The sequence below is a fragment of the Gadus macrocephalus genome, chromosome 3 (genome assembly GCF_031168955.1).
Source record: "Gadus macrocephalus chromosome 3, ASM3116895v1".
NCBI lineage: Eukaryota > Metazoa > Chordata > Actinopteri > Gadiformes > Gadidae > Gadus > Gadus macrocephalus.
The window spans coordinates 5751183-5883855 of record NC_082384.1 but is presented as its reverse complement, the minus strand read 5'-3'; the positions used below and the strand labels follow the sequence as shown (position 1 = coordinate 5883855).

At 43.0% G+C, this 132673-nt stretch overlaps 4 protein-coding genes and 1 long non-coding RNA gene across 12 annotated transcripts; 1 reads left to right on the top strand and 4 right to left on the bottom strand.

Annotated features, from left to right (window-relative positions):
* Positions 1-12248: 12248 nt before the first annotated feature.
* On the bottom strand, positions 12249-19379 carry fbxo8 (F-box protein 8). 3 transcript variants are annotated; one of them, XM_060046790.1, is made up of 7 exons: positions 19211-19379; positions 17330-18062; positions 16886-17030; positions 16490-16616; positions 13932-14050; positions 13471-13667; positions 12249-13312 (listed from the first exon to the last, which is right to left on the bottom strand). In XM_060046790.1, the coding sequence occupies exons 2-7, from the start codon at positions 17445-17447 to the stop codon at positions 13125-13127; spliced, it is 894 nt and encodes a 297-aa protein (XP_059902773.1). In that variant the 5' UTR covers positions 17448-18062; positions 19211-19379; the 3' UTR covers positions 12249-13124. The 3 variants fall into 3 exon arrangements, with proteins under 3 accessions (XP_059902773.1, XP_059902774.1, XP_059902775.1); XM_060046791.1 differs by lacking the exon at positions 19211-19379 and adding an exon at positions 18875-19001; XM_060046792.1 differs by lacking the exon at positions 19211-19379 and having other exon boundaries at positions 16886-17440.
* Positions 19380-19410: 31 nt separating this feature from the next.
* On the top strand, positions 19411-57637 carry cep44 (centrosomal protein 44). 5 transcript variants are annotated; one of them, XM_060046788.1, is made up of 10 exons: positions 19411-19734; positions 19860-19977; positions 42328-42475; positions 42895-43038; positions 44236-44406; positions 45908-46159; positions 47203-47298; positions 47503-47601; positions 48857-48894; positions 57090-57637. In XM_060046788.1, exons 2-10 carry the CDS (start codon positions 19889-19891, stop codon positions 57136-57138), a joined length of 1086 nt encoding a protein of 361 aa, XP_059902771.1. In that variant the 5' UTR covers positions 19411-19734; positions 19860-19888; the 3' UTR covers positions 57139-57637. The 5 variants fall into 5 exon arrangements, 4 of the variants coding, with proteins under 4 accessions (XP_059902771.1, XP_059902770.1, XP_059902769.1 ...); XM_060046787.1 differs by having other exon boundaries at positions 19411-19742; XM_060046786.1 differs by having other exon boundaries at positions 19655-19754.
* Positions 21505-22057, bottom strand: LOC132453663 (uncharacterized). The gene is made up of 2 exons (XR_009524761.1): positions 21906-22057; positions 21505-21845 (listed from the first exon to the last, which is right to left on the bottom strand). It is a non-coding gene; the product is annotated as an uncharacterized LOC132453663 (long non-coding RNA).
* Positions 57637-73209, bottom strand: hpgd (15-hydroxyprostaglandin dehydrogenase). Its single transcript, XM_060046793.1, has 7 exons — positions 72965-73209; positions 71283-71406; positions 67917-68023; positions 67182-67278; positions 63310-63386; positions 59226-59389; positions 57637-58558 (listed from the first exon to the last, which is right to left on the bottom strand). Exons 1-7 carry the CDS (start codon positions 73055-73057, stop codon positions 58435-58437), a joined length of 786 nt encoding a protein of 261 aa, XP_059902776.1. The 5' UTR covers positions 73058-73209; the 3' UTR covers positions 57637-58434.
* A 1268-nt stretch (positions 73210-74477) lies between these two features.
* Positions 74478-124561, bottom strand: glra3 (glycine receptor, alpha 3). 2 transcript variants are annotated; one of them, XM_060046780.1, is made up of 10 exons: positions 124056-124561; positions 117714-117844; positions 117089-117156; positions 111992-112215; positions 111455-111537; positions 108911-109048; positions 86128-86342; positions 80796-80945; positions 79752-79880; positions 74478-76815 (listed from the first exon to the last, which is right to left on the bottom strand). In XM_060046780.1, the coding sequence occupies exons 1-10, from the start codon at positions 124115-124117 to the stop codon at positions 76471-76473; spliced, it is 1545 nt and encodes a 514-aa protein (XP_059902763.1). In that variant the 5' UTR covers positions 124118-124561; the 3' UTR covers positions 74478-76470. The 2 variants fall into 2 exon arrangements, with proteins under 2 accessions (XP_059902763.1, XP_059902764.1); XM_060046781.1 differs by lacking the exon at positions 79752-79880 and having other exon boundaries at positions 124056-124560.
* Between the last annotated feature and the right edge of the window lie 8112 nt (positions 124562-132673).

Genomic DNA, 132673 nt, shown 5'->3' with positions numbered 1-132673 from the left:
ATCTATTTGAAAGCTGCAGGGAAACCTTTTATGTGTCTTTGTGCATGCGTGTATGTGTGTGTAAATGCGATCAGGAATTCATTAGTAGAGAGGAAGCTCTATGAGGCGGTCTGCTTTCTGTCAGTCTGTCGCATACTGCCTTTTCCCAAGGCCAAGAGGATATCCCTTATAACGCACAAGGACGCGCGCTCACACACACACACACGCGCACGCGCACGCACACACACACACACACACACACACACACACACACACACACACACACACACACACACACACACACACACACAACTACACACACACACACACACACACACACACACACACACACACACACACACACACACACACACACACACACACACACGCACGCACATACACGCACACGCCCGTACACACACACACACACACACACACACACACACACACACACACACACACACACACACACACACACACACACACACACACACACACACACAGCGGTGAAAAACTATAAGCTTTATCAAGTCGGCTAGTTCGACGATTTTAGAGATCTGAAGGAGGATATTTATCTAGTTTATGTTTCAGTAATAATGTGCAGGCATAACATTTTATATTTTCAGAGCTGGAGATCTCCACGAGAGGAGGTGGAGGCTGCTTTAGCGTGGGACTTTTTTTAAAACTAATTGAAATCCCCTTGACAATGTCGCAACATGCTGAGATTTAGAGTTGTAAGAATAGTTGATGATTTAAATGTCGGGGGAAGTTACTTTTTCTGTGAAATAAATTATTCAGGACCATTTTGTATTCATTGTTCATTTAGAGCAGGTATCCGAGGTTCAAACTAAATAAAAATAATACCGGATGCTTGCATGCAACTTCCCAGCCGATGTCCTGTACTGACCTGATATGATGCACTGATTTAACTGAATGGAGATAATATCATCCATTAGGTCGCCCTAGCCTATCAGTGGTCCGTTATATCGTTGAATAATATTTACATATTATTTGATAAAAACTGGACAGGGCTATAGGCCCTATGGATTTCAAGACTATCCCCATCTGAATTTAAAAAGAGAACACATTGTTCTGTGTCACATAACCTCTGGCTGAGCACCTTTATGGTGGTTAGTGAGGTCCCCCCCTTTCTTTTGAGTGTTATTCTGTTTTGATATGCTCTGTAAGGTGACCTTGGGTGTCTTGAAAGGCGCCTCTAAATAAAATGTATTATTATTATTGTTATTATTATTATTATTTCCAGAAATTAAAGGAACCCACAGCATCATGTATTCTGAAAAATAGGCCTATTTTTATTTTTATTATTTATATTTTAAAAAGAGTTAATACCTCTGAACATTTAAAATATGATGAAGCGACTCATGCCATTCAGGATAGAGATTTAACCTTCAATTTAATAATTGTATTGAGAATAACTATAATATCTTTACATTTGTATGTAACATGTCATGCATCATTGATGAATTGATGCATAATGCAACTAGTATACTACTTCTGCTTTGCTGCCACTACTATACTACTACACTACTTTCTGTTACATAAGTGTAACTATACTATACTATACTATACTATACTAGTACGAGTACTACTACTACCACTACTACTACTACTACTATTTCTGCTACTACTTCTTTTCATTTGTATAATAATAATAATAATGCCATCATCCTGATCCTCCTAATGTTCAGCTACCACAATTTGGTTTGAGCTCGTGGAGGTTAACCTTCAAAATAGCCAAAAGACACGACGAGAAACCAAAATGAATGCAGGGCAATACTACTACTGATGAACCGCATAGGACTGAGCTCAGTTGGAAGATGCATACAAATGAACCATAGCTTGAGAGGGTGAGGTCTTTAATGTAGGCCTACTCTAGTTACCATGAGCTGATTTAGGACTACCATAATGACTATAGCCACCGTCGTCCTATACTACTGCTGCTTGATGAAGACGTATTGTTGAGGTTGTGATTATCCTTAGAGCGGGTCGTGTGTATTAATTAATCCACGGTGCTTCATTCGGTCTTTCTCCGGATTGGGGCTCAACGCAACGCACGGTCAAACTCTGCGACTTTGTTTTAAGAGTTTTATAATAGAAACGTCGTTTCCACATCAGCTCCTAAATTAAAGATCTAAATTTGTAATTCTGATTTTGGAAGTGGCCTACTGTTCGGAAGAGCGTGGATAAGTTAAACATGACAGAAATGTATTTATCTAAAACAATTTCAACGTTTATTTTTTTCCAACCCATATTAGAGTATTTTATTGGCCTGTCTGAGACTTTGTTTTATAGCTGTGGAAAGCAGAATAATATATAATAGGACGAGTTGAATATAGCGCAATGAATCTGATTGGCGCCAACCTGTCTGGTCTATTGAACAATCTGAGTGCAACTGCTTTGTGCAATTGTTTTGATTTCTTAATACTTCGAGTTTAATATGCTATGCATAGGACTTAAAAATAAAAATAGGCCTAAGTGTCGAAAAATTAAAAAAATTGAAACCGCATATTTCCTGCCGTATAAGATTCATAATAAGAAATGATGGTAATAACTTTGTTTAACCTTCTAGTCTAATACTAATGAAAGCTTTATTTAACCTTTCTTTTATAAGACCAGTGACATCGAAATCTATTTTTCAACATTTAAACACTGAGGCCTGAATGAAGGCCTGCACAACACATCACAGGCGAAACATATAAAGCCTTCATCATTCTAAACATTCCCAAATATGGACAAGGTTATTAGTAACATTTTACAGTCCCTCCATGGGGAGTGGATCTGACATTTCAAGTTCCCAGAGATAAGGTGCATCATATACCTAAAACCACCCTTCCTTATTCTGTCTCCTCATGATGAGCGTTTAGAGCCGTGATGTTATTCGAGGCAATTTGGGTCAAGGCAGATGGATATGTTTTAACAGTGGGCCTATGGCCTTATCAATTAATGCAAAGATATGCATATATTTGAGAAATCATATTACTAGGCTACTACTTACAAGAATGATATTAATATTGATGATGATTATAATACAAATAGGTAATAATAATAATAACATACATTTTCATGATAACTCGTGGCATAGCCTATCGCTGAGTGTAGAATTGTGTTGGCCAACTATCCAACCAGCATGGTGAATTTTTTGTGCAAAATGCAGATAATTGTAGACCTAAGCTGCTTTCCAGTCCCAAACGCAGATAATGGGAGGTGTAATGAGACGGGTTAAGTGACTGACCCCCACTAACACACCGTAGGAGACATGATTAATCCTCTATAAGCCCACAGCGCGGGGTCCTCTGGATCTGCGTGTTCATACTGTGTGTATCTGTCTCCGTGTGTTTGATAGGCTCCCTGTTAGTGTCGCTCGTGATGCTTTACCTGCTGATGGACGTGAAGAGGATAAAGTTGAATCGCTAAGTCTCGTTTCGAAAAGACCCTGAAAAACCTCCATAAGCGCAAACCAGTCCGCCGCTTCTGTTTCTCGGGAGTATTCCTATACACATGCACACACTCTCTCTCACACACACTCTCATACACTCACACACGCACGGACGCACGCACACACATACGCACCCACACACGCCTCTTAACTTCATTAACGGCCTCTTCTGTTTTACAAGCAGGTAATGTGTGAAGAACTCGCGGACCTAAAACAAATTAGAGTAAATCACACGGCGTCCACTGCTGCCTGCTCAGACAGTCTGTGTGCGGGTAGGCGTTTGTGCGTTTGTGTGCATGCGTGCGCGTGTACGGGTCAATGTGTGTGTGTGTGTGTGTGTGTGTGTGTGTGTGTGTGTGTGTGTGTGTGTGTGTGTGTGTGTGTGTGTGTGTGTGTGTGTGTCTGTTTCTGTGCGTGTAACGGCCAATGCGTAAAGAATACCATAGAAAGAAGCATTTCAATAATAATTCTAAATATAAGTACAATGTCTACAAAACCACCGCTTTAAACACAGACCAGCTTCAGAACAGTTTGCTGCTGTCATCAGTGTTTGGCCAGAGGCTGATAAAAAACATCAAAACATTAATCTATTCGTGCATATCAAAGCATCTTTAGCATTTCGAAGAAGAAAACAGAGGGACATAAATAGGGAGTACTATTCAAGGCGCCATGTGGAACCTCTGCCCTAAACAACCTGGTTGTTAAGATATATTTTTTGTCAGCATATTCAATTGTGCTGTGGTTTACACTTATCCCAGTGAGGGAGACATTAGCAAACTGCACCTTTCCCTGCGTACCTTGTGGATCATCCAAGGTCTAACACCAGGGACCAACCGGCCAGTCAGGTGCCAGTAAGGGGCCAACCGGCCAGTCAGGGGTTAACCGGCGAGTCGGCGGCCGACCGGCAAGTCAGGGGCCGACCGGCAAGTCAGGGGCCGACCGGCAAGTCAGGGGCCATTCGGAGGCCGACCGGCAAGTCAGGGGCCAAACCGGCCAGTCAGGGGTCAACCGGCCAGTGAGGGGCCAGTCAGGGGCCAACCGGCCAGTCAGGGGCCAGTCAGGGGCCAGTAGGGGGCCAACCGGCTAGTCAGGGGCAAATCGGCCAACCGGGGGCCAGCCGGCCATTCAGAGGCCAACCGGCCATGGGACCGACCGGCAAGTCAGGGGCCAGTCAGGGGCCAACAGGCCATCCGGGGGCCCACTGGCCAGTCAGGGGCCGTCCGGCCAGTCAGGGGCCAAACATCCAGTCAGGGGCCAACCGTCCAGTCAGGGGCCAGTCAGAGGCTGACTGGCCAGTCAGGGGCCAACCGTCCAGTCAGGGGCCAACTGGCCAGTCAGGGGCCAAATGGCCAATCAGGGGCCAACTGGCCAGTCAGGGGCCAAATGGCCAGTCAGGGTCCAACCGGCCAGTCAGGGGCCAGTCATCCTACGGATCTGGACATTTCCTTCTCAAACTGTTCAGTAATGCAATGTGAAGTCTTGGTTTCCTTTGGCCAAAGGTAGGCCAGAACAGAGTAGGATCGCCTCCAGCAAAATATGAAACGACAACAGGCAGCTGTTTGTTTACTTTCCCTGCAGTTGAAGCCATGTTTCAAACATCATGTTACAGTTGCCAGGACGTTTGGTAAAACACGTTAAATTGGGCAATAAATGTTAAAATGTAAACAGCAATTTAGAAATATGCAGATATGTGACGCACCAGAAAAAAATTTAGGATTTTTTATAGCTATCGATTCTGGAAATAGATTTATTTATTAGCAGCTGTAATGATGCCTCAAAATACTATTATTTGTAAAACATTTGACTTTTGGTATTTATTGAATCCCTAACTTTTATTTGTTTCAGATTGGATAATTATCAAGAACAAGAGAATGGGTAAATCTTTGTCATATTTCTGTGGAGAAATATTGGCATAGAAATATTGGCCAATATTGACCAGAGTGATGAGCCAGACAGATTGAAATTTTTGAAAGCATGCAAGCAACACTCACAAAATCTATAACCACAAATTGTGCATAATTCAAATGCATTGATAGTCTCAGTTGTAAGACTTCGGGATGTTGGCATAGATAACATTTAAGGTTAAAGGGATACACTGGGATATCTATAACTTGGCGTTTGCTTGTCTGACTCAGAATCAGACAAGTTATTAATTCCAAATTCCCCATTGTGCTTCCAAAAAGGTAGTTCTCTGCTTCTGGCTGGGTAGTCTGAGCGGAGGGTTACCTGTCACCGACACATCACTGGTCGATTAATCATCACAGACAATGTGATCTGTTTGTTAGTTTGGTTGAGGCACATCACTAAAAGATGAGAGATTATCTCACATCATGATGATGTCAGCTTTATTCTTTGAAACCAATTTATTTGAGACGTTGGTCTTTGAGCCTCAAAAGGGGAAATTTCAATTGTTTTATTTTGGATGTAACTTTGGAGGTGCCAGCGTCATATAAAAAAAATCTGAGCATTGCAGATTTTGGATGAGGAATACCACAGGAAAGTGGGATTGCACAGTACTTGGTGACCAGATTGTACTCATGACAAGAGCTACTTAACTCAAGTGAACCTTCAATATCCTGTTATTTTATCCTGTTATTATATCATCGTGTTTAATGATATTCAGGACACACAGCTTGATGACATCTATCAACATGGTCTAGGTGGGGTAGGCACGATAAGAGATGAACCAGATGGCTTTCCAGGTCACCTTTCACATTATGGATTCCATTCATGTCTCTGATAAGAAGGTCCATAACTGGTAGGACTTGACCTGAGAAAACTAAGCAAAGGGCTGGATAAGAATCACTATGTTGCGATGCCAACGGCAAGTTAGGGACATTAACATTCAGTACTTGAACATTAGCGTGGTGCAGCACGTGTAAATCTATTTATCTAGGAAGTACTGGGACAGATTTATCTGGGACTAGTCGTTATAGTCTAACCTTTGTTGGGTCTGCTGGAAGAATTAGGAGTATTGAGTCCTCTGCAGAGTATTGAACCGTCCAACTCAGGTAAAGACCAGTCTTGGCTATTTGAGAGCGGTTCCTTGCTGGGCAGGATCCATACACAATTACATTTGTGTTGTGAATCGTACTGGACTCTGTAAAAAATGTATTTGTATTTTTAATATCCTATCAGGCATGCCAACGTAGAAGCTGTGAGACCACCACAAAACTATCCGACTACTATTGACTATATAACATGTTTGAGGACCTTAACATCAGAGCATTATGTAATCTGGGAACCATAACATTGGAACTCAAACATTGTTAGTTTGCTTTGGCTTTAGGCCCCTCTTCCTCCTCCATTGCCCATGCCTTTTCTGTGTGGAATCATACACCTGGCCTAGCCCCTCGCGGTTGATCCAGCTCCAGCATAATTTAACCCACTTCCACACATGTTGATTGATTTGAAAGTGACCAGAGAAAGGATTTTATGTTATTATCATGATTTGCTTCTGACTAGACTATTAAATCTAGGACCTATAGCTGAATTAAAGGTGAAATGTATATCATTCAGTGGCAGCTAGCGGATTAATTTGGCAGATATGGGATAAATTATTCATAATGATTTAATCCCTTGAAAATAAGTGTTTTTGTTACCTTAGAATGAGCCTTTTATAGCTATAGGGAGGGGGTCTTCTTCAACAGAGCCTGCCGCATGTTTCAACAGTAGCTCTGTGCTGATCAACAGTTCTAGAGAGGCTAAAGCACGACCACAATGTGGAACAATTAACATTCATAATCGCTATGTGACTTGTAAACTATGACCAATAGTTATACAGACCAAATACCAAACCTTTAATAGTTAGCCTAGAATTGCATTAATTTAAAGTTTAAAAAAGTCACTTTTCATATGTGTTTTCATTAGTTTTCTAAAAGCTGCAACCAACAGATGAACAAATTCTATATTTAATGGTTCATTTTTTTGCATTTCAACTGTTCAAACCATGTGCAACAAATTAAATGTTGAGGCTAAGTCCGGGTAGTGTGTTTGTGTGTGTGTGTGTGTGTGTGTGTGTGTGTGTGTGTGTGTGTGTGTGTGTGTGTGTGTGTGTGTGTGTGTGTGTGTGTGTGTGTGTGTGTGTGTGTGTGTGTGTGTGTGTGTGTGTGTGTGTGCATGTGCTTGGGGGTGGTTGGTGGGTCGGGGGCGGGGGGGTAGGGGTTGGATGTCAGTAAGCCAGGCTCCTCAAAGAGATTTATGGCCACATAGCATCTCGGCACCACCTATCCCCTCACCTCTCACTCTATCAGGGAAATGAAAGTCTGACAGAAAAAAGAGAGAGACAGCGCGAGACAGCGGAAAGAGATGTAGACAGAGAAAGACAAAGAGACAGACTGAGAAGCATGAAGTGAGGCATCAACGGGCAGCTGGTTAACAGATGTCAGGAGTTGATAAAACAGCTTACTTTCATGTATATAGTTAGCTTGCTCAGAGCTGTAAGCTGTAGTGCTTCATCTCACTAGCGTCTAAACCTTGACGATTAATAAGATTAATACCTTTAATAAGAAATTCTGCTCATTATACTGTATAAGCTATTCGATAAGTTCCCAGAAAGTTCCAGCAGAGGAAAACAATTTAATAATTTGTCACTGCAACCTGTGCTTGTGAGTTGATGCTATGGGATTAAAAAAAATATATAAGCTCTTATTTAATTCCCTCATATTTTATGAAAGAGTGTTGGAGCACAGTTTCCTCACAAGTTGACCAATTAGAGGAGGATGTGTTTAGCACGGTTCCCTCACTAGTGGACCAATGAGAAGAGGGTGTGTTTATCACGGTTCCCTCACAAGTGGACCAATAAGAGGAGGCAGTCTCCCATTAGAAGGTGCACCGTGGTGCAGTATGCTGGTCATCTAAGTGTTGTGGCACACAAAATGTCTTATCTAATTTAAAATAGCATCCTGTTTCTTGGTGTTTTCCCCCATGGATCTGATTTAGCAATGATAAACAATAGGATGTACGTGTAACGTGTCCAGAAAACCAGTGGTAATATCAAAACAGTGGTAGGAGGTGATTCAACTAGTGGCCAGTAAAATGACATCCAGTCCTGATGAGCTAGCACAGAGGGCAGTGATAGGCCGACAGCAGGGAGAGGGATCAGCAGCTGTCTCTGCCACGAGCCGGAGGCTGAGACAAAGCAACCCATTTCTGAGGCCGAGCCTTTGTGACAGTTCAAGGACCCGAGTAGGATCCCATTAAGCTCCTATGGTAGGACTCTGCGGCACATCCTCCCTTTAAGTTGTTTAACTTTCTTTTTGTTCTACTTCAGACAGTAACATTACTGTGCACAGACTAGAGGAAGTGGGGGGGGGGGGGGGGTAAGCGGGGGTAAGTTATGGAAATGGTAATTAAACCCAGCCAATACGGTTCATCTGGAGCCGTACAAGGCTCCCCTACATGCCCGTCTGTACTGTTGGGCGCGTAACATAGGATGTCGTCAAGGCTACATATAGTTCTGCTTGGGTCATTCAGCAGGCCTGCAACAGACTCCTAAATGAGACTATTAAACAGGTTGGCCCCAGAGGTTTATTCGAAAATCCCATCATCAATAATGAAAGCTAAGTTAGGACATTTGGAGAAACCAGCCAGAGAAAACCTTGATTTTTAAAGTATCCAACCGAGAAAAAGCCCACCCCTCCCTTCAAGCCTCGTTCAAAGCCTCTCCCTCAAAACACGTGAGGAGCTCGCTGTAGCTTTAGCAACAGGTTGGCCAGGCTTTTCTGGAAGTCTGGGGTGAGGCGCAGTGAGTGCATGGGCAGAGTGTTAACGGGCAGAGTGTGAACAGGAAGAGTGTCCACGCCAGGCAGAGTGTCCACGGGCAGAGTGTGGATAGGTAGCATACAGACACAGGTATTCAGACAGCTGATCCGTCCATTCATTTGGTTGAGGCCGAATGAAATGGACAGGCTTATTACGGGCTCATATAGTGATTATTGTTGTTTCTTTTGTTTTATTGATCTAAAAAATGCATTTAAAAATAAACATCGTACCCTAGCTTTAAATAAGATAATTAAATACAACCAGACCATGTTAAAGAGTTAGAAAATGTCAACCTCATCTTCATTTCAGTATCCTTCATACTACTTAATATATTGACTGCCTCTAACCTACATGGGTCTCCATTGATCGATATGAAAGTCATGTAACTATGTGTAGAAGTGCATTATTATTTTACCCCTACAATTAGATACAAGTAGATAGGCACATTTGAATATGCAGATATGTAATATTCCTGCCTGGCTATGACAATATGAGCGAGCAGGGCTTATGGCGCGTAGCTCAGGCTGGCCATAAATCTAGAGCAAGGCAGAGGATAAGAGAGAGAGAGACACTGGAAAAAACACTACTATATACTTCTCATGCTCATAATATATCTGAGCTCTCTCTTGTGCTGCAGCAGCTGCAATCTATTGTTAAGGGTCACAGGTAAAATGTGTAGGCCGACGGAAAAACTTCAGTGTATCTCACTGCATCACTATCAATCATTATCAATAGAGGACGTCTGGCCTAATGTTGGGATCAGTAATTGACTCATTGTAGGATTTTCTGGCATAAATAATAACGCATTCAATCCTAAAAAACATCCTATCCTTCCTCATTCTATTGTATTGTGAGTTAAACGCCCTATATTATCCGAAATTGTTAGTGATCCAAACCTAAATAAACCTAATTATTATTAGAATAATTACTTTTGTGTTCAGAAACCCCAAGAAGAGCTGTTGGGTTACAAGGGTGCATGCCCATAAGGCTGTTTCCTCAGAATTCTCCTAAAATATATGTATCTTTGATAGTGTTGGGTTTTTCTACTATGTACCCCTACCCTCAGTGAATTGGTATTGAAATTAAATGCAGAAAACATATTTTGCCAATATATTAAATATATATTCAAATGAACCCACATAAATAATTATTGGCATTGCTCTGTGCAGTAAAGATATTTCAGTTCTCTAACGGCTGATCCACTACAAGTTTGAAGGAGTATTAATCATTCCATTCCATGCATAAAAATAAATATTACTCTTGTATTTTTTGCACCAAACAGTGATAAGGTAACGGCAGAAGAAATAAATAAAAAACCCAATTTTACAAGAATATAAAAACAACCCGTTAAATCGGCACATTTATGTCTATAGTGGAAACATTTTGCGTCATACTAAAGAATAATATTAACCGACATTGAACAGCACATAAACAACATGAGCGAAATAAAACATATTATATTGCAGGCCTATTAAGCCTACCAAATAATATATTAAGTTTTCAAAAATAATTAAGTCAGTAAATAAGTCAATAAATTTGCAGAGACAAAAAACAAGTGAGGTTTCCCCTGAACATTCATGAAAGCCATATCCATGTGAAACGCATGAGAGGGTAATATCCATAATCCATCGCTCAGGACAGAGGTTTTTTTTAAAGCCTGATGTCCGTAGAGTGACAGCAACATGTATCGTAGCTCTCTGCCCCTGTGGCCGTGTTTTTGTGAAAATGTTATTTCTCCCTGCCCATAGCTTTCCCTTCTCATTTGCAGTACATAAAACACACCACCCCTGCAACATTCATACACACAGACACAAACACATGCATAGTAAAAACACACAGACACACAGACACACACACACACCCACGCATAAATACATAGGTCAAGTGTCAGAGGTCATGTTGTGTCTGGAGAGGATTTACTCTTTTACCTTGATTTCTCGCTTCGTCTCTCAGTCTTCCACTCACACACGCACATACACACACGCACACATACACACACGCAAACCACCAAAACACTCTCACCAAAACACTCAGCCCACTTACCACCACAGTCAAGACATTGGCTGCTAATCACAGGGCTACTTGACAGACCCATTTTTCATGAATATTGAGCCAGGGTTTAGCTATCTAGTTATTTCATGAAGTAAGGAGAAATATCTGTTTAAAACAAAGTGATTAGAAACAGAAATTGAGTTGCTCCTGGAAGATGCAGTATTTTATTACTCGCCTAGTCATTCCCCAAATTTGTCTTTTGTTTTGTATGTGTATGCCATTTCGCTCTTGTTATTTTCTACGTAACAATGTCATATGTAATGATAGGACAACAATGTATTCAGCAAGAAAATTAGAAATTTGATGGGAAAAGGGATGTGTGTATGAACAAACTAAATCACCTCAATGGTTTATAAATAGTATACATAAGTATGTATTTGTGATTATTTACATGAATTTACCTAGAGATGGTTTTGATGTTTTGGCTACATAGATTTTTCTTTATTCGTCCATCGTCCAAGGTTTTACTTGTTAAATATTATTGATGTTGATTGTTGCTGATCAACAAAGTGAAGACCGGAAAAACAGCTCAGCTTGGTATATTTTAACAACTAGGCTACTATAATATTAAAATGATGATGAATGATAATGGTATGATCTTAGTTCAAAGGAGAGCCTTTGTGGCGGGTGTCAGGCTGAAGGGGTGCTGGGGTACACAACACAACATCAGCTTGGCTCTGTGCTAAGGCTCCAGAAATGTCATCATGGCTTCTTGTACTGAATAACTTCATGGGACCAAACCCATTTGTTTATGACATTGTTTTGTAGCTGGATGATAACCTGGACTATACATTCTATATATTCATGACTTGACTCCACAAAATGGGAGCTTGGGTTGGTTTGCTTTTCATAGGATATAAAATGTCAGCGGTTTTATGTGCGTTTGTTTTTGGACTAGAACCCAATATAATCATATGTATTTTAAATTCAACAACTACCTTATTAAAGCCTGACTAGGCCTTGATAATGACATTAATAATACAAATAGTCGGCAAAATAACTGTAAAACTTGTGCCGTTTATTATAACAGCAGGGAGTTCAGAAGTAAATTAACAACATAGGCATAAGAACCATGGTCTTAGTGTAATTTGATTAATCATAAAAAAATTGCAGTATTACATTTTGTACAGTGATGTCAAAGTCTGGTTATTCCCACCGATTTAAATCTTTTACAGAGTCGAACAATTTGCTATGCTTCATTCATTTCTGTGTTGTTCGAGGTTACCTCATGATGGAGCAAGGGCTTCATGCTCACTAAAACGTCAGATTGACGAGATGCTACAACAGTGCTGCTACAGCGGCCAGAAACCTCCTTCGTAAGTGAGACCTTTCTGATCGGGACCATCTCCCCCCCACCCCCTACTTTTGGTTATTCTTCTGGCCAATGTGAGTGAGCAGATTCTGTGCATTGATGAATCTTTATTGCTTCCCTGGCTCGGCTTTCAGGGTGAGCACACGTCGTCATGAATCAATCAGCAGCCTTCGTATTCAAGTGCAACATCAAAGACTTCTCCTGGGCGCTCCTTTACGTACTTGGATATGAAAAGCCATATTTCATGACACTTGGGGCTTTGGACATCCAATAGTCATCATAGTCACAGAGAGTGACTCACACTTTGTCCCGTATGCGGCCTTACGACAGGTGCACGTTTTCACAGTGTGTTGGTGGATTTTCAGGGTTGGGGTTAGGGTTAGGGTCTTCAAAACCTTTTCTCTTGATTTTTGTTTTTATACACAAAAAAAATAGTTCAAATTGTGCTTGTTAGCATTGATACATTCTTACCTATGGTGGAACTCAATCACCAGTCTCTATTCTTCAGTGCATTATAGAACATGGGCTGCAATTGGATGTCTGACAGTAAAGTGGGCTGTACTAGGCAGCTACATGGCCAATCAAGTAAATGTTGTCATAGAGATGCCCCACAAAGTCATCTGAAACGTTGTGGGCTGCGCGTCGCGTGTTTCTGATGAACTCCCTCTTGGACATTTTGTTTTTGACGTGGGGGCTCGTCAGGTCGATGGACAGCAGGATCAGACTGTAGCACAGGACGTAGACCGCATCTGAGAGGAGAAGGGAGAACAAATCAACAAAACTGACCATAGTGCATAAAACGGCTTCAACACTACATAAAGTACAAGGCAGTAAAGCGAACATATGCTCAGACATCAAGGTTAACGTGTGGTGCAGAGGCCAGTCCATAGGGACTGTTGGTACTGACCGGGGCTGAGGCCAAGCTCTCGAACGAGGGCCGGGTTACAAGTGCAAAACCTCTGGCTGAATTTAATGATGAGGGTCTCCAGGTACTCCCCCCGTTCCTCGGGGGCATGGATGTGCCTGAAGAAACCTCTCAGGGCGTTGGGCAGGAACTGGTTGCTGAAGTTGTGCAGGGTGACCAGCTCGTCCAGGACGTCCCGTCTGATTACAGAGGTTCAAAAGCAGGAACACAATCACAGCAGAAATTAATGTTTAATGAGAAGGAAGGAGCACAGATTCTACCACAGATGCTGACCCTATGATACACTTACATACCATCGAATACAAATAAAAAGTCAATTACCATACTTATAAATAGTGAAAGTGAAGTTGTGGTGTCATATAATTTGAACATTTCAAAAGTAAAACTGGTAAGCCTTCTCCTTTCTCACAGAATACATGTATATGTATTATGTGTGCTGGCACCTTTCATCGAGGTACATCCTCAGCATCTTACAGTTGAGCCGTCGGGTATAGAAGATAAACTTAGCGAGCTCCATGGGATGGTCCACCAGGATTCCTTTAGACATGAAATAACTGATCCCCTGCGAGGCAAAACACAGACAGGGAGAGAGCTGGAGAGAGAGCAGGGCTATCATGTGTCTTTTAAATGGAGGTCTAAAGTAGCCATAATCTTGCTCATGATCCAGATCGCACACAGGCTTACACACACACACACGCGCGCACACACGGACACACCCAGGTGCGTGCATGCTTGCATTTGCACACAAACATAAACTTGGATTGTTAATGCTCCTAATGTGTGACAAAGAGTCTTCAATAGTGATATAAATGAGGCATAACATTGGAGTGACATCATCACATTTAACGTAATACATGTGATGATTCATCCTCCCCTTCACACACTCACACACACACACACTAGGGCTGGGTATCACTAGGTACCCCACGATACGATACTATCACGATATTTTACCCACGATAACGATAATATCACGATACAGCGATTCTGCGATTATCGATATATTGCAAGAAATTTCACCCACGATACATCACGATATCTGTGTCACTGAAGAAATTCTTGTTGTTGTTAAATGTTAACAATTATTGTGTTCTATATTATATCTATGGTTCTGCTCGCCTTTGAAAAAACGGAGGCTCAAGTGCGCTGATTTGGAATGTCTGTATTCTTGACGTCATCAGGAATCTCAGCTCCTCCCCTTACTCTGCCTGGCCCGCCCAGAGACGTTGGCCCGCCAATGAGACTCGACCGTGCGAGCGTGTGTTTGTGTGAATACACACACTGTAACGCAAGTGTTTCTTGTCGGTTCTTTGACGTGTCTTGTATTTCCACAACGAGACTGTTGTGGGGGTTATCTGAGCCATGGTTGGGAAGGAATTGGGGGAAAGGAACTTTGGCTTTGACTGGCTGAAGTACATGAACTGCGACATGCCGCCGGTTGCCGCGAGGCACCATCGCCCGGCAGCGGGCAGCCGGCAGCAGGCAGCGCCCGGTTCAGTCGACTTCAGGTTGATGTGAAAGTGGAAAAACCAGAGACGTCGCAGAACCCGACAAAGTCGTTTGTGATTCATTATATCGTCTGGAGGCGCACACCGCTTTTGGCCGTGATAATATGCATTAAATGATATAGATTTCTATGTATTATATGATATTATTTAGATATAGAGCTCCAGGACTGTATCGCAAGTGTTGTACACTTCCTTGTTATTTGGATAACCGTTCTGTCAGACTCTCGTCTCTGGTATTTCTACAATGAGACTCGTATTGGGGGTTATCTCAGCCAAGGTTGAGAATGAATTGGGGGGAAGGAACTTTGGCTTTGACTCCCTCAAGAACATGAACCACGACATGGAGGAGAAAGGGATTGTTGGCGGCGAATGTCTCCAGCTTGAGACCCGCTGAGGGACCACCGCCGGAGGCGGAGGTGCCTAAGCGCTGCCCGGCAACGATCCCTTTCTCCTCCTTGTCGTGGTTCAGTCTACTTCACATTGATGAGGACGTTGAAGAACCAGGAATGTCGGAGAACCCAACGCGGTCGTTTGAGATTCATAATATCGGCTCACACATCTTTTGGCGGTTATAATATATATTATATGATATAGATATCTATGTAGGCTATATGATAATATTTTGATATAGAGCTCCAGGACTCCCGTGTGTTCTAGAATATTTACAGAACACGGCTAAAGGCTGTGTGCGCCTCGCCATTGCGATACATCCACTGTAAACAGAGCGAATGGTACCGTGGCTGCAAGCTGCTCAGGGCCACACCCCCACCCTCCTCCTTGACCTGCCTCGCTCCTCCTCATTTGCATTATAGCTACAGACACCAAAACAGCGCATTTGGGGGAAGCTCAATGTGCGACTGGCTCGGAGTGGCTGTAACTCTGCACCACGGCTGAATTTCGGGAACGTCTTTGAATACTGTGTTAGTTGCCCACTAATACCTATATTAAAGAATACATAAAATAGCATGTCATGGGATATCGATATTTGGCGTCAGCATATCGATAACGTCCCGCAAGACGAAATATCGCGATATGTCGTAGTATCGATATTTTGGCACACCCCTAACACACACACACACACACACACACACACACACACACACACACACACACACACACACACACACACACACACACTCACACTCACACTCTTGCCTTGTTATCACTAGGAACACAGGCCAAGGGTTAACCCTTTGGAGGTACCAGGTATGTGTGTGTGTATGTGTGGTGTGCGTGTGCGTGTGTTTTTCAAAAATTCCCAAAAGATACAGATTTTGGGTCACTGAAGGTTATTTAAACTTGTAGCTATTGGTGTACTTTGCAAAATATATGTTATATCATACAGCCTACTCTTTATTGCAATTAGCCTAATAGTCAACCAAATACAGAATAAAATATATAAGGCCTTAAAGGACATTGCTAATTAAAAGCTTCAGCCTCATTACAATGTGTATGTATGTTTGTATGTATGTGTGGTGCATGCAGTGTAAAACCTCATGAGCATTGCCATTGAATGTCAGACTGCCTTCATCCAGCTGCAAGTAGAGTCTCCTGTATGAAAAGCCACTGGGTAGCCTCCTGTTATAGATGGAACAGTGACCCCATGTGGACTTGCACAGCCTGGGAGAGACACACAAACGAAGTGCAGAAAAGCAACATGTTAAATTAGATTTGTCCTTTTTTACTCTAGAAATAAATCACCAATTTTTTATTAAAGATAAATTATATTAATGACGATGACATGAAAATGTTTGCATCATATAATATCAATACATAAAGCTATGAGCAATACATCTTAACAGCTTTAACATATATGGTTAATTATAACTGATTCTTTGGCCGATGATGAGTGAATTTAAAAAAATGAGGCGAATGAGCATGAGTCTTACCCCTGCCAAAGATATTCATCATGGCCCAGGTCCTGCCAAACACAGCCTGCCAGGCACAGGTCAGTAGCATTAAGATAAGACAGGATGGTGATGCTTAGTTCTGGCGGGAGCATCTCCAAATCTATAAACCTGTGCTGGGCCCTTCCTGTCAATAGATACGCAGAAATTAAGATAAGTCAAGATCAAAAGATGCATCTTTAGTGATTATTTATATGTAGAGACAAGTAATAGAAACATTTAAACGGTACCCTTTTGTGTTAGGAATAACTAAATTGAGTTTAGCAGCATAAGAGCCCGGGTTGATGTCAAAGCAGAGACAAAGCTATGAGGTTAAACCAGTGCTCTGTCTTGGAAAAGACCAAAAGTCTAAAGTTGAGTTATTCTCTTAGGGTGAATATATCGATTATTACTAAAAATGTAAATGTAATGCTGGTTTGTTCATACCACCCCTCCTGAGTAACTGATAGATATCAGTCCCAAGTCCATGGCAGTGTTGGGGGGGCCTGCTTTGGGTGCCTCCTTCTCTTGTGGCTGTATAAAAAAAGCATACAAAAGGATTCATTATTGAATATACACCCTCCCCACAATCATGTCACATGATTTTATTATTCCAACCATTGAAATTAAACTTTTCATATTACCCTAATAGGCATAACTAATGCAAAGAGAACAGAGGGCTTATAAGTTTCTGTATTGGTACGGTTTCTTTGTGTCCAACATTTTATGTTGTTTGTTAGTTTAAGCATTGTATCCAGATCAGGGTTAGGCTCTGGTCGCTGTACAACCATTTATGTCTGCTTAATGAGAAGCAGACATAATGACCCAATACAGTAGCATTCAGACCACAGTATGAACAGTTACATGAACAGAGAGCACTACGTCCATGTCAAGCAAAACTGCGATACACATGGCAAATGAGGCACAATTGGATTATGCCTATTATTCATATTGGGCTTAGAAGGAACATTTTGAAATACACTTATACACGGTACACACAGAGAAACGATGTATTTAAATGGTCCCCCCCTTCATTACACCAGTGTTAGTGAGAAACATGTGCATTGCCTTGTTCCCCAGCCCTCTGCTGCTCTCTGTCGGCCAGGTGGTCCACTAACTCCTCCTGTAGCTGCTGCTGTTGTCCTGCGTCCAGTGGCAGCCTCCACAACGCCTGACCCATCTGTGGACATCACAACCACCCCGGGAAATCCCACCATCAGCAATCAACTGAATAATATCTGGTCTAGTTCTGAACAGTTACGTTGCTATAAAATAAACTTCATGTCCCCGGGGAGGTCACCTAGTTCTGACCTCCCAAAAGCCAAATGTAGACCATAGTAAACAGTAGAGATGAACAGATATCTCTCCCATGCCATGATGGTCCAGATTAAACGAACAAGGCAGACCACCCGAGCCAAGTTAAACCTATCTCTAAGAAAAACCTTAATGCATCTATATCTAACCTAATACCTGAACTTAACAATCTTTCACTTAATACCTAAACTTAACCCCCTCTAGCCTAACACCTAAAACGAACCATTCCTTAGTACCGAATACCGTAATGTAACCACCTCTAACCTCATATCTAAACTAACCATCGCTAATTTAACACCTAAACTAAACATCTCTAACCTCATACCTAAACTAACCATCTCTAATCTCATACCTAAACTTAACCATCTCTAACCTAATACCTAAAACCAACCATTTCCAACCTCATACCTAAACATAACTCTCTAAGATAAAACATAAACATTTCCATCTCTAACATGTACCTAAAAAATGTAACCATCTATAACCTAATCCCTAAACTCAACCATCTCTAACCTCATACCGAAATGAACCTCATACCTAAACTTGACCATCTCTAACCTAGTACCTTATCTTTCTTAACCATCTGTAACATTGTTATACCATAACTTAACCATTTATAATCTTAAACCTTAGACAAGCCTTCACTATAATACCTTAACTCAACTATCTCTATCCTACCACATAAACTTCACCAGCTCAGCTCTGTCCGTTCAGACAGAATAGTCCTTTGCATAGTCTCTCAGGTAGGGCACCCTGCGTTGTAAACAGTGATGTTGGAAGTATCACCGAGCATGCTTGTATTTTTGACCCGTAGTCCCCGCCTCAACTCTTCTACTATTGGTCCAAGAGAAATTAACCATTGAACTAAGTCAGCGATTTGCTGAAAATCCTATCCATCATAAACTCACCAGGATAGCAAACGAAGCTAGTTTTGAACAGTGCTTTACAGCACTCTATACGTATTGCGTATTCTATTTATTAGTTCATACGATCCAAAGCCATAACGACACTTACCTGGGTTTTAGTGATTTAATTAATCCCTCCGCCGCCCCGACTGTCAACATCGACAGCGGGGAATAACGAGTGTAAACAGAAACAGTAGTTTGGTATTAGGCTCAGAGTGTGTCGGTCGTACAGTACTCCTGTTTTTATCCTGACTCCTCCTCTTTTGGATCCAATCTAAAAACATAATGTGTGTGTGTGTGTGTGTGTGTGTGTGTGTGTGTGTCACACACACACACACACACACACACACACACACACACACACACACACACACACACACACACACACACACACACACACACACACACACACACACACACACACACACACACATATTATTAATGTAAAATACTCATAAAAGATTTATTTTTATTCTACAATAAATAAAAAATAATGAACAAAGTAAAATCGCGTACCGGGGCGAAGAGCCGGTGCGTGCTATGACGTAGAAAGAAGCGCTTCCGGTTATTTTCACCGCGAAAAACAAACGTATTGCTGCGTCCGGCTGGGTCCCAACTGTCGCCTTTCATAGGGTAGGCCTGTACGTTTAACAGTGAGCAGCCTCTCTACATATCTGCCATAACCCAAGAAAGAGTGACGCTAAACTGTGAAACAACTAAAAGGCTTAAACGGAATTTAATCTTTCATTGCTTTAAAGGACATTGGCCCTGCCTCGACCGTTGAACGATGTCCACCGGTGATTTAAAAGGTGCTCTCCTTAAACTGGACTCGTTGTTGCGGGCTATGAAGTATCCAAGAGACGTCGATTACAGCGGGTAGGTCTGCAGCCCACTGCAGGGACATACAATTAAGTGAGATTTAAGTGCGATAGTTGGATTTGACATTATTGGCTGGACTCTTTAACTGTTATGTTCATGTTATGTTCATATATATTCAAGAACACGTACCTAGATTTTTTCCACTCCTTTTTTAAATTTGTGTAGTCTGGCGATGGTGTCAAATAGCCTGCAGGAAATAGCCTCTATCTATATATTTAGTGGGAGGCTGTAATGCTGTACTATACTGTGTAGACTGACTTGGTAAAGTCCCAGTGTCACCTGGGAGAGGGTCAAGAGTTGTTGTTCAAATGACGGGAGCAGGGCTTGCTCTCACCATGTCGGTGCCATTGGCAGGATTAGGATTTGTCATTAAGAGCATTGGAGAACGTTAAGAAGTTAGATTAGACCTATGAAGCAATGTTTTTTTTCCATGAAAAATATATAAACATACAGTACATCCATACTGTTACACCACTGCATTACGTCATCTGTCATTCTACTGCATATAAATAGCACAGTACAAATAGACGTTATGTCATTTTACTAATACCTACATTTAATTAGTAACAAGGTGTAACTGCAACACACCATGCAGTGTATTATCATTTACACAGAGACCACACATAATTGTCTGAACGTGCATGCCTCAGAGAGTGGTGAAGGTGGGAGGTGAGATGTCCCTTCTCCAGTAGCTGGGAGCTTCTGCTGATATTACCTGACTGCATCTGAAGTTGTTGATATTACACGCAAAACATGGAGCTGCTGCTGAAGAGTTGCCAACTAGCTACTACAAATGAAACGTCTATCTACACCTAAATAGCGTTTTAATGTTAACATAAGATGGCATAACTATGTATTGGGCTTTTTATATATAAATATATATAAATGGTTGCTTGTTGTGAGATTTTTTGGGGAAAAATGTACAGATTGAGCTTCCAAATATGACATAACAACCAACAGGGTCAAGGTATCTGCTGAGACCAGATCAATGTGCAAATTTGCCTTGAACTTGGCAGAAACATTTTTATTTATTTTTTGCAGTGGCGCTGACAATTCATCAGAAGCAGTGCGCCGCTGCTGAATGCATATAGGGGAAACACTGATATATGTATGTATGTATGTATGTATGTATGTATGTATGTATGTATGTATGTATGTATGTATGTAATATATATATATGTTGCTAGGTACGCGTCCTGCGTCCCTGACGCATTAAAATCTGAAAGGACGCACTAAACTCACTATCCATGCGTCCCGGGGACGCATCTCATTTTCCCCATGAAAAACGATACATTGTGAACATTAAACAACTCGTGTTTAATCACAGTTACTGGCCAAAGAAACCTTCTTGTGAGCAGACCGGACAAGCGCTGTTTCAACCCCCTGCGCATCTACTCGATGCAGACGTGATCCCCTGTACAAAGTATCGCGACATGCTAATTTAGCCGCTACCAAAACAACTAGCTCGTCACCGCTGATTTCATTTAAACAATTAAAAATACGAACTTCATAGTAAATAAACCCACGTTTCCACTGCTCGATGCTGTGCTCATTCGTGTCGATTATGTTGTAACGTTTAGGGGACGTGCTGTAATGAAATAAATGAAACATAATCCGGTGGTGGTGATGAAAACTACATTGAACGGCAGCCGCCATATTGTTATGCCCAAACGTCGCCTGCGCATACATCGCGCTTCAAACGAGATCCCGTTTTTCTCGTTGAACGCAGAGAAGAGAGAACGCAAAAATACCACCAAAGAAAAAGATTAAACCTATTGCAGGTCAGCAAACTATTGCAGCTGCATTTTCTGTCCCCACTACCTCTGCACTCCTCCCTGACTCTGATCAGCCCCTAGAGAGAGTACCTCAGCATTGCCTGTACCTACTTCTGCCTCCTCCCCCTCTACTGAGCCTGATGAGCCCACTGCAGAAGAAGTGCCTCAACCTTCTACATGTTCCTCCCAAAAAAAGCGAACTTTTCTGAAGCAGTGGCTCACCACATACAAATGGCTGCGCTTTTCAGATGACAATTTCATGTATTGACTATTAATTTCATTTAAGAAATAGAATAATAATAAAAAAGAAACACATTTTTTAAACTGGGGACTCACTACATTGAAAACCTATCAACATCACTGTATATATATATATTATATTATATTATATTATATTATATATATATATATATATATATATATATGCCTTTAGCCAGGAGGCAGGAGGCAGGGTGAAACCCACATTTATCTCCAGCCCCTGGTATCACTGCCTGGGGAGTGGGGATGCTGAAGCATTCTCCAGTCCCTCTACTGAAAACCAAACAACCCTTTGTTCCTTCAATCCCAGGGCACTGAACTAGAGGTTCACTCAAGCAATATCACACGAGAGGGAGTGCTGTACAATAAGCACGGCTGTGATTCGTTCGTAGGTACGAGGCCGCAGGCCGAGTGCCGAAGATAATCACAGCCGTCCTTATATTCAGTACAACAGCACGACCTCAAGTGTGATATTGCTTTATACAACAGTTCTACAAGCACCATTATTAGTTAACAGTATAAGCAACAAGATCATGATTTGTTTGTTTATTTATTTAATGATTTAATTGGCTCCGCCAACACAAATAGATCCGCAACTGGATTGGGACTTCACTGAACTGTTGCCAATCAACACATAAATAATAATAAATAATAATAATAAAAGATCGTTCTTTACAGCGCTTTTCTTGGTGCTCAAATATGCTTTACAAAAAGGAATACATACAGACTAGGGCTGGGCAATTAATCGAATTTCGATCTCGATTTCGATTTTAGCGTGAAATGATAACAAAACGAATATAATTTGATTTATTTTTTTCTTTTAATTTATTCTTTATTTTTTATAGAAAATGCATGCAGAACAGCTGGATACATATCTGTACATTATTTTAGATTTGAACATTTTCTTTTTGAACATTTTGTGTATTTTTTTAAACGTGAAATTTCAAAGTTCTCAGTTACAAATCTGGAAAGAGACATGCTGAATAAATACATCATGTTTTCAAACTCAAAAATAATTGTTTGAATAATCGTGATTTCAATATTGACAAATTATCGTGATTATGATTTTTTTTTTTCCATAATCTAGCAGCCAGTAGTTTTTTTCTGTACTTTTTTTCCATAAGTACAGACACCCAAACATAAGGCAAATAAACAACACTACAACAATAGACAACACATTAAGAGAGAGAGAGAGAGGCTGGAAGATCGCGGAGGATGATTTGTCAGATGTCTTAGGTGGTCCTGAAGAGATTGGAGGAGTGTATCGGAGTTTCGGATGGCTAGAGGGAGGGAGTTCCAGAGGGTAGGGGCGGCGATGGTGAAGGCTCTGTCCCCCAGGGTGCGGTACTTGGTCCTGGTGACAGGGGTGAGAAGGTTGGCATCAGCAGAGCGTAGGGGGCGAGTGGGGGAGTGGCGATGGAGGAGATCGGTTAGGTATGAGGGTGCAAGGTTGTTTAGGGCTTTTTTAGGTGGGGAGCAGGATCTTGAAATTGATGCGTTGGTTTATGGGAAGCCAGTGATAAACACACTAGCTTGCTACTTTTCAATCTTAAGCTACATAAAGACCCTTAATAAAAGACCTGTAAAGCAGTGTGATACATGTATAGTTATAAGTCCCAATGCTGTTATACTTTATATCAGCACTCATGGAATGCCTCTTGTCCAATCAAATTACTTGGTCGGAACGAACTGTTATATAATTGGTTGTAAGCATGTCTGGTCTTCCCCTCTACCATCTGTGGGTGCCCCGGGATCCATGTTCATGTTTTAATTGCCTTGGCATAATATGTGTCCTCCCTCCTTCTACTTCAAACAGATTTCCAGTGGATCTGGCTCTGGACGGTCCAACACAACCGTTCAGCTATTATGGGGCGGGTTTGATACGATGTCAGTTAAAGAGGAGTGCCCTATGGGAGCGCCGTTGATGCATTTTCATTAACAACGAAGATGGCAGATGCTAATTTCTCACACTTTGGTTCCTCTGATTACATTTTTGCCTATCCAATTGCATACAGAGAGATTTTGGTTTGTGCCTGTTCAGTGTTTCCCCCAGGAAATGTCTTCGTGAGCGGGGGGATGGGGCGTCAAGGTGGTCGAGGAGCGCGGGGGGGGGGCCACTGCCATTTCAATTCCATTCTTATCTTTATTCTTTGTAACTGGTGGAAGTATGTTTCCCTACCCTACCCTATGAGAGTTTTGTTCTTTGTTAATTAGAATTATTATTAACGGGGTCCGAGCAAAATGAAAAGTCAAGAACACACTGATGGAAGATATATAAATATGATATATATTTATGAAGGAAAGATGTTGATGTTCCCCTTAATGCCATACTGTGCCTCGGCTTTCAAAATGACTGGGCTGCAGAGCAATGGCCGAATGTCATGTCAAGCATGTTCATAATTGTCGAATCGGGATTCAAACTCTCAAACTAAGGATCACCAGTACAAGGAATTATCCCATTGAGCCACTGACAAACCTGAAATGTATTCTCATTCTCATGGAAAATGTCTATTGATAAGCACACATCCAGAAAACTCCAAGGAAACATTTCACAAATGAATTAAGGGCTTTCTTTACAGGAAATACCTGAAAAATCGTTGAAATTCTGGGGAAATTAAACATTTGTTGTCAAGAACTCTAATTGAAGAAATATTATAATGAGAGAGTTCATTATGAAGGAAAAATTGTTAACGAAGAAGTTCCCCTTAATGCTATACTGTGTCTTGGCAGTCAGATTCTTGGAAACTAATGAACCAGAATGTTGATTGCCTAATGAATTTCAGGTGCCTTTCAAATGAGTGGCAATGACAGAATGTCATGTTCAGCTTGTTCATAATGCTCTAAACGAGATTCGAACATTCAGCCTAATGATCACCAGTACAAGGCATTATCCCATTGAGCCACTGACATTCCTGAACTGCATGAAGCCTAATTTATATGTTGAAAGTGTCTATTGATAAGCACACACTATCAAGAAAACTCCAAGCACACATTTCACGAGAGAATTTAGGGCTTTTTTAAAAGAGTACAGATCAGAAAATTTGCACTGTTAATGGTATTCACCTAATGATAGCCGTATGGTAGTTATACAATAGCAAAATGGGTTGAGACTGGAGGTTTGGCTTTTCTATGAAATTGTGTGACATGTAATCATTTTTCGAGCAGAAGACAAGGGTGAAAAAGATGCATCTGATCTGATTTTAGAGATTAATATGATGAAAGAATTTTGAGTCCAGGTCAATCTCGTAAGGCGAAATAAGGCTAGTTCTTAATTTTTTTAAATAGAGCCACCTTTTGGTACAGTACTAACATTTGGGTTCATTAGTAGTGGGGGGTATTGGTATCTACCTAATAATATTCATATGTTTTTTTTTATACAATAACAAAATGGTCATAACTGCTGCAACTAAATTGGCCAATATTTCTCAAATGGAACTAAGTAAAACAAATTCTGTTCGATGATTTTTGTGAGGCTTGGTCTAAAGATTTTATGTGGCGATTTTGGTGAATTTGGTTTTATAAATGCGTCTGATTTTAGAGATTAATATTCTGAAAGAATTTTGAGTCCAGGTGAATCTGGTGAGGAGAAATAAGCCTAATTCATGATTTTTTACAATAGCGCCACCTTTGGGTGCAGAGCCACACATTTGAGTTCATGGGTAAGAGTTATTGGTTTTTGGTTATTGGTAACCATACCTGAAAATCTTAAGATTTTTCGACTTACGCTGCAGTATGCAGTGCGTCCACCCGTTGAGGGACAGCGTATCCCCTTGGTAACGACCTACTCCACCTCCTCCTCTCGCTTGACCCGACTGGTCAGAGCGAATTTTCAATGTCTCCTGGACTCCACCACCTACCTTCCGGGCTATGGTATTATCATGCTGCATTAGCATTAGCATGCTGCAGTATGACTTACAGAATTTGAGGGGCAAAAAATACGTTACAGAAACAATAGGGGCCAAGCAGCTTCGCTGCTCGGACCCCTAATTATAAATGAAAAAATAATTATGTATCTATTTTTTTTAATACATCAAGGCGAGGCCCTATTGTTGTTAAGGCGGTCGCCTTAACCATACATTGCTGGGGGAAACACTGGCCTGTTGATATCCCCATTCAAGAAGGAACTGTGAGGTTCCCGACTTATACAAATTTGCAAATGGGTACTGGAAAGACGTTTCGCCATCTCAAGGGTCTTGTAAAAAAATAAATAAAGTGTCCTTTGTATTTAGTGTACTTTTCTTTCATTACACCTAACGTCTTAAAGATCCCATGGCATGAAAATTGCACTTTCTGTGGTTTTCTAACATTAATATCAAGTTCCACTGGCCTACCTATGCTCCCCCAGTAGCTAGAAATTTCGTTGGGTTTAAAACGAGCCCTAGGCATTCTGCTCCGCCTTTGAAATAACAAAACTCAGACGGGCCGTTTTGGAATTTTCCCCATATGTCGTCATAAGTAGAGATGCCATCTCCCCTTTTTTGCCATGCCAGCACAAAGAATTTGGTCCGCCAATGAGCTACGACCGTGCGAGCGCCACACGTGTGTGTGTGATTACACACACTGTAACGCATGTTTTGTACACTTTGTTATTTTGATAACCGTTCTGCTGTTGGTGTTATGGCGCGTAACACGTCGGTTCTTTGACATCTCTGGTATTTCCACAACGAGACTGTAGTTGGGGTTATCTCAGCCATCGTTTAGCCCCGATGCCCGCTGCCCGCTGCCGCAAGGCACCACCGCCATGAACTACCCCCGCCCGGTGTTGTGCCGAATTTCGACCCCCCCGCATATTACGACCCCCCTTCGCGTGAACGCGCATTCGCTTATTGTCAACGCCCCATACTTTCATTTAGTTTGAGGCGCTCTTCCTTCCGACAATATTAGTCTAAATTAGTGTTTATATTCTATCACAACATCACAAGTTGAGCAACTTATCACAGAAAGCGATGGCATATTTTAGATTGTAAAGGTACGGCCACACCAACCGCGTTGCTCGCGGTAGGGGCGTTGAAAATCGGCATTTTTGCATAGGGAACCATTGGTCTAGGCGCGGTGAAGCGTTGCGTTGGGGGCTTTAGGCGCGGAAGTTGCACGTAATTACGCACGTAAACGCAGTACCGCGCCCACCGCACCAACGCCCGGAGTTCAGAAAATTGAACTTTCACCGCTTCAACGCGTGACGCTAAGCCACGGTAGCCAATCAGCGTGGAGCTTGACCCGACGTCACTGGCAGAGAGTAGTGAGCTTGCACAGAAGCATACGGCCGACATCTTTCTTTATTCTGGGTGGAAATAGTGACATAGTTACGCCATTACATGCGTTTATGGAAACATTTCTAGCGAGAAATGTGCATTTTACTTTCAGAATGTTCGCTCGGTGAATGTGAAGGATGTTTGGTTTGATAGTTATGACGAAGAGGGAACGCTCCGTTCACTTGCATGGACAGAGTCTCTGGTTGCTCAGCAACCTCAACGTCTTGGCGGACTATTTCTCTGCTGATCAACACTACGAATGCTGGAAACACACCAGACACACCATGTGAAGTTATTTAACCCGATTAGTGTTATTTATATCCGAGATTATTTAATCTAACCCGATCTAAACTCTATCATGCACCCAAACGCGGCGTTTGGGTTTCCTACCTCGGACTCCAGCGCAGCCACGGCCGACATCTTTCTTTATTCTGGGTGGAATAGTTACATAGTTACGCCATTAAATGCGTTTATGGAAACATTTTTAGCGAGAAATGTGCATTTTAATTTCATAATTTTTGCTCAGTGAATGTGAAGGATGTTTGGTTTGATAGTTATGACGAAGAGGGAACGCTCCGTTCACTTGCATGGACATGGACTCATCTAGCTGCGGTGGCGCGGTGACGCGGTGGAAGCGTTGAACCACCACACACCGGTCAAGCTTCAGGTTAGGCGCGGTACTCGCGGTGTCCAACGCGAGCAACGCGGTTGGTGTGGCCGCACCTTATGTTTGAAGACGAACACATCGCAATGGAACCTCCGACGGCGACGAGTCGACCCATGTACGCATTCACGATAATGAACTACGAGAGCACTTACATACGTAATAGTTAAAAGTAATACATTAATGCATTGTTATTTACTCATATTAATTTTGACAACCTCTTGGTAGCCTACCCTGGAAAGCACATTTAACTGACTGATCCAAAACTAAGGAAATCCTTTACTAGATACAGACTCAGTGAGCACAGCCTCGCCTTCGAGAGAGTGAAGGATATTGGATATATTGGATATATATTGAATATATCCAATATATTTTTTCGATATATTGAATATATACTGTATATACTGGATATATTCAATATCCAGCCAATTTAGCCTGCCATATTCATCACCCATCTCCTATTTCTTGTTTGCAAAGTCTGAGAAACGTATTGACGGTCGAGTGTTGAGTGTTACTGAAAAGACAACATTTTCTTCATTATGAAGTCTTTGGCTTTGAACTTCAGGTGACCATTCTCCAATTATCACGTTTAGGTGAGTGACAGCTCACAGGCCTGTGGTGGCCTGTGAAGGATATTGGATATATTCAATATATATTCAATATATATTGAATATATCCAATATATATTTTGGATACATTGAATATATATTGAATATATATATATATATATATATACTATATTCAATATCCAGCCAATTTAGACTGCCATATTCAACCCCCCCTCCTTTTTCCTGTTTGCAAAGTCTGAGACACTTCATATTTTTTGGGCTTACATCGTTAGGTCACGGGATGTGACTGTAGAAATTTCAGACGTGTAGTCACAACAGGGGACATTTGGCGGGGGGGGGTTGTATTTCGGCAGGCAATTTAGCCTGCCGTATTTCAACCCCCCCTCCTACTTCCTGTTTGCAAAGTCTGAGACACTTCAAATTTTTTGGGGTTACATCGTTAGGTCACGGGATGTGACTGTAGAAATTTCAGACGTGTAGTCACAACAGGGGACATTTGGCGGGGGGGGGGGGTTGTATTTCGGCAGGCAATTTAGCCTGCCGTATTTCAACCCCCCCTCCTATGTCCTGTTTGCAAAGTCTGAGACACTTCAAATTTTTTGGGCTTACATCGTTAGGCCACTGGATGTGACTGTAGAGATTTCAGACGTGTAGTCACAACAGGGGACATTTGGCGGGGGGGGGTTGTATTCTGCCAGGCAAGCCTGCCGTATTTCGACCCCCCCTCCTATTTCTTGTTTGCAAAGTCTGAGACACTTCAAATTTTTTGGGGTTACATCGTTAGGCCACTGGATGTGACTGTAGAAATTTCAGACGTGTAGTCATATCAGGGGACATTTGGCGGGGGTAATTTAGCCTGCCGTATTTCAACTAGGGATCGACCGATATATCGGTCGGCCGATATTATCGGCCGATATTCACGGTTTTTACGTGTATCGGTATCGGCCGATACGCGGCTGATTTTCGCCGATTTTTTTTATTTTATTTTTTATTTTTTATTTTTTTTTACTTGTTCTACCTCACCTGTTTTTAATATTTGTTAAATATTGTTCATCTACTTGTTCTTACTTGTTCTACTTCACCTGTTTTTACTATTTGTTAAATATTGTTTTTTATATTGAAGTTCAATAAATGTTTCTTAAAAAAAATAAAAAAAATAAAATAAAAAAATCGGCTCAAGAAAATCGGTATCGGCGTATCGGCGTATCGGCTAAGGCTGAGGAAAAAATATCGGTATCGTATCGGCCCTAAAAAAATCGGTATCGGTCGATCCCTAATTTCAACCCCCCCCCCATTTGGCACAGACATTTGGCAGGTGTGTGTGTGTGTGTGTGTGGGGGGGGGGCGTTGTATTCTCACAGCCAATTCATGCCGGCAGAATTACTCACTCATTCAAAATGCTCCCAGTGTTGATGCCTACCATGTCAATATAATGAACAGTACACATTATGAATATGTGTATGAATGTACATATGTATATGTATGCATGAAGTAATTGCAATTAACAACTTCTGACTTTGAGGAATATTCTAGAATAGACTTCCTTTCAGAAATCCTATGTAACATCAACAGATATCAAAGTTGAACACACATTACATTAATGAGCCCTACAAAAGTTTGGTGCAAGTACAAAAGTAGTGTATACATTTACATTTTTTTGTGATAATAACCTGACTGTAATGAATACGAAGGATGCCAAGAATAGGTTTCAAGCGCAGAGCATGATAGAATGTTTATTAACACAATTCCCAAGAAGGAGGCTGGAGATGGGTCAAGGGACAGGCAGGAGGTCATACACAGGAAATTTGATAGGGAGGCGAAGTCCAGGCAGGGAGCAGGCTAGGAGTCGGAGACTACATTAGTCAGGCAAACTGGTCGATGCACGGTAATCCATTATATATAGGTAATATTAAAAAAAGGCACAGTACGGTTGTGGTGAAAAGAAGAAGTAGGAGATGGGTGATGAATATAGATAGATAGATATATACTTTATTAATCCCGGGGGAAATTCAAGTATCCAGTAGCAGCCGAAAACACACATAAAAACAATATGGCAGGCTAAATTGGCTGGATATTGAATATATACAGTATATACAGTATATATTCAATATATCGAAAATATATATTGGATATATTCAATATATATCCAATATATCCAATATCCTTCACTCTCTCGAAGGCGAGGCTGTGCTCACTGAGTCTGTACCTAGTAAAGGATTTCCTTAGTTTTGGATCAGTCACAGTTAAATGTGCTTTCCAGGGTAGGCTACCAAGAGGTTGTCAAAATTAATATGAGTAAATTACATAATGCATTCATGTATTACTTTAACTATTATGTATGTAAGTGCTCTCGTAGTTCATTATCGTGAATGTTGTAGCGTACATGGGTCGTCGCCATCGGAGGTTCCATTGCGATGTGTTCGTCTTCAAACTTACAATCTAAAATATGCCATCGCTTTCTGTGATAAGTAAAGACCTTTCGGCCGAACGGCAGTACATGGTACCTAAAGAGCGATATTCCTCAGGCCACCTGCGTCCTACGCTTGTGGTGCGCTCCTCCATGTTGCCTCTTTCCCCCCCTCAGCCCGGTGGCTGTAGGGTGGCAGTCGAACGGCGTGTTCACATGGCCTCTGGTTCACCTGCTTCTAAGAAGCGGCGTCCCTTGGAGCCTCATGGACGGATCAGAGACTTGTTGCACGAGCCCGTGGATACGGCCGCTTGTACCGGTCTCCTGGTTCCCCACATTATAGGTGAGGAGACTGGTCCGCCCGCTGTGGCTATAGCCTGCGGACAGCGCATGCGCACAGGTGCTGCGGCCAGACGGCTCGCTCCCTGTTCAGCGGGCACGAGCGCGACGTCTAGACAGCTCGTTGTTTTTACAGCGGCTAGTTCTGTTACGTCTCCTACGCTCGCTGGTCATCGTGGTTGGACACCACGTTGAGATGGGGCCATCCCATACAGTTCAAGCGTCGTCCCCCACCCTTTATGGGGTTGGTGGAGACCACGCTACGGGACCCGGCTGCGAGCACGGCTCTAGCAGCAGAGGTGGCACGTCTCTTGGTAAAGGGGGCCATCACTGTCGTTCCCCCCTACGAGTCTCACCTAGGGTTTTATTCCCGCTACTTCCTGGTTTCCAAGAAGTCAGGGGAAAAGAGACCTATTCTGGATCATCGCGTGTTCAACAGATTCGTTGCCACGAGGAAGTTCAGAATGCTCACTGTCAGAGCGTTGTTCCGGTGTGTGAGAGAGGGCGATTGGTTCACATCCCTGGATCTCAAGGATGCTTACTTCCACGTCCCTGTTCGGCAGGCGCACAGGAAGTTTCTCCGCTTTGCCTTTATGGGGATGGCGTACCAGTGTCTGCCGTTCGGCTATTCCCTGGCTCCGCGCACCTTCTCGAAGTGTGTGGAGACGGCGTTGGAACCGCTCAGGCATCAGGGAAAGAGGATTCTCTTCTACCTAGACGACCTGCTTATTCTGAGCAACTCAGAAGAGACCGCGAGAAGGGACACCATGTTGGTGATAAACCATCTCTCCTTCCTGGGTTTTGCCATCAACTGGGAGAAGAGCTCACCGCTCCCCAGCCGGCAGACAGTCTACTTGGGGCTTTGCCTAGACTCAGCCACCATGACTGCGATGCTTTCGCCTCCTCGGCGAGACGCCATCTTGTCGGCGCTCTCCCGTTTTCACGTTCGCAGAAACGTGACCGCACTGTCCACCATGCGCCTGTTAGGGCTGATGGCAGCTGCCCACCCCGTGGTCCCCCTGGGTCTGCTTTTTATGCGCAGATTCGCGGTGGTTTGCTCGCCAACGGTTGGACCCCAGGCGACACAAGCTCAGGGTGCTCCTCGTTCCCCGTTTGGTGTCGCCAGACCTGGAATATTGGAAAGGACCCTCCGCCCTTCTCAGGGGTGTTCCCCTGGGCAGGGTGGCGTCCTACGTAGTGGTCTTCACGGACGCCTCGTTGACGGGTTGGGGAGGAACGTGCCTCTCTCACTCGGTCGGAGACGAGTGGCGCACGCCCACTACAGCACACATAAATGTGTTGGAGCTCGACGCTGTGAGGAAAGTGCTGTTGCATTTCTTTCACCTGGTGCGCGGCCGCCACGTTCTGATCAGGACAGACAGCGTGTCGGCGGCGGCCAGTGCTTAATTTGTCAAGTGGGAGCTCCCGGAGCGCACAGGCACAGGCACACAGGCGTGCGCCTGTCTCCGTGGCATGACAACAAACATTCAATGACTGCAACCAGCACAGTAGAGAATAATAAAGTTCATCTTACTTACATCTCAGTTGTTCAAAACAGCCCATACAGCATCCATAGATCCAGTGGTCTCTCTTTCTCTGCATCTCTCTCTACTCCTCGGGTCCCGTGCACTCCTGTGCCCTTGGGTAATCCACGACTTCACGTAGGGAATGGGATTGAAGCGGGTAAGCGGCGGGCCGACAAGGCAAAGAAAGAGCAGTGTGGAGATGGTGGATGGGAGAAGAGATGCTCTATTTGCGCTGCAAATTAGGTTCATCTGCGAAAAACCCCGCTCACACTCAGCACTTGAGATAGGGACCGTGTTGATCGCGGCCAAGAGGCCCTTCAGTTCATCTGGGATGAATTCTCCATTATTTTCCCTAAACTCCCTGAATGCCCTGATGACTTGCCGTGGGTCATGTATGCAGAACTGCTTGCAGAGCGCTTCCACTTTTTCCCCGAACAGCGCGTCTTCCTCCCGCGGCCAGTACTGTGGATAAACCACTTTTACATCCTCGATTAGCTTGCTATATCCGGGTTGGTGTTTCCCGTGGGATAACATGCGTTTTTCCAAATTTCTTGCCAGGCTTGCAAAAAATTCCCTGCTGTCCAGCGTTTTGTCGGTCAGTCGCCCTGCGTGCAGGGGTACTCCAAAGAAGGAGTCCTCCTCGACCCCACTCTGGCTCTGCTGGCTGTGTCGACCGGGCCGCGCTGACATGGCCTCGAACACCCGGATCTGTCTCGAAATGGCCTTGTGTGACATCATGATGTTGCACTCTCGTTTTTGGAGCTCGAGGGACAGCTCTGATAGTTCCTGCAATGCATCGTACATAAGGCCCAAGTTGGTAACAAATGAATGAGACGAAAGGCGCTTTGCCAGCCCGTTGTAAGTTTCTCTTGTTGTGCTGCCACGGGTAGAATCCTGTGCTGCTTGCGTAAAATGCCTGTGGAGGGCAGGATAGCTTTTCCACACCGCTTCGACGGCTCTGAGACTCGATGCCACCCATCTTGTGTCCAACACCCGGCCAATTTTACACAGCTGAACGTCCAGTGCATCTGCGCATTCTTTGAGCTCCACTCTATTCTTGTTTGACGTGCTGTACAATGAGTACAGTTTATCCATGAACATTTTGAAATGATTGACGGCTGCCATTTCTTTCACCACGTCACCTACTGCAAGTTCCAGCCGATGCGCGGCACAGTGCCACACCACAAGGTTTGGGAATAGACTTTGAAGTCGAACTGCCACCCCGCTCTTGCGTCCAAGCATCACTGACGCACCGTCACAGGTAAGGGCAACCAGTGTTTTTGAGAGGAACTCCTCGTTGAAGTTCGCACGATGTAAGGATTCAAACAGCTTGCGGACAATGCCTTCAGCGCTGAAATCATCCAATTCAATTAGTTCAAAGAAAATGTTTTCGGGCGATTCCATCTCTGGCAGTTGTACGCGTAGATACACAATCAATGCACTCTTTCTATTTAGACCTGTGGCCTCATCCAGCATCAGTCCGATTTTTGGAGCACAAGTGACAATCTTCTTCATCAGTTTCTTTTTCATGTCAGTAGCGATGTGTTGTTGTATGCGTGAACACGCCACGTTGGAGTGGAGGATCCTTCCCATGTTCAGACCGTTCATCTCCTGGCAATCTATTTCGTGTTCAAATCCGTAGGCTGGCCTATGGCGCTTAGCTTCCTTGTAAGCAGTACGGAAAATTCTCGTAGTTGTTTGGATATGGTCGGATTCGTTATTTATTATTATGTTTGTCAGCTTGTCTTCTTTTGCCTTATTAACAATTTCGGATGCCAATTCATGCGCCTTTGTATTCCGATGCTCACAGATTTTTTTTCGTAAGGCTCTTTTCTGTTTTGCAATGCCAGGCGCAGACGATTTAACTATGCCAGAAACCCATTCTTTGACAAGCCGCATACCAGCGGTTTTATCCGGACCCAGCGACCCCACTTCTTTGCACGTAGCACACCCCAGTCCTGTTTTGCCCACAGTCAGCCATGGATACGTTTTTTGTTTTTCTTTAAACTGTTCTTTGGTCCAAATTTCCCCACATTCTGCTTCACCTTCATGAGTAGCAACATTTTCCCGCTCACCATTCCCTCTGACTGCTGTACTAGAACTAGCGGGTGCACTAGCTTCGCTAGCTTTAGCCGTCCCACCGTTATCTCCTTGATCCTCGGCAATCTCACTCACTGAGCTGCTGCATTCTCCGTGGTCCTCACCACTGTCCACCGCAAGCTTGGGTCGTTTGGGATCAGGCTGTCCAGATGATTTAAAAAAACATTAACAAACTTCCTTGCTTCTTCTTTTGCATTTTCCCTCACGAACACTCTACCACCGACGCTCAACAAACTCTATCAAATGGAACGGAGCGTGTGTGCACGCTCCTTTTCCGCAATAGGCTAGCCCAGATATCTTGAGTATCTCGTTTCATGGGAGAATTGAGAAATCACCATGACAGATATTAAAACCAGATATTAAAACGAAACAAACTTTAATTTATGTATTTAATTATTTGATTTTTCACACACAAATCCAGATCCAGCTGGCGGAGCGCGCGTCAGAGCTTCCGGAGCGCGCTCCCCCTTGCTCCCCCTCAAATTAAGCACTGGCGGCGGCGTACATCAACAGACAGGGGGGAGTCCGCTCCCCTGCTCTCCACCGAAAGGCGGTCGAGCTCTGGCTTTGGGCTCATCAGTATCTCCTCAGTCTGAGAGCCCTGCATATCGCGGGCGCCCAGAACTTTGGGGCGGACCTCATGTCTCGAGGCGGTCCCCGCCGAGACGAGTGGCGGTTACATCCCGACATTGTCAGACTGATCTGGCAGAGGTTCGGGACAGCGCAGGTGGACCTCTTCGCGTCCAGGGAGAACACGCACTGCAGGTGGTGGTTCTCCCTCAGCCCTCGGGATCTTCCCCCGTTGGGGGTAGATGCGTTGGCACACACACCTTGGCCGCGGGCTCTCTTGTATGCGTTTCCCCCGTTCCAGCTGATCCTTCCTCTTCTGGAACGGGTCAGACAGGAGAGACTGTCCCTGATATTAGTGGCCCCGGAGAACCGTTCAGCTCTGTGGTTTCCAGAGCTGTCGCGGTCGGCGCCTTGGCCAGTACCGTTCAGGCCGGATGCGCTTTCACAGGCCCACGGGACGGTGCACCACCCGCCCGATGTCTCGGGACGGCTGTTGGTTTGGCTCCTGAGACGGTTATCAACACTATTCAGGGTGCTCGTGCGCCTTCTACTTCTTCCCTCTATGCGGCGAAGTGGTGCGCCTTCTCTAATTGGTGTGAGACGAACCACGCTGTCCCATCTCAATGCGAGGTTGGAAGCGTGCTTTTGTTTCTGCAAAACTTATTGGAAAAAGGTTTGGCCTTCTCCACTATCAAGGTCTATGCGGCAGCCGTTTCGGCTGGCCATGCAGGCTGTGATGGTGGACCGATCTTCAGCCATCCACTGGTCAAGAGATTCTTGCGTGGGGCTAGACGGGTTAGGCCTGTTTCACGCGTGCTTACACCACGCTGGGATCTCCCCACCGTGTTGCGCGCATTGTCCAGGGATCCTTTCGAGCCTCTTTCTCAGGCCCCTTTGGATGCCCTGTCATTTAAGACAGCGCTCTTGTTGGCCTTGGTTTCTGCCAAGCGGGCCGGTGAGCTAACCGCTCTGTCTGTCAGCCCGAGTTGCTTGTTGCTAAACGAGGACAGCTCCTTCGCGTTGCTCAGACCTAATCCTGCGTTCCTCCCGAAGAACATTAATAGTTCTTTTCGGTCGAGGGATATTGTGCTTAAGGCTTTTCACCCCCCGCCTCATTCTAGTGAGGCGGAGGCGGAGTTGCATCTCCTGTGCCCGGTTCGGTGTTGGCTATGTACGTGAATCGCTCGGCCGCGTTCCGCTCCACACAACAGTTGTTTGTGTGTTATAGCGACGCTAGCAGGGGCCGCGCTCTCTCTAAGCAGCAGTTTTCTCGCTGGGTATGTGAGGGTGTTTGCTTAGCCTACTCTCGGTAGGGCTTGGCGCCACCGTTGGGCGTTAAAGCTCACTCCACAAGGTGCGTGGCCGCTTCAACGGCTCTACTCAAGGGCGTTTCGGTGGAAGACATCTGCGAGGCTGCGTCATAGTCTTCCCCCGGCCCCTTTGTCCGTTTTTACATGTTAGACATGTCATGGGGCTCACTCGGCAACTCTGTGCTGGAGTCCGGGACCCCTTTTACGGCTTAAGAATATAGACATGTTCTTTAAAGCGGCGTGGTTGGATTTCCTCTCGCCGGCTGGCGAGTTGGACTTGATTACCAGTCTTACTCTTCCACCTTTTTTCAAATGAAAAACAGGCTAGGGGGTTTTCTATTGGCTCGCCAATTGTCTAGTGGTTTTGTTTACCAGTGTGGCACTCTATAGACAGGATACCGTGGGAAATGTGGGCGTTGCCCACGCTGATGGGTGCATAGTATGAATTTTCAGCGCGCACTAACGCGCGCACGGGACAAGCCCATAAGGCGAAGCCTACTCGGTCTCTCTCCCTCTCGCTCCCTCTCTCTCTCTATTTCTATCTTTTTATTTATGTTTGGCTTGGGAAGCTTGGTTAACTCTGGACTACTCACCCTCATCCTTGGGCCTATGGGTTTAAGGCTATTTGTGGTGGCCTTGGGTTACTTTTGCTTTTTGTTTTTTCAGTTTTTCCGTTGTTTGCTTGTCTGGTCTATGTATATATATATATATATATGTGTGTGTGTGTGTGTGTGTGTGTGTGTGTGTGTGTGTGTGTGTGTGTGTGTGTGTGTGTTGCTCTCCTTCTGCCTCTCTCACCACCTGCCCCTGCCTGCTACAATCCACAACCTGCGATGATGCTCTGTGTGCATTTCTTTTTCCATATCACTTGCATACTTACTCAGTTATTTTGGATTAATGAATTGTGCTAAAGGGCTGCATGTTATTCATTTGAACATTAGGAGCTTGCCATCTAAAATTGATTTACTGAGAGCCTGGCTTACCTATAATAAACCCCATGTAATAACTTTGTCTGAAACTTGGTTAAACAGCAATATTTCTGATGATGAAGTCAAACTTGATAATTATGTTCTATTTAGGAACGATAGAGGCTCAAGAGGTGGGGGCCTCTTAACATATGTGTCCTCAAATTTGATTGCAGGCCTTTTCGTCAAAATCATTTTTCATGAAAATAAACGACTAATCATTGGAAATATTTATAAACCTCCATCTGCCCCAGCAGACACTACTGACTGTATCCTGTCTACCATTAATTCTTTAGACTGCACCAGTGAAAAAATCATATTAGGTGACTTCAATTCTAATTGGCTGGATCGCTCCTCTCAAAAAGATCGGAACCTCTTTAACAGCATAAATCTAACTCAACTCATAACTGAACCCACTAGAGTCGGTCCCAGTTCTTCTTCTTTGCTTGATTGGATTTTAGTTTCCCATCCTGGCAGAATTGTACAATCTGGGGTCTTACCTGACTCTTTTAGTGACCACTCTATGATTTTTTGTGTTTGGAAAATCAAAGTGCCTCATCTTCCTCCTAAAATGATTAAAGTAAGACAATTTAATAAAATTAACCCTGAACACTTCACTCAGGATATACTAAATATAAATTGGGAGAGATTCAAATTAATCCCATCTGTTGAAGATGCTTGGAATTTTTTTTACACTGAGTTTGTCGAGATAATCAACAAGCATGCTCCTTTGAAATCAATTATGGTCAAGGGTCGACATCTACCTTGGATCAAGGGAGATCTCATACACTTATTCAAACAAAGAGACAAGGCCTGGAAAAAATACCGTAAAACAAATGATGCTGCTGACTGGAATGCTTATAAGGAGCTAAGGAATAAATGTAAAACCAACACAAGAAATGCTAAAGGAAATTACTATAAAGACTGCTTATCAACTGATTTTAGGAACCCGAAGAAATTTTGGAAGAGAATCAATAGTATAACCAATAAATCCACAAAAAGCCCTACAACGCATATTAGACTAAATAATCAAACTGTGAGTGAACCTTTATTAATTGCAGAGGCATTTAGCCAGCACTTTGCTACAATTGGTAGCTCTTTATCTGGTTACTCTGGTCTTACCTCGAATCAGAATAGGTGTGGCAGCTCTTTTTGCTTTAAAACTATCTTTCCAATTGATGTTCAGCGGGTTATTGATAGCCTAAGCTCTGGATGCAGTGCTGGTCCAGATGGTCTGGAAATTAAGTTCTTTAAACTTGCCTCTCAAGTTTTATCATTTCCACTGGCTGATTTATTTAATTTATCTTTCGCAACTTGTGAAACACCGTCATCATGGAAAAGCGCTAGAGTAACCCCTCTTCATAAAGGAGGTGACACCTCAGACACCAACAATTATAGACCAATCTCAATTATCAACAGTATAGCAAAAATATTTGAAAAACTAATATTTAATCAATTATCTAAATACCTTGCAGACAATAACATATTATCTCCACACCAATCAGGTTTTCGACCTAATTACTCTACCACCACTGCTCTTCTAAAATTTACAAATGACATATTGTCAGCAGCTGACAGCAAGATGCCTACAGGTGCTATATTTATTGACCTTTCAAAAGCATTTGATATGATCGATCATTATCTTCTCTTAGATAAATTGTATGCTATTGGTCTTTCTACTAACTCTCTATTATTTTTTAACTTTTTTTCATTTTAGAAGTCAGTGTGTCTCCTTTCAGGGAAGTCTATCAGAATTTAAGATCAATGATAAAGGTGTTCCACAAGGCTCATCCTTGGGTCCTCTTTTGTTCTCGATCTTTATTAATGATCTTCCTCAAATCTGTTTGGACTCTCAAATTCATTTATATGCAGATGACACTGTATTATACTCATCCAGCTCTGATATCTTACAAATTCAACACTCTCTACAATCTGATTTTAATTTGGTTCAAATATGGTTCTCTTCAAATAAGCTTCTGTTGAATAAGAAAAAATCATATAGTATGTTGTTTTGTACTCAACCTGGTCATTTGTTGTCAAGTAACTGGTCTATTAGTCTTCTTGATGGAACAACAATAGAAAAAATTGAAGAATTTAAATATCTAGGCCTCTGGCTTGATTCTCAGCTATCCTTTAAACCCCATATTAATGCAATCACCAAGAAAATCTTTGGTTGTCTGAAATCTCTTTATCGTTCTGTTGACTGCTTCTCACAAGAAGTCCGGAAAAGACTTATAATGCAATTAATACTCCCAATATTGGACTATGCTGATGTTATCTATGGTAACACTTTTGAAACAAATCTCTGTCCTCTTAATGTGTTATATAATAGTCTTTGTAGATTTGTGCTCAGGTGTCCTTATATAACCCATCACTGCCTCATGTATGAGTCCCTGAACTGGCTTGCCCCTAATTCCAGAAGGCAATTCCATTGGTCAATACTTACATTCAAATGCATCCATCTCAATTTCCCTTCATATTTGAAACAACTCTTAATCCCTCTAACTTCTCGATACAGCCTACGGCACATGGACCACCTGTTTCTAATTAAACCTAGAATCAGGAAAGAAATTGGTCGTCGGGCATTCAAATTCAAAGCTCCATCAGATTGGAACAACCTTCCCTCCTCACTTAGGTCTATTACTTCTTTCCATATCTTCAAATCATCTTTAGTTTTGCATCATAAAACATCCTGCTCTTGTTTCTGATCTATCTTACCTTTTCTCTCTAGGACTCATTCTACTCATACCTGCTTTCCTTTTGTCCACTATACTATTTACATGTGTGTATCTGGGTTCAAATATGTACTGTATATTCTACTTGTGCATGCAAGAAAATGTATTTATTGTATGTAATGTATATTAATATATTTGATTGTACTCTGTGTAATACTGGCTGGTAGGGGATGGGAGGGGGGGGGGGTAGCTATGGGGAGCATTGTTGGAGTGTGTGTGGGTGTGTGAGTGTGCGTGTGTTTGTCCTTGTGCTTATGTGTTTGAATTTATGTTTATAACTTACTTTTCACTTTCATTGTATTATTTGTCATTATTGTAAGGACCCCCTCGAAAATGAGATGATACATCTCAAGGGGCTATCCTTGAAATAAAGAATAAAGAATAAAGAATAGACGGCTACGCCTACAATCATAGAACTAGAGTTATAATAACATAACTATCGACATGGCGATCGCTCTGCTCCACTTCACTGCATTTTTCAAAGGGGAGGATAACGGCATCGAAAGAGGTGAAAACCATTATAAGTCGGGGAATGTGTAGATTTTCAGTTATGCCGATGGGGAGATTGTCGATCTCGTCCACGCCAGTCGCAGGGAGTGTGACGTCACAATCAAGATGCGTAGTCTTTCTCATTGTGTTTTCTCTACAGCCTTTAACTGAACAATTGCACAAAAAAAATTATCATTTAAATCCACAAACAACATATGTGTAATCGAGGGCATACAAAGACTGGGACTGGAAAATAATGACTTTCTCCCCATTGAAACACATTCATATTTTTTTTTTATTTCTTAGAGGTCCCATGGGCGTCTACCGGGAGGGGCGCACTTACGAGCTCTATTAGGGCTGCTAGATTATGGGAAAAATCATAATCACGATTAATTTTGTCAATATTGAAATCACGATTATTCAAACGATTATTTTTGAGTTTGAAAACATGTATTTATTCAGCATGTCTCCCAAAAAAAACTTTGTAACAGATCTTGGAAATTTTGCCTTAGAAATTACACAAAATGGTCTAAAAGAAAATGTTCCAATCTAAAATAAAATACAGACATGTATGCAGCTGTTCTGCCCTTTCTATAAAACATAAAAAAAAAAGAAAAACTCTGATTGTTTGACGCTACAATCGGAATTGCGAGCAAATCTGATTAATCGCCCAGCCCTAATTATATGATATTATTTAGATAAAGAGCTCCAGGACTGTAACGCAAGTGTGTAATGGCGCATAAGACGTTGGTTCTTTGACGTCTCTGGTATTTCCACAACGAGACTATAGTTGGGTTCATCTCAGCCATCGTTGAGACGCTGCAGCGGGCAGCGGGGGCAGCCGGCAGTGGGCAGCGAGCAGTTCAGTCTACTTCAGAATATTGATGTTGAAGTGGAAGAACCAGAGACGTTGGAAAACCCGACAGTCGTTTTTGATTCATAATTATCGTCTTGAGGCGCAAACAGCTTTTGGCCGTGATAATATGTATTATATGATATGTATTATATGATATTATTTAGATAAAGAGCTCCAGGACTATACCGCAAGTGTTGTAGAAAGCTGACTGTACGACTGGCTCGTAGTGGCTGTAATGCTGCACCACGGCTGAATTTCGGGAACGAATACTGTGTTAGTTACTAATATCTATATTAAAGCATCCATAAAGTAGCATTCCATGGGAAATTTAAACATCTGCTTAGAAATCCTGATATATATTCAATTGTATTAGATGCCTGTTGAATAAAAAAAAATGTTATTTTCTTATGTTAAAACAGTCATTTTTGGTAAATATCAGGAAATCTGTTTTTTCGAGAGCGACTTGTTTATTCTGGTGTTTTTAATTTGTACCTTGGTTTTCTCTCCCACGTTGTGTTTCTGTTGGGAGCAGCTTATCCAAAGGAGATCCATCAGCATTCCTACCAATAGTGGACTTCAGCTTGACCACGTTCTCCCCCCTCCTCACTGCACAGTTGATTACGGCAGAGTTCGAGCTCACTGGAAAAACTGATCTTCGATTCACCGACACTGTTTATAAGGTATCTACCGGTGTTTTCCTCCGAACTTCTAGGAGACAGTGTCATTTATCTAGATTACTTTATTTCAAGTCTGTACAGCAATTGAGAAAGGAAAGTAAGATACATGGCATAACATCACATGTAATTGAACCTACTGATCCCATTAACCCCTTAGGGTCTTTGGCCTTATTTAAGATCTTTTATAACAATTTAGGACGTTTTCTCCTACTCATTGAAATCATTAGATGTATACATATGAGCCATATAAGGCAATTGTAACTGCATACCGGTAATGAAAGTTCAAAATCTCACTTGCATCATTATATGTCCTAATGTGAATAGATGCAATATTAAAATAAGTAGCAATTAAAACTAATTGTAACATAAACCTATTATAGACATTCCTAGCATTAACACACATTTGTTATGTCTGGAAACAGGTGCTGAGGGATGTCTTCCAGTACAAACCCGTACTTACCAAGCAGCAGTTCCTACAGTGTGGTTTCTCTCAAAGTAAAATAGCTGTTATCTGTGACATTATTAACCTTGTCTTGCAACGGCACAAGCAGCTGAAAAAGGAAAAGGTACGTGCGTGTGTTCTCTGTGTCATTGAAGAAGGGGCTTATTTTGTTATTGATATTTTAATGTTTGTGGGGAAAGAGGGGAGCCCTTGTTGGAGCTCAATGGATCAGAGAATGATTGGCTGTCAACATCATCATCTTAACACACCAGACATATTTTGGACACAATGCAGCTGATCATGCTGCATAAAAGTAACTGCTGTGACAGGATCTTTGTAGTCTGGTATCCTTCGGGACTAGTTCACAGACTGAAACTGTTGAACTGGAATGCCAAGCCTGCAGGGTCCAAAATATGTATTCTTACTCAATTTTTATAAACTCACATTAAAGGAATTGCTTTGTAGATTGCTAGTGGGTTAACATGATTTTTAACCCTTCATTATTTTTCCTGTCCAATCTATCGGCCCTCGGCTGGTGGAACATAATGGATGTAATCATCTGGAAATTACGTATTGTATTGACACTAGGGCTGGGTAATAAAATTGATTTAATCGATTTTGGATCGATTTAATTAAAATTTTTCAATATCAATCATAGGGCATGAGATCGATTATTATTATTATTTTTTTTTAGTTTTGTTACCATTATTATTGTTTTTGCACTTTAATAAACAATCCCTTAATACAATTTGCAGTGATGGAATGTTGTAGTTCAAGTACACTTTCACTTCAAAATTGCCCTTTTGAGACTTGAGACAGTTTTGTTTACAGCTCAAGTTTAAACTGTCCTATTTAAAAGTTTGCACTTAAAACCTGTTGTTTAAGATGAGAAAAAATAAAGTACATTCGTATTTTATAACACAGTTGAGCGATTTTCATTATTTAAGAGCAGATTGAATCGAATCGGGATTAATAGATTCAGAAACGTATGAGTCGAAATCAAATCGATTTAGGAAATTGGCCACGATACCCAGCCGTAATTGACACAGGGAAGAAGGTTCGACGCAGGGAAGAAATCAATAATTTATTGAATTATTGACTAATAATTCAATAAAATGGAAGTTATTCTGCCACGTAACACAAACAATTCAGTAGGTGTCATGTGTTTAAAGATTAAAGTAAATGTCAGTATAAGTCACAAAGTGTGTGTGTGTGTGTGTGTGTGTGTGTGTGTGTGTGTGTGTGTGTGTGTGTGTGTGTGTGTGTGTGGATAATCAATATGATTAACAATGGCTTGATGCAATACATTTTTTTTTCCCAGTTGTGTAAAGAACCCTATTCCGGGAAAACTGCAGGAGACGCCCAGCCTTTATCTAGACACTCCTGTTATAAGGAAAACGATGGGCCTCTGAACTCTCCTGGAACTCTGAATGGTCAACGGATGAATGAAGGGAAAGAAGACAAGGAGCTCCCAGATAAAAGGAGATCCCAGGTAAATGTGTGATTCTGCTTATTCTTTGGATTGCTTTGGCTAACGTCACTAATCAAGTTAAATAATATATTCGTAGGAGCTAGGAATTGTAAACAAATTGGCACAGCACGTTCTTTCTCTGGCATATCTGTGCCAGGGAAAGCGATCACAGCGATGTGCCAGAGAAATTTAAATATTCGATAATTTACTTTATCTTTAGTTATCTTTTAATGACTTAATTTGCAATATGAAGGTGTAACCAACTGTATTTTTAAAGGTAATATAACAATGCAGTGGTGCATCAATCCCAGGTTATGAGGAGACTGGCTTGTATTCTTAATAGAACTCTGATAAAAGGAATAACACACAGACACAGTGAGGCACGTTTGACCTTTTATCTAACGATCTAACCATATCTAACCATCAGAATCAATCAGATTATTTACACAATAATAATAATAATAATAATAACAACACTGAACCTAAAACACTGAACTCAATACACTGAACCCAAAAGAGGTCCCCAAGAAAAATAACAAACTAAATAAAATGGGTACCCAGCAAGTCTTTGAGTGCACTCGATTCAATGAAAGGGGGCGTTCTGTTCCTACCACTACCGCTACGGCCGAACGCTCTTGAGCAGGGGCCAGTCGATGACAGGCTGTTCTCTTGTTCAAAGTAACGTCAAATCTTCCTCCATATCTTCTATTTCTTCCGTAATAACCTTTGCTTCGTTTCTCTTCGTCTATATGTTCACTCTTCAAGTCTATGTTCGCTCTTCAAGTCTATGTTCGCTCTTCAAGTCTATGTTCGCTCTATTAGGGAGCGTCAACAAAAACACGGTCTCCAGGCAACCGTTTCAGTTAGCGGCCGTCAGGAATATAACCTTTTCTTCGTTTCTCTTCTAGTCTATATGTTCACTCTTCAAGTCTATGTTCGCTCTTCAAGTCTATGTTCGCTCTTCAAGTCTATGTTCGCTCTTCAAGTCTATGTTCGTTCTTCAAGTCTATATTCGCTCTTCAAGTCTATGTTCGCTCTTCTTACGCGTCAAGCAGAGAACCAGCGTCAACAAAACACGGTCTCCAGGCAACCGTTTCAGTTAGCGGCCGTCAGGAATACATTGTAGCACGTGAACACTGGTCGCTACAATATACTGGGAATATATATATACTATAGATATACACCATACACACTACATTATATATATTATTATAATATATACATTCATATAAAATGACATATACATATATTAGCAGAGAGAGTGAAATAGCATGGGTTACAAAGGCACCGTGCTCTATATTGGTTGAGGATTGGGGATGTGGGAGCTAAGCAGGTGACTTGATGACTCTAGAGTTTAGAGTTTCTGTCTAGACAAGAAGCTACAGTTAATCTAGATTGAGTGTGCAGTGTGCACCACCTCCGGAGGTGGTTATGCTAGTGGTTGTCTAACCCTGTTTGAACAGAGAAAACGTCTCATCGCTTAATCTAGCTCAATCTTTCTCAATCTTTCTCACCTGTGCAGGTCCCACCTGTGGAAGAGCGGATTTCATCCCTGGAAGCCAGTTTAGAGAGCTTTGCACTGGTCATAGAGAGGCTTCCCACACTGGGAACCCAGTTAGAGAGCCTCCCTATGGCCCTAGAAAGGCTTTCTACATTGGGAACACGGTTAGAGGGCCTTCCTCTTGCTCTAGATAAGCTTTCTACGCTTGAAACACGCTTGGCTAAACTGGAGACGCATCTGGAGAAAGGGACGGCCTGCGGATGCCCATATAAGGTATTCCTCACTTTCCTTTTGTGGTTCTCTTGCGCTGTGCCTTTACTTTGCCCTTATTAAAGTTGCTGCAGTTAGGATTTCGTCAAAATGCCTAGTTTGAGAAAAACACTGAGTTTGTGGCAGAGTAGAACTAACTTCACAGAATGGATGGCCAAAAGACAGGATTTTACACCAATTAGGTAATTAATTTGCTAGCTTTGAAAGAATGACACACTAGTCAGTTTAAGAGTATACTAACATGTACAACAAACAAGAAAAATTTTGTGTTTGTGTGGGATTCAACTTTAGGACTGCAGAACCGCAATGTTAGCATAACTAGCTACCACTAGGTGGCACAACACGACTCCTAAGGGCTTTGTAAAAGCCTCTTGCTTCAGTAAAACATGTATGGGTAGCATGTGTTAATTTAGTTTCTAATCAGGCCCAAACGGTTATCTACGATGAACCAGGAAAATATGCATTAACCACCCACTGGTAAATGTCTGCTGTCACTACCCACTCCAAATGATCCTTTTACACTTTGATTCCGAAACAACATTAGGATTGGTTGAGAAAGTTCTACTTCCAATATTGGGGTATTTAACGGTTAAGACAAACGTGCAAATGATGTTCTACAAAAACGACACCTTGGTATCCATTCTGCTCTGATCATTGCTCTCCAGATGGTAATCCTTTGTTTATCCTAGTTCTGGATTTGTCCTTGTCATGTAGCGTTTAGTCAGCACGTTAGTTTGAACTCTGCATTCTGTCAAGTTCTCACTAGAAACTTGTTCATGAAGCACTTTTATAGTTCTCCAATATTATATACAGGCTTGATTGATAATTATGCCACTAAAGCGTCTGCTTAATGACAAAATTTAACCTATAGAAACAGTCCAGAAGATGTTTGTAAAGAAATATTGAAGATTCTATTGTAAACCAGCATGTGCACAAAACACTATTTTGGGAAGATGTAGTTGTTTTGCCCTGCATACCCTGATTAACATTGAAATAATTTAATCACAATACAAGCATGCTCATATTGGTCATCTTTTGTATTTCAGAATCAAGACCTTGTTACCATTTCAAAAGAGAACTGGGACAATCTTCAAAGCAGAGTTTTGTTGTTGGAAACTAAACTAGAACTTGCCAGTATCCAGGTATAAATGTAAATCATTGATTTTGTTGCATTTGGTCACATACCAGAATCTAATGTGAAGAGCAGACCTGTTAATCTATAAACTAGATAAACTGGTCTGCTGTTTAAATGCAGTGCATAAAGAATCAAAGGAAAGACAATGAAATGGATAAAGAAATGATTTAAAGAAATATTTGATGACATGTGCTGTTTACATGTTCCTCAGAGAGGTCCCCTGGAAGGAAGTCATGAGCCCAAACAGGCTGTAACCCAAGTCCAGCCCTCATCGCTTACCTTCAGTCCTCCTCTCTCCTGTCCGCAGAAGGTACAACATGCACAAATCTGTATGCTAGCAGGTAGAGTATCCACCAGAAGTACAGTATGTACCACTCTGCAGTAGCAGTTATAGTATGCAGTCGCATGTAAAGTATGCACAACTCTCTACGGTTGCATACTACCACACATTAAAGGAGACCTGAAAACCGATGTCAATAAATCACAGAATAATTAAAAGACATGCATTACAAATGGCTTACTTGAATGGCCATTTATTAGTTCCTCACCTTATTGGCTTGCTGGAGACTAAATGTGTTGTAGATGGAGTATACTCTATACTTGTGGAATCAGCATGATGTATTTACTTTTTGTCAGGGTCTCATCGGCCCTTTTATAGTTGTATTTTTTGGCACCCTTCAACACATTTCAGGTCAGCAGTATTGATTGAAGTATTTTGACAATGAAGCACACCGCAATTATTATAATCCCATGTGAGTGAAGGGCTCATATATTTCTCAATGTAAACACATTAGTAGATGTGAAAGAAGGGGTTGCATGTCACATGCTGGGGTTAGTTGTTCAGGTTCTGAATGAAGATGGGAGATTATTCAAGGCCTAGTTTTATAGTTGTAGTACTATTGGTCAAATTAGTAACCTCTTCTTTCAGGGGATGTATTAATTTCACATTTCATATGCATGTTCAATGAGGATTGGTTTCTCGTTAAAGGTGTTGGAATAAATCGATTCACACTATTCTCATCTTCTCAATTGATAAAAAATCCCCAAAATGGAAAGATGATGAGTAAATAAAAAGAGTCTCAAGAGATTAGATGTGGCTAGATCAGTTGAGTCTCAAAAACAGGGAGGAACTGGCTAACAAAAACGTAGAGCAGGCGGCGTGTGGAGACGGATCAGAGCGAACCGATTTACTTAATACACGCGTGCGACTTACTAAAGTGTGCGTGCGAGTTATAAATCACACACGTGGTTTAACGATGACTCCTATGTCACCTCCGGGGCTCCGTAGTGTGTACTGTTGTAAACAAGGGGCGGTGAAGCTGACGTTTCAAAACAGAAGCCCACACATTGTTACAGGGCAGTGGTTAAGACCCAAGCTGAAATAATTCTATTATCTCTTTTTTCCATAGGGGGTGGGCCAAGAATGTATTTGAGAATCCTGCAATGTAGTATGTGGATATGTATTCAAAGCGAGCACAAAGTATGGCAATTGAAACTAGACTATCACGCAATGACAGGCAACATAAGTGTGGGTGTTTCATTGTTTTCTTTCTTTTTCTTCATAGGACGATCTACAGGACAGGCTGGAGAGGATAACCAGCATGTGAGTTCTAATACTAAACATTTGTTGAAGAGTATAAGAACACTTTTTGTAAATTACAGCATTACAGGGTTACCAAGTTTCCAAAGCGAAAAAATGGGGGTCAGCATTTCCACTGAGTGGGCGATGGCGTCTTTAGAAAGCCCTGCCTCTATATTCATGCCTACATCATTACACACTTGCGGTGTGTAGCCTACATTCTTCTGAAATTGTATAAAATGCCTATGCCAGGTACATTCTTATGAAATTGTATAAAATGCCTATGACAGGTAGCTAATTCTAAAAAGAAAAACATGCTATCAGATATCTTTGGAAAACAACAAAAAACACCAACTTAATCAAGAAAGGATTATGGGAGCATTTTCGCGATTGCACATTTAAGTGCCCTGCAAGTTGGGGCGGCGGCGCGCTGAATGTGGTCAGCAGGCTAACTGACGTGACTGACAGCAAGTGAATACTGAACCAACCCCACTGACGTTACAATGTCCATACATCATGGGCCTTCTTCAGACCAACACCAACAGTGACGATCAATTCTTTATTACAGAGACTATTACAGAACATAAACGCTATGTTACGCATGGACATAATGCCCCTCCTGGCGTTGAAATCAATTTGCTTACTCCCCTAACAGAAATAAAGGACGTATATAATATCATTAAATCTAATAACTATGAGGCAATATATTGTTTTTGACCAAAAGTAGGACAGTAGGCTAATACCTAGATATTTTCCACAACTCATAAGGAACCTTCACCTTGATACCGTAGCTCTCCTCGCAGCTCTATTGGTAACGACAAACACGCATAACCTGCATCGCTGCACGTGCCGCCGGTGTTTCGTATCGGAGCAAGAGTGATGTCAAGTAAACAAAAGTCAAAAGACGCTGAAGATGCCGAAGTGGTACAGTCCACTGAAGGGGTGTTTGAAATTGTATGACATTCGATTATTCCTTCCATGATGAGCACAGATGAGAAATACTACATAACCAAACACTTGTAATTTTAATACTAAATCAAGTATTGCAGTACCCCCCCAAACTGTCGTTTTAGTTCCTTTTGGGGGGGTCCAAATCCCATTTGAGGGGGTCAGACCCCCCCCCAAACCCCCCCTTAATTCGAACCCTGCCTGAGCACTGCTGATAAACAAAGAATCAAAACGGGTTTTTCTTCATTTCTGGATGAACAAACAAAATCTCAATAATACCGAGGATGCTTTCATTGTTGTCCTTGGCGGATCGGGGACTTAAGCCTTATCTAAATATATATTTTTTGGCCTAGACTGGCCCATCCCAATCTTTTGCATGAGTGCACATGTTTTGCTGCACTCACAAAGCACGCCCTTCTTCGAGCGTCCTGTCTGCTTGCTCCAGAGGGGCCCTGTGAGGATCAGCCCCGGGGCTCTCTCTGCTGGGGTTCCTGTCTGCTGGCTCCAGAGATGCCACTCTGCTGGTGGTCCGGTCTGCTCGCACCAGAGGGGCCCGCCCTGCTGGAAGTCCTGTCTGCTTGCTCCAGAGGGGCCCTGTGAGGTTCAGCCCCGGGGCCCACTCTGCTGGATTTCGCTCATATCAATCAGATGGCAAATCTGCCAGCATCTGTCTGAAGGGTGTGTCTTCTTTGGCCGGCATTTTCCTGTGCCGCTCTCACATTTGGTCTAATCTAGGGCTAGCAGAAACTGGAAGTCGGAAATCAGTCAGGCGTACATTCAAAACAAGACCATAGGTTTAGTGCCAGAACACCTAATGGCCCGGACACACCATTCCGACTGCCGATCGTCGGCAGAAAAGGCAGTCGGACTGATTTGGTCATGGCCAATTCAACATGTGCAATCGGCGGAAAATAACCCAGACGGGCTTGAAAGATCACAGACGGCTTTGACGACGGCCGATCACACAGCACACATCGAACAGACTCAGGTCACCGAGCTCGCCAGACTGTCCGACGACCGATAATCTGGTTGGTGTGTCAGGGCCTTAACAGATATCCCAGAAAGCCACATGCCTTTCATTTAAATGTTTTTACAAATTGTAAAAACAAATCAGTGTGATTTGTTTTACCAAAGAATACCAGATAAAATATGGTATTCTTTATGCTATTATATGGGATGCTTTTGATCTGTTGATGTGAGTCGACTGCATTTCCTACGTACAAGAAAACCACAATTGGTTGTAATTAGAATTGACCAATTTCTTCTCTGTATTTATTTGGGGGTCCCATAAATCGTGGCGCTGGTGCCTCGGCAGCGGGCGGCGGGCAACGAGCAACCCACTCAGCTGAATTTCGCTCATATCAATCAGATGGCAAATCAGGGGGCAGCGGGGCTCCGGCAGGAGACAATCGCGGGCAACAATCCCTTTCTCCTCCACCTACTGACCTATTGCCCTTAATGACCTATTGCCCTTAATGACCTACCGGCCCTTAATGACCTACTGCCCTTAATGACTCACTGCCCTTAATGACCTAGTGCCCTTAAAGACCCACTGCCCTTAATGACCTACTACCTTTAATGACCTACTACCTTTAATGACCTACTGCCCTTAATGACCTACTGCCCTTAAGGACCTACTGCCCTTAATGACCTACTACCCTTAATGACCTACTACCCTTACTGACCTACTGGCCTTAATGACCTACTGCCCTTAATGACCTATTGCCCTTAATGAACTACCGGCCCTTAATGACCTACTGCCCTTAATGACTCACTGCCCTTAATGACCTAGTGCCCTTAAAGACCCACTGCTCTTAATGACCTACTGCCTTTAATGACCTACTGCCCTTAATGAACTACTGCTCTGAAGGACCTACTGGCTCTAATGACCTACTGCCCTTAATGACCAACTGCCCTTAATGACCTACTGCCCTTAATGACCTACTGCCCTTAAAGACCCACTGCCCTTAATGACCCACTGGCCTTAATGATCTACTGGGCCTTAATGACCTTCTGCCTTTAAAGCCCCACTGCCCTTTTTCTGGTGTAAAATGGATTTGGGATATGTTTTGTATGATAACGAGTTAAAACGTTCGTTTTGGAGCACAAAAACCGCATATAGACGCTTTCTTCAGTTGGCTGTTTTTAGCCGATTCTATCAAAACGCTATAAACTTGGAACGATGGGGGCACTGGTTATGGTAAAAACTAAATCGCTATTTTAAAACACTTAAAAGGCTAAACGTAGCCCGACACTTCTTTGGTAGCATAATAAGGGTCTTAACCAGGGCCGTTGCACCAAATCCTGGGCCCTGTATACAAGAGGTACTGATGGGAGGAGCGATGGAGGAGGAGGAGGGTGGGGGTGTGGCCCTGAGCAGCTTGCAGATACGGTACCATGCACTCTGTTTACAGTGGATGTATAGCAATGGCGAGGCGCACATAGCCTTTAGCCGTGTTCTGTAAATATTCTAGAACACACGGGAGTCCTGGAGCTCTATATCTAAATAATATCATATTATACATAGATATCTATATCATATAATATATATTATCACAGCCAAAAGCTGTGTGAGCCGATATTATGAATCTCAAACGACCGCGTTGGGTTCTCCGACGTTCCTGGATCTTCCACGTCACGCTTTTTTATCGTACATTTTGGGGACCTGTGTGGTTCGTGCAGATCCGAAGAGTTTATTTTGGGGGGGGGGGGGGGGGGGGCGTCGATCAGTGCGCACGTGCAGGTGTCAATATTCCGTAATCTGACTGACTGAGACCCCTCGAGCCTTCGAAGTAAAGAAAAGTGATTCCGATAATGATTTTGTTAGGGGACCAATCACAGCCCTTGCCGTCGCGTCGACTGAAGGTTAAATATTGGATGCGCATGCGCACGTTAGAGCTTAGATCGCGCCCAGAAAATCAAGCCCGACCCGGACCGAGCCCGTGCACGCTCTGTCCGAGCCCGGGCCGACCCGACACTTAACTGTAACTAACTGTAATTATGAGCCCTAGCCTGATTTCAACCCGACATTTATTTGAACACATATGTAACTTTGTACACATTTGTTACTAGGCCTACTCTGCTAAATATATATGTAAGGAATAATGTATAGAACGCCGGTCATTATCGGGAAAATAAGCCCCGACAGGGCGAACAGTACACCGACGCGCAGCGAAGGTGTCTTGCTTCGCCCTGAAGGGGCTTATTTTCGATAATGACCGGCGTCGTTCTATACATGAACCCGCTTATTACACTGCTACTTGCCAAAACTAAAAAAATAACTTCACATGGTGTGCCTTTTTAAAATGTATTCGTTACCAGCATTCGTAGTGTTGATCAGCAGAGCATTAATAAATTGTCCGCAAAGACGGTGACGTCGCTTAGCAAAGGAAAACGCTGGGGTTAACAAGTCACCGGACTACTACCAAAGTGAACGGAGTGTTCCACGGCATTGAGAAGACCTGTGTAATAAAGGCCTATAATATTTCTGTTTATGGCATAGATTTCTCCTCAGATTAGGCCAATAAACCAATGATAAAAATAAAAACGCTCGATCAAAGGCCCGGCCTGAGGATAGTGGTGGGAAATATCGGAGAAGGATGCACTTATTGTGCAGCAGGACGCCGGGTGAAAGTGCAGTTAGAAGTGGTCATTGCTCAAATTAGAAGCCACGACTGAGGTGAATTCAGTGAAGCATAACTTTCCACTGTCTGACTTTTTCAAAAAAATTGAGAAAAATGGATGTGCTAAATGCACACTCTGCATTAAAGAAATTAATTATGCCAGCAGGGGTGTACAGGCCCTGTATGCACACTGTAAGGCAGACATTCATCGGAGGAAAGTGACAACAACAATAACTACACAAAGTGTTGCAGAGTTTCTCCGAAACCCTCTTCCAGATACCCCCTAAGCAGCAGATAAGATCAGGGACAGTGCCAGGCCTACACTGCCAGTACCTGTACCTGTGATCGCATTTCCAATGCAGAGGTGTGTGTTTGTGTTTGTGTGAAAATATATTAACTTAGTTTAAAAAGTCACTTTAACTGAGTAACTAATATATTTTTTATCTTTCTAGGCATATAGCATACATACAGCATAGGCCTTCTCATGATAATAGGATTTCATGCCCTCATATTTTTTCCGACTTCGGGTAGCTCTCTCTTTTTTTGTCATACATGTGTTTGCATCCCTGGTTCATGTACTTCAGGGAGTCAAAGCTAAAGTTCCTTTCCCCCAATTCCTGCTCAACCATGGCTGAGATAACCCCCACTACAGTCTTGTTGTGGAAATACAACAGACATCAAAGAACCGACAGCAAACACTTGCGTTACAGTGTGTGTAATCACACACACACACACACACATGTGGCGCTTGCACGGTCATGTCTCTTTGGCGGGCCAAATTCTCTGGGCGGGCAAGGCAGAGAAAGGAGAGGAGCTTAGATCCTTTATGACGACATATGGGACCACATTCCAAATCAGCGCGCTTGAGCCTCCGTTTTCTTCAAAGGCCAGCAGAACACCTATGGCGTGTTCCAATATTCATACTATCCGTACTTACTAGCCTAAGTTTGAGTATGTAATAATAATAATAATAATACATTTAATTTAGATGTAGGGCGTTCCGATTCAGATCAGGCGAAAATGAGTGTACTGAAAGGACCCGGATGTTGTACTCAAAACGGTCAAATCGCTTAGTGTGTGGTGATGTACACTTTTCGTACTCAACGGCAGCCATCTCAGCTACGTAGCGGAAGAGGGCAGGGCCAGGCTGAGCCAACGTCGGCGCATTTTCCACATAGCCTACATTAATAGTCATTTTGTAGTTTTTATAGCTTTTATAGCTTTTTATAGCTTAAGAGTTAGTGCACCACAGAGTTTTCGATTTGGAACAACACTGACATCTGAAAATTAGCGCACCTAGTGTGTGCGGATAAGTGTACTGATGGAAGTATGGATATTGGAACAAGGCACTAGTGCTAGTTTTACACCAAATGCAAGTTTTAGCAACTGGGGGACCATAGGCCGGCTGGGGGAACTCATATTTATGTTAGAAAACCTCATAAAGTGAGGTTTTCTTGCCATGGGACCTTTAATAAACAATCTGTACACTTACAAAGTTCTCAATGCCTCGTTTTATACGTTTTAAGAAAGCGTCTTTATGCGGTTTTTGTGCTTCAAAACAAACGTTTCAACTCGTTATCATACAAAACATCTCCCAAATCTATTTTACACCGGAATTACCCTTTAATGACCTATTGCCTTTAATGACCTAATCACTGTCAATTTGCCTCATCTCATGACGATAAAAGGCAATTGACGTGGTCTGCATTATTTAGCTTGCGTCCGAAATGACTTGGCCGCGGATCCAGCTCAGAGCTGGAACTCTGCTTCGTCTGCGTACGGCCGAGGACCCAGCTCAGAGCTGGAGTAACTTTTGTTTTTGGCGGACGAAATGTTCGCGGTGGTGGACACATGGTCCAGGACTCAAATGTTTTCCTGTCGGATGTTGGCTTGCGAGTCGCGGGTATTTTATCTAGTATTTTTCTAAATCTGGGCGATTCAATAGTTGACAGGGGAAGTATGTCTTCTACAATGAACCCTGCAACCAGCCTGTCTTTCTGTGTCACCTGCTTCTGCACTCCAACCCTTGAACACTCCATTGCAACATTTCTCGCGAACGACTCCAACTCAGCCCGCGATCGACTGGTAGACCGCGATCCACTGGTTGGGCACCCCTGCTCTAAAGGGCAGTGACTGTTGTGTGTCGCAAATTACCGGCATCGACAAACGCAAACATGCCATCTGTAGAGGAGATGATTTTGCTTTGTGTCATCTGAAATCTGCAAAAAAAAGTCGCAAAAAGTGTAGGCCTACGGGGCACATGGTATGTGACACACCAACGCGCAGATTCTCTCCTCAAAATGTCGCGCCATTTTTAAATGACCAGTTATAACTCATTGCCAAAGCAGGTGAACAATAAAATAAAAAGGTCAGGTAGCCTACATAGTATAATATAAGTATAAAACATTATGAATGGTTGGACTTCTGACTCTATATTGCCGCCTCGATTTACGTTGGTATTGCTCCGTTTCTCCCGGATCGCTCCGGATTCGTAAGCTCAGAGGCGACGGACCCACTGACGGACGAAACGACCTCCGGGACCGGATGAAAGGGTCCCTATCCGTATTTACTGTAGGGTGTGAATGGGCCTTAAGGCTGTGCCTGCACATATGATTAAAAGTCAAACCAATCAGAATAGATGCACTGATGAGTCCCAGGTGAGGCAGGAGCAGTGTGAATCCTAAATTCTCCTGGGCAGGAATGAGGCGACACCCGGTCAGGTCGTAGCAGTTAAAACCACTCGACCCACTGGGGTCGCTGATTGGGCCCTGTGCTTTAATCACTCTATTATGGTCCAGTGAAATGTGTCTTTAGTCGCCGCGATACACAAATTGCAACAGGCAGATATTACGCTCACATGCAGACAACCCTTGCACGGGGGCAAAGTCTCTTTCTGCAAGGCAATTTCACTGTGGTGTTAAACTGAACGGTGCAGCTTTGTTCTGTTGATCAACTGCGGGAGCAATCATGTTGTTTCTGTTTGCCGTGATGACGTCAGTTATCAAACAGACCGGAACTCTCCGTCTGGATTACATAGAGATATTCAATGGTATATGGTATTGATAATAAATTGGACTAGATTTTTTCAAAAGACTATTTCTGTCCACTTAGATAAAGATTCTGACAGGAATCAACAGACGAGCACATTGTCGTCGTCATGTGTATTTTCTCTAACTTTTATTGTGAAGTTCCATTTTATTTTGGAGGTCGTCGATCATTTAGCAGAGGCTTTGCACCTTGACAGCGGTTCGAAGCCCTGCAGACCTAATAAAGACACTTTGCCTCGTCCAGGTCTATGCATCATTACGTCACATAACTGGACACTTTGGGAGATGGTGTAATCCCCTTGGCTGGACTGTAAAACGCATTATTGTTTACTTTAGCTGCCATGACTAGCTTGTTGCTCAGCATATGAGGTCCATCTGTTGACTGCTCCCAGTCCACTGCTCACAGTGGGAGCAAACGAGACCTAAACAGCATTGGTCTATTGCATATGCATAAGTTGTGCTTAAAGTAGGGCGCATCTTATTTTATATAAACCACTTCTATGCAATTAAAGACAATTTAACAACTTACTTTTGATAACTGCAAAAGGTTGATCTTATGATTACTATATGTTAAACATCTTTTTCTATGTGTATGCTACAGGATGAAAAATACCTCAAGCCTGTTGAAGATTTCTGATGTCTCCATATAACTCTACAATTATCATCTCAAACCTTTGTTATAATTAATGTTATTCCAACATGTGCCTAAAGTCTAATAAAATACAACTTTTAGAATTATACCTCTTTAAACAAGCATTGTATAAGACTGTTAGAAGCAAGGGAATGAATTCAAAATGTCTAATATTATTTATTTATGATTAAATCGTTTTAACCTTATTTCAATGGTTATTTTATAAGCCCAAAACCCTGCATACATTAAAATATAATTTATGCAACAAGTATACACAGCATATTTCAGCTTCTACTACTTTCAAATAGATACACAACATTCCTTATGATGCTTAGATTTAATACACTGCAATTATTGAAAGGTTTTATTTACTTTATTGACCATGTGTTACCTATATATCCTTGATTATACGATATAAGTGTCTGAGGCTTAAATTTGTTTTGATTCATTCGACAAGGTTTTTATTAGTCGGTTGTTGACTTGATGGACTTACATTTTAGTGTTTTGCTAAAACTTGATTATTGGACTTTTGAAACTCAACAATAAGTGGTGGTTGGCAGTAAAGGTAAATGGAAAATTTAAAAGGGTAATTGAGAGCTTGTGGAGTGTGGCAGCTCTGCAGAAGCTTCAGATGATATCGACCAGGAGATCAGATCATACACTTAAGTCCAGAAGGCCTAAAAGCTAATATCTTAGAGATATTAGAGCACTTAGAAAACTTAGAGCAGACACACATTATTGACTTTGATAAATACGATACAATTTCTTAGATACCATACAATACAAATTGTAACAACACAAAATAGCGTTAGTCAACAATTAATTTATTAAAACAGTTAAATTATTCCTCCACTTGTTTGTCTTTAATAAATAATTACTGTGGATGTAAGCCTAATAAACATATTGCCGTAAAGCATTATCAAAACATGAAAACTGCATATCATAAGCAAAGGTAAAATGTTATACTTGTATAACATACTTTATGCATTGTATCTGCAATAAAGAGGAAAGTAAAAGCTAACAAGTGTGATATGGGTTTTACCTGGCCTCAAGTGTAAATGTATTTATGTATTTGCTCTATTTTGTGTCTGAGAAGATTTGATTCATTCAATATTCCATATGGTTATTAGAGACATGGGCCTTCTATTGTGTTAATGTTGTCTTTATGGACATGTGTGTGTGTGTAAATATATTTCCTTTTGGAAACATTGCGCTACAGATCACATCAGGGTATTGATATTGAAACCATTCCACTGATGCGAGACCTGCTGCAGTAGCGGCTGGCTGTGACAGGAGCAGTGTGTCTCAGTGGGGCTCAGGCGGACGGAGGTTCATATGTGTGAAAGTGGATTCCCTTGGAGCACGTTATCTTCATCACAGCGCCGTTCAGACCGCTGTCCGTTATCAGCCTCATCACCCCTTCTGCAATCAGCGGAGGCCTTCAAACAGGAGAGAGGGGAGGAGTCAGCTCGGTGGCAGGAGGAAATGGGGGTTAGGCTCTGGGCTGTGCAATAGAACATTGTTGTCTGCTGTTTTTCCTGTTTATCTCAGCCAATCAAGAACAGAGAAAACAAAACAAGGGTTGGGCTGCAGTCTATCAACGCACATCTATTTTTACATCGGGTTGGTGGAAAATATGTTTTTAAATGGCATACGACTGAATGTCATTTGTAGGGTTTATGTTATCAAATATTTTTTTTTAATCGATCATCTTTTTTGTATGGTTTGTATTAATTAGGAAGGTAAGGGAAAAGGCGGTTGGTGCAATCACTGACCCTCAGGTAGGGTGTGTTAATATACCGACTGGACTGGTTTCAGCAGGGTGAATCATTGACTAGTGTGGCACTTGGAGGAGTGCCAAAGATAGAGGGGAAAGCAACGGCATCATTTGTGTGTGGTTGCGGGTGCGTGCGTGTGAGCTTTCATGTACAGCGGATTGCTGTGTGCCAAGCCTCAGTAGAGCCCAGCGATTCTGTGTCAGAAGTCTGGGAGAGGGGACAATGCCTCCTCTGATGAAGGTAAAAAATGGTTTGCTCTATCGGTGAAGTGCAGCTGGGAGTTGAGGGTTATTAAAACCACTCTCTTTGTGCTCGTCGATAAACTCACTGCAGAACTCCAAACTTGTTCATGCTCTGTTTGAAGTCATCCTTGAACTTCACAAACTTCCCCATGTTGGCCTCGTTCTCCACCGAGTGCAGCAAGGGTGTGTTGACAAACGCAGGGCAGAGGACGTTGATCCGGACTCCATAGTCTCCCAGCAACGAGGCATCCTGGACAGATCCATGTACACAGAGGAACAAAAACATGTCAAACAAACCTTAATCCGACCATGCCTCATGCTTCTCTTCATGGCTGTGGATTACTCGAACAACAGAAGATTAGGCAGTTGTAAAGATAATTAATACTGACATCTCTCGACTTTCCATCAATATCAAGAGATCGGTAATAGATGATCTTCCATTGGATTTCTCTCCTGTCTTTAACACAACTAACATGGAGTTTGTGTCCTTCAGAAAACACCCTGAGCAGCAGCCCCCAAGAATGGCCTCTTTCTGTACTCCTGGACTCCAATAGTCCATCTATGGTGATTTGAATCACGCTCCCCGGTCTCCAGATGCTAACACCATTCGTCATGTATCCCGCCGTTCCCATTGTTGAGCAGCTTAACCGGCCAGACAAGAGGCTCCATTGGCCACACAACCGTCTTGGGAACGAGGATACGAGGATCAGGGTTTCCTGACAGAAAGTATTTGAGCAACTCTTTGATGACGTGACTAGACAAACGGCCTTATAGCTGTACTTTTCTTTGGTGAGCCTAACCCTAGCCCTAACCCATATTTACATAGTTTGGTTGATCAAGGCGAAAATGCGGCCTACGATAAAAAATGTGATAACAAGATTGCACATTTCTCTTTTCCTTGTGCTTGATGATTAGTGATTGAGTGATCAAGTCTTCAGAATCAGGAAAGGGCTTTTGAACCGCTCCCACGGTGTGGTCCAGGAACAGTGCTAGGAACGGCAATGTGGAACAACATAACACGATAGGAAACATTTACCACAGAGGAAGATACATGCTCAATGTAAATATCCATGACAACATCCAACATTATTTGTTTATAGAACAGGTACAATCATTTACCATTCATTATCAAAAGTCAAAGCAGCAATTCATTTGTAAGTTAATGCTTACAAACCAATTAACTACTGTTAATTAATGGTTAATTAATGTACGATTATAGTTCAATGTTACCCTTTATTGGTTGCTTTATTGTATGCTCCCAACAAGTGACTTGTACAATGCATCTGCTGAGGAGATCCGTTTTTTTAATTCTACCTCCACTAATATCCTGGAATTGATTGCACCCTTCAAAGACTGTTGTACATCTGTTGCTGAGCCGTGACTAAATGATTACACTTGCACTGTTAGAAAACACATGTAGGCGTGCTGAGAGAAAATGGAAGAGGGATAAACTCCATGTCTCCCTTGGGATTTTAAGAGACAGTTTAACTGAATACCAGAAAGTGGTTAAATCTGCGAATCAACAATTAATTTCCAACTTTGTGTCCAAAAACAGCCATAGGCTCCAGGTTCTTTTTGATACTTTCAACAATCTCATAAATCCCTGTAACTCTCCTGTTGTTGTGCCATCACTCACTTTATGGGAACAATTTCTTGCGTTTTTTATTGAAAAAATCTCTGCAATCAGGTGTTCACCTCCTCTGTCCACCGTAGATCCAGCTGTGTCTCCTGTATGCCCTACTGTCTTTTAGCAGTTCGACCCAGTGTCACTCTCTCTTATTGCAGGTGGTTAAAAAATGTAGACCTTCCCAATATACTTTAGACAGTATACCTGCAAGACTACTGAAACACATCTCTAACATTGGTGGCCCACACATTTTAACATTAATAAACACCTGCCTTGGCTCAGGCTGTGTTCCAACTGCTTTTAAACATGCTATAGTTCAGCCCCTTATCAAAAAACACAACCTTGACCCCTCTGTTCTCTCCAGCTTTAAGCCCATCTCTAAGCTTCCCTTCCTTTCTAAAGTGTTAGAAAAAGGGGTTTTAGAACTGCAGCTACACCTGGATCTTAATGGCATAACAGAAAAGTTTCAGTCTGGGTTAATATCACGCCACAGCACAGCAACTGCACTTTTAAAAATCTTTAATGATCTTCTCTTAACTGTTGACTCGGGGAGCCCCGCTGCGCTCCGGCTTTTAGACTTCACTGCTGCCTTCTACACAGTCGATCACCAGATTATTTTATCCCGCCTGGAACTGTGTGTTGGTATTACTGGAAATGTCCTAAAATGGTTCAAGTCGTATCTGTCGGAGAGAACTTTCTCTGTTTACCTAGGCCAGTACTCAGCTGCAGCCCCACTAGCCTGTGGGGTCCCTCAAGGCTCTATTTTAGCTCCAATTCTTTTTGCTTTATATTTGCTTCCACTAGGTTCCATTTTTGAAAAACTCAACATTTCTTTCCATTGTTTCGCAGATGACTTACAAGTCTACCTGCCGTTAAAATCAAATAAGGATTCCACAAATGCATCTGATAGATTAAAAACCTGGTTGTAACTTAATTTCCTCACACTAAACAAAGAAACTGAGATAATTGTTTTCGGTAAATCTGAACTACTAGATGACATCGGCAGTGTCCTTGGTCCCCTTGCCTCCTACAGCTGCCCTTTTGTTAGAAACCTCTGTTATTTTTGACAATGGTTTTAGATTTGACAAGCAAATAAGCTCTGTCGTCAAGACAAGCTTCTTCCAGCTGCGACTCCTAGCTAAAGTAAAGCCTTATCTCCCTCCAAAGGACTTTGAGAGACTCATTCACTTGATATGATGTCCCGTTTAGATTACTGCAATTCTGTCTTTTGGTGTGGACCAATGTCTGCTCCGTCGCCTGCAGCTGGTACAAAATACTTTTGCACGTCTCCTTACTGGGAAAAGGCGATATGATCACATTACCCCTGTTCAGGCCTCTCTTCACTGGCTTACTGGCGTAGTTTTTAGAATCAAGTTAAAAATTCTGTTGTTTGCTTTAAATCTTTACATGGGCTGGCACCTCAATATATGTCAGAGTTGCTCTGCATTCATGCTCCAGTTAGAGAATTACGGTCAGCTCGGCAGGTGCTGCTGGATGCACCTAGGTGCAGACTAAAAACAAAAGGTGACAGAGCATTCGCTGTGGTTGCTCCCAATCTCTTGAACACCCTTCCCCTGAGTCTGAGAACTGCCCAGTCCATTGACCAGTTTAAAACGCTACTAAAGACTCACTATTATGCATTGGCCTTTAACACAAATCTTTAATCTGAATGCTTTCTTTTTTGCATTGGCCTTTAAAACAAATCTTTAATCTGAATGCTTTTTTCAACAGTTTTGCTTTGTTACTGTTGTTGTTTTTGCTGTTTTTGTGTATCTTAGGCCTATTTGTTGTTTTGCATTGTACAGCACTTTGGTCAACTATTGTTGTTTTTGAATGTGCTATATAAATAAACTTGGCTTGACTTGACTTGACTATTGCTATTCTGTTGTAAAAAAAATAAGGGTAGAGGGTAGACAATAAGTAACTTTTTGTCCTGTAGGGCTTTTAAGTAACCCTACTGTTTAGGTTTCACTCTGCCCCTAGGCACCTGTGTCTATTGGAGATTCTCATTGGTGGATCTGCAGGGATATCATACATTTGTTTGCTGAATCTATAGATCCTCAGCATAATGAATGCAAATATCAAAGAAGATACAGTACTTGCCTTTTGCAAACTGAACAGTCCAGACGGCAACTACTTCCATAAACCATAGTAAATACATGAGGAGTGCTTGCAGTGCAGGGTTCACTAGTGCTGTGAGAGTGTATGAATAATAAGCAGCTGTCTGAGCTGTGAACGGCGTGTTATAAACGGTGGGCTGCAGCAGCTGGAGGCTGCTGGGAGCCACCAGGCTGCAGACTATCAGTGGGAGAGGGCCCATTGGGTAAACAGCTGAGCTTCCCTATCATCAGCCTGGTATTTCCAACCGTTGGTTTCCAGGGCACACAGGTGGAGAAAGGGGCGGTTCACGACGAGTTGTGATGATTGACGAAAAACATTGATACCTGAACATGAGCAGACTTCCACTTCCGTGTGTGTGTGTGTGTGTGTGTGTGTGTGGGGGGGGGGGTGTGTGTGTGTGCGTGTGTGTGTGTTTTACCCACCGCTATTGCTCTGGTGAAACCAATGACTCCGTATTTAGTCGCCGTGTAGACAGGCTGATGTGGAGAATGCAGGAATGCTAGATTACAAAGGAAAACAAACACAAGGTAAGGCTTCGTCTTGAATCTGATAAATGTGTGGGTATGAGCAGCAGATGCATATCTAATGAAAATGTAACCTCTATGAATATGAATAGGGATGCTTTATCTGGGCATCTTCTAATGAATGTCATTGTCACAACTTTATCTTAAAATGGTTACTGTCAAAAGGTTTGACAGGATCTTGTACTCCAATAGTATCTATACTTGAGGGCTATTTACATTAACCTTCTGTATAATAATTGTGGACTAATTGTATGTTAAAGTATTATAGTAATACCATTATTGTTATTGGTCTTGCTACATATTTATACACACACATGATTAATTTAATTACCCATGTTCTGTATTTAGATAATTCAATTCATTTTGGGGGAGGGGTATTATGATGTGAACATTTGAATATGCCAAGATTATGAATCAAAACATTGTAAGTTCCATAACGTTCTATTAACAAACAGCAACATCTTCAGTGATGTGAGCATTAATGCTTACCCACATTAACATTAACAAGTTGATACATTTATTACACACACACACACCACACACACACACACACACACACACACACACACACACACACACACACTTGAACAAAACATGCAGAGACGAGCACAAAAATGTTTTGAATACTACCATTTACTTGGTTTTACAGGAACTCTTTGAACAACACTAACACTGACTATTTAAAGGATGGTTGTGTGTTTTAGTTAGATGTAGTTATTTCAAAAAGCTAAATCTGCTCATAAAATGTCCAAGCGCAATCAACGTTTCCAAAGCTTAATAATGTTGTAAATGTCCCTCTATTATTTTAGGCAGAATCGGAAATATGAATTCTCTCTGCAAGCAGCTCCATTAACATTCAGTGGAATGTGTCAGTACTTTCTTACATTGTAGTAGGCTACTGCTGCCAGCTGCCTTCTATAACCATGCTCAAATACAGGCTATGTTGTAGGCCTACAGATGATATATAGTCCAATCATTTAGTCGTTTGTTTATCTGACTCACATAAGGCTCATAACGTTAAGTGGTAAATTGAATCAATGATAAGAGAAGGATGAGAACACAAAGGTTTTAGTTAAGGAGATGTACTGAGGCCGCACCAAAAATACAGAATACTTTATAACAAAAACATAGTTTAGTAAAGTCTTCAGTAGTCTTTCAACACCACACTAACAACCCCCGTCATTTCATAGTCCATGGTATCAGTACGGTCTCAATGACTGGACTCCCCGAAGGCCTGCAAGGAAATACTTTCTTGGAAAGAAGCAAACAAAACCCACCCATTTTAAGTCAACTACAAGCCAGAAGGAACCCGGTTTGCTCTGCTTCAAATGGTGCAGTGCAGGGCAGAGAGTAAATGGTGTTGGCTTGAACTTTGCCCATCCGTTCTTTCTGTTTAATGAATAAAGAGTTCATTCAAGTTCACTTGGTACCGTGTTTCAATTTTCTTTTTTATTTCATCAAATTGTCCTTTTAATTGAATAACTATTTCAATGTTGTTGTTTCTTACACAAGGGACATAATCTTGCAACAGTTATAAAACACTCTGTTAACTATCATAACTAAGATCTAATCTAATGCCTGGAGAGGCAATTCCTTTGTGCTTAGGTCTCAAATCCATGTCATAGAGACAGTTTGCTAAGCAAAACATGTGGGGGGAAAGGTTGGATAAGCATTGAGGGGGTGGGAGACTGCAAGAGGAGCAGACAGAAATACATCCTCTCACAATACGAAGCCAAACTGCAGCGCATTTCATGAAGTTTCTTGTAAAGTGTGTGACATTTTGTCAAGTATTGAACTTTTAACCCCATGTTAAATATATCTTACTCCATTACCACATTTGGTGCATATTATTCACAAACCGGTATCGCACAAATTGGCAAACCATATGTTTTCAAGTACATTCTTTTCACAGACTGATTAGTAACTAAGTATGTAAAACCTGCCTTGCTTTGTACCTAACTCAATGCTCAGCTAAACCTTTATCATGAGTGTGACATTCAACATTCCAACTGTGAACATTGGAGTGTGTGTGTGTGTTTGTGTGTGTGTGTGTGTGTGTGTGTGTGTGTGTGTGTGTGTGTGTGTGTGTGTGTGTGTGTGTGTGTGTGTGTGTGTGTGTGTGTGTGTGTGTGTGTGTGTGTGTGTGTGTGTGTGTGTGTGTGGCACAAGGGCTCTGTGGGGTAATGCTTGAGAGCGGACGCTGTCTGTGGTACTGAAGCTGCCCGCTCTGTTTCCTAACAGCGTCCTGGTCACTGCAATAGTCTACACTGACCAGAGTGATTACAGCCTTTGTGTGAATGCCCCCGTCTGTCCTCAACTCATCCTCATACACGTCTATTTTGTATTCATCTATCTCAAGGACATTTGCATGTTTAGAAAAAACTTTGTAAGCCTGGTGTCAGCTAGACTGGTTTGCCCCGCCCATTCTGACGGCGATTTAAGTTCGCCCTGCACAAGGGTCTGAAGAAGAGCAATATATTGCTTTCTGCTTCTGAAACGTTTTCGCGGGAGCCAATCACCAAGCTGGCTGTTCCCCTTGGCGCGCTATTTGCTGGTTTAACACAATGACGACAGGGAAGCGACGGCAAGCAGCCAATCGCGTACAGAGTCAGTTGAACTGGGCCCGTTGATCACGCCTCTTGTGCTGAAGGCAGCTTCCCCAGACCAACGTGCAATCTACGATTGAGCTTGGTCTGGCAATAGCCAGACTAGCTGTCAGCATCAAGGTCAAGGTCAAGGTTCAACTTTATTGTCCCCGTGGGGAAATTTGTCTTGGGCACAGTGCATCATTGCTTTCTTAACATACACAGAGTACAACAGAACAAAAACACATCCACAGACACAAACACAACCAGACAAACCAACATTTTAACATCGTGAACATGGAGCTTGATAGACTTAAATTGCAACTTGCTGTATAGCATAGAAATCTACAGTATGGGGATTAAGTGCAAGTGTTTATTGTACTAGAACTTATGGATAGAGTGCTATGTGCTAAAGTGCTTAGTTCTAAAATGCTATGTGCTAAAGTACTATGTGCTAAAGGGCTAACCTATTTATTGCACATTATTCTATTGCACATTGTTCGTCAGTTTAATGGCGGCTGGGATTAATGATAATTTAAGGCGGTGAGATTTGCATAGCGGCACAGAGTCTTTTCCCTGATGGCAGGTTTTCATATTAAGGGAAGAGTGGGTCTTGGGAGTTGGAAATTATTTTCTTTGCTGTTTTTTTCTAACTTTTTTTTTTTTTTGCCTGCTCATAGATGCTCTGTATAGGCTCATTCTTTCCTCCCTAAACAGTGTTGGTGATACAACGCAACCCTGTGGGACTCCTGTGTTGCAGTGTTTGGTGTCTGACAGTGTTCTGTTGACCTTTACTTGCTGTGTTCTGTTCGTTAAAAAAGAGTAAAACCATTTGATCAAGGTGGTGTTTACACTCATGACTTTCAGCTGAATTTGCACTGTATTAAAAGCTGAGCTGAAATCAACAAATACAATTCTAGCATAAGCTATCATGGTTTACATGGTAGGTCAGCCCCTCACTGCTGCCACTGTTCAGGAAATGGGACCCGCTCATGAAGAGAGTTCTGTGCCAATGTGGCTCAGAACTCACAGAAATCTGGATCATCAAGATGTGATGATCCAGTACAGATGTAGACAAAGCCATGCCTTTAGTCTGTCCTGTCAGGTGCCCTCCAGAGGGCAAGGTGCAGTTATAATGCATGCAGACGTGTGTTATCTTTTGCCTTTGTGTGTGTGTGTGTTTACCTGCCATGGATGATACATTGATAACGACCCCGCCACTCTTGCCGTGTTCTTTGCTCATGTGGTCCAGAGCGAGATAGGTTCCCTTAACGACTGACGTCTGCACAGACAGAGTACTCTCAGAATCAGACATTTGAATTACCAAAGTAGAAATCACAATGAATCAGTCACTGCAGGTATTAGCAGTTGTTATAGGAAATACAAATGTAGAATATAGAGGCTCAGGAGGGGATACTTATATTAAGGACGCATTTTATAATGTGCCTAAATGTGCGAGAGTGCGACTACCAGTGCCTTGACACATAGAACCCTAAACATTAGTTTCCTCTCAAACTGCGTCTTGTATTTGGAAGATGTATCTATGCATTGGGGCCGTTAGGCCTACCGAGTTAGGAGACATTAATATATCAAGATATTAGGAGATATAAAGACCCAGACCGGCTGCAGGGTTGATCATTTGAGGGGTTACAAAAGGAAAGGCCACGTAGATTACATGGGCTTCCTAAGGAGATAAGGTAGGATGATAGACCTTTTTAAATGTATAATTATCAACCGAAGGATTAATAACGATGTTGAGAACTCTAGCCATAGGCCTACTCTGCCTGCATAAAATATCCATTTATTTCGATATTTTCAGAGGTTTTTGTGTTCGGTTTTAGGGCGCATGATTGTCTTGCGGGTTTTTTTGTATGTTAAACAACATTTCAAAAGGCCAGTGGATAACATGTCGTAATTTACCAAATTGACTTGTATAGTCTTTTCCCAGTCGTTCTCATTGTTGATGCCAGCGTTGTTGACCACATAGTCCAGCCGGCCATACAGGTCCACGGTTCTTTGGAAGGCATCTACGGCAATAGAGACAAAAGAGAAGAACAAACCAGTAACTGGTTTTTCAGACTATTGAATCATCTGAATGAGCCCTAATTGCAGGAACCTTTCTTGACAGATTTCGGAAAAAATAATCAATTCAAGTCAAGTCACTTTTATTTATATAACACATTTAAAAACAACAGGAGTTGACCCAAAGCGCTTTACATTTTCAGAAATCAGGGTTGGGCAGGACAGTTGTTGAAAGGGGCCTAGGGATACACAGGTCTTGACTAAAAAAGAAATGCATAAAATAAGTAGAAAATAAGTAGAAAGAGAGTGATAAAAATAATAAGAACAGGGTTAAGGGTGTTAAGGGTTGTTAAAAGCCAGAGTGAAAAGGTATGTCTTGACTTAAAACTGACAAGGGTGGTAGAGGACTTGATGTGGGGTGGAAGGGGATTCCAAAGGTTTGGGCCAGCAACAGAGAATGCCCGGTCATCTTTCGTTTTAAGACGTGTACGGGGGACATCCACACACATCCACACACGTTTAAGACGTGTGTGGATGACCGGGTCGACCTTGAGGTGGAGTGTGGGGAAAGCATTTCAGCAATATAAGGGGGGGCTGAGCCATTAAGAGCTTCTTCCGGGACCTCCACTGGCTCCCTGTAGTAGCTCGCATCAAATTTAAGACGATGGCACTGGCCCTGCCTACCTCCAAACATTGCTAAAGCCACACACCCCTGCTCGATCCCTCCGCTCAACTACCTCAGCTGGATGCCTGGTACCGCCATCGCTAAGAGTTAGCAAAGGCCGTTCAGCAAAGTCACAACTTTTCTCGGTTTTGGGACCTCAGTGGTGGAACGAGCTCCCTGCCGCTCTCAGGACCGCAGAGTCGCTCACTATCTTCCGAAAAAGACTCAAGACTCACCTATTCAGAGTCCACCTCGACTCTGCATAGCCACCCTCCCCCTTCTGGCCACCATTGTACACTGTATTGTATTGTATTGTATTGTATTGTATTGTACTATAGTACTTAACTGTGTAGCAACTGCAGTAGCTGCTATCATGGCTGTAACACGGGGAATTGGTTAGCCTACGATTGTTGTACTTGCACTTGGTTCTATGAACATCCTTTCTGTACCGACAGCGATATATTGATGCACTTCTTATGACAAATGTACTTATTGTAAGTCGCTTTGGATAAAAGCGTCTGCTAAATGCCCTAAATGTAAATGTAAAAACAAAGAGTAAAATCTTAAAATCAATTCTAAATTTTACAGGGAGCCAGTGCAGCTGAGCCAGGACTGGTGTGATGTGCTCTCTCTTTTTAGTGCCAGTGAGCATTCTGGCTGCTGCATTCTGGACCATCTGTAATTTGTGGATGTTAGATTGAGTAAGAACTGTGTATAAAATATTGCAGTAATCAAGTCCTGAGGTGATAAAAGCATGTATGAGAATTTCAAGATCACTCCAGGATAAAAGGGATTTAAGATTTGATATTACTCTAAATTAATAAAAAAAAATAAGAATAACGAGGTGTCATTAACCCAAAGAGAATAAGAACAACTATCAAATATCTACAAATACTGAAGAATAAAGGCTAAGTCCAGCAAAGCGTTGATCTAATCTTTTCAGGTAAACCTCAAACAATGAATGAAGCTGAACCAGAGGGAGTAGATCCAGTATGTGTCTTTACCTGTGGCATTTGCATTCCACACTAGGACACCAAACAATTAGGACCAAACACTCTGCTGTACAAGTTTACATGGGCATTCATTCAGCAAATGCATTCACTCAGTGATATACTTATGCTTGTATAAACTTGAAGCACAGGTGCAGTCTAGGCACCTTCAAATATTTCCGGGGCTTGAGGATTTGCACCAAAACATTCATGTGTGCACAATAATCCCACTCTGCACAAGCCGATGCACATGTGGCACCCAAGTAAATGAATGTTTTTTTACCAATAACACAATAGTGGAAGTGTTTTTCTCCTCTGCACAAGTCTTAAACTAACCTCACTATTTGATAGGTAAACGCTTATTTTCATCAAATGAAACTGCTGTTCTATAGCACATTACAAGTTCCAGAGCAATGGTGTAGCTATGGCCTACAGAATACACCCCGTGCTTTGATGTGATGCAACGCTGCATACATGGTGGTAGTTCACCGTCTTGCTGTAACTTGATAGGCATTTTTAAAAGAAGATTTCTTCCCCCTGAACTCAGTGCAGAGTTCAGACAGACTGAACGTACACAGGAAGCTCTGTGACTGCTTTTGGACAGCTATGACACCAAAAGAGTCTGCAGTTCTTATTGCAGATAAATAATCCTGCTTTGGATTGTTATATTTGGCATGTCTGAAATCAGAAGAAATAAAACAACATAAAACTATGCCAGCCATGTCTGAATAAATTGTCCTGAAAATAAAAATCACATGACCATGGGATTATGACTATGTATTATATTTGATTATGCAATAACCTCTTTGTAAAATGTAAAGTGGTCTAGTTCTTGGCAGACATGGTCATAATCGTAATCCTTTTCTAAACTGACAAGATAAGACAGATACATTGAATGGAAATTAGAGATGTAGAATTAAGTGGAAAAAAGAAAGTACAAATACCTCACACACACATAACCTCACAAGCTTACACAAGAGTTCACATACATGTATACACTTATTAAAAATTTACAAACGGCGGAACATCGTTCATCTTTATAAACTAGATTCATGTGCAAAGTCTAAATGATAAAAATAAGTCGCTCTCACACACACAGACACATACACTCTCTCACACACAGACATACACACACACATACTCTCACACACATACACACACACACATGCACACACCTTGTTCTGTTTTCTCTGTGACCTGTGAACAGCAGAACAGTCCTTTGAGTGAAACAGCATTCCTCAACAGTTAGCTTGCGGGCATTCCCTAATTCCTCAACAGACAATGAAACCCTGTTTTGTTTTTAGACACTGCCTTTCTCAACGCATCAGGTATGAAGAAACAGCTTCCAAGATAGTAAATGTTGGTATATCACTATAGATAGCCATACTTCCATGTCTTTGCTATGTTATCGACCTTTAGGGAGATTTTGCAAAGTCAGCTCGTAAATCAACACACCGTTGAAATGTTTCTGTACATCCTCGCTCCAACAACATAGTCACGTTCATCATAGACAGGTATATCCTCTTTTCAATCGATTTACAGAGAAACATCAGAGCAGCGCAGAAGGCTCCAAGCCAGATGCATATTGGCAAGAATAATATAATCCAATACCTTTGAGTTTATCCCCGTCTGTGATGTCACACTGGATAAACGTGCAGTTCCCCTCTCCGTATTTAGCGTCCAGCTGCACCTGGCATTCATGGCCTACCTCCTGGTTCAGGTCCACCACAGCCACCTACAGAAGGACCAAACACACAGACATTCATTCTCATATGTTTGTATAGGTTACCTCTGTCAGCAGAACAACAACAGAAAGAGACGAATAGAGATAATGTGAAATATTAACGTAGCGTGAACGTGCAGACGTGCTTACCAGAAGCAAGGCTAATGACCTGAACTTTGCATTTCCTCCATCCGTCCGCTTTGTCTAGGCAGCCATACTGACTGACATGTAGTCATTCAGCAGAATATGCTTTTACCTTAACACACTGACACGTGAGGCTGACCACAACCACAGGCTACACTCCAAATTGGAGAACCTCAAAGACCTGGAGTGAGTTCCAGTTGCAGAATATATCACATTTCAAAGGACAATTGCCAAATCACATTTATATTTACTTCAGTATCAATTTAAAAACATTTCTAAGTTTGAAATGACTTACACAATTGTCAATTGTGTCTATTCTTTTCTTGGCAAGCGGAGCTACCGTGATTGTAACCAGTTTTCACCAAAGGCCTTGTTGATATTGTGTTTAGCAGTGTTTTTACTGGCCACGCCTGCAGAGACAATCAAAAGGACCAATAACCAGTTATGTGTGTTGTGAAGTAAAGGTATATTATACAGGTTATCTCTTGTTAACATTTTGGACACTTTGTTGTGTCAGACACAACCGCTGTCACGCTTTGAATCTGCTCAAACTGGGAATGCAGTGCACCACAGACTAACCACTGATTAAATCACTTGTGCCAAAGTTTTCAACTTTCCTTACAGAATTTGACATAGTAGCAGTACATTTAATGTACATGTACTGGAAACATCAACGCATTGTAGTATTTTCTAAGGTAACCAAAACAGCCGAGCAGTATATGGACTGTAAGGTAGATTTAGATGGGGGCAACTCCTGGTCATTTTAGTATTTTTCTACTGCACTCACAAATTACTTTTTAGTTTATTTTTTGAATTTGATATCTCCTAGCTGTATACATTATAACAAACTTACCAGTAAATAAGTGTTCTGTAGTGAAATGTGATTATAAAATGTTGTTTTTCAGTTGACTATGAATGTATAGGTTCAATTCACAATACCAAATACATATTTCATTTAAATAGAAGGACATTTTGTTCAGCACTCTTATACGAGTGCTGAACAAAGACAAATGTTTAATAAGCGAAAATAAAAAGAACCGTCATACACAAGTTGTCTTATTCAGCAAAGCTATTTCTCTAAATACCAAAAATAATTATTGCTGCCAAGCAGTAAGTGATCAGCCTCGATCCAGGCCAATAGCTCGTGTTCCCCTAACTTCACATCTATTTCAGACGTGTTACACACTCACACATAAACTAGCAGACATTGAACTACAATCACGCTCAATGAAGCAATTGTCTCTTTATAAGCACTAAACAAACACAGTATGTCAGTATTAAATATCCTTTCCTTAACAGAATGCCTTGTTAGTAAAAAGGTAAAGGCATGCAGAACCCGGGCTGTGAGTGACAGTCCTGGTTGACGGGACACGGCGTGTGAGCCGCCGACCTCTGAGCCTGAGGGTCCCAGCCGTGAATTACTAACCTTAACTGAACTGTTCAGAAGGGACTCCACCACGGCACGGCCGATGCCCTGGGCCCCCCCGGTCACCAGTCCCACCTTCCCGCTCAGGGACATCTCCCGGCCGCTGGCCTCTGCTTGCTTGGAGGAGAAGTCAAACCCAGTGCAAACCCTCACTCTATAGTTTCACTCTGGAATGAAAGGAGAAATGTTTTTCTTGAAATGTGTTTCACTCCCGCTGTGTCGATGCTCTCCTTAGGAATGAGTGACTGCCCTCTCTCTCTCTCTCTCTCTCTCTCTCTCTCTCTCTCTCTCTCTCTCTCTCTTTCCTCTCTCTCTCTCTCTCTCTCTCTCTCTCTCTCTCTCTCTCTCTCTCACTCACACACTCACTCTCTCTCTCTCCCTCCCTCCCTCCCTGTCTCCCTCCTTCCCTATCTCTCCCCAGCACTCCCTTATCTGACAGGCTTTACATGTAATGACTTCTGTGTGTGTGTGTGTGTGTGTGTGTGTGTGTGTGTGTGTGTGTGTGTGTGTGTGTGTGTGTGTGTGTGTGTGTGTGCGTGTGCTATCTCTCTTAGCAGCGCTGCTTTCCCGCCCTCTTCCTTTCTTCCTCCTGTTGCTCTCTCTCTGTCTCTCTCTCTTTTAGCCACGTGATCGTTTCCTTCCCCTTTCTATCACTCTATACAAACATATGTTTATGTGTTAGTTCCAGGCGCCTCTCAATGGCCTTCTCGAGCACGTATTAGCTCTGCTTTTGTTGCTTTTCCCTCTAACTTTTTTAAGCTGTCACATACCTCAATTAATCTCCTGAATGTCTCTTGCTTACTTCCCCCTTATGCTTCCATGGCAACAACACAAGGCTTAGTGTACGCTTTGTGTAAATACAGATAACATGCGTTCACTGCCCTGCCAGGTGGAGGTGTTTACGGACACCTCTCTCAGACCCTCGATTCTGCCATGAAACATGGAGCTAGTGTTCTGCAGTTTGGTGTGCTTTCTTCAGTGCTTTAGCCGACATCACAGGAGGTCATGTATGTACTGTAGACCTGCCCCTTATGTAACCTCAAAGCACCTCACTAATAATGATAATCACAAGTATCGGTGTCTGGAGAGCAGGTGATTGGCTATTGAAACACACCTGGGAGCAACACTGTTTCTAAAACCAGGACACCGTACACAGAATGTTGGACAGAACGGTTGACGAAACACACCTACTTTAACCCACTCAACAAGTGTAAGTAATTCACCATTCTCTATGCGTTAAATATAAATGATGGTTCCTCAATCTAGCCGACCAATGGGCATTGGAACAGGGGGCGTGGCTCTGAATCTTTTGTTACCTGACACCTTGGCTTGGACAAATAGCCCCTACTGAAGAATAGCAGGAGTAGTAATAGCAGTAGTTGTTCAATATATAATCATAATATTATTATCCATTACTACTACTACTAATTGTGTAACTGCGTTAATCTTTTAAAAGATTAACAAAAACATACAATAAATACAGGCCTTTAAACAAAATCTGAAACTGGCCCGGTTTCATGCATTACATTTATTAGTATCATCACTTGTACAAAAAAATATTTTCAATATATTCTTTACCATAGAAATATACATCTCAATACAGGATTGACTTTTGTCAAATTGTGCCACAGTGTCGAAACAACAGCAGGACCGGAGAACCACCACATGGGTAGCCAGCAGCAAAACCCCAGCACCGTTTGACACTCACTGGGCAGGAGTAACATAACTCCTCCTCCCCTCTCCCAGTCTCTCCACAGAGAGGAGGAACTGGATTGGCAGGCCTGGCTGGTTTGGCTCCCTCTATGCATGGCCTCCTGCACTTACCATCCTCGTTGAACAGAGAATGAAATAAAAGGGCATGTTGGTGGTTCATTGATATAGCTGCTCCATGATGAATGATTACTGTATTGGTGGGGATTAAGCACAACTAAACTGGGTTGAGTGATGACTGGCAATCTTAAGACAACACTGGTGTTTTTGAAGACTTGGTGTGTTTGTCTGTTTGTGTGTGTTTTTGTGTGCGTTTGTGTATTGATGCCACTGTTTAAGCATGACACGGTGGCAGTGTTACAAGGCTGGTGTTGCTAGCATGGGTTCATTTGTGTACCTGCTTTCTATACTAAGAACATAGGAAAAAAGATTGTTTAACAAAATAACGTTTTCCTTATAAAGAAGTCTGTCCGAGAAGGAATGAGAATGTGTTAAATGAAGACTAGTTTTCTTCTTTGTAAATCTATGGATGAACAAAAGACTGGAGTATATATACATAACTTTGTCTGTGTGTATGTTTTGTGTGTGTGTGCGCAAACGTATGCATAGCATGTGTTTTTGCCACTGGGGATGACCAAGTGGTTCACCCCTAGTCCTCAGCACAGTGAAAGACTTGGTGTTTGTAGTCCACATACCTGCAGTGAGTACATGTTATATTTTCCATTGTACAAGTCCATAATAGCACTGGTATTTAGAATCAGGGATTTCTTAGCTTTTTTTGAGAAGGGACCCCCATATTTGTAGTGAAAAACCTGATGTTTTGTAGTTTTAGTGTTGCCCAAAGTCAATGGAATGGACGTGCAACCCTTAGGGAAGCATCATAGTACATCTCTCACAGTGTGAAAAGGATATTCCAAAGAACACAATGTTAAGTTGAAATTCCCATTGTTCAATGACATCGGCAGACTTCAATGTCCATTTCCATTAATTTAAATTATGCATAGGATATCCATCTGTTACTGGGGAGAACAGCTGTTTTAGAATTAAATGTCCACATGTACTTGCTCAATAGTCCCCAACAAAACTTGTAATATGCACTGTAAATAAGCAGGGGAAAAGGTCCTTCAAAAGTAAATCAAGTGAAACAAAGCACAATGTGTTGAAGCTGTGTTTGTTGTGTAATATAACAATTGTAGAATAAGATAACTTTGACTAAGCTGCTATGAAGGCATAATGACTTGCCATAACCGGAGTCTATGTTGTTCATACATTGTGATTAGTGTGTATATCTGATTTAATTTCTTCACTCACATTAGCTGACAGATGAATAAGCTATTTCTAACAAAATCAAAAGCCCTCAAATAATTGCTCATAAATCCAACCAACAGCACTTTAACGTGTATGCAAACCGTGACTCAGGGTTTGTGTGTACGTGAAACATAAAGAGATGTATTCTACCGTTTCTGTCTATTAACACCAAAATGGTGAGCATGTCTGAGCATGCTTTAAATGGAGTTCCTTTATATCACTGTTTTATCTTTCCATTTATAACCATTTCCATTTTTATCAACAAAAAACATCTTGCACACTCTAGTGCAAGATATGCAAATATTTTTAGAAAGTAATCAGGTAGTTCCAATGTTCCTCTTCCCGATCTTCTGATAAATAGATCCCCTGTTCACCTCCGACCGCTCCCTGTGCCCCAGCGAGGGCCGCTCCCTGTGCCCCAGAGAGGACCACTCCCTGGGCCCCAGAGAGGGCCGCTCCCTGGGCCCCAGAGAGCGCCGCTCCGTGGGCTAGCGCTTGTGCACGTCCTCGTGCCTCAGGATCTTGTAGAGCACCCAGTAGAAGATGTTGAAGAAGAGGAAGGCCAGGGGGAAGCCGGCCCGCGACACCGTGTCGATCTTCTTGGCGCGGTCGATAAACAGCTTCCTCATCTGCTCGTGCGTTTTGCCGCCGGGGCCGGGGGCCGCCTTCCCCCCCGCCGCCCCGGGCAGGGTGTGGGCAGCCAGGGCCGCGCTCCCTCCTGGGGTTGTTGCTATGACAACGGCACTGTTTGCGCTGTCCTTGGAAATTGACTCCTTGTGGTTGCCGTGGGCGGAGCCTGTGACGCTGCGGCGCTTGTCTCGTACCTCCTCCTCCTGTGAGGATAAACAGAATGATCATGCATGAGGCAACAAATGTCTTGGTACTGTTGTTTGTTTCTGTTTCTGTGGTAGTGTGTGTGTGTGTGTGTGTGTGTGTGTGTGTGTGTGTGTGTGTGTGTGTGTGTGTGTGTGTGTGTGTGTGTGTGTGTGTGTGTGTGTGTGTGTGTGTGTGTGTGTGTGTGTGTATGAGAAGCTTGCAACAGGATAATTGTTGTGGAAAATGGATCCTTATTCCAATAATAGTGAAGTCTGTGGAGCATAAAGTTCTCTCGGACGTGTCAATCAACATCAACCGCTGCCCAGACTGAACTATACCCTTCAACGTCACGAAATGACGCAAAAACAGGATTTCACACAACTTTTCTTAGTCCTATTTTAATAACAGTGACAAAATGATATAGCTTACTATGTTGAATATCATACATGTTGAAGACATGTTTAAAAAATGGTATTGGCTTCAAGAAGAATATGCCACCAAAGCAGTAAGACTATCAGATCTCTACTTCAACGAATTATATGATTTTTTATATTGTTTATTTTATATAATTCCTTTTATTTCAATATATATATATATTTTTGGTGTTATGCAGATCTGTAGGGAACCCGGGAGGTGACATGGGAGTAATTCTTTTTTTTATACGCACACGCTTAAGAAAATCACACGCACGCTTAAGTAAATCGCACAAACACAGATCAGATTAATACAGATCAGAATGTTTTTTAGTTATCCAACACCTGATAGTGTTGGTAATGACCTTTACAGAGTTGTTTTCCTGTTTGAAATATATTATAATATGTATTTAACCACAAGAGTAGCTGCATATTTCACTTTTTAAGAATCTTTTTATTGGTAAACTGATCACCACTACTGTTCACACAATGTATTTTTGATCTTATGATCAAAGCGGTTGAGCAGTCCTGGTAAAATTACTTTGTTATGTGTGGATTCCTGTAGTGGTCTTGCATCCTAGCAGACGTGTCCACTTCCCCCATAGTATTGTAAACTACCCTGGCCCCTCCCGCCAGGCCTGGTTAGAGCCACGGCCAACCCTTAACTCTCGACCATGGTCCCTTCACCCATCTTTGTTTTGCTGATATCACACCCAAAATCCTTTGTTGTTACTGCCAACCATGTGAACGATCCCTACAAGAATCATGTAGCCATTGTCTGTCTGAACATGCTTGGTAAAATCTGCCACGTGTCTTCCCAGGATCATTCTCCATTAAATCAATATCGCACTGAACTCATGCAGCGCACTAAGGGATCAGCAGTAATTTGCTACGAATCATAAGTCAATTTGCTCGCAGATAGACTCCCTTTTCTCTGAACCTTTAAATCTGTTTCATGTTTTACAACATTTCAGTTCATTTTCCTCGATGGCTTATTATTCAGCAATCTCTGGTGACCCTATAAGCAAAGAGTGTTTTCCCAAGTTTGGGAAAACACTGCCAAAGGCCCGATAAGCTTGAGCCAGAACTAATATGGCTGTGTTCCCTTAAGCTGTCTAACTGCTGCCAACAGCCTCACTATTGGTTTGGCTTTGACCTTTGCCCTCATCCATCTTCCTTTTTGGATCACTGGCTTCCTGAATACATTTATTTCCAATGTCCAAAACCTGAATGTAGTTTGTGATACAGCCAGAATATATATTATTATATTATTTCATGGCTCAGTGAGCCGTTTGCTTATGACCTGCTTATGGACGCGTTGTGATTATATTGGTAACCAGAATCCAATGGAACAAATCACAGATCAACACTGTCCACACTGAAGGAATATGCCATGCCAATAGCATGGAGTAACACGTTTAACCTAGAGAGGGCCATCATCCTCAGCTTGACGGGCCATCAGGTTCATTAAAACACGGCCAACTGGCTCTCTCTAGCAGCAGACGTAACATGGGCAACCCCATCAGACGATGGGACAAATTTGGGGAAAAAAACATTATCTTAAGTCCTTTAAACTACATAAATAAATTGCATTGATGTCTATTTAACTTTTGATTTCTTTATGACCTTTTGACCTCTTAATACACCTGTTTGAGTCTGCACTCAATGAATGTGGTCCTTCATTTAGTTTACATTGTGTTCTCTCTCTATAAATAAAGACTTGTTACTGGTTGCAGTTCAGGGTTGTAGGAGTGATACTTGATAAAAAAATACTCTATACTCTATTTCCTCCTCCATTCTCCTCCACTTCCGTCTGCCCTGGATCACACCGGGAGTTATTCTAGGATGGGAGGGTTTGGATTCTTTTAAATAGATGACCTCTCTTTGAACGAGCGGCTCCCTATATAAGACAAGAAGGCTGCTTTCTCTGGGAACAGAGTAAGAGGATGCAAACACGTCGGCCTTGTGCGAGGTCATGAGCCTGTTGTCCTGCATACCAGGTCACCGCTGCTGCTGCTGCTGCTACAACTTATGCTTGGTGTCAACATTTGTTTAACAGACAAATCGCCCTAAAAAAGGAAACTGAAAGATTTACAAACAAATAAGCAAAAATCCATCTGGAACACTCACACAGACCATCAGGTGCAGTAGAGCTACTTATGATTAATATTATATTGTTACATGTTTATAATCAGTAGGACATGGATAATAGTCAAGGCTTTGGAACCAAGATTCATCCATGGATCAAAAAGCGCAAAGTGTATACCAAGAATGCGTTACCTTGTCTGATTCCTTCACTTTGTGTTTTTGTGTTCAATGGTACACATACTCTACACTAGGATTTAAGACGTAGGTTTTTATTCTGAGCTATAACAGGAGAAATACGATTGAGAGCAATTGACAACAACACACTGGGTGACCACCATTTATCGTAATCGTAAAATTGTTAGGACTTGCAACCCACATAATGCGGATATTCCTTCAAACAACGTCAACCCTGTTCCAGCTCACAGTTTCACGCATGCACAAGATGTCATTACCCTGTGGTTGTTGGTGTAGATGTTGGTCATAGACCCATACAGTGGGCCAGGGGGCTTGAGGCCGTTGTCAGTGTTAATACGCTGTAGGGAGGCAGCCAGCTCCGCAGGATCGACTGCACCTTTACTATTCTACCACCAGAGGGCAGCATGCATGCAGTGGATAGTGGATACAGCAGAGGGGGGGTCAGACACACGCACACAAACACACACACACACACACACACACACACACACACACACACACACACACACACACACACACACACACACACACACACACACACACACACATACACAGACACACATACACAGATGTAAAGAAAGAACAATGGCTTCTGAATAAAACACAAGGGTGGACGATTCAGTCAATTAATGTTAATGTGCCGTAAGAAAAGAGCTTGCTCCACTTTGTTTTGATTACATTTAGTTTGATTGTGGCTCAGGGTTCTCACGCATCATTTGATTATACTTGCCATTATCCTAGAGCCAAATGCATGAGAACCATGACACTATATCAAAACACAATTGAATCACAACTAGGTGGGATGATCAGAAATTGCTGATAGCAGCTTCAATGTCTAAATGAAAACTATAATTTGATTTACTTAACTTTATAATTTTTGTAGTAATTATGTTTACTTTTACGAGGGATTGACAAAACCTTTTAACGTCAATTCAATTGGATGACTTGACTGAATCAGGGGTTTCTGCTGTCCAACCTGGCATGCAATGGTCCATCAAATAAAGAACAACATAATCAAAGCACACGGAGATGGCTACAGCCATGCTGTGTCATGCAGACACTGGACAGTGCACACACAGGGGACGCGAGACACCTTTGCAAACCAAATTGTGAAATCTCTCTTCTTTAAAGCCGTACCAGTTGTCCTCCAAACAGGGTTAGAATCAGAGGCTGCAGTTGCACCATTACGCCTGAGGCCCTGGCTCATTGAACTCTGCACAATCTTTTGTCTGGCAATGATTAGCGTTACCCACATATGAGCCATGAGGCTGATCGTAAGAGACGTGTGCGTCCTCATTCACCTTCTGCTTGTTCTTGTGCGGCCGCCGGAAGCGGAGGAGATCCTTATGCTGCCTGGAGACAAAGTTGACGGCTGCATACTCTAACAGCGCCGAGAAGACGAAGAGAAGACACACCGCCATCCAGATGTCAATGGCCTTCACGTACGATACCTGCACACACACACACACGCCGTCATGGCTGTCATCGGTCTGCTGTTATGAATGGAAGGACATGGATGCATGTGGCATTCATATGCTTAAGGTTGTGCTGCACTTGCTATAGCAAAATGATAACAAATAAACTCTGAGCCCAAATTATAATTGTAAACATTTCAATCCCTATTCCAGGTTGAACTAACCCTGGCATTACAGATGATCTATATATGATCTATAAATGTATATGTAAATCTCTCTCTCTCTCTCTCTCTCTCTCTTTCTCTCTCTCTCTCTCTCTCTCTCTCTCTCTCTCTCTCTCTCTCTCTCTCTCTCTCTCTCTCTCTCTCTCTCTCTCTCTCTCTCTCTCTCTCTCTCTCTCTCTCTCTCGACAATTGTTGTTGTTCAACTGGCTGGTTTTTACATTGTTAAACACAAACTGCTTTATTCCAAGCCTTTGACTGCATTTTTTTGCTATTATCTTTTATTACAAAGAATAAAAAAAAATAACGAATGTAATTTATTATATGTAACACAAGATCTCATATGTCATGCATGGCCAATCTTAGATTAGGAAAAGTGTAATTATATTGGGTTTGCAGCATACTATAATTCTGTAAATCTTTTGCGAGAGAAACATAAATAAATATTGAATATATCGACACGTTTTTCTGTATTAATGATGAGGAGCCAATCTATATATAAATCTATGACTAATTTAGATACACATGCAAGGGAACGATGTCAGGGGAAGTGGTGTAAAAACAAGAAAAACAGTCATGGCACACACTCCCACTGACATACAACTTAATTTGGCGGTTATGTTATAATGGCAGTGTATGCAAGTGTGTGAGAGAGAGAAAGAATGAAAGATGGAAAGATACATTTTGCTGAGATAGAGATTGTGTATGAGGCTATGAAATGAGGACCATGTAATCAACTGTTTAATGTTCCCTCATGCAAAACAGACACTAGGACAACAGCAGTCTATTGCTTTTCTCAGACACACAAACAACCCCCCCCCCCCCTCCTCACACACACACACACAGACATACACGTTCATCTTAAGCACACACGGAGACGCCCACATACTCTTTTTACACAAACTACATTTGAGCTTTACAGGATGTGTGTAGAAGCAGTGTACAATTAAATGTGGCAGTGTCTTCCAAGTCCCATTCCCTACTTGTGTTGCTGTGTGTTTCTCTGTGTGTTTCTCTGTGTGTTTCTGTGTGTGTGTGTGCGTGCGTGCGTGCGTGCGTGCGTGCGTGCGTGCGTGCGTGCGTGCGTGCGTGCGTGTGTGCGTGTGTGTGTGTGTGTGTGTGCTGATAGACAGCCCATGTAAGTACCATACCTGATTACAGTGGTCTATCTGTGGGGACTAGAACATTTGTGATATGAACGCCTAAATGCCCCCTGAAGGGGGCATTCAACTAAATTGGCATTCAATATTAACCCTAACCGGTTGTTGTGACTAATGTATTTGGGCAGATTTTTTAACTGCTATAGTAAGCACTACGATTGTATTCTGACTCCTGACTTTGTCTTTTCGCAGATTGTTCATGGTTCATGGCCAGGCTGCCCATAGACCCGATTACACCAGGGTCTTTGAGCGTGTTGCACTGAAACTTTTCAAGGAGTTCAAGGAAGGCAGGAATAGACCAAAAGACCCTAAGGGGAGGTCATTTGCAATTCCTCAGGCTATTGTTATGGCGTATGGTCATATCAAACAATTAATTGAGGATTGCCAAAAAATCCTGCAAAGCACCAACCTGGTACTGGTGACCATAAATAACGCAACCGTCTCCTCTTGGGGAGTTCAATTTTCTTGCTTCATATATTCCCTTCAAAAGGAAAACTTATAAATTCATAGGAACATGCATTCAAAACAAATAATGTCTAAAAAACTAAGTGAAAAACCCTTCTGATCCCCCCCCCCCCCAATAGGCTGCAGGATCGGCAGAAGAAGGCCTACCACGACTCTCTCTTTCAAGGTGTGGAGCTTCCTCAGCAGGTCCACATGGCAGAGGAATACCTCCTGGAGGCCCTGGACCTACCATCTGAGCCTGTTCCACATGGGCATGCAGATATGGAGTTCGAGGAACCTGACAACCGTGAGGGTGAGGCGGTGATCCGGCGACGCCGACGTCAAACTCAAGTTTCCAGAGCAGACACTGGAGGGGATGATGCTTGGCCTGTTCCTTTCCCCGCTTCATCTGACCTAGCCTATTGTGAGCAGGGTCAACACCCAGGTCCTGTGTCTCAATCATTTCTGGTCGGGGCCCTCATACCAGCTGCCACCACCACCAGCAGCCTACTTTCTGAGCTGGTCCTCAAACCTGCCGCCACCACGACCTCCAGCAGCTCACTCTCAGGGCTCTTACCAGCTGCCACCAGTGCCAGATTCTCCACCTCAGGACGGGCTTTCTAACCAGCCAGATCCAGCGTCTCACAATCGCTACCGGAATGGAGATAACAAAAGACAGCCCTTGAGGATTAGGAGCGAGAGATGAGAGGTGAGCCCCCGAAGAAGCGTCAAAGAAAGGAAAGCGACCACTACCAATGCAAAATGTGTGGTAAGGCAAAAAGCAAACTTACTGGCCACACACCGCTAAGGGGGAAATGGTACTGTCCAGCATCTGGAAAGACCATTGAAGAGTGGAAAAGCTCCTTGTTAAAATGTTAATAATGTGTACATTTGTTTTTAAGATATTTTTATTAGTGTTAAATCGTTTGTTTTAAGTGCTAAATCATTTGTAAAAACAAGTTAAAACAGTTGCAAATTCACAACTTTTATATAGTTGCATTCTGCAACTCTAATAAAACAACAACAAAAACAACTTCTTCCCGTGCATGTTCGAATCCTGCCGACAACGTTATAATCTTATGTTATGAATATCTATCTCCAGTCTATACACTGTCCTCGAAGAAATTACAGACTTCACGTGAACATGGTTCCTAATTGGCTGTAAAAAATAAGTTTCTATCCTCACCATTATATTCTATCTTCTATTCCATGTTTCTATTCCTCTGTACATTGAGTGGTTCCCATTGTAAAACTGTCAGTATGAGGTGACAGTATGTGGTGACGTCATGATGATTTTGATAATAGAGTCGTGGCCGAGTGGTTAAGGCGACGGACTAGAAATCCATTTGGGTCGAATCCTGCCGACAACAAAATACTTATTGTAGAAGTGAATATCTTACTGCATATTCAATACAACATTTTACTATACTATGTTACAGCTCACAGAGCAAACAGGTTACATCTTACAATAACCAGCTTGATAGGGTATGAAGATAGTGCCTTTGGAGAATAGATAGATTTTTCACTGCGTTATCCTGAGGGAAAAGAATCGGGACAGGTCAGACCACAATACTAAAAGTATAGAATAAATCAGGACTTGTTTAAGGCATTTGATTTGCATTGATCAAGCAAACTGAATAAAACTAACTTAGTCTCGGACCTAGTTAGATAAATAAGATTAATGATAAAAATAAGCATTTGGTGAGACATTTAAACAAGATAGAATATGAAATGATATTAATAATTATAAATAGTGTATGCAGATCTAAAATGGGAAGGGACATGAGAGACATGGGACTGGACCAGTGCTGTCCATTGGACCAGTGCTGTCCGTTAACCAGTGTTGTCCATTGGACCAGTGCTTTCCATTGGACCAGTGTTTTGTTGTCCATTGGACCAGTGTTGTCCATTCGATGAGTGCTGTCAATTGGACCAGTGCTGTCCATTGGACCAGCGTTGTCCATTGGACCAGTGTTGTGTTGTCCATTGGACCAGTGCTGTCCATTGGACCAGTGCTGTCCATTGGACCAGCGTTGTCCATTGGACCAGTGTTGTGTTGTCCATTGGACCAGTGCTGTCCATTGGACCAGTGCTGTCCATTGGACCTGTGCTGTCCATTGGACCAGTGTTTGTGACGCTATACAACACAAGGGCGAGGAAGGAATTGATCTGGTAGAGCGTCTTGGCCGTACCGATGGCAACATGAGAGCAGACTCTGTACCAAGACGCCATGCCGTACACGCATGGGATGAATTGCTAAAGAGTCATTGCACTGTGAGTCAGGCAGCCATGGAGATGACCTCAGAGAGGGGGAAAAATAAAAGGAGGAAGCCTTTACGAGGAGGCTTCAACCTACTCAAAGACAGGCCCTTGGGGACCACAAGCCTGTCCCATCAGCGACCTAGGGGCCTGTCAGGAGGGATCAGGAATGTTCCATGGAGGGGCCCGAGGGCGGGGACACCAGAGAGCAGAGGTCGGGGGGGCAGACACCTGAGGCATGCTACTGCTGCAGCGCCACAGGCAAGAGATTGTTGACAAATAGAGAAGGAGGACAATGTAGTGAGAGGCTGGCAGTTTGACCAACCCTTGATTTAGGGCTGCTCGATTATGGAAAAAATCATAATCACGATTATTTTGGTCAATATTGAATACACGATTATTTTTGAGTTTGAAAACATGATGTATTTATTCAGCATGTCTCTCCCAAAAACACTTTGTAACTGAGAACTTTAAAATTTTGCCTTAAAAAAATACACAACGGTCAAAAAGAAAATTTTCAAATCTAAAATAATGTACAGATATGTTTGATCTCGATATCGAGATCGAAATCCGACTAATCGCCCAGCCCTACCTTGATAAAACATCCTCGAAGAGGAAGAGACCACAGGGGGCATCTGTACTGACCCAACGCAGCAGCAGGCCTGGTCCATGGAGAGGGTGGATGCACCAGGACACCACCACAAATCCCGGGGTAGGTAAGCTTTGCGTCAGAATATCCAAAGTTACCACATCCAAATGATTGTTGTTGTGTGTTTCCCAACAGCATCACGTGACCTGATCAGCGACCTTCCTTCCTCCCTCTCTCACTCCCTTATGAGAGGGAAAGCATGGCTGTAGTGGAGTGGAGTGGTGGAGGTCTCTTGTGTCAACGGCCTCTACTGAAGTTTAGACCAATCACCTGTGACAGGAAGCCTTGGCTGAAGGTAAACCCTCCTTTAGCTCATCCCTGTGTTTTCAATCAGACACTGATCTGCAAACGACCACTGCTGTTATCGGCCATGAATTGTAGTGAAATAGTATACCAACAAGTTGACAACAAACAAACCAAACCCATAGTGGTGACTCCGAAACCCGTTCCCCTGGATGCTTCTCGGACCGGCCAGAGAGGCTCACCTTGGGCAGAGAGGTCCTGGAGCCGGAGCTCTGGGTCGTCATGGTGAGCACGGTGGTGATGCCCAGGGCCACCCTGGCGGGCGCGGCATCCATGTTGATCCAGAAGGAAACCCAGGACAGGATGACGATGAGCAGAGAGGGGATGTACATCTGGATCAGGTAGTAGCCCATCTGCCGCTCCAGGTGGAACCGCACCTCAATGCAGGTGAATTTACCTGAAGGTGGATAGATAGACAGGTGATGCATGGATAGATGGATGGAGCCATATATATAGAGAGATAGTTCAGTGAGAAGAGAAAATAAATATTTTAAGTAACGCAACTACATTATTTATTAATGTATTCATTTATCGATAATTTACATTTTGCCTCAAAATTTGGCAACTTTTTTATTTATCTAAAGCCGAGTATCCACCGCAGACATTGACATAGGAACGAAGAAATCTGGAGGAAATAGGGTCTAAATAAAGTCACAGGGACATTGTTTTACCCCCAGAAGGTCCCTGCTCGGGGGAAGTCACTTCCAAAGGTACAGTTTGCAGCGCTAAACATCTCTGATTGGTTGAGTTCTCGAAGCGTTTTATTTCAACATCTGCAGCCGCAAAGTGAACGTTTTTTAGTTAATTTCAACCTGCAGTACGTCACACAGTCCTATTATTGCATCCAATGCTGTTCACTACATTCATATAATTATCGCTTTCTGTTATCTCGATAGCAGTCAGCGCAACAACCAATGTTTAGTTGCACTGCGGTACGTGAATAAAGGTTGCTTTTGATAACGTGACCATGTGCAGTTTATAGCAACAGTTCTGTTTAGGAAACCAACTTCCTACGAAAGAGTCATTTTTAGTTATCAAATGAACAAGGAAAAAAAAAAAGAATAAATATTGAATCCTCTAAATACATAGGACATTTTGATGTCAGTACGGAGCACACATTTGTATTCACCGGATATATGAGATCAAGGCGGTCATCAGTTTTTTTTACTGTCTTGATTCTTATTGGAAAGGCTGCATATTCTCATCATATCTGATTCTGTTGGTCTGACTTTTCTCTGAACACGCATCAACGTAGTCATGAGCCTTTATGGTTCTGCATCGGGTTTACGTGTCGCTATGCATTTCCACGTTAAAGAGAGAACAAATAGTTGGTCTTTGTCTGTGCATGCTATTACTTTGCAATCGGTCTACTACTAGAAGTTTTGATTATGGTATGGATTCTAGAAACTTGAAAGCTGAATACGACTCAAACAATGTGCAACAAAAGAAGAAAGAAAGGCTTTAGTTGGTCGTCGTTGTCTAGCCTATTTTTACATGGAAAGCATATTGCCGGAAATGATGGGTTGCGCACGTAGGACCTTGCGGTGGACGCAAGGAGGGTCCGCAAGGACGTAAGGGGTCCGTAACCCCCTTGTGTTGCGACAAACGCACACGCACACACATGCACGCACGTACGCACACACACACACACACACAATATCTGTTCATATTAATCATGTGTTTTTTTCATGGTTTAAAACATGCATGGTTTCCTAAAAAGGGAAAAGCAATCGTACACCAAGAAGTTCCAAAAAAATAAATAATGATAATTGTAATTCAACAAAATATAAAATAAAAGTGTGAGAGAATGCCTTTGTATGCCCCCCAGATCCCCCTTTACCTCATAGTTAAACATCATACAATTCTTAATACTATCATAATAAGATAATGAGATGTTTTATGTAGAATATCTTTAAAAAATGTACTTCTATATAAAACATGTACTAATTATACATTAATTGTAATTGTTTATGTCAGGGTGTGGGTGTTTCCCTGTGTTTCCCTCCTGTGTTGATTGCTGTTCCCTCCCCTAATGTGTCTCAGCTGTTCCTCGTTGTGTTTGTTATTTAAGCCCTCGTCTTCCTTTGTTCCTTGTGCTGTCATTGTGGTTTGCTGTGGTTGTTGGTGGTGGCTAGTCCTGCGTGTTCCGTGTTCCCTGTCGTCTCCCGAGTTCCCTGTAGTCTCCCGAGTTCCCTGTAGTCTCCCGAGTTCCGAGTTGTCTCCCGAGTTCCCTGATTCCTGTGCCTTAGCCTTTAGGCTTGAATAAAGTGCCGTTTCCTGAAACCGTCTGCGTTTGGGTCCTACCTGCCTGCATGCACCAGTCAGCTCCATAACAGAATGACAGCACCACTATGGGACCCAGCGGACGCTCAATTTGACCGTAAGTTGGAGGATTTTCTAGTCAAGTTAAATAAGGCAATAGATCGCTGGGAGGGTTTGGGGGACCACCTGGTTCCTCCTGGTCCTCCAGCTCCCGCACCGACTCCGGTCCCCGAGCCCTGTCCTGTTCCTGAGCCCACTCCTAGCCTTCCAGAGGGGGACCGGCCTCTTCGCCTGCTTGAGGTGGTCCGCCCTCCGCTCCTGCCTGAGGGGGCCCGCCCTCCAGACCGTCCAGGGGAGGCACGCCCTCCGCTCCTGCCTGTGGGGGCCCTCCTCCACTCCTTCCCGAGGGGGGTTCCCCTTCAAGGCCTTCCACCAGAGGGGACCCGCCCTCTACCCTGTCCACCAGAGGGGACCCGCCCTCTACCTGGCCTGCCTCCTGAGGGGACCCGCCCTCTACCCTGTCCACCAGAGGGGACCCGCCCTCTACCTGGCCTGCCTCCTGAGGGGACCCGCCCTCTACCTGGCCTTCCTCCTGAGGGGACCCGCCCTCTACCTGGCCTTCCTCCTGAGGGGACCCGCCCTCTACCTGGCCTTCCTCCTGAGGGGACCCGCCCTCTACCTGGCCTTCCTCCTGAGGGGACCCGCCCTCTACCTGGCCTTCCTCCTGAGGGGACCCGCCCTCTACCTGGCCTCCCTCTTGAGGGGACCCGCCCTCTACCTGGCCTGCCTCCTGAGGGGACCCGCCCTCTACCTGGCCTTCCTCCTGAGGGGACCCGCCCTCTACCTGGCCTGCCTCCTGAGGGGACCCGCCCTCTACCTGGCCTTCCTCCTGAGGGGACCCGCCCTCTACCTGGCCTGCCTCCTGAGGGGACCCGCCCTCTACCTGGCCTTCCTCCTGAGGGGACCCGCCCTCTACCTGGCCTTCCTCCTGAGGGGACCCGCCCTCTACCTGGCCTTCCTCCTGAGGGGACCCGCCCTCTACCTGGCCTGCCTCCTGAGGGGACCCGCCCTCTACCTGGCCTGCCTCCTGAGGGGACCCGCCCTCTACCGGGCCTTCCTCCTGAGGGGACCCGCCCTCTACCGGGCCTCCCTCTTGAGGGGACCCGCCCTCTACCTCGCCTTCGCCGGCCTCCTGAGGGGTTCCGCCTTCACCGCTGCCGGCCTTCTGAGGGGGTTCTGTGCCACTGCAGGTCTCCTGAGGGACTGAGCCCTCATCGTCCTTACCGCCGGCCTCCTGAAGGGTTCCGCCTTCACTCTGCCTCTGCTTGCCCCCCAGGCCGTCCGCCTGAGGCTCCCTGCCATGCCCTGGGGCAGTTTTCTGGCCGCCCGCCTGACGTCCCTCGGCTCTGCCGCAGTCCATTTTTTTTTTTTTTGATTCCCCCCTCCTGGCGCCCCTCCACCCACCCGTTTTGGGTTTGACTTTCTTTGCTGGTCGTGGGTCGCCTGGGAGTCGACCCTTAAGGGGGGGGTACTGTCAGGGTGTGGGTGTTTCCCTGTGTTTCCCTCCTGTGTTGATTGCTGTTCCCTCCCCTAATGTGTCTCAGCTGTTCCTCGTTGTGTTTGTTATTTAAGCCCTCGTCTTCCTTTGTTCCTTGTGCTGTCATTGTGGTTTGCTGTGGTGGCTAGTCCTGCGTGTTCCGTGTTCCCTGTCGTCTCCCGAGTTCCCTGTAGTCTCCCGAGTTCCCTGTAGTCTCCCGAGTTCCGAGTTGTCTCCCGAGTTCCCTGATTCCTGTGCCTTAGCCTTTAGGCTTGAATAAAGTGCCGTTTCCTGAAACCGTCTGCGTTTGGGTCCTACCTGCCTGCATGCACCAGTCAGCTCCTTAACAGTTTATGAGAATAGTCTGAATAAAGTGGAAGCCATTATGTCATGAATCATATGTTTCCATCCCAGCAGAAAGCTTTGTGTCTGAGCTCTGTCAAGCATGGCTGTTGAAGCTGATAGACAACATGAATGAACTGAAGGCATGTCATCGCGTCACACTTGTGATGTCTCATGGTGTTCGGCAGATGGGAGGTGGAAGCCCGAAAGGATACATGTTTTTATTCAGGATAATGAACTACGCCAGCTGTCCCCTGACTGGATAACAAGGTCACATTTGCACCACTGAATCTTGTTACAAAGAAGAATGTAAATTACTTCAAAAAGATTATTCTCCTATTATCTGTGTTTTGTAAATTATAACGGTTGCTTTCCCTTTAGAAAACCTATATTTGCAGGACTTAATCTGCAACATCTTTTAATAACCGGAAACTAGAGCAGTTATTGTTTTGGTTGGCATGCTGAAAGCAGAGTTCATTAAAAAGTGATAGCGCTTCAAGCTCAGAGCGGAGTGGTTATTATGAGGATAATCCTAATTTGCTGCTGCAGTAGCACAGGACACACATTACACTCTGCTTTCATCCAATCCCCCTACCACAATACTGCCAAGCAAACACAAATGCACACGAGCATGATCGTACATACACACACACACACACACACACACACACACACACACACGCACACACACACGCACACACGTTATCTCTCCTTCTCTATCGTTGTTTGCAATAGCTTTAGGATGAATAGGCATATCAAGTTCAGCTGCTACAGCCCAGCGTTCTGGTCATCATCTGGTAATGTGTGTTACAAAGTCATCCATAGTCCACACATATATACAAATATTACATGAAGCAATTTGATCGAGAAGAAGTAATACACAACATATGACAGTGTTCTATAATTAAACATATCCAACCACATCATATCCAATATCTGATAATAAGGCCAACCTATATGTGTAACCAAATGACTTTTGTGTACCTCTGTACGGTGTCCTTGAGTGCAGAGAAAGGCGCCTTTAAATAAAATTATTATTAATATTATTATTATAACCAGCAAATACACACTACTCTGATGTATTATAGTAGCGGATCGAAATTAGTAAAATAATACCAAATAAACCCATGAAAGCAAAAGTATCAGACACATTAATGTTATGAGAGACTTTTGTCTTACGATGACACTTCCGTGAAAAAGGGTCTATTAAAGATGACAACCTAATTGCCTGACTCCATCTAGCCTATTAGACTTGTAGTTTACTCTGTCACCCCTATGTTTGCACTACAGCATATCTTAATTAGCAAAACTTAGCAAGCACTTAAGAATTATTGTTACTTTGTTGCATTTATAAAGGAGTAGTAAATATTGTATTCATGGGGAATCAGGTATAAATGATGGTGAGAAAAATGGTAAAAATGGAAATACTGGTTGCCAATTTTGCCGAAAATTGTTCAGCTATGTCACAAATTTCTTTAAAACTGGGGCATCCAGGTTTATGAACCCAGTGAGGCCACACAGACCCAAAATAAAACCTAGTGCTATAATATGAACGATAATAATTTAAACAATGATTAGAAAGATGGTAAAACACCCGCGGCTGCAACAAAATATACAGCCCTCTACAATACAGCCCTCTTCAATCAAAGCCTTCATTTTTAATCTACAAAAAAGCTCTCAAATGTCCTTCAGTTTGTCAACTCAACAGCCCATGCAAGTGTTTATCACCGGGAGCACATTTGAATATTACCTCCCACTTCCCCACCCCCCTCCAATCATAGCATAGCTAAGATTTTGTGGATCAGCGGACGAGCGCTGGGCAGATATGTTCGCACATTAAGGAAGCAGGGGATATTGCATACAAAAATAGAGGTCTAATTTTTCAGTTTGCCATGTGACTTCCTGGCAGGGAGTCCGGTGGAGCTACCGGACTGCCGCCGAAGCTCTAGCGGCAGTCCAGCTGCTCCGGCGGGGGGAGCTCGGCAGCTCAGCTCCGGGAGTACAATCCCTTTCTCCTCCATGTCGCGGCTCAATATGGACTTCAGAGAGTCAAGGCCAAAGTTCTTGTTGTGGAAGCCACAACAAGAAGCCATACCTACGACGGAGTATTAGGGCCACACATTTTTGCCATGACGAGATTAAAGTCGACAAATCGACTTTAAAGTCAACATGTCAACATTAAACTCGAAATGTCGAGAATAAAGTTGAAATATTATGTCGACTTTAATCTCGATTTGTCGACTTTAAAGTCGACATTAAACTGGAAATGTCGAGAATACAGTTTAAATTAGTTGGGAGAGATAGCAACCGCTCTACAGGGCCTGCACTGAATCCAATGGCTTGTGTAGATAATTTGGTAAAATTGTATTTCAGAATCTGGTTTAACAATAAAGAGATCCTTGCTGTTTTAGCGCAGAACCACAGTGTGGTGATTAGTGTAAGGACGCTGAAAAGGTTGTGCTGAAAACTTAGTCTGTTCAGGAGGAGAACCTGAACAGACGTGTTATTAGTCGACGTGTCGACTTTAATCTCTTCACGGCAAAAAAAAAAGTTCTTCATGTGTGGCCCTAATACTCCGTCATACATACCAGAGACGTCAGACGCAGTCTTTATGATTCATAATATCATCCGAGGCGCACATAGCTTTTGGCCGTGATATTAGATATAATATTATATAATTAAATACCTATATATTATATAATAATATTATTATGATTATATGATATTATATTATATAGATATAGAGCTCCGGGCTATATCTATAAAATACGGCTGCAATCACTTCTCCTCTATGCTGTGGTTCCCTCTGACAGCTCATTGCTCAATGGGCAGCTGAAACAGAGGGGAATAGCCGTAGGCAAGATTTTTTTTCCTAAAAGCTATTTCCAGCAAACAGCTTCGAAAACATGTTTTCTGGAACTCATATACTGTTTACTTGTTGGGAAAACACCATAATATGTCTCCTTTAGTACTACTTATTACTGGGTACCGCTGCCATGATAATTTTGAGCCATTAAATACTATTTATAAAGGCTTAGTGAGGGAGAGACGTAAGATGAGCTCACACACAAATACATGAATCACAGCATTATTAAAGATCCCATGGCATGAAAATTTCACTTCATGAGGTTTTCTAACATTAATATGAGTTCCTAGACTGACTATTGTCCCCCTTCTTCTTCTTTCGTGTAACTTTAGAGGTCCAACTCAGTGTCTTGTAGCCATGCCCTTGTCTCTGGTCCCACGTCAAAGAGGCCGGCTTCCGAGGGTGGTCTGTATAGGGGGCAGGTGGTCATAATATGCTCGACAGTCTGTTCAGGGGCACCACACTCGCATGCAGCGCTGTCTGCCAGGCCCCACTTCTTCATTGAAGATTTGAACCGACCGACCCCAGTACGTAGACGGTTCAGCAGAGTCCATTGCCGGCGTGGAAGATCGTCTCCTGTGGCTCCATCTCCTGGATCCAAGATGTAGTGGTGGATTTGGGTTGGCCCAGCCCTCTCCCGCTCCTGCTTCCAAGCTGCCGCCAGCCATCCATCTTTGGACAGGTCCTCAGTGGTGGAACGGAGCAACTCTTGCCGCCTTGTTGTAAGGGTGGCGGGACTTGAGTCTGCTCAGAGGAGCTGCTGTCTCTGTGGTGTTATGGAGGATGTGCCAATCATGCTTCTGTGCTTTCCTTGCCAGGGCGAGAGTGGCAGCCTCTCGTCGTAGGCCAGCTGGTGCGATTCCTGCAAAGGACTGGCAGCAGGACGATAGGGGTAGACTTCAGGCATCCAGTGATGATCCGGAGGGCGTTGTTGATAGCCACTTTTTTTGTGTGTGGACTTCTGCTCCATACTGGGGCACAGTACTCCGCTGCTGAAAAGACCAGGGCTTGGGTGGATACCCGTAGTGTCTTGGCAGTGGCTCCCCAGGTTGTGCCAGCGAGGCGACGGATCAGTGCGAGGTGATGTTGTTTGAAGGTCAGTGTCCGGTCCAGACGCACACCAAGGTATTTAGGGGCTTGCTGGGACTCCAGGCGCTTGTGGTCAGTGTATACCTCCAGTTCCCTCTTGGCGTCTCTGTTGCAGAGATGGTATGCTGCTGTAACAGTCTTGCCGGTGCTGAGTTGCAGGCGCCACTTTCGTAGGTAGGCTACTAGGACGTCCATGTCTTGGTTGAGACCGTCTTCCAGTGCCTTCCATGTGGGTCTTCTCAGCATGATTGCGAGATCGTCTGCGTAGCCGTACTTTTTGGATGCTGTGTCTGGTAGATCATAGATGTAAATATTAAACAGCATCGGAGAAAGGACCGAGCCCTGTGGGACACCGTTCCGTAGTCTTCTTAGCCTACTGCGCTGGCCATCGCTGGTCTGTAGGACAAAACTGCGGTTAGACAACGTCTCCATGATGAATTTCACCATATGTCGATCGGTTATAATAATTGTCCTCAGCAGCTTCAGGTGAAGTCTGTGGTGCCAGACGGTATCGTACGCGGCGGTCAGGTCCAGGTACACTACCCCAGCTTTCTCATTATCCTGGAAGCAGTCCTCGATGTCTTGGGACAGAAGTGTAACCTGGTCCACTGTGGACCTACCGCGACGGAAACCGGCCTGTTCCTGTGGAAGCTGTGGGTCAATCACTGGCTCAATGCGGCAGTGGATCATTCTTTCCAGGATTTTAAATGGAACACAGAGCAGCGATATGGGTCGGTATGCCTTGGGGTCTTCCACACTTTTTTTTGGCTTTGGCTATTGTCCCCCAGTAGCTAGAAATGGCGTTGTAAAACAAGGTGTAAAACGAGCACTAGGTATCCTGCTCGGCCTTTGAACAAACAAAGCTCAGATGATCTGGAATTTTTCCCCGTATGTCATCATAAGGGGACATGTTACCTCCCCTTCTCTGCTTTGCCCGCCCAGAGAATTTGGCCCGCCAATTAGACAATGAGGTATGACTGTTTTACACTTCTTTGTTATTTGGATAACCGTTCTGCTGTTATAGCGCATAACACGTCGGGTTTTCGGACGTCTCTGGTATTTCCACAACGGGACTCGTAGTGGGGGTTATCTCAGCCATGGTGGAGAAGGAATTGGGGGAAAGGAACTTTGGCTTTGACTCCCTGAAGTACATGAACTGCGACATGGAGGAGAAAGGGATTGTTGCCCACGATTGTCTCCCGCAGGAGCCCCGCTGCCCGCTTCCGAGACGGTGGTGCCTCGGCAGCGAGGCTCCGGCGGGAGACAATCGCGGGCAAAAATCCCTTTCTCCTCCATGTCGTGGTTCAGTCTACTTCAGATTGATGTGGAAGTGGAAGTGGATGAACAAGAGACGTCGGCAAACCCGACGCACTCGTTTGAGATTCATAATATCGTCTGGAAGCACCCACAGCTTTTGGCCTTGATATTATGTATTATATGATATAGATCTCTATGTATAATATGATATTATTTAGATAGAGAGCTCCAGGACTGTAACGCAAGTGCAGTACACGTCAGGTTCTCTGATGTCTCTGGTATTTCCACAACAAGACTCGTAGTGGGGGTAATCTCAGCCATGGTTGAGAAGGAATTGGGGAAAAAGGAACTTTGGCTTTGACTCCCTGAAGTACATGAACCGTGACAAGGAGTTGAAAGGGATTGTTGCCCGCGATTGTCTCCCGCCGGAGCCCCGCTGCCCGCCACCGCGAGGCACGCTGCCTGCTTCCGAGGAGGTGGTGCCTTGTCAGTGGGCAGTGGGACTCCGGCGGGAGACAATCGTGGGCGACAATCCCTTTCTCCTCCATGTCGCAGTTCAGTCTACTTCCGATTGATTTGGAAGTGGAAGAAAAACCAGAGACGTCAGAGAACCCGACGCAGTCGTTTGAGATTCATAATATCGTCTCGAGGCGCACACAGCTTTTGGCCATGATAATATATATTATATGATATAGATATTGAAGTGTTTGCGACACTGCCGTATATGGTATTGGTCATGACCTAGTACAGGAACGAGGCAGACATGAAGTTTCTATCCTGGAGATAAGCCCGAGTTCTGATAAACAGTTGTCCGTTCGTCTCATTCATGTAATAACCTACAACATCACATTGGCGAAGAGGGTAAATATGGAACTATAAAGTCCGGAAAAGAAGAGGAATATAAAACGTCTCGTAACCGCGGTAGTTTAGCTAGCTTCACAGTTAGCATAGCCAGCATTCCGAGGACTGAGTGGCCAATACGTGATGACGTACCTACCTGGCCTACCGTGGCCAGGCAACAGTTGCGACGGCCAACGGCCACGGCCAGATGGTCTAGTGTGAATGCAGGCCAGAGAACAATGGGGCCAGATGGAGGGTGCACTCACCCTACAAGTGTGAGTGCACCCTTAGATGACCTTCTCGACCATGGTAGGTCACTAGAACTGTCCGAGCAGCAAGCAGCAGGCATGGAACAGACAGCTACTGCATCAGTGAATGTGATCCAGCAGAGTTGGTGGCCCAGCCAATACACTGGGAGAGGCAAGCCCAGCAATAACTGCAGGAACTGTGGAGGACAATATCCACATAAAGGAGACTTCCCAGCACGGGGCAAGGACTGCAATGCATGCGGTAGGATGAATCACTTTGCTCGACAATGCAGATCTAAGCAACAAGAACCAACCAAAGGGCATGAACCAAAAAGACGCAGACAGAGAAAGGTAAACAACAGAGACGCAAAGTATACAATGTGACCAGCACAGAGCCAAATGATGGCTACAACTCATCTAGCAGCGACGAGAAATATGTGTTTGTAATACATAGCAAGAGTGAAAATATGCAGCCTCAAGCTCAACGATACAAAGATATCAGCACTCATAGACTCTGGAGCTGCAGTGAATATTATCAGTGAGCCTGTTTTTAACAGGATGACTACGCGCCCGCAGCTCACCACAGTCAGCGTAAAGATATATCCTTATGGCTGCACCAACCCACTGCCCATAGCTGGAGCATTCAACTGTGACATAGAGGCGGGGAACGAAAAGACTAAGGGCATGTTCTACGTGCTGGGGGGCGATGGCTGCTCTCTGTTAAGCTACAAAACAGCTGATGAGCTTGGCCTGATCCAAATAGTCAACAGCGTCTCCTCCACAAGCGGTCGAACAGTGGCAGACGAGCTGGTGGACAGTTATCGAGAGCTCTTCCAGGGAATAGGCAAACTAAAATACTTCAAGTCAAGCTACACATCAACAAAGACGTGCAGCCTACCTGTCAGCCACACAGGCGGGTGCTGTTCAAAAAGTTGAAGACGAACTGATGAAATTCGAGAATGATGACATCAAAGAGACAGTCACAGGCCCTACGCCATGGGTCTCCCCAATTGTGACGCCTCCCAAACCAAAAGACCCGGATAAAGTGAGGATCTGCGTCGACATGAGACAAGCCAACCCTGCCATACAGCGCGAACGCCACACCACACCCACCATTGACAAAGTCATCCATGAGCTCAACGGAGCTACGGTCTTCTCCAAGCTGGACCTGACTGCCGGATATCATCAGTTAGAGCTCCACCTGGCCAGCAGATACATCACAACCTTCACCACACAACAAGGTCTGAGGCGATACAAACGCCTAAACTTTGGATTGTCGTCTGCAGCGGAGGTATTCCAGAATGCAATATGCCAGACATTAAAAGGGATCAGCGGTGCAAAAACCTGAGTGACGACCTCCACGGCAAGACAGAGGCTGAACACGACGACACCCTCAGAGCGGTGTTCCAGAGACTGAAAGAGAGAGGTCTCACACTCAAAGTGCGAGTTTGATAAATCCAGCCTCGAATTCTTCGGGTTCATCTTTTTAGCAGACGGAATCTCAGCCGACCCCAAAAAGGTTGCCGCCATCAAGCAAGCCAATGACCCACAGGACCCGACGGAGGTCAGAAGCCTACTCAGCATGGCAAACTACTGTGCACGATTCATACCAGACTTTGCCACCGTTTCCGCTCCACTATGCGAGCTCACCAAAAAAGACACGCAATGGAGCTGGGGCCCGGAGCACGCTGCTGCGCTACAGACAATCAAATCAATCACAGCCTCACCAGTGACACAGTTATGGGGTGCTTCGATCCAGCTAAGGACACAGAGCTGATCGTGGACGCCAGCCCAGTCGGCCTAGGCGCCATTCTTTATCAAATGGACAGAAAAGGGGAGAGGCACACAATAGCATATGCCAGCCGTGCTCTGAGTGACGTGGAAAGACGTTACTCACAGACTGAATGGGAAGCACTGGCCATTGTGTGGAGTTGTGAACATTTCCATTTATATATTTACGGAAACCCCTTCACCTTGGTCACAGACCACAAAGCCCTCGAAGTGATCTGGAATAACCCCAAATCAAAACCACCGGCGAGAATCGAGAGATGGGGACTCTGGAGACTCCAGTCCTACAACTTTCGCGTGGAGTACCGGAAAGGCGCAGAGAACCCCGCCGACTACATGTCACGTCAACCCATCAGGAGGACAACAGGAGAATCTACAAGAGCAGGGTAGGTAGCAGAAGAATATGTCAACTTCATCGCCCACCATGCTACACCCAAAGCAATGACCCTCGCCGAGTTCAGAGAAGAAACACTCAAGGACCCGATATTACAGGAGGTCACTTCCTACATCAGAAAAAAACTTGTGGCACAGGATCACAGACAACACACAGCATGCTGCTACTCTGAAGAAATTCATCCGAGTTAGCGAAGAGCTGACATCACCCCCACAGGCACGAGGATCATCATCCCAGCATCCCTTGAACACAGAGAGTTACAGTTAGCCCATGAAGGACATCAGAGCATTGTTAAACAAAGACACTTGTCAGGTCAAAGGTATGGTTCCCCGATCGATCAGAAAGCAGAACAGACTGTAAAGAACTGTTTAGCATGTCAAGCAAACACACGCATAGCCCAGTCAGAGCCCCTGAGAATGTCAGATCTACCAGAAGCCCCTTGGCTTAATGTCAGTGCAGATTTCTATGGCCCCCTCCCTACGGGAGAGTATCTTTTAGTTATTATAGATGAATACTCACGCTACGCTGTAGTTGAGATACTAAGGTCTACTGCAGCTAACACAGCTATCCCAGTGTTTGACAAAGTGTTTTCCATGTTTGGTATACCCCGAGTGGTCAAAACAGATAATGGTCCACCATTTAACAGTGAACAGTTTTCCAAGTTTGCTGACTGCCTAGGTTTCCATCATCGGAAGATAAACCCTCTGGCCTCGGGCCAACGCGACAGCAGAGCGTTTTATGCGCACACTCTGGAAAGCCATCCGAGTGTCAGAGACTGTGAACATTCCGTGGAAGCAGACACTCAACACATTCCTCCGTGAGTATCCCTCTACACCTCACGGCACCACTGAAGCATCACCAGCCAAACTAGTACTACAGTACAAGATGCACACATAAGTCCCCGTACTCACCTCAACCATCGAAAAGAACATTGACCACTAGGGCTGTAACGATACACAAACTCACGATTCGGTTTGTATCACGATTTTTGACCCACGGTTCGATACATCCCACGATTTTTTTTAATTTAAAAAGCATTTTATTCAAACAACACTTATATACCAATTAACTTAATGTAACATTTAATAACAAATAATTTGGAACACTGAACAGATTTGAACAGGGAGAACAGAAAGAATACTATTAAAGTATAGCTAAATTAATAAAGAAATAACCAAAGATTGCAGTTGGAGGATGCTGTTTGGTTGGTTTAGTCAAATATCCTTATTAGATAGATAGATAGATAGATATATACTTTATTAATCCCGGGGGAAATTCAAGTATCCAGTAGCAGCCGAAAACATACGTAAAAACAGTGCAGATGGATGTGCAAAAATACAGATATAAATAAATATAAATAAATAAATAAAATGTCCATTGTTGTTATCTATTGTCCTCCCTGCCTTTACTGGGAGCTGTTGTACAGTCTGATGGCCAGGGGGACGAAAGAGTTTTTTAGTCTATTAGTGGAGCTGGACTGGGACAGCAGTCGGCCACTGAAAACACTCCTCTGCCTGGTGAAGGTGTCATGCAGAGGGTGGTGGGTGTTGTCCAGGATGGACAACAGTTTGTCCAGGGTCCTTCTCTCTGCCACTGTCACCAGAGAGTCCAGCTCTGTGCCCACTACTGAGCCAGCACTCCTCACCAGTCTGTCCATTCGACCAGCGTCTCTCCTCCTGCTGCTTCCTCCCCAGCAAACCACAGCATAAAAGAGCACGCTGGCAACCACAGACTGGTAAAACATCTCCAGTAGTTTTTTGCAGATGTTGAAGGACCCTAGCCTTCTCAGGAAGTACAGACGGCTCTGCCCTTTCCTGTATAAAGCTTCCATATTTGCTGTCCAGTCCAGCTTGTCGTCCAGCTGCAGTCCCAGATATTTATAGGTCCTGACCACCTCCACATCGGCCCCCTCGATGGACACGGGTTGGAGATGTGGTTTCTTCTTTCTGAAGTCCACCACCATCTCCTTGGTCTTGGAGGAGTTCAGCTGCAGATGGTTGGACCTGCACCACCTCACAAAGTCCTCAACCAGGCTCCTGTACTCCCCCTCCCTTCCATCCTTGATACAGCCAACTATCGCAGTGTCGTCTGAGTATTTCTGCACATGGCAGAGCCCAGAGTTATGCTGGAAGTCGGATGTATACAAGGTGAAGAGGACGGGAGAGAGCACGGTGCCTTGTGGTGCTCCGGTGCTGCTGACCACAGTGTCTGACGTGCAGCCCTTCAGTCTAACGTATTGTTGTCTCTCTGTGAGGTAGTCCGTAATCCATGTAACCAGGAGTGGGTCCACTCTCATCTCTGTCAGCTTGTCTCTCAGCAGGAGCGGCCGGATGGTGTTGAAGGCGCTGGAGAAATCAAAAAACGCGATCCTCACAGCGCCGCTCTCCCTGTCCAGATGAGAGTGGGCCCTATGGAGCAGATAGAGGATGGCATCCTCCACGCCCACCTTCTCCTGGTATCCAAACTGCAGTGGATCTAGTGCGTGGTGGACCTGGGGTCTGAGGACATGGAGCAACAGCCATTCAAATGTCTTCATAATATGTGATGTCAGTGCCACTGGTCTGAAGTCACCCGGCTCCCTGGGGTGTTTTTTCTTAGGAACCGGGATGAGACATGAAGTCTTCCAGAGCACTGGGACCCTTCCCAGCTGCAGGCTCAGGTTGAAGACATGCTGGAGTGGCTCCCCCAGTTCAGCAGAACAGGCTTTAAGCATCCTTGGACACACTCTGTCCGGGCCTGCTGCTTTCCTTGGATGAAGCCTCCTCAGCTCTCTGCTCACCTGATCCTTGGTGATGGTGGTGGGGAGGGGGGTTGAACTGTCCATGGGTGTGGAGGGTGGGGGTGGTCTGCAGTCTGAGGTGGTGGAATTGGGGGAGGTGATGGACATGGTGGGGGTGTGAAGTGGACCATCGCTGGTTGTGGGAGCTGGAGTGTCAAACCTGTTAAAAAACCTGTTTAGCTGGTTTGCTCTTCCAGCATCCCCCTCTCCTGTGATGCTGCCCTTCTTCTTGCAGCCTGTGATGGTTTTCATGCCATCCCAGACCTCCCTCATGTTGTTATGCTGCAGCTTCTGTTCTACCTTCCTTCTGTATTCCTCCTTCGCCTCTCTCAGGTGGACCTTGAGTTCCACCTGTATGCGCTTCAGCTCGTCTCTGTCACCATCCTTGAATGCCCTCTTCTTCCTGTTCAGGATGTCCTTGACATTACTGGTGATCCAGGGCTTGTTGTTGGGGAAGCAGCGTACAGTTTTGATAGGGACCACAACGTCCATACAGAAGTTCAGGTAGTCAGTAGTGCAGTGTGTGACCCCCTCTATGTCCTTACCATGTGCTTCCTGCAGCACGCTCCAGTCAGTACATTCAAAGCAGTCCCTCAGAGCCTCTGCTGCTTCAGGAGACCATTTCCTGAAGGAGCGTTTGGTCGTAGACTGTCTCTGGATCTGTGTTTTGTGGCGAGAGCAGGACCAGGTTATGGTCAGACTTTCCCAGTGGGGGCAGAGGAGTGGCAGTGTAAGCTTCCCTCACGTTGGCATACAGGAGGTCTAATGTCCTGTTCTTCCTGGTGGGGCAGCTTACAAACTGGTGAAAGTCTGGCAATGTGGAGTCCAGTATCACATGGTTGAAATCCCTGGAGACAGCGATGAATGCGTCTGGGTGTTGTGTTTGCAGTCTCGGGATTGTTGAATGTATGACGTCACACGCGGTCTCTGCGTGCGCCCGCGGAGGGACGTAAACAACAACAGCGATGGCGTGGGAGAACTCTCTAGGTATGTAGTACGGTCTGAGACCTACCGCAAGCAGCTCGATGTCTCGGTCGCACACGATTTCCTTCACCGTAACATGCCCCTGGTTGCACCATCTGTTGTTGATAAACAGCGCGAGTCCCCCTCCTTTGCTTTTGCCGCTGCGTCCACAGTCTCGGTCCGCTCTCACTATGGTGAATCCAGGTAGATCCACATTAGCGTCCGGGATGTTCTGGGTTAGCCAGGTTTCAGAGAGGCAAAGTAAGCTGCACTCCCTGAACGTCTTGTCCGTCCTCACAAGGGCAGCCAGCTCGTCCGTCTTGTTGGTCAAACAGTTCACATTCCCCATCACTATCGACGGAACTGAGGGCTTGTACTTCCACCGCTTAGCCGCTAGCCTAGCCTTCACCTTCGCTCCGGCTCTGCAGCCTCGGCGCCTCCTCTTCAGCTCCGCAGGTATGGGGTGGAAAAAGCCGTTAGGTCCCATTGTTTGGAGTGAAAGCAGTTTCTCCCTTGAATAAACAAGATGTCCACCGCTATGCTGTCCATGAAAAGTCAGTGTATCCATATAATATATATAGATCTACACATATAAATAGTTTATAAAGTTAAAAGTTTATAAAAACACACTTAAATTGCTAAAAACAACGCAACACGCACGGAGCTACTGGATAAGCGTCTTACTCGCGTCGGCGCCATGGCAACACAGACGCTATTATTAGTTACTATTACTAATTAATTACTATTAGCGCTTCTTATTAGGCTATGTAGCTTAAATAATGACATAATCAGGCCGCATAGAATGCAACATGTTTAATAGCCTAACTTTCAATAGTTGGGGAAAAACATGAACGTCTAACATGAACGTCGCAATAACGGGGCATAGTGTTACGAGTAGCATAAATGTGTGCGCGAGAATAGCAGTGTGCGTATGCGTGTGTGAGTGACGTCAGCGAGTGAGTGGACGAGCGAGGAGAGCGAGCGGTAGCACGTGTGTCTAGTGAAGAAGCGAACGAGTCCGGTATAATAAAGTACCCATCCTGTCAATAATCGGTGGCCGCTTCATTCCGACCTATAAGCAGACAAACTGCCAGTCAAATCACACAAAACAATAGAGACAGGATCACACAGGCAATTTTTTTCACGCTTGGCCCACTCTGGATAAATGTCGTTCATATCGCATATGAGGACTTATATGAGAAATGCATTCCTCCGTAGCCACGGAGAGCTGTCATCACAGAGAGGGCATCTCGTCGCACAAAGGTACCCCTCCAGGACCAGACGACAGCGCCCTCCGTACCTAAGGGACTATGTGTGAGATGTTGGTCAAAGGCAATATGCCAACATAGCTTATATTACTGTGTGTGAAATGTTATTTTGTTTGCTAGAAGCCACAATTAAATGGTAGCCTCATCTGTTTACAATGCATAAGTTCATGTTTGCCTATTCAGAATTGTTGTGACGTTAGGCATCTTTAAAAAAAAAAAGGGATTGATGTAGTGTTTGCGACACTGCCGTATATGGTATTGGTCATGACGTAGTACAGGAACGAGTCAGACATGCAGTTTCTATCCCGGAGATAAACCCGAGTTCTGATAAACAGTTGTCTGTTCGTCTCATTCATGTAATAACCTACAAAATCACAGATATTTATGTATAATATGATATTATTTAGATATAGGGCACCAGTACTCCCGCCAGAGCACCCGGAGTGTTGTAGAATATTTACAGAACACGGCCAAAGGCTGTGTGCGCTTCGCCATTGCGATACATCCACTGTAAACAGAGCGCATGGTACAAGCTCAAAGCTCCTCAGGGCCACACCCCCACCCTCCTCCTTGACCCGCCTCTCTCCTCCTCATTTGCATTAAAGCTACAGCGCATTTGGGGAAAGCTCAATGTGCGACTGACTCGTGATGGCTGTAATTCTGCACCACGGCTGAATTTCGGGAACGTCTTCAAATACTCTGTTAGGGCCCACTAATATCTATATTAAAGCATCCATAGAGTAGCATGCCATGGGACCTTTAAGTGTTTACAATTTTATCTAACGATATTATTGATAATTTACGACTAATAATGAATAGCTTACTAATGAGTATTCATATATGGTTAGAAGTTGCAGTTATTCTAAAATGCTGCTGATAATTTGATGATTGTAGCCATTGATGGACTATCTGGCTTTCTTACCCCCTTTTCACTCTCTTTAGAGTAAAAAACATTGACCAAGTGGTACCTATCTAAGTTTAAAATGACAAGTTGTCAGTCCTTCATCCTATAGTTTCCTTGTGAGCGATATATTTTGTAGATGGTGCATCAGTGATTAATGAAAAGGGACAAATGCTCCCTCTGCCGTGTTCCTGTACATGCGTGATGTGTAAGTGCAATGTGAGAGAGGTGTAGCAGCCACCGGCTGCCAGGAGAGGAGTGGGGAGCTAGGACAAAAAGGTGGAGAGAGTTGTGGAATGAAAAGTAAGAATACATAATTAAGGCGAGTGGGGCGGTGGAAACATGCTTTTTCAATTATCAGGTGATGGGAAACAAAGAGTCAGCATGTAGCACCGTTCTGATGTTATGTCACCTTCCCTCAACTCTCCCCCTACACTTCCTCTCTGTCCTCTTTCCTCTCTGTTCATCTCTCATCAAGCACTTCTTTTCAATCTGAAAAATTGATCCCGTTGGTTAGTATTGTTTGATGAGTTCTTCTTAAGCTTTCTTACTTTCTTCACTGTTTTAGGACTTGTCCTTGCCTATATAGAAAGAACCTGATTACTTTAACATAAGAATACAAAAATAAACATCATCAAAAGTTTATTGGTAATATACTATATATACTTATTCTAAGACACACAATAATAAGAGTACATTAATTAACCATTAATTAACATAAGTGAACACGCAATAATAAGTATGAACTAATAATTAATTCAGGATTAATTAACTGTTAACTAATTCTCTACTTATGGATACCATGTTAACTAACAGGGTTAGGGTTAGGGTTGACTCTAACCGCTACGACTTACCCCTATGCTAGTGCTAAATAAAAATGTGTATTACTGTTGACAGTGCATTTTATTAATCAAACTAATGAAATATCTGTCCTCAAATGTGGGACCTGACACCCTTTAAGCCCCTTTAAAACCTTAATGAATTGTAACTTATTTTAACCAAAATAATAATAATAATTATTATTATTATTATAACAATTAATTATATTAATAATTTGACTCACCCACATTTAAGGATGCCATTTTAGAGCAAAAAAACTACCTAAAGGATAGTGTCCCAGCGCCCTTTGATTTGCATGATGTAGTAGATACCTTCAGACACTCAAAGGTTAAGAAGAGCCCCGGGCCAGATAACATAGGGGGTCACCTAATCTCCTCGTGCGCTGAACAACTTGGTCCAATATTTTATTACATATTTAAGCTCTCCTTGAGCCAACAGAGAGTCCCCAAAATTTGGAAAAACTCGACTATTGTACCAGTGGCAAAAAGCAGTCGCCCTAAGGTTTTAAATGATTTTAGACCAATTGTCTTGACCTCATTGGTGATGAAATGTTTCGAAAAACGAATGAAAAAGGTGCTCCTCATCAAAACAGAGAATCTATTGGACCCACAACAATTTGCTTATAGGGCCAGGCGAGGGGTTGAGGATGCTACAGCCACTCTGCTTAACCTGATACTAGCACCTTGAAGGTAGCAACACTCATGCCAAATTTTTATTTGTTGATTTTTCATCAGCTTTTAACACTATTCAACCACACATTTTAGTTGATAAGCTGTTAAGAAATTTTAATTTAGATTCTAGTTTAGTGGGTTGGATTTTGGATTTTTTAACGGACAGAACTCAGAGAGTGAGGGTGAATGGGGTACTCTCAGAAAAGATACTGTCCTCTACAGGGTCACCACAGGGTTGTGTCCTGTCCCCTCTTTTATACATCCTATACACTGATGACTGTCGTAGCCAGCACACAAACAGACATATTTTAAAGTTTGCAGATGACTCAGCTATTGTTAGTCTTTTAAATGGAAAAGAATCTGAGCATGGTCCTGTTTTAAACGATTTTATAGCCTGGTGTGATAGTGCTCACTTACACTTGAATGTATCAAAAACGAAGGACATGGTCATTGATTATAGGCGCAAGTCCCCCCCTACCCAGGTCACTGCTATAAACGGGCAACCTGTAGAGGTAGTTGGCTCATATAAATACCTGGGAAGCATAATTGATGACAGGCTAAATTTTAATCTTAACACAGAGAATATATGTAAGAAAGGCCAACAGCGACTCTCCTGCCTCCGTAAATTGGCAAAATTCAATGTGGATAAAACCATTATGAGAATATTTTATAAATCATACATTGAATCTGTTTTATCTTTTTCTATGATATGCTGGTATGGAAATCTGAATGTAAAGGATAAAGCCTCACTCGCCAAAGTAGTGAAGGCCGGTGGTAAAATCATAGGTGCCAAGCAAAGCAGTCTAGCAGACCTGTACAATAGATTTGTCCACAAAAAGGCAGAATCTATTTTATCAGCAAATGGTCATCCTCTTCATCCTGAGTTTCAGTTGTTACCTTCTAAGTCACGTTTCAGATTCCCTGCAGTTAAAACCAATAGACATAGACTCTCATTTGTTCCCAGTGCCATTTCTCTACTGAACTCAGATTTTGGAGCTCTGGGCCGACATGGTGTTTTTGGTGCAGTGTGAGGTATGATTACCTGCTGTATGAAAGGTACTCCATGGAGAGCAGAAAGTGTTTCCTGTTTTTCATTTTTTTATTTTATTTGACACATAGTAGTAATTATTATTATTATTCTGATTTACATGGGTATGTCATGCAGGGATGCTTATCAGCATGCCTGTATACACTCTGCACTATCTGCATGTATGTTTGGTCTGTCATGTTGTACTTTCTGTCCTATGTTGTCTATTGATGTCTTGCTGCAAACAAAATCGCCCTTAGGGGACAATAAAAAGCTTTAACTTAACTAATAATAATATTAATACTAATAAATATAACCGCAAGCGGTGATTAACGGGGTCCGAGCAAAATTAAAAGTGAAGAACACACTAATGGAAGATATATAAATATATTGTCATATTTAAGGAAAGATGTTCCACTTATAAACCTCAACTGCAGGGCTTTCTTCAAAGCATATACCTGGAAAATCTTTGAAAATCTGGGCAAATTAAACATTTGTAGTAAAGAACACTAACGGAAGAAATATAAATATGACAGAGTTAATTATGAAGGAAAAATGGTTAATGAAGAAGTTCCCCTTAATGCCATACTGTGTCTTGGCAGTCCGATTCTTGGAAACTAATTAGCCGGAATGCTGATTGCCTGATGAATTTCAGGTGCTGTTCAATGTTTTGTTTCTTAAATGAGTGGCAATGACAGAAAGTCATGTTCAGCTTGTTCAGAAAGCTTGAATCTGGATTTCGAACTCTCAACCTAAGAATCACCAGCACACGTCATTATCCCGTTGAGCCACTGACGTTCCTGAACTGGATGAAGCCTCATTCACAATGTGAAAATGTCGATTGATAAGCACACAACATCAAGAAAACTCCAAGCACACATTTCAAAAGAGAATTAAAGGCTCTCAAAAAAGATTTGGAACTGTTAATGGTATCCACCTAATGATAGCCGTAGGTATTATACCATAAGGTAGTTATACAATAACAAAATGGTCATATAGGCAAAATGGGTTGAGAGTGTGGACATTTGGCTTTTCTATGAAATTGTGGGAAAAGTAAAAAAAATTCAGGCAGAAGACCAGGGTGAAAAAGACGCATCTGATTTTAGAAAATAGAGAAATAAGCCTAATTCATGATTTTTTTACAATAGCGTCACCTTTGGTTGCAGTACCACAAATTTGGGTTTATGGATAGAGGGGAAAATTTAAAGTGTTTTCGACTTACGGTATAGGCTGCAGTATGACTTTTACAGAATTTGCGGAAAAAAACAAAACGTTACAGAAACAATAGAGGCCAAGCAGCTTTGCTGCTCGGACCCCTAATAATAATAAGGTAGATCTTATTTAGGAGTTTATAGGCAGTGTTGATATGTGGCCTTAGTTGACATTATCTAAAAGCTATGTAAAACGTCAGAGGCCATGGAAGCAATATTTTGCATTATGCATAAACTCAAACGAACATCACTCTCATTTCCAACCACTAACACGTGGTGCTTGTGTGAGATACACAAACAAACACACACACACACACACACACACACACACACACACACACACACACACACACACACACACACACACACAGTCACTCCAGAGTCACTCACACATGTACACAGGGGTTTCTGTGGCTTCATGAAATTTGCAATTGTTGGCCTCTCCATTATTCACAAGCTACAACACACTTTGTTCAGTGTTCTGATTGCTGCTTGAAGGCCTGCATAAATAAAAATAATGCCATGGAAAGCAGAGCACTAAAAGCCACAGCAACATTTCAAAAATACAATTTAAGAAATGCAGGGTTTACTGAATAATAATATTAAAATAACATTTCAAAAAGAGAACTACTCGGAAAAATCGATTGTCTATTGAGTCCTCACTAGTGAATGTGTGCATTACCTGTGTTGTAATGCTTGGTGCAATATCTCAGATCGGATTCGTCCTTGAGGAGGAACTGTGGAAGGGTAAGCCCATCGGCTACTTGGACTGGTCCGTTCTCCTGCCACTCAAAGATCAGGTCATTCATGGTGTAACCAACTAAGAGAGAGAGGACATAGAAACATAACAGTGGTGATCACTCATCACATGACATGAATCCTTCTTTTACCTTTCACCTCCATCGTTCCCACAGATGATTCATCGGGATTGAGTGTTCTCATGTGTTTTAAGTAAGGGATAATCACCGAGAGGCAGGGCAATAAACAGTTTGATATGCCCGGCTCATGGACGGCTGGTGGACGGTAGCCTTCCACGAGCCAGCCATATCAAACTGTTTATTGCTCTGCCTTGAGGTGATTATCTCGTTTATTCTACTTCATGCTTGCCAACATAATAAAACAATTCAAATACTTTAATAATTATGCTTTTTCTTATTTGTATTGCATGCTTATTAAATGTATACTCTGTTTACGTTCATCTCCCTCAAAAAGTAGTCCCCTTTAATTACGATCGATCAAACACGTTTTGGACACCTCGAAGGGCATTATCCCGCATATACCATGGTCACTTGCCAAAGAAACTTGCCAGTCAGCAGCAAGTACAACCGACAAGTCAGCGGGCAACCTGCCGGGTTAATGCCCCCCTCCCAGCCAATCAGAATCAAGCATTCTTAAACGACGTAGTAGAATAAGTGGTGATGATGACATCCCATCTACCATCTATTCTTATTTTTCTATGGCTGAGACACGGAGGACGAGGAGCCAGCACACCTGAGCTGTCTTCCTCTCTCCTCCCATGTCTCCCACTGTTAAGTGGTAGGGGGGGACATGGGAGGAGAGGGAGACACCTGAGCCGTCTCCTTCTCCTCCCATGTCTCCCACTGTTAAGTGGTAGGGGGGGACATGGGAGGAGACTCACTTTACAACTGACTCACTTTACAACTGACTGAAATCAGCAAATGAAAACAACCTCCACTCTATGATGTAATACCAATATGTGACGGCACAGTTGGGTGTCATTCATGCGGGCTGGCGGCGATGCAATGAAGCACAATAAAATGCCAAATTAAAACAGCTAATGATTAGGCCCAAGCCCGATCCTCCACCCCCCTCTCCACAACAGCCCTGGGGTCGGGCCGCGCTCCGCATGCCACGAAGGGTGAGTCATGAGACCATCAATATGCTTTAACAAGCTCTCAAATAGAGGCAAATGGAGGACAGGGATTATTTGAACAGATGGGAAGGAACGAAAATAGCAACAAACAACGCATCCAATCAAGGCCTGCGATGCAAAAAGCTGGACGACACACACAGACTTAAGAGTTGGAGAAGAAGAGGTCAGATAGAGAGGGGGTCAGTGGGGAGGCTGTTTGACATCCCGCTGTTGTGTTTCATACCTGATCATGTTGTCCTTACACATAATACAGTCTGACTATGGTGCCATTCGAAATAGATAACTTGATGTTGCCGGCCCTAAGTAGGCCCGGCAATAGGGGGAATTGGGATTCTAATTATGAGCTGGAAATCCATAGACTTGTACTGGTAGCCAAACAAGACGGCCCTGTGTCAGATGTCATCTGTATTGAATAAATCTAATGACAATTAAAACCGCTTTGTATCATGGGACCATAGTGTTGGGGTTAGGGTTAGTGGAAATAACAGCATATCAGTTGTAAGTTATTTTACAGTGCATTATGGGTATTAAGTAATATACAACATACAGTATATGACTATATGATTTTATATATATATATATATACACTATCTATACTATATATAGGAACCAGATTTGTACACTCACATTATGTACAGTGTTACAAAATGATGACGACAATTGTTAACGTAGCAATCGTAAATGCTAAGCATTTGTTTCTATAAATATCTTCACTGTAACGCCAGCGATATTGTTCCCCTTTCCTCTGATAAATGTACTTATTGTAAGTGGCTTTGGATACAAGCGCCTGTTAAATGCCCTAAATGTAAATGTAAAACACCTAATACACTTTAAACCCCCTCTCCATAATAGTGCACTATATAGGACTATTAGCATTACTATTTGTATAAACTGAAGCAACTGTCAACTGCCACCTCTTATTGCCAGTTCCATCAAACTCACAGTAACACAAGCCCATTGGGAACATGTTTCATCACACAAACAGCCCAAGTCCTCAACAGGGTTAGAATTTAAGAAAAAAAAAAACAGTGTAAATATATCTTCATATATTTACACAATATTTAGACAGATAATGTCATGTTGAAATATCTGTGCGTATATGTGTGCGTGTGTGTTTGCGAGAGAGAGTGTGTGTGTGTGTGTGTGTGTGTGTGTGTGTTTATTTGTATGTTTGTGAGAGAGTATGTTCGAGAGACAGTATGTGTGTGTGTGTGTGTGTTTGTTAGACAGAGAATGTTAAGAGTTTGTGTGCGTGCATGCATGCGTGCTAATTTGTGTGCGTGTAGGCATGCATGTCTAGTGTACGTGTAGTGTATTTATTCATTCACTTACAACTTTCCAGTTGCATAATGCACGTTTGGACGTCCATTGGGAAGTTCTTTAAATCCATGGGACACGACAGGGTCAGTGTGAGCCTGATAGAGATGGAGGACGAGAAGACAAAGAGGGGGGAGGAAAGTGGAAAAGACACAAAGGACAGACGGTTGGAAAAAAAATAAAGAAGACGTGTGATTAAAGCATTATTCTACCATTCCACCATTAACACCCCCCACCTCCCCCACTCCACCGTACCTACTGCTGGTTGCCATGCCTTCCACCCCCATCCAGCCCAGCGACACTGTGTATTGCACAGTGTAGCTGGGGTCTGTCCTGTGGGGACAGACCCGTACTAGACCCGTGTGATTTGACTAAATTAACTGGTATGTTTTCATATTTTTATGCAGAAAATGTAGTTTTCACATTTGCCTGAATGTGAGCCTTGAAAGTATTGAAGTCATAGAAAGAGATCCTATTATAAATAAGCTGAGCCTATGGCAGAGCCAATATGTGGAAGAGACATTATTCAATGCCACACCCACAACCTTTTACCTAATGGAGTAAAGAACATTGCCATTCTTGAATATCCTGAGAAGTTTGTTATCCGTTGTGACTTCATGAAAATGGGCTCCCTTCTCATTGGCAAAGAAGAGATCTGGTTTCCATATGGAGTCTAACATGGAGGGGTCAAGGTCGAGGGAGTCGTCGGGGTACTCAGTGAAGGCCAGCCTGGGGTCGTTCCACTGCTGCCTCAGGAAGATGTTCACACGGTAGTCCTGGAGGGAGAGAGAGACCATCAGAGGACCATTCATATAACAAAGTCTAATATGGCATCGGCCTATTGATATGAGACTGATATGAATTTATCCAATAGGTTTGGAGAGCAGAATGAAGGGACTAACAGTTATAAAAAGCCGAATGGTGTTTTCATATTTTGATGATATTTCTAAGTAGATTTGTGTGCTTTTTATAAAAAGAAAATCCAATTTCCATCGATAGATTGCTTTTCATGAGTAACATTTGCCTTGTGTTATAATCATTTAAAGTGCTCCCCTTTGTGCTTCCTTTGCATGCAGTACACGTATGTACTGTATGTGTGTCTATGTACCTGTGTAATGAGGCTGTGTGTCTGTCTCTACATGTTGTGTTTTATTAACGTTTTCACACATTGTCTGGTTGAAGGATTCTTGGAATTTATGCATGAAGTGAAATGAACTGTTTTGGAAATAAATAAGAAAACATGCACTCACACATATTTACAAGCACGCCCGATTGTTCAGTGGAGCATCACTAGCATAGATGCATATAATATAAGGTCAGTGGGTTCCAAAAGCTTCCCAAATGTTGTGACCCTGGGGTTTTAAAAGCTGGCGGTTTCCATCAAGCCCAAAAGAGGCTCATCGTGTTACAACACGGCCTGTTCAAGTTCACATTTCACCACAAATGGCATGCAGAATTGAAGGCGTGACAGTTTCTGCTAGGATTCTGCTGGTGCTGGCCTATGTTTAGTCAGATCAGTTTAAAAAGTAGAAGTAAAGAAATACATAAATATTTTTGACAGGTGTTGGTGTTACAGTACGAGAAGAAACCTTTTGTTTTTCGCAACAAAAAAGTGCTTTATCCCTCTTATCCCTCTCTCCATCTGTCTTTATTTGGGAGCAAAGATTAAGCCAAGATGACAGTCTCTATCCATTTATTTAGTTTTTTTGAAGACGGCTACCTTTTTAAACGGCATCCCATGATGAGTTTGGCACAAGGCTATGTTTTGTTGTGAGATGCTGTGTTGGTTTATATCCCCCTCTGTGCTAAATGCCTCCGCTGACTCTGAACACCACTACACATGAACACACGCAGAGAACAAGAGGCATGGCTTCATGCACAGCACTGTTTCTCACTATTTCTGATATTACCTAACTAAACCAACTCTTAGAGTAAGCAAGCAAATCAAATGCATTTGTATAGCACCTTTCATATAAACTAAGTCACAGAGTGCTTTATGGGCCAAACAAAACAGGACATAAAACACAATCACTAATAAAAACACATAATATTACACATACTTCTCAATAAAAGCCTGGAAGAAGTGTCTTTGAAGGCTTTAATAAAGTGTCCACAGAGACCCTACTCCCACTTCCAAGGGGAGGGTGCTCCAGCCCTAAAGCCCCTGCCCCCTCTAGTTGGGTCCTGAGTCCTTGGAACAGTAACTAGGTCCTGTTAGTCTGGGTGACCAAACCACCATCACCGTGCCCCCTGTCATCACTGAGACATCCGTTACTAATATCATTTAGCAGAGTGACTTAATGTGTCTCTGTCTCTGCCTTTACGTCAATGTGAATTGAAACAATGGCAACATAGCACTTCGGTCATTGTTATAAGAGATTTTGGAAAGTACTTTCAAACTCAACATTAATTCCAAAAGACGCGAGTGCTTTACATCCGGGGGAGGTGCACTCAGGCTTAATGTTCTTGTGAGAACATTCTTGTGTTCTTGTGTCATTTTGACAAATGATATTAGGCCGGGATGTTCTTGAAGAACAGAGGAGACGGTTACCATGTTTGGAGGATTAGCCTGAAGACACATGTAGGGTGTCGTGAGTCTGATGGGGATCTGGACCGGACATGTCGCTCTCTGAGTTGCACTAAGTTCATGTTTGTGTGTGGGGAGTGCCGGCGGTACGCAGGGAGCTCCCCAGTCCGGGGCTATGTCGCCTGTGAGAGGAGCTAACAGCAGGAGGGAGAGATGAACAGCCAGATGGTGGAGAGGAGAGGTCCACTGTAAGCCCTGCTACGCGACATATGGCCCATACAGACCTCCCTCTCCCTCGGAATCCCCCACTGTCTGTTTCCCCCACCTTCCCTCTATCAGTCTACATCATCGCTCTGTCATTTGTATTTCACATCTCAGTCTACATTATCGCTCTGTCCTTTGTGTTTCACATCTCAGTCTTCAGTTCAATGTCAACAATTGATTGAATAATGTCCAAATTTTCATTTCTCCTTTTAGGTAACATATACTAATAGCTATTAGTATTTTGGCCAATATTACACAAATCTTCACTTATTCACTATGCAGTCTTATTACATGCAATTATGTAATTATATTAATAATTTAAAGGATAACAACCTAATATTTAAAGGTATTTTATGTCATTTCTGCCAGGTTCTCAATCAAAACAATGACAAGAGGACATAGTTTGATGCTGCTGCAGTAGCGTGGGAACATGGACGTTGTTCACTTCATCCCCATCACCAGGGAAAATCCATCTGACGTGAGGCAGGCAGAAGTCATGTTCACGGATGGGTTAATGTATACAAGTTTTATTCATGTTTCATTTAGTTTATTCACATAATGACTGTGGGGGGACGTGCGACGTCTGGCCTGCAGGGGGAGTATGGGCAGGTTGGGAGCGCACCGGATTGGCTGGGGGTTATTGGACCTGAGTGCAGCAGGTGTCAGCACTCAGCCAATCAGGGAGTGTTTGTACGTATGTGCCTGCTTTGTGTTGTAGTGAAAGGGGAATCCAGGAAGGGAGCGGAGCAGCGGAGGGACAGGGGCGATCGCCGCCAGAGATCGCCTTGAACGCACCCTGTGACCGCTTTGAGCGGAGTTATGATTTACTTTTAAACGACATGTGTTTTGTTGGACTTGCGAGCGATCAAAATAAAAGGACTTTCTATTGGAAGAGCAAACCTGGTGTCCAAGCGCTCTGTGAACCCCTTACAATGACATTTCAATAAAGAAGCCGCAAGCAACATAACGATAACTTGCTGACTAAACTAAGTAATTTAATGTATGTCATTCATGTGAAGCCCAGTGCAGTTATCCCTGTTCAAAACAATCATTCTATAAAAACTTGAGTTGTTACGTTACCGTATATATTGTTTCCCACCTAATTTAGTGGTCCTTGTGGTGGTACCTCATGGGGGTACCTGATGGGGGAGGGGGTTTAAAGTGTATTTTACAAATACATTGGATATTCAGATTTTCATACTCAGATTTACAGTATGTGAGAGAAGGCGATCTCACGAGAGACTTCATCACCAGTATGAGTCCTGTGTTGTCTAGCGGTGTCCTGCCCAGGAGAGATTTGGGTAGCAGACCTCCTCTCTAAAAGACATCATTTGGTGAATTTTTCTAAACAATAGGAAAATTACAAAGTCTCGGGTATCTAAATGTTTCCAATGGATTTAATGTGTTTTTTTGAAGTGTATCTCACTAGCTCCATAACAGTAAAATGAAGGTAAAAACCTGCGTTGCCAATTGAGTTCTAGTGTGGGCTTAACACACATTTACTGTATATAATACAGGGAAAACTGACCTGACATAGACTGTATATAATTTAACAGAATTTCCATTGTGTATCTCATACTTTTTCCACACCAAAATAGCCTGAGTATTCGTTCAAATTTAGACAGTGTATTCATTATTTTGTATGCCTGCCATCGCTAATACCGATTGGTGACCTCCGACTTGATACATTAATTAAATCAGCAAGCCGTTCCTCTGCAGGGGGGAAAACCAACAACAATCCTTCATCCCACGCATGATGGGGTTCTGATTCAGAGTGTGATTCACGGGGAGGGGGGGCTGTTCCCAGATGGGCCCTTGTTAGTGTGTGTGTGAGAGAGAGAGCGAGAGTGAATCAATGGTTAACGTGCAGCTGTACAATGAAATAAGATCTGACCTATTTAAAAAAATAAATAATGCAGGGGAAACACTGCCGATCACGTATGGCGTTGTATGGCACGAGCAACTTGTCAAAGTAGCACCTTGGAGCAAGCTAGTTCAACAATGTAATATCATACATCATAAATAAGATCGCTACTGGATTAAGCTACGGGCCAAAGGGCATATGTTGCCATTGACATGCTACCAAATGTAAGAGACCGTTCGTTACCTGTGATTGTCTTTAGGTATCTGAATGCGGAAATGTTACATATATCTTTATCCATTTTCTAATATTTATTAGACCAACTTCTACCAAAAGGTTAGCACTACCTTAAGAGCTTATGATTTGATGATTTGATGATATTGGTCCTGCCCTTCTGGCTGTTTAATTTGGTAGCTGAAGTTGCGAAACTAAATTGGAGCATGAATATACACATTGTGTAAGACATATTCAATAGGCATGCAGCACTGACCACACAACCACTCAGCAAGCAGAGGTGTTATGATGCAGCTATGTATTTTCAGCAACACTCATGGATTAATGGGGGAGCAGGTGCGCTCCTCGGGTGGGAATGGGGCAGCTGACGATCATACAGAGGTCTGATCAGAGCCCTGCTCTGGGAGGGAGGACACACGTCCAGAGATGGTAATGAAGGGGAAGCCCTTTTTGCATGCCAGTGGTAAGATATTTGAAGATGGATTAATTTACTATCTTCACTTCTACTACTACTGTATATTTGGTCCTCTTGTATCCGGAATTCCCAAATGATGAGGGTAATTAATAGCCCACTAATCGACTTAAGATAACAAATTCTAATTCCAATTGGAATGAAAAATATTAGGAAATAAATATATTGTATAAACAAAGTCAAATGTGTTATTGACCATCTTTTTTGAGGTAAACAATGTCTATTGAACAAGATAAATCCATTTACAATCAGCTCTAACAAATGCTTATTTGAGCAATAACTGTTACGTACCATTGTAGTCTCCGCAATTGAACCAAAGCTGTTAATGAAAATGTTACAGGATACATTGACGGCTGGACCTGTGATAGACCAAGCAGAGAAGGGACAGAGATTTAAGAGGCAAAACAGGATAGGTTTTTTAATTTCAATAATAAAGATTACCCATTGTATGATCACAATTAAAAAAATAATAATAATAATAATAATAATCTCTGCCCTTGCTTCATATTCATGATTTATCTTGCATTCCACATTTCAGAGGTGCATGACACACCTCTGAAATGTTGAAGCTCTGCAATCACTGTCTACAAACCGCTGTTCCCAGCTGCGGTTCAGAACCCCAACATATTGACCATGGCCTTGAGTGGAATGCATACCCACTTCACAAACAGCCCATTGCGGTGACTTTAAATTCAGATTTGAACTATTCCAGCTCATTTGGATCAGTGAGCATCCATACTGTAGTATACCAGCCATTGGTAGTAGAAAGTGGTGTGGGGGAAAATAGAAAGATAATCTCTAGTACCAAAACAGAAATGTATATTCCAAGACCTCAGTATAATCATCTATACCATAATACCTTTACTAAAACTTCAGTCATGCAAAGAAACACAGATGATACTAGTTACAAAAGTACCTTTAAAGTTTGGTCTTATCCTGGCATCATATCCAGACGTCCTGCCCATGAGTTTGTCTAAGAAGTCTGATGGGGACATGGGAATGGGGCGACTCCGAGCACCATGGTCCGGCTCCTTGCAGTGACTTCCACTGAAATAGACAGTGATAGAAACAAAGTGAGCATAGATAATCATCCAGAATCCTTGAGAACTAATGAGCACTACTATGTGTATTTATTATTTCAAACAACAGGTGTATCTTCAGTTAATTTTTCTTTGGTACTAGTTTTTCACGTAGAATCCAGTTTCTGATGTTGATAACGTTCACACCTTAATAATTCTGGTTGAAGTTGACTGTGGTACGGAGCTTGGAGGGTGAAATGGGAGTCGTTTTATGAAGCGAGCGTGCTCTTTATATTTCGCAGTAAGCTTGGTAGAATTCCAGTACCAAGCACATATTTGCATGAAAACCCACAAGAAATGCATTATTTCTTGTTGTTCGTAGTGACCAACCCCTTCATTTGATGCTGAATACGCTCATCTTATGCATCCACTCAATTACATTCAGTCAATCAGATCATTCAAACATTCTCTCTTTTCCACTTTGATGTCACAACCAGACCATACTGATCACACCCAGACCAAACTAATCACACCCAGACCATACTGATCGCACCAAGACCATACTGATCATACCCAGAACATACTGATCACACCCAGACCATACTTATCACACCAAGACCATACTGATCACAACCATACCATACTGATCACAACCAGACCATAATGATCACAACCATACCATACTGATCACAACCAGACCATAATGATCACACCCAGACCACACTGATCACACCAAGACCATACTGATCACACCCAGACCATACTGATCACACCCAGACCACACTGATCACACCCAGACCATACTGATTACACCCAGACCATACTGATCAGAACCAGACCATACTGATCAGAACCAGACCATACTGATCACACCCAGACCATGTTGTTAACTGATGACACCCAGACCATACTGATCACACCAAGATTATACTGATCACAGCCAGACCATGTTGTAATTTATGACACCCAGACCATATTACATTATGTGGCCCACTGTTCATACGGATCACACACAGACCATGTTGCTTCGGATTAAAATTTGCATCCCTCTGTCATCTCTCTGCTACTATGTTGTATGAGTGTATTTAATAAACTCCCGGTACGCTAACTAAGTTGTTGATTCTTCGTTTTATGTGTAGTCATGATACTGCAGAGGTTTGGTGCTATTTTGAGCAATACTAGTGGTTAAAAAATGCAGATATGGAAGCATTCGCTGTGGCCCTAGCTAATAAAATGGATGCCATTTGGGCTGTTACATTGCTCCCGGCAATCTCTATACTTGATTATCAGATTATTAGAAAAAATGTGTCTGGTCTCAAATTTCGCCGGAATTACACTTTAAGATCCAAGACCATTAAAAATGAGGTAGTTAAGGGAGAGAGGTAAATCACTAGTTCCCATCCACAGACAATGGGCAGTCCATTTTAGAGCCGTTTGACCAAAGTGTTGCATTTCAAACTATCAATCACGTTATCTAATTCAAAAGGCTCTGGATTGGGTCGCGGATCAAGCAGTGATCTGCAGTGGTTCTCCAATGAGTGCTTTCCAATGGAAGCATTGCTGTAGATTTTTTGGAGTACATCTCTCCATCGGCTCCTGTAGTGTGGGGATCCACAGGGGTCTGTCATCAGTCCCTTCTGATTTTCTCTATATATGCTTCCCCTTGGCCACATTATAATTTATTTGTCACTGTTACACGGACAATATCTCGTTATATTTGTCTTTCAGCATCAATGTATAACAAACTCACCAACCTGCTTATCTTAAAAAACTGTTTAGTTGAGCCTCCGTTCTAAAATAATATTTAACAATGCTGGCATTGCCCACACTACAAGCTCATCATGTATTGACTGATTAATTCAGTCCACAGTCCCTCTCATTTCAAAAACAATGTAGCCAGACATGGACTACTTCCAAATATATTTGCTTATTAGTTTTACTTGTCAACGGAATGATTGACATCGTAGTGGATTGAACCTGGCAATTGACAATAATGATGTATGTGGAATCCTCCAGGCATGTTTGACATTACATGGTGAGAGAGGTTAAGCACTGTAATGTGTACAAGGTTGAATGTAGCCTTCAGCAAGCAAGCACAATGTCTTTTAACACGTGAACACAAACTCAAAATCTGCATCACTTAATGTCAACATCATTTTAATCAGGGTGTCTACCAAATGTTAATCATTTGGTAGAAAATATAAGAAAGTTATAAGAAATATAAGAAAGAAGGAGGGTGAGGGGGAAATTAAACTGGGTTGAATAGATTTAAATTAAAATGACCTTGCTTGAGGCAGAAATATGAAACCGAGTTACACACACACACACACACACACACACACACACACACACACACACACACACACACACACACACACACACACACACACACACACACACACACCTTCTTTTGAGGTACTATCACAGACGTTGTGGTATGTTTTACATGTTTGAGATGCATGAAAATAAAGCAGTTCGAATATAAATTTGTATAGTTGCTGTTGTACATTGTTTTTGTCCATCATGGTTGTGATGAGGGACCAGAGCAAATCGCTGTCATCTCTCTGTCAGAGTGTGGTGAATAGAACTGGGGGACCATAACCTCACTGTCTGAAGTGTCTGGGTCATCACTGCACAATCCCAGTTAACATCTGGCTCTGACCATAACCTCACTGTCTGAAGTGTCATCACTGCACACTCCCAGTTAACATTTGGCTCTGAACATAACCTCAATGTCTACAGTGTCATCACTGCACCCTACCAGTTAACATCTGGCTGTGGTAAAAAGAGGGGTTGGTTTGTTTACAAGTTTTTGCGAAAGGCACTATTGTAGTGAAAGGCAGATAATCATAAAAATGTCCAGGCAAAAGTAAAGTTAATCTCTCTGTACACCATATTACTGTTTCCAAGGTGGATTTATGATGTCCCATTTGCCAAAGCTCATCAGGAGCTTGGATGCGCTCTCTACAGAGGATGATCAATAGAGCCAGCTTAAAATGCTTTGAGGGATGCTTGGAGAATGGTAGAAAGATATAGTGAACATGTGCCAATTAAATTTGACATCTCCCAGGTGTTCAGGTTTGGAATGGTTTTTGACCCAGTAACTTTCAATATTAAATAACAATATTTTCAATATTAATATAAAAAATAAGGCTGCAATGGTTGGTCTCTAACAGTTGAAGTTCACTGCATTGATATATGCCCAACTTACCCAAGAATTACCCAAATTCAGCGGAAGAAACAGAAAAATTAATATAAGACATAGTCTGGCTTGCTTTGCAACCAAACTAATAACTCAACGTCACGTTAATTGTTGTGCCATATTACTTGGGAATTACCAATCTAGCCATTTCTTGAAACTTTCAAATATTCAGATTATCATAAAACTAAAAAAGATGGTTCTTACATTGTGCAAAGTTTAGAAGAAATTGAATTCAAGAGCGTGCAAAGAAATGCACTATTGCTGAATAATCATAACTGGAGTATTACTCAATTGACAGCCAGTTATTATTAGTAGGGAGAGCTTTTTGATCTAGGACGAGGAGATTGGGTGTGTGTATGTGTGTGCATGTATTTTGTGAATTCTGATACATAAAACCGACAGTATAACCAAGTATTAACCAAGAGGTTCCTTAAATCTTCCAGTGAAATTTGAGCGTAAAAGAAGGACCGTGTTAGGACATGGTAAATGATTGGAAATGTAGTCTTTATTCCTGGAAGCGCCACATTGGAACTCTATATCTACTCTTATAGTTAGAAGAATGCGTTATAATAGGTTGGCAACATAGTGTGAGTGAATGAGTGAGTGAGTGAGTTGGTGAGTGAGTGACTGAGTCTTTGTGTATGTATGTATGCGTATGTATGCAGGCTAGAGGCTAGTGGTGTGCCGTGCAGGGTAAGCCCCTTACTGTTTACCTCAAAGATCAAAAATAATAATCCTCCTGGAACAAACGAGGTGAACAAACGCACACGCGACAGCAGGAAGACACGCTCAGCAGGCACTGGGCCCTCTCACTATAATGAAGGCATGCCGTGCATACACTGAGATTGCGGATTGTGACGTCCTGTTGTTGTTTCCCAACAACTAGTAATAGATATGACTCGGTTCAAAAAAGCATTTTCTTTATGAGCTGTTTAAATATGTTTAAATGTGTGTGTGTGTGTGTGTGTGTGTGTGTGTGTGTGTGTGTGTGTGTGTGTGTGTGTGTGTGTGTGTGTGTGTGTGTGTGTGTGTGTGTGTGTGTGTGTGTGTGTGGCTGTATTTATATATTTATTATTTATACTTATTTATACACATGCAACACATGAGTGTAGAAATCAATGGATAATCGAACACATGCAGGAGGCCTCCCTGGGCCCAATTGTAGGTTCTAGGTATGGATGTGTCTTTTAAGCTTAGCCCTGAGATGTTGTGTGCGGCCCACTATGGGTAAGTCTGTGGCGATAGCTTTAGGCTCCTCACTGTAGTACTATCTGCAAATGGAATCCATTGAAGTGTGAAGATTTTGGTATTCTAAAACTTACACAAAGCTATACTTGAGAAGGATGGGATGACAATTTGCTGGAGAATATAAAAGATTTAGCAAATCTTCTTAGAACGTCAGAGATTAACTCAGAATTTGAATTCAACAGGCGTGTCCGCCTAGACTTGTAGGTCTTACACTACTGATCCCATTTGAAATATATTTTTCTCTGTGTGTTTGTTTTTCTTAATTTCTGATTCCCACCTCAACAAGCTTCTGAAAGCCAGCAGTGTGTGATTTAGATTATTATGTGGTGTTTCTTTTTCAGTCCTTTTCCTCAATAAATAATATTTGGATTTATTTTTGGATTGGATGATTATTAAATAGTTTCTTTCACATTGGTAATATATTTATTTCACATAATCATCTAAACTGCAATAATCTCATATGAGGGTCAACAAAGGAATCTATGCCATTTTGTTGCCATTACGATGCAGGGCTAATATGCTATGTCTATGATGCCGTTCTTTTCGTGACGTCCAGGGCCTCTTAGTGTGTGTCCTTCGACGTCAATGACTAAGGGACATCAGCCGCGAGGTGTGTGTGGAAGGGTGTGTTGCTCCGTGTGTGTGGATGTGTGGAGCACCGTGTGTGTGTGGATGTGTGTAGCTGTGTGTGAGTGGATGTGTGGAGCACCGTGTGTGTGTGGATGTGTGATGCTCCATGTGTGTGGATATGTGGAGCTCCGTGTGTGGATGTGTTGAGCTCCATGTTGTGGATGTGTGGAGCTCTGTGTGTGTGTGTGTGTGTGTGTGTGTGTGTGTGTGTGTGTGTGTGTGTGTGTGTGTGTGTGTGTGTGTGTGTGTGTGTGTGTGTGTGTGTGTGTGTGTGTGTGTGTGTGTGTGTGTGTGTGTGGAAGTGTGGAGCACCGTGTGTGTGGACGTGGGGAGCTGTGTGTGTGTGGATGTGGGGAGCTGTGTGTGTGTGTGTGTATGTGTGGGGAGCTGTGTGTGTGTGTGTGTGTGTGTGTGTGTGTGTGTGTGTGTGTGTGTGTGTGTGTGTGTGTGTGTGTGTGTGTGTGTGTGTGTGTGTGTGTGTGTGTGTGTGTGTGTGTGTGTGGAGCTCTGTGTGTGTGTGGATGTGTGGAGCCCTGTCTAGGCTACGGCTTATTCTGATGTCCGTTACCAAGACAGGGTTGGGATACACTTGTAGTAGAACTTCACTCTGTGTGTGATGTGCATAACGCTATAGGGTAATATACAACAACGGTAGTAGAAAAGTATTACAAAATTGGCGTGGGTGGTTACCATGGGGATATCTCCCCTTGGTTAATCCCATGGTGTTATAAGAATAAACAGGTGGTTCACTTAGGCTACACTTAAACTATGAAGTACTGCTCGAGTTTCCTGGGCCATTAAAAGCACAGTAACTGCATGTCTGCAAGTGTGCCAGCCTATGTATGATTGTATGTCTTGATGTAACCTCTAATACATAATTGTGGTTTTCAAATAAGTTATTGATCATCTAGATTTGCACCAAGAGCATGATTCAATGTTTGTTTGTTCTATATTCTTATTGAGATTATTATTTGGATTAGGCTATTCTTCTCCCGATTGATTGCAAAACATGATGCCACACACACGCACTCACACTCACACACACACACACACACACACACACACACACACACACACACACACACACACACACACACACACACACACACACACACACACACACACACACACACACACACACACACTTGACCCAACCTACCTCGGCAGCATGGCTAATGAGCAGCACAGCATGATGCCGGCAGCTGGAAGCTTCCTCCTCATCTTTGAGTAGACTCAACCCTCCAGCTCGAGACACCGACTGGCCACTGTGAAAGCAACGCTCCTGGTCTCCGGCTTTTGCTTGATCCGAGTCACCAGTCCCTCGGCGGTACCCCACAGTGGAGCAGCCAGTTCAGAGACATGAGATCAGAAACAGAGCAGGCTTTTAATCCACATGGAACGAAAAAAAATAAAAATAAAGATCCTCACAGAAGTTAAGATACGCCGTGTCTACCCATCACAAGACAGTGAACTGAGCGTCACATTACGATTACATATTCGTGAGAGAAGACATCTCCACACGCTGAAACAGTCGGACAAGGACCGCGCGGCAGCTGTTATGAGCAGACTCGCTCCGCGCGTCTGAAGAAGATCCCGCCCCCACTGGACCGACTTGAGTGACAAGCGGCTTAACTAATGTCCTACATCTCCCAGCCATAGTTGAATAGTTACAATTATAGTTGAAAGACGAGTCAGTCAATCTCTCTCGCTCTCTCTCTCTCTCTCTCTCTCTCTCTCTCTCTCTCTCTCTCTCTGTCTCTGTCTCTGTCTCTGTCTCTGTCTCTGTCTCTGTCTCTCTCTCTCTCTCTCTCTCTCTCTCTCTCTCTCTCTCTCTCTCTCTCTCTCTCTCTCTCTCTCTCTCTCTCTCTCTCTCTCTCTCTCTCTCTCTCTCTCTCTCTCTCTCTCTCTCTCTCTCTCTCTCTCTCTCTATATATATATCTAACATGTAGAAGGCTGTAGGCTACATCGTTATTCTGCACTGGCACAGCAGTCTCGTGGCAGTCGATTTGACAGATTGTGAAGTGTCTGACTTTTTGCCTTTTGAGAAACATCATGAGATTGAGCATATCAGCTTTATTTTTATTTTACATAGCCTACAAATGTAACGTGCATAGGGATGAGTTATTCTTTGTACGAGAGACATTTATGTTTGCTACCAATCTAAATGCATATTTCTCTAGTTACGATAAGCTATAGATCAGGGAACTTAGCTCTTCTACTGTACACACGTGTGAACAAACTGCAATTGTGTTATGCAATTGTGTTATGCACCAACTAGGTGCCAACAACATGACCGCACGCACGCACACAACCCACGGAGCCCCCCGCCCCCCCCAAACTCCCATGACAACTGCCACCGACATCACAATAACCTCATCATACATTTTATTCAGCACCACATTTGTGTGCATTCTGTTTTGATTAATTAAAACATCTGTGATCCACCTCCATATTCACAAACACCCTCTTCCACACCTCACCTGCTGCTGGCTCTTAAACAAATCCACCGTCTCACTCATACCCTTCAAACCACCTTCAACCCCTTCCCCTTCACATACAATTCAGGCATACATACTTCTTGTACTCACACATTCACTTTCAATCAGTCCAGCCCATTCCCCTGGTATACTGCTTATATATTTGTTTTTACCTCATCTTTATTCTCCATGCAATCTATCTCCCACCGTGCATCAAATATGCAGTTCTTCATGAGGAATCCTGGGATGACCTCATATATGAGGTCTTTCATTTGCTCAAGGCCTCCTTTGATACATCTTGGTTCGTATAATGTTTTAAGTTATGTTTGATCTTTGCCCATCGCACTCATATTGCACCTTTGGTAACAACCTCCTCCACGCCTCTAACACCTTGCTGTAGGTCTCAGGTATCCCAACCGTCATCGTCTGCTTCAAACCTATGTTTCAGCAGTGATCACCTATTCCCCCCACCTTACCTTTCTCGAACGAAACAATTTCCCCCTGGGGATCAATAAAGTTTTCTGTTTCTGATTCTGATTCTTATCAATGTATCGCCTTAAAAAACACTTCCACCCAAAGTGCCACATTCCAACCATCAATTTCAAACCACCCTCTCGCCTCTTCCAACCAGTGGTGAAAAGAGTTGTGTCTGCACAATTTCATCCCCTTTCCTTCCCAAATAAAATCACACACAATTTTGATTAAAGCATTCATCAACAAGCCTGACATCTAAATTACACTCATCAGGGGCACAATTGAAAATGACACAGCGGGGTCAACATGTCTTGGGCTTCCCTGAATGAATAAAGGTTAAATATAAAACATCCGTTAGTGAGAGGCAATCCTCGTTTCTTCAGACAGACTTTTTACGGATGGACATAGGAGACCAGATCTTAGCCTGGAACAAGTAAGTACGTTTTAAGAAACAACTTAAGGCAAAAGGGACATTGTTGTGGATCATTTTTTTCTAATTGTTTGTTGTGAATTGGGATTGCAAGGCAATTAATGAGACAGAGGGGTGTGGACGGACTCTTAGAGACAGAGGTATACAGGCTGAGGTAAGTGGTGCAAGGGCTGCAAACAAATGAGGAAGATGAATTTCCAAACAATAAATAATTATCTGTCGGAAACCATACTTGACCATGAGTAGTTTTAGGATTGCGTTGCTAAGTCTCAACGGAGCACGACATGTAAAGAAATTAGCTTATTAAGTCTTGAAAAAAAAGAACATAGACATTGCTTTTACCCAAGAAACACACAGTAGCAAGGACATTGAGGTCTGAAGTCAGAGAGAGCAAGCCATTTACCATTTGAATTCAGCATCAGGAAGAGTTGCAATACCTTTTCAAATACGTTTTTACCAATTTTCTTTGATTGTGAAGACATTTTTAAAGAAAAGAGCATACTAATAAAGTCGGCAAAATATGAAAAGAACAGTTGAGTGTTTTTAAATATTTAATCATTGGTTTTGCCTACGGATAAATGTGTGTTTTCAATGAATTATCAAGGTCCTTAGAAGGCTGCAATTCAACATTTAGATTTTTAATGCACCATTAGTGATTTGTGCAGAAATCACATTGAACCACATCTACAGTCTAGGATAATTTGAAAGTGTATTGTTGAGACCTGTGATCTGGAGAATGTGCCGTTCTAAACACAATACTGAAATACAGTGATCCTGGCCTCATTGCAGAGACAAATAATTATCCCTAGTGAGGCTTGACAGATTTTTCTGTTGTTATGGAAATCCCATCCTGACTCCACGTAGAGTCATGTTTCATGTCACCAGCAGGCTTTTGCAGATCACTTATGTTAATTAGCACCGTTTTTACAAATGGGGTAAAAGCGCATGGACGTTTGAATCATTGTGAATCAATGTCTTTGCGTTGTGTAGTCAGTCGTCTGAGCTGTTAAGTGTTATTTTGTGTAACGGATGATGTTCTTTCAATTCAAATTTGAGTGACATTTATTTTTCTTTAAGACAGACTAGGCTGGCGTGTTTTCCACTTTGCCTCCTATGAAAAAATCCATAACAATACATTTTGTGTAACAGAATAATCAGGAAAAATGTATACCTCTGTCCAGCACTGATGGTTTTTCAGGTTGGAGATCACGTGGACCGGTGCCTACTATAATAATAGCAGACCAGCTTAAATATGTAAATTACTTTAATGAGAATTAAACTTGGTCAGGGGTAGCTACGTATAATAGGCCCTAGTTTGGTGAACCCTTTTGGCATCCGTGACAACCTTTGGAGCCAAACAAACAATACACAGCAACACTACAGCCTCCAAGAGAGAGACAAACCAAGACTACACATGAGGTACCATTGAAAAGTGTAGCATGTCAATGTAGCCCCTAGTTGCTGTGGACATAAAAAACTTGCATTAGGTTCACAATATATACAATCATCCAATTCCTGCAGTAATAATATAATAATACATTGTATTGGTACAGAGCTTTTCTCGAACTCAAAGCGCTCTACAATGGATACACAAAACAAATGCATAACAAAAATAAATGCAAAGTTCATGGGAAATTGGTGGGGGGTGGTCTAGGAACAGGCAGATGAGAAGAGATGGGTCTTGAGGTGGGACTGGAAGATGGTGAGGGACTGGGAATCGCGGATATGTTGGGGGAGGGAGTTCCAGTTCCAGTAGACCTACATTTACCAAAAAACACACAAAACACAACCATTTGCCTGACGATATGCTAACTAATACAACAATTATACAGACCCCTGCCAGCCATGCTCGGGCAACCTAGTGAGTTAATATCCGAATTTCCAGTATCCAAAAAACCCTGACTCTTTCACACATCACTGAACGCATAATCCTAGCATAATGTAACATTTTATTTTTTACATTGTTATAGTGTAGTTCTAAAACAAAGGGGTCCAAAAAGACCCATGCACAGCAGGCAAAGCCACAGCATGCATCATGTAGCCTGCTGATAGCAACAAGGGTGGACAGGACCCATTGCCCAGGGTCCAATAAAACGCCAGAATAATTGGATCAGCAAACCACATTACACTTAACTCTGAGTTACTTTGGCGGGACCCAAAGAATCGAGGAGCGGTATTTACAAGGTGAGGCAGATGCCTTGGAGAACTCAGCTTTGCTTTTAAACACTCATTCAAGGAATATATGTTGTTTACATGCCAATTTTGGACAATGAGCAAGTGAAGGCAAATTATGTATGTATTTCAAATGAAATGCTTAATGAGAGCAATTGTAAGTGTCTAGTTCTGAATACTTATTGGATAAATTAGCTCAGCATAAGCATATTCACATCCCAAAATTTAACTCTGGGCTTGTTCCGTCGATTCTCACCTGCTTAATCTCTCCACTTTAGCGATGAGAGACATGAAAAGGCGGTTTGGTACAAAAAACGAAACAAAGACAAGGGATTGTATTTATTTCAAATTGTACCAAACCGCCTTTTCATGTCCCTCCTTGCTAATGTGCTGGCTGTGAATTAGACATTAGGTTCTGGGTATAAAAGTGTTGCATGGTAAAATATGTAACACTCCCTGTCAACTGCTCCTCAAATCAAACCAGGGAAGCTTTTTAAATATCCTGTCCTACGCGCTTTAGAACATCTTCTCAAGAGCATTTTCAAACGCATGGAACACTTGGGAAATACGATCATTGTAGTAAGGTCGACGCTACACGCCACCTGCGTGTCTTATATTGGGCTCCTCCAAAGCAAAGAAAGGCAGGCGCTGTTGAGACCGGTTTATTGTGTTAGTTTGTTAAAATTATACAAAGCCTGGTTTTCCATGTTGCCATCTTGGCAAACTCTCCCATAGTGCGTGTGTGGACGATGGCTGGTTTAACCTGCACAGGTGTGCAGCCTCACCCAGCCCCTGAGTCCAATCAGACTCAGCCAGGTGAGGCTGCTCAAACCAGACATCCTCCACACACACTACCGCAATCCCCAAAACCAAATCGAGGTTAACCCCCCCGCTATCCAAAAGAAAAGACAAACTGGATTCTACAACAGGATTACCATACGCAAAAATAACTAAATGAAAAACCCATTATGCCCACACCTCCACAGTGTGACCCACGCATCCTCCCCCTCCAGCATGGAGACAAGAGGCCGGGGATACTGCGTTGCCTGGCAGGGGCGTTGGTGGCGGTGGCAGGGTGGTCTGGATGAGCTTGGGGGCCGATTGCTTGATCATGGCGTTAGCTTCACGGAGGACGCAGAACAGCCTAGGGGGAGGCCAGCCTTACCCAGAGTGACAGGGCCTTTCCCCCCCTTCTTCCAGGGCCACAGGGTCTTTGCCCGTCTCCCTCGTGGAGCTCGGGGCCTTTGGCTCCTGTGCTGGCTGGCCGAGGGGGGGGACTCTAATGGAGTTCTTTAGGAACTCCATAAACAGCAATTTCGCTCTTTGTTCTGAAGAAATTGTGAGGGTAGGCCATTTAATTTAGAGGCTTATTTGGCATATTTATTGAAATTCTCTCTACATCCTGATAGCAATCAATAAATAAATTGCTCTCAGAAAAATAGGAAAAAAATGTGGTATCTGTGGTTGTCAGAAGAGCGTATTAAGCATGTCCAATAATTTCATGAATGAATGGGCCAAATGAATTGCACAGACGCCTGTCTGTGTCTACATACCTACCTGTCAACCTGCGTCCACTGTGCCCATTCACTCATTGTTCATGACCCAGTCCTCCAAAGGCCAGGCAGACCAATCGCTAAGGCTGGCGAGCTAGGCACTTGTTTTGGGGAGGGGGTTTGGGATTATTTGCTTTGGGTACTTTAGAAATCTGGTTTCTCCAAATGGCATACCCTAGCATTAAAGGTGTGTACATAAAATATAATAGCTATTGGTTTAGTATAATTGGTAATAACTATACATTGACCATTAGTGAGCTGAATGCGCTCTGGGAGTATTTGCTTCTAGTAGGCTGCGCCAGCCTCTGTGTGAGCCAGGCTAATGTCTGACCAATCTGGCGATCTCTTGTCTGATTGGTTCAGGTAATCCATCTTGCCTGTCAATCGTATTCACACACATGGGGTTCTCCTAGTTGCAGCACAGGTGTGGAGTGGAACAATTAATCTCTATTTTAACATATTTAACACATGAACATCCGGATAAATGTGTGCACACACTCCCAAACAGGAACGTGCTCTTTCATGCCTGCTGTGTTTGTGTAAAGATGAGCATGATCAAATGCAGAGCAGGATCTGATTTAGACCATTCTATTATTCACAGTGAAATGTTGAGCCCATCTTAGGTTGTGCCTCCCTCGCATGTTCTCGCACATATGCACACACACACACACACACACACACACACACACACACACACACACACACACACACACACACACACACACACACACACACACACATTTATTGTTTCTGCTCCACTTTGTTTGTGTTTATCTATTTTCAGCCTGGACTCCCCTTTCTTCTCTCACGCCTGCATGAGAAACCTTCGGGCTGTATGCATGTGAAGCTCAGCTCCCCTGGGCAGGCCAGGGCTAATGGACCTACGCCTGCACACGCTGTGCTCCGGATCTGGCTCATGCCAGATCACAGAGGTAATTAGAGATGAGTTGTACGTCCAGGACAAAATAAGCTGGCAGAAAGGCAGATGAGAAACATAATAGTGATATGATTGAATGTGATTGATAGATCATATATCTCTCATTTACATTATTCGCTATGTTAAATGTCAAAGCATGTCTCTATCTCTTACATTTCCAAAGGAGGGTTTTCTAGTCTTGGACAAAAATAACAAAATGTTAGTTGGCGGTAATAGATGTGATCTATCAATCCCATTGTTCTCCAAAAGAAGAAGAAGAAGAGGGCTTTTTCACTTATGTCCCATACTTGTGAAACACAGTCCCATGAGATATTGGGACGTATCATAAAATATTGTATATGTTTATTCATTTTGCCCTCCATCTTTTTATCCATCTGCAACATATTCTATAATGCATCCCATAGCCCCATTGTTTCCTGTGCTATGGTTTAATAAATGAATGAAACACCAGAGCGTGTGCTTACCATCATCACGGCAGGCACGCCATGCGGTTAGGACCAGGATGTCCTGAGGTTTCACTGGCTTTGTGCTGTCCTCATAAGGCGCCCTGTGTATATCTTACCAGCGTCAACTCCTTACTTACATCAAGGACTCTGAAGACAAGCTCTCTGTTCATTTACTCATATATTGAAATGAAAAAGTGTTCAACTGAAAAGAAAGAAGCATTATTTTGGCACCTGAGCATGTAGCAATGCACACATCACTAGATAATAAAACACTTGTGTTTACTTGAATAAGGTACCACTAAGTAGAGTCCATGATGAAGGAGCAACAAATATGTTATCAACGTGTACATGTGGGTCCATTTCAATCAACATACCGCCCTTCTGTGTGGTCAAGTTGATAGTGTGAAACTGTAAATCATACAAAAATGCATATGAAATATGGCTATCAAATTAAATGCAATGAAATATGAGTTAAAATCATTACTATAACCTTAATTAGAAATGAACATAACACAGCATAGCCTGATGTTGGTTTGGATCTAACTGATGTTGTTTTCCAGAGAGACCCCTAACATCTCTCTGGAAAAACTGTGAATAAACCCTTCTACAACCTTGAAAATAGCAACTTGAGCACATACAGGTATGTGCTTGCGTGTGCTTTTGCGTGTTTGTGTGTGTGTGTGTGTGTGTGTGTGTGTGTGTGTGTGTGTGTGTGTGTGTGTGCGCGATACATTACCAATGTTTTCAACAAGCAATGCAATTTTTCTCACACGATAGTAGAAAAGAAAATAGGTATGATGAAGGGTTGAGCTGGAATACAAATACAGTTACTTTGTACTGTGTTAGTCAATTCCAGATGACATAATAGCCACTTGGGATCAGGGATGGCACCTAGTCCCCATGCCTTGTGGGTCCATGGGTGGAGAACCTTTTCCCTTCGCCGTTCTAAACGTCATCCCACATACCAGGCAGCCACATATCCAGGGGGTACTGTGTGGAGTGTGTGTGGTAGATGACTGGTTGAAGCAGCCTCACCTGGCCCGAGTCAGCCTGATCAGACTCAAACGCCCTTCTTCCAGCAGCATTCTTGGCTGTGCTTGTGTTCTTCGTTGCTTGTGAAACGTCACCACTCACAGCCCAAGTTCGATTTCAGAAATCTGCAATCCGCCAGGTAGGCTTCAGATGCCCGGATGTCACCTTGCTCCTGAAACATTGTGTGGGTTGAAAGGGCTCCACACAGCAGCAGCGGTGAGTCCATCCCGCCCCCGTCCCCTCAGAAAGCCCCTGA

What these genes read in the sequence shown, in the direction of transcription:
- fbxo8 (XM_060046790.1), bottom strand. Translation starts at nt 17,447, where the DNA reads ATGAATCCTTTTGTATGCTTTTTTTATACAGCCACAAGAGAAGGAGGC. An exon ending in TCAGTTACTCAGGAGGGGTG is followed by an intron (nt 17,031 to 17,329) that starts GTATGAACAAAC and finishes ATCTATTGACAG; the next exon opens with GAAGGGCCCAGCACAGGTTT. An exon ending in AGGATGTACCTCGATGAAAG is followed by an intron (nt 13,668 to 13,931) that starts GTGCCAGCACAC and finishes CTCTGTAATCAG; the next exon opens with ACGGGACGTCCTGGACGAGC.
- cep44 (XM_060046788.1), top strand. Translation starts at nt 19,889, where the DNA reads ATGTCCACCGGTGATTTAAAAGGTGCTCTCCTTAAACTGGACTCGTTG. An exon ending in AGAGACGTCGATTACAGCGG is followed by an intron (nt 19,978 to 42,327) that starts GTAGGTCTGCAG and finishes TGTTGGGAGCAG; the next exon opens with CTTATCCAAAGGAGATCCAT. An exon ending in CCTGCGGATGCCCATATAAG is followed by an intron (nt 46,160 to 47,202) that starts GTATTCCTCACT and finishes TTTGTATTTCAG; the next exon opens with AATCAAGACCTTGTTACCAT.
- hpgd (XM_060046793.1), bottom strand. Translation starts at nt 73,057, where the DNA reads ATGTCCCTGAGCGGGAAGGTGGGACTGGTGACCGGGGGGGCCCAGGGC. An exon ending in AGACGGGGATAAACTCAAAG is followed by an intron (nt 68,024 to 71,282) that starts GTATTGGATTAT and finishes CTATTGCCGTAG; the next exon opens with ATGCCTTCCAAAGAACCGTG. An exon ending in GTTTCACCAGAGCAATAGCG is followed by an intron (nt 59,390 to 63,309) that starts GTGGGTAAAACA and finishes GGATCTGTCCAG; the next exon opens with GATGCCTCGTTGCTGGGAGA.
- glra3 (XM_060046780.1), bottom strand. Translation starts at nt 124,117, where the DNA reads ATGAGGAGGAAGCTTCCAGCTGCCGGCATCATGCTGTGCTGCTCATTA. An exon ending in TCATTAGCCATGCTGCCGAG is followed by an intron (nt 117,845 to 124,055) that starts GTAGGTTGGGTC and finishes TGTCTATTTCAG; the next exon opens with TGGAAGTCACTGCAAGGAGC. An exon ending in CAATTGCGGAGACTACAATG is followed by an intron (nt 112,216 to 117,088) that starts GTACGTAACAGT and finishes CTCTCCCTCCAG; the next exon opens with GACTACCGTGTGAACATCTT.